The 144,179-nt window shown below is 47.6% G+C and overlaps 3 protein-coding genes and 1 pseudogene across 9 annotated transcripts in view; 2 read left to right on the top strand and 2 right to left on the bottom strand.

Moving 5' to 3' along the window:
• Positions 1–26,272: 26,272 nt before the first annotated feature.
• Vinc (vinculin) lies at positions 26,273–104,425 on the bottom strand. 7 transcript variants are annotated; one of them, XM_077693196.1, is made up of 26 exons: positions 104,137–104,425; positions 93,320–93,442; positions 90,376–90,483; positions 89,470–89,641; positions 87,631–87,776; positions 86,484–86,652; positions 82,446–82,600; positions 76,407–76,625; positions 74,706–74,898; positions 71,333–71,478; positions 67,941–68,033; positions 66,664–66,733; positions 65,899–66,047; positions 64,459–64,524; positions 62,563–62,674; positions 58,587–58,784; positions 57,295–57,386; positions 53,821–53,911; positions 47,104–47,208; positions 44,451–44,525; positions 42,386–42,516; positions 41,449–41,564; positions 38,919–39,042; positions 37,025–37,115; positions 36,082–36,120; positions 26,273–31,311 (listed from the first exon to the last, which is right to left on the bottom strand). In XM_077693196.1, exons 1-26 carry the CDS (start codon positions 104,191–104,193, stop codon positions 31,142–31,144), a joined length of 3,210 nt encoding a protein of 1,069 aa, XP_077549322.1. In that variant the 5' UTR covers positions 104,194–104,425; the 3' UTR covers positions 26,273–31,141. The 7 variants fall into 7 exon arrangements, with proteins under 7 accessions (XP_077549322.1, XP_077549324.1, XP_077549325.1 ...); XM_077693198.1 differs by lacking the exon at positions 44,451–44,525; XM_077693199.1 differs by lacking the exon at positions 47,104–47,208.
• Positions 80,667–82,093, top strand: LOC144161940 (uncharacterized; annotated as a pseudogene).
• A 9,221-nt stretch (positions 104,426–113,646) lies between the features above and the next one.
• The window catches only part of LOC144162595 (zinc finger SWIM domain-containing protein 5-like), a 51,362-nt gene continuing 20,829 nt past the window's right edge, over positions 113,647–144,179 (bottom strand). The window contains exons 7-18 of the mRNA XM_077693195.1: positions 143,764–143,907; positions 142,503–142,651; positions 141,225–141,375; positions 140,563–140,772; positions 137,419–137,829; positions 134,710–134,979; positions 127,955–128,089; positions 126,844–127,165; positions 125,309–125,432; positions 122,286–122,709; positions 120,755–121,069; positions 113,647–114,600 (exon numbers count right to left, since the gene is read on the bottom strand). Of these exons, the coding sequence (XP_077549321.1) occupies positions 113,789–114,600; positions 120,755–121,069; positions 122,286–122,709; positions 125,309–125,432; positions 126,844–127,165; positions 127,955–128,089; positions 134,710–134,979; positions 137,419–137,829; positions 140,563–140,772; positions 141,225–141,375; positions 142,503–142,651; positions 143,764–143,907 (3,467 nt within the window). The 3' untranslated portion in view covers positions 113,647–113,788. The remainder of the gene's footprint in view (positions 114,601–120,754; positions 121,070–122,285; positions 122,710–125,308; positions 125,433–126,843; positions 127,166–127,954; positions 128,090–134,709; positions 134,980–137,418; positions 137,830–140,562; positions 140,773–141,224; positions 141,376–142,502; positions 142,652–143,763; positions 143,908–144,179) is intronic.
• LOC144162594 (uncharacterized) lies at positions 115,366–119,176 on the top strand. Its single transcript, XM_077693194.1, has one exon. The coding sequence runs from the start codon at positions 116,457–116,459 to the stop codon at positions 118,389–118,391; it is 1,935 nt and encodes a 644-aa protein (XP_077549320.1). The 5' UTR covers positions 115,366–116,456; the 3' UTR covers positions 118,392–119,176.

Here is a 144,179-nt window from a genome sequence, read left to right as displayed (position 1 = left end):
TATTTGCATCTGCGAGACTAAGACGATATTGGCATTTAGACGCCACCCGTTCCGATTCACTCTTATCATTTGAAGAGTTCCAACATTTAAAGTACGGGTGGAATGTTCATTTTTGTGGCTCTCGGCAATGCGAGGTGACCTTCACCGAGCTGCGCTGCAGGGTACCGAGGCTTAATTTCTATCTGTTCAGATCAGAACTTTCACCTACAGAACTATGTGTGCGGTGCCAGGTCCCCGAAACAATCGACCATTTTTTCCTCGACTGTCGCCGTTTCTCAACAGCTAGACAACTGTTTTTGAAGGAGGCGATTGAGAGGTTGGGGTTGACTTTATCGATAACACTTATATTATCTATTGGCGCATCAAAGCTGGGGTTTGCAAGAAGGGATATATATAATTGCATTCAAAATTTTCTTTCTGCCTCAGGTCGTTTGAATTGCTAAGCGGTGCTGATTAATGGGTAATTCGGGTTTCATTAACAACTAAGTTTCCTTTTACAGCCTCTTTCCGGAAATAAGTATATTGAAGTCCCCGCGTTTTAAACCGATTTAGCCCTGGCCAATCCCCCCTTGTGGGTACGTGCCAAAAAATTTGAGGACATCATCATCATCATCATGAACAATAAGCAGACGCGTGGAGTCCCCCAGGGGTCTGTCATCTCCCCAGTTTTATTTAATGTGCTCTTGAGCTCCATACCTAGTCAACCTGATGTACAAACATACGTTTATGCAGATGACATTGCCTTTTTCTCTTCGCAGGATATTCATTCCCTGTTTCATTCCCTTCAATCGTATCTGAACGCTCTGGAATTATGCTGGACACTGAAAATTTTAATTAGTGTGCCATTCTCGTGTTCCCCCTTACAGACCCAATATCGATTTCGTTATCCTATCGTCAACAATCCATTCGGCAGGTTGATTCACTAAAATACCTTGGAGTCATATATGGCAGTAAATTGAATTGAGCTCGTCGACTCGGAGACTCCAAAGCCTTCGTCTTTACATGTCGAGGCAAGCGAGTACCGTACTACGTCTATGTCAATCAAGCCCTCCATCGCCGCACGGTCGCCTTTTGCATGCACCCTCTGTTATTAAACGGGCCGCCGAGCGGACGTTTGCCCCTCGCCTCCCGCCACGCCCAAGTGCAAGGCATGCGGCGCCTCTCTCAACGAGCCTCAGCACATCTGCACACCGCGGTGTGGGCTTTGTAAAGGTCCACACACAACCGCATCTAAAGACTGCCCCAAACGGTACTTACCCACCGTATCCAAGGCCAAGAAAACTGCAAACAAGTCCACATCGAACGAGTCCTGCCGGTCGCACTCCCCCTCTCCTGGCTCGCGGCGCAACCTGGGACCTCATCGTTCGAGCTCAAGACCGAGCCGAGACAAGGGTCACGGACCACAACACGGGCGTTCAGCAACCAGGGAGCGTTCAACCACCAGGGAACGCCCGCCCAGCCAGACACGCAATCGAGATACGACGCCAGTGACGCAGCGCAAGCCACCCATGGAACAACGCTCGATAAGCTGCTCAGTCAACACGGTCACCGGGCACAAAGAACCACGCCAGGAAGACTCCTCCAAGGTGAGCTGGGCGGGGACAGCGTCCTCCAGAGCTGAGGATAAATATGGCGCAATCATAACACAACTGCAAGCTGAAAACGCTGCTTTAAGACAGGAGCTCGCAGAACTGCGGGCCTCGTTAACAAAAACAACAGCCAACTCCCCTTCACCTCCCCCGCAACAACTTTCCCCATCTATCAAGCGCCCCGCACTTCCCTCCCACCAGGCGGTGGTGCAACCCCCCTTCTTCCCACAACGCTCCCCCCCACACGTTGGGGTTGGATAACGCCGGCATACCCCACGCCATTTATCATTTAACGTGAGGAAATTCTGGAAATTAGTTAACCCGCCCCGTGACGATAACATAGTCTTAGAGGATTCATCAGGCAATATCATTCCATCCCACCAATGTGCATCTGTGTTGAATCACTCATTTGTCACAAACTTCTCTACAACTTCTCAAATTGTGTTCCCCACTGCAGCTTCCTTTGATTACATTACAATGACTCCGGTGCTGGTCGAAGCACCGGGTGTCGCTTCATTGATTGATAAATTAAAATACCATTCATCTCCTGGACACGACCTTATTGATGCAAAGTTTCTAAAAAATACCATTTCCTTTAGTTCAATTATACTAACGAAAATTTTTCAGCAATCATTAGATAGATCTACTCTTCCTGCTCAATGGAAAATAGGGAAGGTGGCTCCATTGCACAAATCGGGAGCTAAATCTTCTCCATTGAATTACCGCCCTATTTCTTTAACAAGTACATGTTGTAAATTGCTTGAACACATCATTTTCACCAACCTTGTAAATTTTCTTGAATCTAACCTATTTTTTTCATCAGCGCAACATGGCTTTCGAAAATCTTTTTCGTGTGAGACTCAACTTATATCGTTTACTCACCAGTTACATCGTATTTTAGATATATCTGCTCAAGCTGATTGCATTTTTTTTATTTTTCCAAAGCATTTGATAAGGTATGTCACCGACTCTTACTTTTTAAGCTAAACCGACTTAAACTTGACTTTACTGTGCTTAAGTGGATCGAGTATTTCCTTCTTAACCGATCACAATTCGTTGCTGCTAACAACTGCAATTCTTCTCTGTGACCCGTTTCTTCTGGAGTTCCCCAGGGATCAGTTTTAGGTCCTCTCCTCTTTGTTATTTACATTAACGACCTGCCGTCTCTCGTATCTTCAAACATCCATTTATTTGCAGATTATTGTGTTATCTTTCGCAAAATTAACACTGACAGGGACACTAACCTACTTCAGTCCGATCTCGACAAGGTAACTAACTGGTGTAATGAATGGCTTATGGAACTAAACGTGTCTAAATGTAAAGTCATGCGCGTATCACGGAGTACTAACAGCCCCCCTGTGTACTATTTGAACAACGTTTCGTTAGAGCCCGTCAATTCTTATAAATACCTTGGTGTCCACATTTCAGCTAACCTAAATTGGACGCTCCACATAGAACATATCATTAGCAAAGCTAACCGCATGTTGGGTTATCTGCGCCGTAACTTCTCAAAATCTCCATCCTCATTGAAACTTTTGCTTTATAAAACACTAATCAGGTCAAAACTCGAGTATGCTACGCCAGTCTGGGACCCCTGCCGCGATAATCTAATTACTGCTCTTGAAATGGTACAAAATAACTCTGTTCGCTTCATTCACTCCAACTATAACCGTACTGCAAGCATCTCGTCCATGAAATCCATCATCGGGCTTCCATCTTTAGCTTCCCGTCGGACCACTTTTCGTCTTACATTGTTTCACAAACTATACCATCATCCCACCCTACACAACCAACTCATTAATCAGCCGCAATACATTTCTCGTCGCATCGATCACGCTCACAAAGTTGGCATCGAACATAGCAGCACGCGACATTTTTCCGAATCGTTCATCCTCAGAACATCACGTGATTGGAACCGCCTTCCCCCAAGTGTCGTGTCCATTAATAACCGTTTATTTCACAATGCGTTAGTTAATATTGTATAACCAGGATAATTTGTTTTGTTACCATAGTTGCTGTATTCTCATGTGTTATTGCTTTGTTTCTGTAACCCACTCCCCTTTGCAATGCCTCTGGCCCTGAGGGTATAATAAATAAATAAATAAATAAATAAATAAATAAATAAATAAATAAATAAATAAATTCGAGGCGAGGTGATGGGGATAGGTTCTTTCCTGCAGCAGCTGACCTCCTCGCAACAAACGATTACGGAGCAACTCAATCAGAGCATGCAAGCCCTCAAAGATATGCATGCCAATTTCGAGGAACGACTCGCGAAAATTGAAGCATTTCCCTCAGAGCGCACTCGCGTCACTAACTCCCTTCCTCCCCCACCCAGAGATGCCATGGAAGAAAATGGGTCCTCCTAATAAGGATAGACGGAACCGCGGCGAAACAGTAGTTTGGCAGTGGAACTGCCGCGGTTTCCGCGAAAAACGCGCAGAACGTATCCAGTATATAACAACTCGAGAGAGAGAGAGAGAAAGAGAGAGAGAGAGAGAGAGAGAGAGAGAGAGAGAGAGAGAGAGAAACATTTATTGTAGTATGAGCAGGAGGATGTTCTTAGGGCCTCCACCCAGTGAGAGGCATCCTTATTCCAAGATGCCTCGTTTACATCCTGTCGTCCTCGCTCGTCCTCGCTGTAGCATATCGTCCTCGCTCGCCTCCAGCGTCACATAGACGATCGGGATCTCATGCCGGCCTCTATGTTTGGCTTCAGACCTTACCTCGCCACCCAGGACATCCTCCTCCAGATCAAAGAACAGTTCATGACCCCGGCCACCCGACACTCCCCCACAGCGATGCTGGCATTGGACTTCAAGGGGGCATTTGACAATGTGTCTCACTCAGTCATTTTATATGCGACTGCATCTCATTCACTCGCCTTGTCCATGCAGCGTCGTCGGCGTTGTTGTCGGCGTGCGCCCCTCCCCCATTCTCCTCGCCGCGCGAGCTGCGCTCTCCGCCGCTCACCCCCTCTCCTCTCCGATGCCCCTCTCTCGCGAGGGGCATTGGATTGGATTCGAATGGATTGGCTGGGCTTGTATTGGATTGGATTGGATTAAAGTGGATTGGGTTGGATTGTGTTGCGTCATAGCCGCGGCAGACGCACTGGCGCCGGCGCATGTGCAGTACTTTCTCTTCCGCGGTCTCCTCTCCTTCGGGCGCGCTGCGCATATAACCGGTGTGCCGCTCTCCGGCGGCCTTTCGGTCGACGGTTGCTCTCCGCTTGCGCTTGAACCCCCCCTCAGCGTCGCATCACACCAGGGTTCCCGCGAGGGGAGGTGGGCGTAATTTTTTGGCAGACATGCGAAAGCTGCATTGCGGGGTACGCACGTATGCATACGTGCGAAACTTCCTCACAAACAGCCAAGCGGTGATCCACGTCGGTGAAGCAAAGTCCCACCCCATCAACCTGGCGAGCCGAGGCATTCCACAAGGAGCAGTACTCTCGCCAATGCTCTTTAATATTGCCCTAATCAAACTGCCACAACGCCTTGCGGCTCTTCCAAAAATTAAGCATGGCATCTATGCCGACGATGTGACAGTCTGGACAGGCACAGGCTCATGGGGGACATGGAAGCTCGCCTTCAAGAAGCGGCCAATGTGGTCACTGAGTACGCCAAATACTGCGGAATCTCTTGCGCCCCGCAAAAGTCAGAACTTTTCGTGGTCCAGCCAGGGAGACCCAAATGGGACCCACCCCCACCGGTCGCAATACACCTAGAGGGCCACACTATTCACCCCACACCCTAAATCAAGATCCTAGGAATGACCTTCCAGCACGACAAACGAAACTCCACTCTCTTAACTCGCCTAAAACGCTACGCACCAGCTGTCTCATATGCTGCGCAGGATCATCACGAAAAGGCGCGGCTTTGGGGAGCATACGGCGCTAAGTCTCGTGCAGGCCTTTATTATCTCCCGCATTACTTACGCAGTCCCATAATGCCCCGAACCATGCATTGTGTTTATTTGTGTTTTGCTTTTACCGCCCGGCTGCGCCGGTCTGTGTTATCTCTGTGCCAAGGGAAGCGCATGTTCCACTCTTTCTTTCTGTGCCGCATGTGTTATCTATTCTGATAGGGAGAGCATTCCGATCTAACGTGAACAGCCCAGAATAATCTTCTTGGATATACGATGTTCTAGATGTGAATCGACGGATCGAGAACCACGCGCGCCGAAAGATACAAAGCCTGCAGAGCAGAAGCCGGATTATTCGACTCGCCGTAGCTCGCATGCGTATGTCACTTTGTTGACTGCTGCTTCGCCGCCTCTGTATTCTTTGAGTTGTTAGGGGAGCACAAGTTCGCTCCAATAAACGTGTTTTCCCCGAAGACAACTGCGTCGTCTGTGGCTTCGTGACATCTGGTGGAGGTGCTGGGTACATGAACAAGCAAGTCCCACTGGGTACAAGCAAGTCCCACTCGTGCCAGCCGCCGACAACAAGGTCTTCAGCCGTAGTTTGGACTGCTTCCGGATAAAGTGAAGAAAGAAGACGTCGTGACCACCACCATGATCAACGCAGGCACCATGACCATCGCTCCCAGTCCTGCCCTCGTTCTTCAGCAACCCAGGTAGCCCCCATCATTTCATGGGTCACATTCATTCGGAGGACCCTGAAGACTGGTTGGAGCAAGTCGAACGGGTCAGACTGTTCGATCGATGGGACGACGCGGAGACACTGAGGCAAGTGTTCTTCTGCCTTGAGGACTCAGCACGGATCTGGTTCGAAAACCATGAGAGCTCCCTAGAGTCTTGGAACGATTTCCGAACGCAATTCTTAACGACGTTCACCACGATTGTGAGAAAAGAGCGGGCCGAAGTCTTGCTGCAGACGCGAACACAACACCCTAACGAAAGTGTTGTGTTCGTCGAAGAGATGAAGAGACTCTTCAGGCGTGCTGACCCGTGCATGGCGGAAGAAAAGAAGTTACGCTTCTTAATGCGCGGTGTGAAGGAGGAATTGTTTGCTGGACTTGTCCTCAACCCGCCCAAAACCGTCGCCGAATTTGTGACCGAAGCCAGCACAGTTGAGAAGGCTCTTGAAATGCGTACTAAGCAGTATGACCGCAACTTTGTTGGCGCGGCCAGTGCGAACTACGTCGACAGCATGCCGATTCCGGCGGACAGCCTACGTGAGACTATCCGCGCAATAGTGAGGGAGGAGCTGCGGAAACTTCTCCCCACGCCGCCGCAGCAGCAAGTCGCTTCCCTTACCGATGTGATTAGGGAAGAATTGCAGCAAGCGCTGGGAACCTCGGCGACGTCAGAAGCACCCCGCGGGCCGCAAGCCATGTCCTACACGGCTGCTGTTCGCCGACCTCGCCCAACTGCGCCCTATCGTCACGAGGCTCCGTACCGTCGCCCCCTGTCGCCGGCCCGACCACCTGCGGTGCAACCATCCGCCCCAAGGAAGACCGAGGTGTGGTGAACGCCCGATAATCGACCGCTGTGCTACCACTGCGGAGAGGCCGACCACATCTACCGTCGCTGCCCCTAAAAGAGGCTCGGTTTGCGAGGCTTCTCCGTCGACGCACCACGCCCCCGACCTGGCCAGCACCCTACTGAGATCGAAGACTACCTGTCCAACACCAACCGAGGACCAGCCCGATTCAGCCGTTCACCGTCGCCCTACCCGTACCAGTCGCCAAACCGCCGCAGCACTGCTGACTTCTCACGTGGAAGGTCCCCCAGCCCACGCGGGGGAAACTAAAAGCAGCAACTTCTGGAGGTGAAGTTGCAGGACCACGGACAAATGAAAACCCTCCAGCGACGCAGCGACTCGCTGAAGACTATGATTCACGACATGCCCTCAGCCGGACGACCCGATCTAACCCTGACGTGACTTCCGAACACGACGACAGCAAAACGGCGCGACGCGTACCCGACACGAGCGAACCTGCCGCTGAGAATACGACGAAGACGACGACGCATAGTGCCCGACCGTCAACACGTACAAGCAGAGATACTACGTCACGACGCACCCGGAACTCGAGGAAGGCGGCGTCCGACGTTCAGCTGTCCATCGACGGCTTTGATGTAATCGCTCTCATAGACACGGGAGCCGACTACTCAGTAATGAGCGGGCCATTTGCGTCTAAGCTGAAGAAAGTTATGACCACATGGGACGGTCCGCACATACGCACAGCAGGAGGCCACCTCGTGACGCCAAGCGGAACGTGCACATCGCGCGTCACCATAGACGGCACAACGTACCCTGCAGCGTTCGTCGTTCTGCCAAACTGCTCCCGCGACGTAATTCTTGGAATGGATTTTTTGATGGACAACGGTGCAATAATCGATCTGCAGACCAAGTCAATAACTTTTTCCCCCCATCACTCCATGACGCCGGAACCGAACCCCGAACGTCGTGCTGCTGTAAGGATTGCCGATGATCATGTCACCCTGTCACCCCGCGCAAACTTGATGATCGCAGCCTACTGTGAAGATGCTGCTCCTGACGTCGACGCTATCGTAAACAGTGATCAAAGGTTGCTTCTCGACCGTAGTGTCTCTGTCGCAAGAGGCATTGCGCCCTTCAGGGAACACCAGTCCCATGTTTTGGTTACTAATTTCACGGAAGAGTACCAGCATTTAAACAAGGGCGCGGCAATTGCATTCCTCGAAGAAACGCAAGAAGCAAGTGGTGTGATCGCAGTCGCCGGCTTTGAACGCACACCCGTAGAAACCTTCAAGCTCCCACAACCCTTCGACGTGAATCCGGCGCTACCGCAAGAACAACGGAACAAATTATTGGCTTTTCTACGTCGCTATAGCGAATATTTTTCGTCGAGCGCAAAACTACGTCAGACACCTCTAGCGAAGCACTGAATAATAACCGAAGATGGAGCCCGACCTACCCGACAGTCACCGTACCGCGTCTCTTCACACGAGCGCTAAGCTATCCGGACTCAAGTCGACGACATGCTCAACGACGACATTATACAGCCATCGAAAAGTCCGTGGGCTGCGCCGGCCGTACTCGTGAAGAAAAAAGACGGCACACTGAGGTTCTGCGTTGACTACCGCCGATTGAACAAGATCACCAAAAAGGACGTGTACCCCCTGCCACGAATCGACGACGCCCTCGACCACCTCTGCCACGCGAAGTACTTCTCATCGATGGATCTGAAGACAGGCTACTGGCAAATTGAACTGGACGAGAGAGATCGAGAGAAGACTGCATTCATAACCCCGGACGGCCTATACGAGTTTAAGGTGATGCCGTTTGGGCTATGCACGGCACCAGCAACGTTCCAAAGAGTCATGGACACTGTGCTAGCTGGCCTGAAGTGGCAAACCTGCCTAGTATACCTCGACGACGTTGTGGTATTCGCCCGCACTTTCGACGAACACCTTGCAAGGTTGGAGTCTGTACTCCAGGCCAATCGCACGTCGGGGTTAACGCTGAAGCCCGAAAAGTGCCGTTTTGCGTACGAGGAGCTCAAGTTTCAACGCCGCAGGAGTACTACCTGACCCGGCAAAAACTTCAGCCATCGCCAACTTCCAAAGGTCGAAAGACAAGAAGGGCGTGCGAAGATTTCTGGGACTGTGCGCATACTACCGGCACTTCGTCGCAAACTTCGCACGCATTGCAGAGCCACTCACACGCTTGACGAAAGATAGCACCCCTTTTAGCTGGGAAAACGACCAAGAAAAAGCATTCTGCGAGCTGCAAAAACGCCTGCAAAGCCCGCCCGTGCTCGGTCATTTCGACGAAAACGCCGAAACGGAAATACACACGGACGCCAGTGATATAGGCTTGGGTGCCGTCCTCGTCCAAAAACAAAGCGGTTGCGAAAAGGTAATCGCCTATGCCAGCCGTGGTCTGTCGAAGGAGGAGAAAAACTACTCTGCCTCTGAGAAAGAGTGCCTGGCAATTATATGGGCGATTTCAAAATTTCGCCCATATGTGTATGGAAGACCTATCAAGGTTGTGACAGACCACCACGCGCTCTGTTGGCTCGCCAATTTGCAGGACCCCTCTGGCCGTCTTGGGCGGTGGAGCTTGCGCCTGCAGGAGTTCGACGTTACAGTCGTCTATAAATCCGGCAGGAAACACTCTGACGCTGACTGCCTGTCGCGCGCCCCCGTCGACCCACCACCACAAGACTCTGATGAAGACAGCGCGTTCTTCGGAATCGTGACGGAGAGCGACCTAGCCGCCCAGCAGCGTGCCGACCCCGACTTACGCGTCATAATCGACTACCTCGAGGGATGCAACGTCGCCGTTCCTAGGACCTTCAAACGCAGCTCACCAGCATTCAGACTGAGAAACTCCGTCCTCGTGAAATTTCAGCCCCGGAACAAGAACGAATTACCTTCTTGTCATCCCCGCAGACCTTAGTGGCAAAATTTTGGAGCGTGCCACGACGACCCGTCTTCCGGACATCTCGGCACAGCCCGCACAACTGGAAAAATCAAGGCGAAGTACTACTGGCCCCGCCTTACATCCGACGTCACCCACTGCGTCCGGAGCTGCCGTGACTGCCAGCGAAGAAAAACGCCACCGACGAGACCCGCCGGACTTCTGCAGCCGATCGCCGTCCCATCGAGGCCCTTCCAACAGATTGGAATGGACCTACAGGGCCCGTTTCCTACGTCACGATCTGAGAACAAATGGATTGTCGTAGCAACAGACTTACGCAGAGACCTCCGCTCTTCGGAGGGGGACTGCACAGGAAGTCGCAAAGTTCTTCATAAGCCAAGTTGTGCTGCGACATGGAGCCCCGGAAGTCCTAATCACGGACCGCGGAACGGCCTTTAATGCGGAGCCTATGCAAGGAATAGTACGCTACAGCAACACGGATCACCGAAGAACGACGGCGTACCACCCCCAAACGAACGGACTAACGGAACTTCTGAACAAGACGATTGCGGATATGCTGTCCATGTACGTCGACGTTGAACATAAGACCTGGGACGAAGTGCTCCCGTATGTCACGTTTGCGTACAACACGGCTATCCAAGAAGAAACCACGCAAATGACACCGTTCGAGCTCGTCTACGGAAGACGGCCGACTACAATGCTTGACGCCATGCTACCGCACGTGGGAGACGACGACCTGAACGCCGACGTCCAAGGATGCCTTCAGCGTGCGGAGGAGGCCCGCCAGCTCGCTCGAGTTCGTATAACGGACCAGCAGCTGGTGGATGCCGGCCGCTACAACCTCCGTTTCCGAGCCGCCGAGTACCACCCAGGGGATCGTGTGTGGGTTTGGACTCCCATCCGACGACGCGGACTGAGTGAGAACCTTCTGCGACGGTATTTCGGACCCTACAAGATTCTACGACGTGTTGGCCAAATTACCTACGAAGTGATCCCCGGTGGTGACTCCGGCACATCACGACGACACACGCGGCCCGAAGTCGTCCACGTGGTTCGCTTAAAACCTTTGTACGGACGATGACGAACTTTTATTTTTATTTGTTCGGACTGTCGCTTATGTTAGCATCGGGTCGATGCACTCTTAGAGGGGGGGGGGGGGGGTAATGCCGCGAACCATGCATTGTGTTTGTGTTTTGCTTTTACCGCCCGGTTGCGCCGGTCTGTGTTATCTCTGTGCCAAGGGAAGCGCATGTTCCACTCTTTCTTTCTGTGCCGCATGTGTTATCTGTTCTGATAGGGAGAGCATTCCGATCTAACGTGAACAGCCAAGAATAATCTTCTTGGATCTACAATGTTCTAGATGTGAATCGACGCTTCGAGAACCACGCGCGCCGAAAGATAAAAAGCCAGCAGAGCAGAAGCCGGGTTATTCGACTCGCCGTAGCTCGCATGCGTATGTCACTTTGTTGACTGCTGCTTCGCCGCCTCTGTATTCTTTGAGTTGTTAGGGGAGCACAAGTTCGCTCCAATAAACGTGTTTTCCTCTAAGACAACTGCGTCGTCTTCGAGGAATATGCTCTGCTCAAGAAGCACGACAATATGCTCTGCTCAAGAAGCACGACAATATGCTCTGCTCAACAAGCACGAAGAAGAATGCGTGAATACAATAATCCGAAGATCATACATGCGCGCACTGTGCCTTCCCCAACACGTCCACCTCGCTCCTCCTTCAACTCAGCATCCATAATACGTCGACGGAACTAGTTGAAGGACATCTGCTGCAGCAATACCAACGGCTCTCTCTCACCAAGGCTGGCCGCCGTGTCCTGTCATAATGAGGAATAAATACACCAGGCTACTACGGCCCACTTCCAGAGCCCCTACCCCGACATACTCAAGAACGCATTCAAGTCCGACCGTTACCGCGTAACATGCACCCAGAACACCACAGTGGACGACGCAAGGCTCGCGCGGAGGCAATCTCACGGCAGTAGTCAAGATGCCGATGCAGTCTCCACAGACGCGGCGGCATACCCCTCCTACCCAGCGTTCGCCCTGGCAGTAAGCCCCGCCCAAGGAGGACCGACTATCACTGCCTCTATCAAAACACTCTCACCAGCTGAAGCTGAAGAGGCGGCCATAGCGCTTGCCATCTCCTCAACCAAGGCTACTACTGTAGTGACGGACAGTCAACAGGCCTGCCGGCACTTCCAGGCCGGAACGGTGCACGCTGCGGCCCGCGCAATACTACTCCGCCACCCCCCGCAGCGACAGATCCAGATCGTATGGAGTCCAGCCCATCTGGGAGTGAGAGGGAACGAGACGGCCCACGACCTTCCTCGAGAAATGACACGCCGCACGAGGAGTGAAGGCGCCGCCTCGAAGAGATTTACTCCCCTGCTGGCATACAGAGAAATCACTCAACATCTACGCCTGGCCCGACGCACCCTTCCCCCACCGCACCGACACCTATCTATCGAGCAGGCACACCACTACCGTGCCTTGCAAACAAACACCTTTCCCCACCCAAAAAGAGTCTGCCACTACTCTGAACAAATTACGTCCCCTAGCTGCCCGTTCTGTGGAGCAGACTGCACTCTTTTCCACGTGGTTGGTGGGTGCCCCTCCCACCCTCTCCCCAAACCGAATCCGTACAGCTCTCCCGAGCTCTGGAGGCGCGCCCTGTCCAGCTCATGCCTGTCCGACCAGCTTCGACTGGTGGAGCGGCCTGTAGCGGCTGGCAAAGCATATGGGGTCCTAGACTGAGGACTCCACTTCCTGAAGACGCCACACAAATTTATTACACAATAAAGATGTTTATCCTCCTCCCATTGTTGTGTGATATAGTGCGACACCTGTGCGCGCGCGCCCGTGCCGGCTGCGAGCGGCGACCCCCAACAATCTATAATCTCTAACAGAAACACTCAATTCTTTTACCCTGGCCAATCCCCCAGAGTGGGTATGTCCTAAGGACTTCAAGGGTGTCTTGATCATCATCATCATCATCATCATCATCATCGTCATCACTAGAGCAGTTGGCTTCGCCAGAAGGCGTATCGGCGTACGCCACCAACGACGGCGCATGCAATTAGCCAACACAAACTGTGCTTGAAAAAGAACGCCATAAAGGTGGTCTTTCTCAGGCTCGTGCGTTCACAGAAAAGAACACAATAATTCGAAAGTTCTAAAGAACTAACAAAATTTTAAAAATGCACTTTATACACCTGTTCAACAAAACAGACTAAAACACAGAAAACGTTAAAAAAAGCGATGCAAGCACGACAATCGAAGCCCCTTTTAAAAGGGGCACTGAAGTTAATTTGTTAAACTCCTGGTTTGTTCGCATTGCATAGACTGGCTGAAATAAGCGCACTTTTTATTGTTTATCCGGTCGATAAAGCACAACTGAAATTATAAAGCCATAAGGAAGAACAACATACCATGCGAAATTTGAGGTGACCGCTACAACTAACAGCAGTAACACGTATTGAAAATGTGATGTGATTGGGCAGGGTGCATCACGATTTCCCCGCGCGCGAAAGCCCCGCGACGTTAGCCCCGTGTCTCAAATGTCCCGCGAGCAGTGGCCCCGCGCCATATGATCCCCGCGTTCTATTTGTCCCGATGCCAGTTTCCCCGACCGTTTCTCCCGGGCGAGTAATAACGAGATGCTACCTGTACAAGCGCACGGTAGCATACTGCGACACTTGCCACCAAGTGGGCCACAGAGCCGACGTGTGTCCCAACCCACCGAATACGCCCAAGTGCAAGACAGGCGGATCCCCGTTGACAAGCAACCAACATGACTGCCACCCAAAGTGCCTTCTCTGCAGCGGCGCCCACACCACAGCGTCTAAGGCGTGCCCACAGCGGTTCCTGCCCCCGGTGAATCGGCGGAAGCAAGTGGGGAATAGCCAGCCCCCCCGTTCGGGCCACTCCAGGTCCCCGTCTCCACGACCGAGGAGAAACCAGGACCGCTCCCGTTCCAGATCCCAAATGCGGAGAGGCGGCTCCAGAGGACCCGACAGGGGTTCGAGTGGCTGCAGGCTGCGCTCGGAGTCCAAGTCGCGGGCCTCCTCCCGAGGCCGTTCCCCAAGCGCCACGAGAGGAAACCGAGAAGGCTCCCAAAACTCCCAGACATCGCTGCATCGGGTGAGCTGGGCAAAGATTGTCGATCCCAAAGCTCATAACTCCCTCACACCAACAGAGAAACGTTTGCTAGAAGAAAATGCAATGCTTAGGGATGAGATAGCAGCCATGCGCGCAGACATGGCGGCAATGAAGGAAGAGTTAAACAACTACCGGAAAGCGTCCAGCTCTGTAAACACACAAATGCCCTCCCCAGAACAGCGCAATCGCGCCGTGACCATACCGCCACAACCAGCCGAAGAACCCCTACAGCCGAATAACCTATTGCAGCCAGACAATAACTCCAACATTATCTTCCCACAGTGCGCAATGGAAGAGCAGGCACAGGTAAACGTGGCGCGTGCTATCAACGCCATGCATGCAGCCCAAAGTGCGCAAAGCCTTCAGATTATGGAAACACTGAAACAAATAACTTCCCACCTAACGAGGCTAGAGGGACGGGTGCAGGTTCTCGAGGAAGCCGACTTCAATACCCGAACCAGGAAGACCACCAAAACAGATAACGCCAACCCCACATGTCTCTCCTCACCCATGAATCAAGATGGACCTTCATCCACCCAGTAATAAATTGTCTCACGGACAAGGAATAACTATATGGCAGTGGAACTGCAGAGGTTTCAAGAACAAATATGGATCACTCTCCCAATACATCTCTTCCACGACGATACCAGCAGTTATAGCTCTGCAAGAAACTAATGCACCAGTTCGCCTTCCAGGATACATAACGTACGAAACAGGCACAGACAAAAGCCTGCACACTCTGGTCAGCAAACGATACGTGGCGATTCAACACCCACTTAAGCAGTCCGAAGAAATTGGCATTCTACTTGAAATAATGCCACATGTCCACAAGAAGGCCCACTCGCTGTACGTTTTGAATGTGCATTGCAGGCCTAAAAGCTCCCCACTTATTCTTCAGCAAGTAATTGAACAAGCGACACTCAAAGCAGCCAACAACCCGTTTGTCATTACGGGGGATTTCAACGCTGCTCACCCTCTGTGGGGATACGCATACACCAACCCAAGAGGCACTAGACTACACTCGCTGATAGAATCTCAAGACCTCACGATTGTCACAGACCACAGTAGGCTACACGCATTGGCACAAGCGTCACCAGAGACACAGCTCCCGATCTGACTTTTACGAAAAACATTCCTCAAGTTCAATGGATCCACACGGGCGAATATCAAGGCAGCGATCACGCCATTCTATCTACCACTGTAATAGGATCGGACTACAAAGCAGTGATAGGTCGGGCTCGCCTCACAGACTGGACGAAGATCAGAGAGGAACGGAGCAACCGCTCACCAGCTGAAGAAACCCAAGTCGAAATCTCTTTACACGACTGGATCAAACAACTTCATCAGGATTTCCTTGCACACACCAAAATAATAAAGACAACCACAGCCACGCCGTGCATCGACTCTCATTTACTGCACATCTGGGAAGCGAGGACTAGTTTGCAGCGGAGATGGACGCGGCAGAGACATAATCGAAGACTACGAAAACGGATCGCACAGCTAACACAAGAAGCTGCGAAGTACGCCAACTCTCTCTGCAGGGAAAACTGGCTTTCTCTATGCGATGGCCTGCGCGGCACCCTCACCACTGCAAAAACATGGAAGCTCATCCGCTTCTTGATCAACTCCTCAGTTAGCAAAACAGAGTCCCATCACAACATGGCTAAAATCATACACCAATTTCCTGGAGACATGGAAGACGTGCTCACAGCCCTCAAGAACAGGTATCTCCAGACACACCCAACAGAACCTCTACCACCATATTCAGGAGCACCAAACCCGGCGCTTGACGAAGACATCCAACTGCACGAAGTGACCGCAGCCATACAGACTTTGAGAAGACACACAGCTCCAGGAATGGATCACATTTCTAATAGGATGCTTGTTAACCTTGACGACCCGTCGCTTTTGGAGCTCACCAATTACTTCAATAATATCTGGAAGAAAGGAACAATATTTGAGGACTGGAAGACCGCGGAAGTTCGGCTGATCCCGAAACCAGGAAAACCACCCAGTATAGAGAACCTCCGGCCCATATCTCTTACTTCGTGCATAGGAAAACTCCTGGAGCATATCATCCTCAAAAGACTTCAATCCTTCCTCGAAGACACGGGAAAACTGCCCCCAGAAATGGTGGGTTTCCGACCCAATTTATCAACGCAGGATATACTGCTCCAGCTCAAAGAAGAAGCAATGAGACCCGCAACTCGTAACTCCCCGACGGCTATATTGGCACTAGATTTAAAGGGCGCTTTCGATAATGTAAAACACACGGCCATCCTGGAGAAGCTGAACACCCTGGACTGCGGAGTCAAGACCTACCAGTATGTCAAGTCTTTCCTCACAGATCGGAAAGCCATACTCAAAGTAGGGGACCACACCACGGACCCCTTTCCAATAGGAGGACGTGGAACTCCCCAGGGGGCTGTACTATCTCCCCTCCTCTTTAACATTGCTCTCATAGGACTCCCTGCACTACTTAATTCTATTCAGGGTATAAATCATGGTCTCTACGCGGACGACATTACCATCTGGTCCACCACGGGTTCAGTGGGAGCAATGGAGGAGCGCCTACAGGAAGCAGCGGACGTAGTAAATGGCTACGCAAGGTCATGCGGGCTGAGTTGCGCCCCTCAAAAATGCGAACTATTGCTCGTGTCTCCAACTAAACAGAAAGCTTCAGGGACACCCACCATCGCCATACACATAGATGGGCACATTATCACCCCTGCTCAAAGCATCAAGATACTGGGCGTCACCTTTCAGGCGGACAAGAAAAATATCATAACAATCAACAAGCTCAAGACCATGACCGAGCAAGTCACACACATGCTCAAGCGCATAACAACTAAGGCAAGGGGCATGGGTGAATCCGATACACTCCGACTCGTGCAGGCGTTCGTCATCTCGCGGATCACTTACGCAATACCCTATGCTCTGCTCTCAACAACGGAATTGAAGAAACTGGACACCATTATACGAAAAGCCTACAAGCAGGCTCTGAGCCTACCAGTCAGCACCTCGACAGACAAACTGCTTCGTCTCGGACTCAACAATACAGCTGATGAACTCATAGAGGCACATCTATCCCATCAGAGGGCAAGATTAGGCACTACAGAAACCGGCAGATCCATCCTTTCGAGACTTGGACTATCGATTCCGCTTCAACACCCAACACCCCAAGTCACAAATATCCCGCATGATATCAGGCGCCACATTACAGTACCTGTGCTACCGCGAAACATGCACCCAGTGCATCACGCCGACCGCAGAGAAGCAAGAGCCCGTGCTATCTCAAAGCGGTATGGAAGCCATCCTGCCGTGGCGTACACGGACGCGGCCCCCTATCCCGGAAGGCGGGCCTCAGTAGCAACAGTTATTATAGGCCAAGAGCACCGCACCAGCGTATCACTGGACCGAGCCAACCTTCTACTCGCCGAGGAAGCGGCCATTGCCTTAGCGCTTACCCAAACTCAGGTTGAGACCGTAATTACTGACTCTCAACAGGCTTGTCGCAACTTTTCCAGCGGGAGAATACACAAAATTGCACTTAAAATACTTCAACAGAAGCCACTAAGAAGACCCGCCAAGATAATCTGGGCGCCTGCGCACATTAGACTCTCAGGGAACGAGATTGCCCATCTCACAGCTCGAGAATTGACCGGCCGAGCACCTGAAGAAGAAGATCTGCGTCCGCTTCCTCTAGTCTCGTTTCATGAGATTACAACGCACTATCGGCTCCAAAGACAAACGAACGCCCCACCGCACAAACAACTACCCAAGGGTCACGATAGAATACTTCGTGCCCTGCAAACTAATACTTACCCCCACCCTAGCAGAAACCACCACATAGCCCCCACCCTGTATCCCCGTTTGTGCCGCTTCTGCGGGGAGTTTGGAACACTTTTTCACATGGTCGGCGGCTGTACACAAAGCCCACTTGACCCGACCAATCCCTTCCACACCTATGAGCTTTGGGAGAGCGCCTTGGCCAGCTCTTCCCTCGACGTCCAGCGCAAGTTGGTGGAGAGGGCAGAAGACGCGGCCCGTGCCAATGGACTCCTGGAATGAGGAGGCCACCCGAAGGACTCTTTAATAAGAAACAATAAACATGTTTAGTCTCTCTCTCTCTCTCTCTCTCTCTCTCTCTCTCTCTCTCTCTCTCTCTCCCGGGCGATATTATGGCGCGTCATTTTGTTTTCAGTGCCTATAATTTTTTAAACGTTTTTCCTCCTCCTCTAAAGTAAAATTTTAAAATTTTAAAGTAAGAGTTCACGATCTTCTAAAGAAAATGATTGCGTCTGCCGCTTTCCCGAAGTATCACTGGGAGGTTATTCCTTCTTCGCTTTGCTGCGCTAATTTAGATGTGTGTTCGAAGTACGATGGCGGTGAACGCTACTCCCTCCCCCCCCCCCCCCCCCCCTCTTCTCCGTTCCATCCCATTATTGAAGGTTTTGCCGCGCGGCTGTGCCGGGCTGTGTTAGCGGTGTTATTTGTGGGCCAAGTGAAGCGCGTGTTCCATTCTTTATTTTTATACTGCATGTGTTATCGCCTTTGAGAGGGAGAGCGTTTTCAACTAACGTCGCCATCCTAGAATAATATTCTTTGATCGGCAGTGTTCTGGATGCAATTCGACGGTTCGAGAAACCCTCACGCCGAAAGATAAACGCCCGCAGAGCGGACGCCGCGGTATTCGACTCGCCGACGCCCGCCTGCGCACGTCACTTTGTTGAGTGCTGCTTCACCGCCTGTGTATTCTTTGAGTTGTTAGGGGAGCACAAGTTCGCTCCAATAAGCTTGTTTTCCTTGAAGACAACTGCGTCGTCTTTGGCTTCGTGACAATATAACGAGTCATCTCCGTGATCAATGAGGGTGGCACCTCGGCGGGGCCACTGAGTGCAACGCTCAGCTCTGTTGCGTCTTCCGTGGCAGCGGCTCAATAAAGTCTATTCTCTCTCTCTTTTCATTCACTTATCGTGTCCGGACATTCCAAGCGGCGGGGCCTCCAAGGAAGCGGAATACTCCAAGTTCGGCAGCACTGCTGTTTACTGTGAGTGAAGAGGTAGAACACACCGCTACGTACAGAATCGGGGTTGGTGAAAGACGCGGGGAGAAACAGACATTTAGAAGTCAACACAAACACATTCATGAAGGCCGGAAGCCGTTGAGCGTCCGGTTAACGGCTTCCGCTTCATGAATGGATGGCTTCCGCTTCCTGGATTAAGCATCCGCTTCATGAACGCTTAACGTCCGCTTGGCGGCAGCCATTAAGCGTCTGCCGTTAAGCCGTTAAGGAAGAGATGCGCGGCCCGCGGCGTCGCTTTGTTTGAGACGGTGCCGCCGGACCACCCGGTGTCGCCGCACTGGCTCAAAGAAAATAAATGGCTCAGCCACAGCCTACAGGCGCGGGCCCTGCGTCCGCCCAGTGGACGGCGAAGCCGAATCCCACTGAATCGCGGGTCCAAACACTCAGAAAATTCACGCATCTCCACGAAGCGAATCATGACGAGTGGGCGACGGACTGGGGATCGTTCTTACCGTAAATCACCCGTGAGAATGCTTACTGCTGCTAGAAGGATTTCCAATCCAGTACAATACAATTCAATTTAATCCAATCCAATCCAAATCGAATTCAATCCACTCCAATCCATTACTATTCAATTCAATGCTCTTCGCGCATGCGCTGCACGGCTCTTCAGAAGCACTCTCCCTCTCTCTCGCTCTCTCTTTAAACTTCTGTGAAGCTTTTATTTTGTTCTTGTTAACCTTTTGTGAACTATTTTGTTGATAGATGTTTCGATTTACAAGGTGTTGTGCGTCTCTCTCTCTCTCTCTCTCTCTCTCTCTCTCTCTCTCTCTCTCTCTCTCTCTCTCTCTCTCTCTCTCTCTCTACCCTTTTGTGAACCCTCCATTCACAGATGTTTCGATTTATACGCTGCTGTGCCGTGAGCACGGACGCCGACGGACAAGCTGCCCGCCGACGAAAGGCGGCAAGATTTGTTGAGCTCAGATGCTGTATTCAAGGTCCGCATAGCTCCATTTTCGTCAGTGTTTCTCCCACCATCGTTCCTTCGCCGAAAGTAGGAGCGCGCGGGACGCACACGTTTCCATGGCGGGGTTAAACTGGTTAAACTGCGGATCCTCCCATCCGGTTACGACAGCCCGGAGCGAACTATTTTAGATGCAGAGCATCTGATTCACTCGCCTTGTCCCTCCGGCGTCGTCGTCGGCGGCGTTGTCCGCCCCTCCCCATTCTCCTCGCCGCGCCAGCTGCGCTCTCCGCCGCTCACCCCCTCTCCTCTCCGATAGCGAACACTCTCTCGCGAGGGGCATTGAATTGGATTCGATTGGATTGGCTTGGATTGGATTTATTTGGATTGGATTGGATTCAAGTGGATTGTGTTGGATTGTGTTGCGTCATAGCCGCGGCTCCCCTCTCCGATAGCGAACACTCTCTCGCGAGGGGCATTGGATTGGATTCGATTGGATTGGATTAAAGTGGATTGTGTTGGAATGTGTTGCGTCATAGCCGTGGCACGTTGCGTCATAGCCGCGGCAGGGGGTTCACGGCACGTTTTACGCGATGGGAGAATCAACCTAACGGAAACAACAGCGGAACCCCCTATGCGTCGCATCTACACAGGGGTTCCCGCGAGGGGAGGTGGACATTTTTTCCTATGGAAGTCACCCAGACCCAAAGAGAACAGGATTCGCTCTTTGTAGACGGCTGTAAGTGTGTTGCAACGCCGTAACAAGCATGGGACCGCCGTTTGGCGCTGCCAGAAGTACAGGGTGTTGCGGCGATAACTGGAACACTTTAAAAATTTTTCCTGAGCGATCCGCCGCTCTGTTCGCGCTCAAACTTCACACAAAGGTCGCATTTTGTGGTCTATTTTGTTTGACACCGGGAACAACAACGGTACTTACCTGTTTATTCTGAAAATAAATAAAAACGATTTTCGCCTATGGGAAAAATGGCCGCTGATTTGGACGTGCGAGCCAGCGAAAGTTGATGTTGGAACGACGGAACCACCTGCAGAGTGAAACGCATGCTTGGGATTCACGTACGGAACCAAATGGTGCAGCAGACGATCAGAAAATGCACCTAGAAATGAGCTAACAGACGATCAGAAAACCCGGTTTTCGCGCTCGCACGTCCAAATCGCCGCCATTTTCCCATAGGCGAAAATCGTTTTTATTTATTTTCAGAATAAACAGGTAACTACCGTTGTTGTTCCCGGTGTCAAACAAAATAGACCACAAAATGCGACCTTTGTGTGAAGTTTGAGCGCGAACAAAGCGGCCGATCGCTCAGGAAAAATTTTTAAAGTATTCCAGTTATCGTCGCAACACACTGTATAAATCTCTGAACTGCGCTGTGACAGTCGGGACGGAAAAAGGGCGCGTGCACCTCGAAAGCGCTTGTTCATCACTATTTTAGATGCAGAGCATCTGATTCACTCGCCTTGTCCCTCCGGCGTCGTCGTCGTCGTCGGCGTTGTCCGCCCCTCCCCCATTCTCCTCGCCGCGCCAGCTGCGCTCTCCGCCGCTCACCCCTTCTCCTCTCCGATAGCGAACGCTCTCTCGCGAGGGGCATTGAATTGGATTCGATTGACGTGGCTTGGCTTGGCTTGGATTTGGATTGGATTAAAGTGGATTTCGCAAGCCGTTTGCGTCCCGCGCGTGCAAGTTTGAAACGCAGTATATTGCATTTAGCACTCTCTTTTATGCGTACTATAGGTGACATTAGGTGACATTATTTTTACGTTGTCGAAAATTTGAGTGTCATTAAAACCATATGTATCCATAAGTAGGCTTAAACCATAAGTAGGCTTCACCATATACGTCCACAAGTAGGCTTCACAACTACACGTCATGCGTCGGCAAAGTACTCGAGCACGTGCTGATGAACCGATGGAAGAGATACCTAGAGGACAACGAGCTCTACCCCCACACCATGATCGGATTCCGGGAAAAGCTGAGTACACAAGACGCCATGCTCCTCCTGAAGCGAGACATTTTGGATCGCCCGCCGGGGTGCAGGGACACCTAGCTGCGCTGTGCTGGGCCTAGATCTCCAAAGCGCATTCGACAAGATACACCACAAGGCCATCCTGGAGCAAGTATCGGCACTCCACATGGGAACGCGAGCATTCGCCTACATAAAGGACTTCCTAACAGAACGCACCGTTACCATCCACGCCGGCGACATCGAGCTCGCCCCCAAGACCCTCGGCTCTGAAGGCACTCCCCAAGGCTCGGTTATCTCGCCGCTCTTGTTCAACTTGGTCATGATACGGGTAGCCACGGCCCTGCACACTGTTCCCGACATCCGGCACACCATATATGCCGATGACATCACCATTTGGACAAGAGGCGGCAGCGACGGTCAGACCGAAAATGCACTTCAGCAAGCAATAGAGGCGGTCGAGTTCAGCCTCGAGGGCACAGGACTCAAGTGCTCTCCTGCGAAGTCTGAGCTGCTTATCCTACCACCAGGACCAAACCGGAAAGATGGCAACGCCGCAGCCAACATAGCACTACATACACGCGACGGCGGAAGCATACCCCAAGTCCCTAAAATCCGCGTCCTCGGCATGCACATCGAAGCGCACAGACGCAACGGATTCACAGTCAACAAGCTCCTCACCAAGATCACCGCGGCCACGCAGCTGATCCGCCGGGTCTCATCGAGACACGCCGGCATGAAAGAAGCACATGTACTGAGACTCCTGCAGTCTTTCGCTATCAGCCACGTCGCCTACATAGCCCCGTACCACAACTGGAGCAAGGCCGAGCGTGAGAAAATTGACGCGGCAATACGCAAAGCCTACCGAACAGCGATCGGCCTCTACCAGCACTCACGCACAGACCGGCTTCTCGACCTCGGCGTCCACAACACTCTGGCAGAAATAGCAGAAGCCCGTCCCAGATAGCCCGGCTGTCGACCACGCGCTCTGGACGACACATCCTGCAACAAGTGAATATCAGGCCCCGCAACCAGCCCGCCGAGGGCACGACCACCCTATCCGAACCCATGCTCAGACTCCTCCGAGTCCGCCCACTTCCCAAGAATACGAACCCGGAACACCATCCAGAACGCCGGCTGGCTAGAGCCCGATCGCTAGCCTCCACGTACGCCGCGGATAACACCGCATACTACGTCGACGCGGCGGAAGACCGCGCCCGGCCCAACTACTACACGGCAGTCGCAATCGCAGCATCCGATGGAACAATCCGCACGGCCGGCAGCTTCAAGGCCACGGACTCGCATCACGCAGAAGAGCTCGCGATCGCCCTCGCCGCGACCGACCCTCGATGTAGAACAATACTCAGCGACTCACGAACAGCGATCCTCCGCTTTGCGAACAACACAACAAGCACCAGTACGGCCCGCTTCCTCCACAGGACGGGCCAAACCCGCCAGCACCCGATCTTTATCAGTTGGTATCCTGCACACGTGGGACCGCTCGACCCGGAGGGGCGGATCCGTAACCGGAACGAGGAGGCTGACCGCGCAGCGCGAGGACTTACGTAACGCGCGACGCACACCAGCCAACACTCGGACCGCAATCGGAACAGCCAACTGCGAGCCGAAGAGAGCGAACCAGTACCACTGGAGACGTACGGAGACATCCTGAGATGGTACCGCCACAACAGGCAGCGACTCCCTGCCCCACACCCGCAACTAACGCGCCGCGAAGGCGTGCTATACCGCCAGCTACAGACGGACTCAATCCTGACACCCGTGCTCGCCAGATACATCTGCCCAACGCTATACAACACCGACAGTTGCATCATCTGCAAGACTGCCCCCGCTACGACAGCGCACATCCTCAACGATTGCACTCACCTACAAACACACTCTGAAGCACAAGAATTGCCACCAAAAGTGCGTGAAGCCATCACCTCCTCAGACTACAACACACAACTCCAGGCCGTCCGGCAGGTGGAGGAGCCCTGACCCGACAGCGGGAAGGACCTGCGGTGGCGCAAACCATAACGGGCTCGACCCGCCCGGGATCGGGGCCGACCGTACGGCCTAATTCACTCTGCCGGACACGCAATAAAGTTTCTCTCTCTCTCTCTCTACACACAAGTGAATTGCTCAAAAGACATGTCTGCCTCCTTTTTCAGCTTCCTCCCAATCCTTTTCTTAGGCGGAATTTTTTCCGGCATGAACAGCTGGGCCACCAGACATTTTTTTTTTTTCATTCAGAGTGGGCATTTAAAACCCCAATTCAGTTTACCAGCAGCAGCCAGTGCATGCAGCACAAAAGTGATTTTAGCGTTCAGGCAGCACTATTGCACCAGTGTTAATTGCTCTTTCCATCCTCAGGCTCGTAGAAACATTTCAATTTGATCAAAATACTATATGGGTGCAGTGTGGAATATGTGGGGTTCGGGCGTAGGCCACCATGCAAGCTCCAGGCGTGTCAGCCACGTGGGCCCCCGCACCTACGGCAGCCCAGCGAGATTCGCCGATACTACGAGAACACAGTTCAGTAGTGCCGAATAGCCGTTTACTTGGGAACTCCCAAAGCATGCGAGCACAAAACTCGACGCCGTTCACGAATCCCGCCGTCCTGGTCGTGATTGCGTACGGGAGGCAGGCACTCACGGCGCGCAACAATCCCTATTTGAGATGCATGGTCCGCCGCGCTGCTCCGCCTATCTCACCCAGACCGGACCTCCAATCAGGCTCTCCCTCTGTCTTCCTCGCACACATGTTCGCGCAGCCAGCACGCCTGCGGACCGGTGGTGCCGTCTCTCGGGTGCGCGACGAACCAGCGGAGCGCCGGACCGGTTTCAACGCAACGCGTCTCTCCCCGAAGCGCGCACCGGCTCGGGATCACGGGTCGCGGTTCTCCATGATTCCCGCAACAGCTACCCGGGCTTGTGCTCACACAAATGGCGAGACATGACACTGTCATGTCTGGACATCCAGGCGACTGGACTAGCAGCGCTAGCACCAGTAATGTGCCCTATTTTGGTGAAACACTGCAGGTATATATACAAATTTCAGCCCAAATGAGAACCTCTTTCCTGCAGCAATCAAGGACACTCCTAATGATGTGATTATACTTAAAATTGTCAAAAGGGTTATTTCACTATCATTATCATTTTCCTTTTGTGTCAGTTGGTATGACTTGGCACATATCCAAGTTAGCATTGACACGCAAAGTGGACATTGACTGAGGACATACTTTGCTGCTCCCTTTATTACCAATTCCCATATCAGCATGTTTGTAAGTCAAAGGCCACAACACGTACATTCACTAGAGGTCACCAAGCTGTGATGGTGTTGGGGGACGAGTGCTTCAATCACAACCCATGGGCGGCCCCTGGCTTGAATTTTACCCAAGACCCAAATTTACCGAACCTTTTTTTTTTCCAGCTAAATTAACCGTGATCTATCCTTTGAGCTGTCAGGGTTTTCGTGTACCACGTGTGACGTTTAGGCCTAACGTGGAACGGTGGAGCCAAGCGAGCAAATCAGCCAGGCAGGCGCCTGTGGCGAGACCTCTTTATTCTGGCTCAGCCATCATCGAACTGTTGCGTCAGAACTCAGCTCCGATGGTGGCGCCATCTGTGGGTGACCTCATGAAAGTGGGACGTTCATACGAACAGGATGGTAGCGCCATCTGTTGACACTTGCATTAAGTAGCAGCCGAGCACGACCGCCATGTCGCCAAATTTCAGATCTACTGAGCTAACTCATTTCAGAGCTTGGGATTGGCCTGCAACGTTTGAATTGCACAATACCTTTGGGAAATTCTAAGCTCTTGTCCACATGACTGTTTCTGTCCAAAATTTGTATCCCCGAGGTAATCGGCTAGCTGGGTTATCACAGAGTACAGATTTCGTAAGAATTCCAAGAATTCCTAGGCCACGTACACTTTTGGGCACACACTTAACTCTTGGAAGCCACTAAAAAAATTCTACACCAGAAAGCTGGCCATGCATTTTTCTTTGTTACTGCCATAAAATGTTTCAGTTGCATTTGAGAGATAACATTCTCCATTTATTTCTGTGCATCCTGAAAGTGTTGGCCTGGCCTAAGAACATCTGGAAAAAACTGTGCGGAAGAACTCAAAATCACGCTGACATCACAAAACATTGGAAGGACGTTACTAGATGCCTGGAACAATTGGCGCACGAAAGAACACAAATCGCGACGTAAGGTGTAATAATTACTTTATTAGCTCTAACAGATGGTATAAATAGAAAATAAAAACGTTATTGCAAGGACACGGAGTATATTCACCGGCACGTAAAAAGCACAGGGGCAAAAGAGAGCGCCACAGCGTTTTGCAAAAGCTGGCGCATTGCATATGAGAGAAGAATTTGCATAATGAAGCAAGGCACGATGTCGGCACGTGCTACGACGAGAACAAAAGCATCTTGCCCGTTGCCAAAGTTGCCTGAGACATAAGCGAGAGAGACGGCAAATAGGAGGCCACACGTAAACATGCATTAAATGCAATGTCGTCACATTAGGTCACCACCGTTCCAGTTCACCTTCCAAGCTACGATATTGGCAAATGATGGCGTTGTCCATCATGGTAAAACAAAAAGTTAAAACAAAAAGTTATTTCATGAACAGTAGGCTGATAGTCTAGAATTTTGATTAAGGAGACATGCATTTTAGCTTTACACACCTAAAAATTCGCATCATAAAGTCTGGGTCATAGCAATGTGAAAAAAATTTGTCATAGCACTGTCCATAAAGAGCAAGTTTTAGTAATCTCGCATTGAAGATACGAGAGCCTTGAAATGTTCATAAAGAGCAAGTTTTAGTAATCTCGCATTGAAGATACGAGAACCTTGAAATGGCTTCTCAAAAGATTGGGTCACCGCAATGCTTTAACGTAACCCAGCTCTGCCAGTCATCGAAACAAGCCTGTTTTCAGAGTTCTGCGTAGTCATCTACGAAATGCAACTTTCACAAGTTTTCGCCACCATTGCAAAAACTGTCTTCATGCAGCCTTTGAGACTGCATAAAAAACACACAGGTGAGTTACCTTTGTTAAAAGAAAGTACAGCACACACAATGAGAATTTTCGCCAAGCAAAAATAACATCCGTACAGCATAAGATCCGAACAAAATGGCGCGTCGCACTGGATGCTTACTGCCTCTAGTGGCGCGAAACGGCTCATCCCGGCTCCAAATGGCTTCGGCGCTGCCTTAGGAGGCACAGACGAGAATGCAAAGAAAGGTTACGTCGAAAAAGATAGCGTGCTGGTTATTCGTGATATTTTTATTGCTGCAAGTCCTTAAATAGCAACACTTTCTGCCTCTTCAGGAGCATTCTAAGCCATATAAAAACTTGTTTGCAAAGCCAAGGAATGCCACTACCACCACTAAGGAAGAAATGTGCTAACGAGTACCAGTACCAAAGGATAAAAAAGAAAAGATCTAAAACACGGAGAGACTTCCCCCACAACTGCTCAAAATTGGCCCTACAAGACACCAGAAACACTGCTACCTAATGCCAACGTGTTGTTATAACTGGCACTAGAGCCTCAAATTGTAAGAACGTTTCTTGAGGGGTTGTTAACTTGGCAGTGATGAGGCCTAAGACACCTAGGAAAAAGACTTGCAAAAAACAAAAATGCGGACAACGCTTCAGCAGTTGCCATTTCACACCACTAGATGCAGATTTGCGCGAGGTAACAACCAAACAGCATGAAAACGAGTACGTGTTCAAATGTAAAAAGCCTCAACAAAGGAAAAACAACTAATAAAGATTGAAAAATTTTATGGCACAACCATGTGTGTGAGGAAGAAGAATTCCACAGTTCCTTCTTAAAAACAGCACAACATACAGCACAAACATTTAAAACGCACAAATAAAGCAAGCTTGTTTCTAGAAAAAGATAAAAAATCTACAGCGCGTCAAAAGGCAGTAGTTTCGCGACAAACTGCACAAGTATTAGCGAAGCTTTAATAATACGTAAAACTAACAATACGGACGATACAAGTCTTTAAAGCAAGCACTATTGATAAGATAACTATGCTTGCTACAGCAAGAAACACCAGCGATAAGATATAACAGGTTTAGTTAGTGAAGAGATCAACATAAAATGCGGCGAAATATTGCGGGAGAGAATTGTCAGACAGCTTCTTTACTGTGCGGCTTTCACCACTGCAGGCACCAGTGTGGCACAGTTAGGTGACCGTTACTTCGGGTAAAAAAATACAAAAAGCAAGAAATTATTTCTTTCCTTCTATCTGACTCTAAACATTAACTTAGCTAACACCTTAAAATAGTGTGCGTGGTATGTCACAGGTGCCGGAACAGCTCTTCCAGTTTATTACAAGAATAGAAAATTGCTAATATTCCTATAAGAGCCTTCAAATCTCATGTTGTTTACGATGGAAGACTCCTTCGCAGTTGGTTAAAGGAGCCATGAAGAGAAAATACAACTTCGTGTAATTTGAAAGAACTAGGATTCAGTATCTCACTCAGCTCCACTACAGCCACAAAAGATGTTTTTTTAACGAAAAAAAAAAGCAAGAAGTATTTAAAAACTTTCAAATTTTGCGCCACAGTGACGAGTTATGAGCAAGAATGATGTTATACGGGCCAACAATAAAACAATTTTCAGTGCGTTAACTGCACGTTAGCATTCAAGTGATGCGGTCAAATGGTACTAGAGGCCCCATTACAGACGTCCAGTCATGTGTCGTCGCGACAGTTCAGTTAGGCGGCCGCCAATCGCACAAACAAGGTTCCGTGACGTCATAGAAAAGTTGCGGGAAATTGGCTAGGGGGTCGCGAGTGCTTCGCACGTTTTCTTTAATATCTCCGTTATTTGTTCGAAGATTGCGATGATATTGGTATCATTGTCATCGGGACTAAGCAGTCTTTCTAATAAACTCAACTTGTGTTTTGTCTTCATGGCTCCTTTAAGTAAGGCATTAGCATTACAGACTCTATTGCTGGAATAAAGGCTTTCGCGTTGCACATTTCCGATAACTAAGCCTAACCAAGTGACAAATTTCACAGAAGTGGTGACCCCATTAAACTGTCCAATCACCCACGCTATTCTATGACAATTTCCGTAGTGTGTGAATTATAATCTCGCTATACGGGAAATCAGCCGATTTCTTGATGTATTTATTAAACTTAAAACGCTGCTACACTAAGGTGCTAACACTTTTATTTTCACAGCACACCAAGCCAATGCAGCAATGAACGTAAATTGCTCAGAAGCTTGTATACCCTGTCAGCCAAATGTCGTCCGAGGTGAGAGGGTTTAACGTCAAAAACGTCGTCCGCAGGCCCCATTTTAAAAGTGTACGGCACCAGGTTATCGTTTAGTGCGAATAAAATGAATCCACTGAACAAAACACAATCGCTGAAGAGAGTAATTTCTTTGCCAACGAACTTTGAGCTTACAAAAAGGGAACTCTTCCTTTAGCTTAATGTTTTTTGCTGAGTCGTCGTGACATTGGCCATAACAATATGCAAAAAGAAACCCCCCAACTTCTTTCTACGAGTGTGTAAAACGCGAGAGATGGTTTTAGAACAAGGTTGTCACAATGAGAAATACAACAGAGTCACTTCAGATAACAATTCTCACAAAGGAAGAACTTAACGAACGTACAGCCAGACAAGAAACAAGTCACGTGAGCCCAACAACTTGCGTAACAAAGGAAGAACTTGCTAACGATAGAGACAATATAGAAATAGGTGCTACAACGAAGTCAAAGTTAAGAGGCCTGTTCAAGGCTGACCCCAGGCACCTCAATTTTCTTACAGTATTTTTTCTTTAAGGATTCTGCCTTTTTTGACACCAAGCAATAAGGAACACCAGCCGGCTTCATTAAAATCTATTCAAATGATCTCCTAATGTATTAAAATACCTTTTAACAAACACTCGCTTCATGTGTTACAGCATAATCTTTCCTGAGCACTCTCCCCATGGCAGCAGTTATTCTTCGCCAGTTTAGGGTACAATGTTGGCTGGATTATTCACCGATAATAACATATGGCTCTTCGGCAATACATAGCACATTTTCATACATGTGAGCTCAGAGGGAGGTTCTAGGGCTCATAAATTCGTATGCGATTTTGTTGTGCAAGATGCCCTTATCGCTCCCCTGCTATGATGTCAGTGCTCGACCTCCATTTTTTAAATTCAAACTCCCAGGTATGTTGCCTTCTTGTGTGAATAAACATCAGTTGATAGTCAACGCCTGTTTTGTCCTGTTGCCTGTGTATATGTCTGTGCCATGTCGAGAGTTATTCAACAATGAAGTCTTATCAACTAACGCGGCTCACTTTACTACCTCAAACTCGTTTCTGAACACAGTTTGACTCATTAGTATTTCTTTTTTGTCAGACGTTCCCTTCACTTGAATCCAGCATTGCTCGTTTGAGCAATTCTCAGTGCAATTAACACAGCTTGGCTCTAGCTCTGGTGTTGTCAGAGACCGAAAGTGGACGCCCGGCTGGCATGACGCACATTTGAGCTTCCCACCCAAGGCCCTGATCGCATCGAGTCGTTGCGTGCTACAGGACATTCTCCAAACCCTCATAGGCTCCGGAATTTGATCTCGATTGCAGTGAACATGTTAAATTTTTTTTATTTACTATCTAGAGCACCATCTTTGTTTGACTGACAATGGCAAAAATTGCTATTTCTATCAGGAATTTTTGTTTTACTTTAGGCGCAGCCGATAATTCGTTAGTAACTGTAACACATCGCAATGATTCTCTAGCTTGTTTTTAGAGCTCATGTTTTGCAACGCCTGGTCATAATAGTTGCCACGAGTTGGAATACAAGGCATGTGCTTTCAAACATACACCAGTTCTCATCTAGTTTTCCTGTGCCTTTCCCAACTTAATGTCAAGAACGATGCCTTCTAACAAAACAAGCAAAAGTAATCCAACCAGTGTCAACCCCATTGTGTGGAACAGCAACTGATGAAGCCAGATGCGACTCCCAGCCCTGACAAAAGGCGGCTTGCGAGCCAATGGTGCACACCAGAAAGCCGGCCGTCGGAGGGGAGGTTGGGAGCAGAGGTATTCCTCAAGGCCTAATACTGGTACCAGGGCTGTTTGCGGATCCAGCGGACGCGGAGTCCAGAGTCCGTGCGGATCTTGATGGAGGCAGCCTCGCAGGCACGCACGGTTTCCTTGACAGATTGCATCAGGTTCTGGGCGTTGCCGACCAACATGTCTGTCGCCTCCTGGTCTTCCTCTGTGCCTGTGTGCGCGCGCAAGTGCACCCAAAGTTCGAGTCAGCGACGTTCAAACACCTGGATATCCTTTATTTTTTTAGTTTTTCGTTTTAAGCCCTTTTTTATTTTGCGTTTTATTTTCCCTCCTCGTTCACAGTCATAGCACAAAATGCGAAGCCAGGCTTACCGAACAAACACTAAAGCCTCTGCCGACTGTACTATGCTTTGCAGCAGAACTACTACTTTAATCAATTAGGAAATGAGGGAGCATGTAAAAGCTAGTTTTGCTACCACCAGACAGCTATTGCTTTACAACCTATGGCATCACTTACTGCGAAACATTTTGGTAATCCTTGCTAAAACGCCAGTAATAAAGAATCGCGAAATACGTGCTTGCCAACATTTTAATAGAAAAGATAGCCAGTTGCAACCAGTTCAAGAATGGCCACTGCTACAGTCACGATTTGTGATGTTGACGACGTCCCCAAAAGTGTGATGGAAACAAGAGATAAAGTAGTAGTATTGCTTGAAATTCTAACTTGTCAGCAAAAAGGACTTGTCTCATCATTAAACAAACAATAAACTATAAGAAATGCCCAATTTTTGCAATAAAAATGTCAGCTTGCCAAACTTTTTGTCTGCTTTTTAAGTAAATGTGCTTCGCACTATAATATTTTACTGGCAAGGCACCGGGTTCTTCAAAGTTTTACCCTATCCCACACTGCATTTTCTGGAGGTATTTAGGTGAATAGAATGATAGGAAACGGGAAAATAAACTCGGAGGATAACAAAAACTGTATGGATCATCAAAACGAAATGCGAAAATTCAATGCAGAGATCCATTAATCAAGTGCAAAGCCCATGCTCTGCAAGAGAGAAGCAGCAGCGTTCGAGTGACGACAAAAGCCAGGCATTTTGCATGACAGAAGTGATCGAAGTCGAAGTCATGTGGACATGCATATGTGCAAGTGCAAATAACAACGCAAGGTGCAAAAAAAGAGCAAAAAAAAAATGTGTACCCTTCCCACAAATATGCTGCAAATAGCAACATGCTGCAATGTGTTTCGTCAGCTTTGAAGCAAGGACAAAATCTTTACTTACTCCATTTTCTTACTGTTTTTTTTTAAGTGAGAAAGAAAGACGAACACAATAATAAGCAAAGAAAGGCCTTGAAGCTTAACACTTTCATGACGACTTCAAAAAATGACTACAGCGGAAACAAATGTTCAGCTTTAACAAAAACAAAGTACCAGAGAAGAAAAGCCACGCTATAAAGTAAAGTGGCCAAGAAAGTGAAAACCTGGGTTTTTTTTTTGTTCCTCATAAAAAAGAACACAGATCTATCGACAATTGCACAATTATTACTACTGCATGTGCAAAACAATATTTACAATGCAAAATGATGGATGGAAATGTCATTCAGTAAGATATTACAGAAGCTTATGAATGAGGTATACTGGCATCATTGGGCGTACATCAAAAATATTTCGGGAAATTCTTTTTCTACCTTTCCATCGGTGTTTAGCGCAAAGTTGTTTCACTTCTGTCGCAGCCTAAACAAATCTAATTTAGAGAAGTTTTCTAACACACACACACTGCTAACAAAATAATCGAGTCAACTAGGCAAAACATTTGGCTATTGCGTTCTGGGCATTGAAACTATGAGTGTTTGACAGTTACCTGCATCAACCGCCTCTCTTACTGCTGTAGTAATGTAACAAAAAAGTTACATTCTATTGAAGACAAAAAGCCATATATATAGAGGTTTTTTTGCTGTTTTGTTTTAGCATTTGTGCAATCTCCTTGAATATTCATTAACCTGTGTGCATACAAGGTTTGGTAGCTACAAGATGAAGAAACACTAACCGTTCCATGAATTCGCCCAAACCTTCTGCATTGATTTGTCCTTCCTAAAAATGACCCGAACATTCCCCATATACTTCTTATAGCTGTTACGAACAATGCCGTAATTTCGTGCGTATAACCCGCACCAAAAATGCGAAAATTTCAGCGGCAAAGTAGGGCTGTGGATAATAAGCGGGGTTTTTATTTAGTGCAGCTTCATGGAAATGCGCATTGTGCCGTGAAGATGACCTTGTGCACAACAGTGAGGAATGCGGCTCAAGTGCGGCTCTGGCAAGTGCAGTGAGACTGAGTGATTTGTGACTTTCGCCTTGCAGTCAATGTATTCTACTCGCTAAATATACACTTTTCCTCTCTGCATAGTATGAGATGTGTTGCTTGAGCAGTAGCTTTGGTGCAACCTTTCCTGTATCAAACGTGCTGGCAATAATATGCGAGGATTTTTTCTTTCTTTTCCGGCGGGCTGAAAGTGGGGGTGCGGATTATATGCAGGGGCGGGGTATACGCGCGAAAATACGGCATTTTCTATCAGCTCCAACGATCCATTTATTGAAACATTAGAGGTTTGGTTTTAGAACAAATGTATTTACATGGCCACAGGCATGTCACCGAAGGAGGTTTTAAGTGTCCGCCCAATGTGCTCACTCAAACCCAACCTGGCAACATTGTTTTTCTCAGTTCGCAAGTACAGAAGAAACTTCCAGGAAAAGCTATAACTCCATTTTCAGTGCTACCGCACTACCAAATGCAGCAAAAGTAGCGAAATCATTCGCAGTATGAACTACACATTGAAGCTGGCTGCCTTCGCTACCGATCTCAACTCAAGCCAACTATCAATTTCTTAGGTGTTTTCCCATGTAGTTAGCAGCTGACAGGTTCGCTTGCTTGTTCGCGCTGGTCGGGCCCCTCTGCCATGTGCCTATTTACTTTTTATGTGAAAAAAAAGTTGAGGAAATTTTTCAGGGGGATTTAAAATGCTGCCGCTACACCAGGGCCGTAGTAGAGGGTGCTGGATAAATTTCGAACACCTGGAGATTTTTATTAAATTGGAGCAAATTGTGAGAGGGAAAGACAAGCGGAAGTTATTAACTGCTAAACAAGGCATCCCTTGTCATTGTTCAAAAGTGGCAGCGACGAAGATGGCAATCCTTCCGTTAAAACGAAAATCTATTCAGCTTTTAGCGTCTCCTTTCAGCCGTCATCACCTGCTAAGAATGCTAAACCTTCGCAGTTTCCTTAGCATGGAAAATGATAACTAAACACTGGACGGCGTGTTTAGCAAGCCACTTGACAAGCCTGACACAACTACATAATTTTAACAAACAAATTCATGGCTGCTTTTGCCCACAAACCCTTCAGCCAATGTTCGACCCACATTTCGCAATGCTACCAGCAACGAACAATGTGTCAAAAGGTGATACTACCTTCAGCGGTGTGATAACTGGTTGTTTTAGTCGGCTGAACAAGAAGCGACACTAACAAAGTGCATAGATAAATAAAAGCTTCGGCAAGTTATAGTCACTGGTCATGTCACTGTTCTGCTGCTCATAACCTTATGGTTTACATCCCTTGCCAGCGCATTTGCACACTGATGGAAAAAGTTGCGGAAAAACTGCGTGCTGACGCACCTTAATCCATGAATGTGAACATCTTCGACAGAACTCTGTCTGGTTGGGTTAAACATAAGAGGCAAATACACCAACCAAGGGCGTTTATTCAAAGCGGTCCCAACGTTTCGGAGCCAACTTGGCTCCTTCATCAGGGGTGACTATGTACGACAAGAAGCAGCGGTTATATCCATGTGTCGCACACCTCAGAGATAGAAAATTTCCACCATCCCGAAAGTAGAGCAGGAATGGTTTTTGTTAAAGCACACAGCAAGAAGTGTTTTCAAGGTCGACATAGGCCTCGATTCCTTTCGTCAAAACAAGTGGCCTGAAGTTGGAAGTGTGTTTCCTTAGCTTGCATTGCTTTGCAGCTCCATAAAAACGCCGTTAAAATGGTACGTACGGAAGTATTAACTTATTATTGAAGGTTAGGTGTGATTAGAAACCTCAAAACACACCAGGCATGTGCATACACATAGGCTCGAAGGGCACAACACAAGACAAAGATGCAATCACTGCAAACACACATACACACGCAGACACACACACACACGCACACACACAAATGTGATGTTCAGACACCTAGAGACACAAAAAACTAAGAGGAAAGACACTGTTACTGTGAATTTGAGCATCCCCATGACTTGATTTCTCTCTGTTACAGGTATACGTCTGCAAGGCAGTTACTACCGAGATGAAGCACCTCGCTTAGCGTAAAGCAGGTTGAACGAAATGTGCGAGTACTTCGTAGAGCTTGCAAATGCTTTCCTGTGTTCTCCTATCGCAGCCTCTGTCATTGCAATGTGAACAAATACCTGTATAACGGCCGGACTCGTACGAAGCTGTGCCGACGGCAATCTCAAGCACCATGTAACGCACAATGTTCCTTGTGAAAATTACCAACCCATTTAAAAATGGTTGCGTTACATGTAAAGAACTCAGCCCTAATCCAAACCGAGATGCTTTTGCTGTCGACCCCAAGGCCCCACCCCATCTTTCTGTGTAATGTTACACCTCCGTAACACAGGCCACCAACTACACATACCGTTGCCATGGTGAATCCACTATTGAAAACCACCAGCCAAACTTTCCACCCAAACGTCCTACGATGATGAGCTCTATAGTCGTTTAAATTTCCCGTACAAAAAGAGTATCAACCTTTCACAGCTGTTAGTCTACCCAACTGTTGCGTCATCATACCAGCGCTTTTGGCCAAACTTTCAAACACACACGCTACGAACAAGGCACCACGGCACGCAAGTTGAGTGCCCAAAAACAAGCGTGCATCAAACTGAGCAACGTGCGAATTTTCGTGTCTTTTTTTACCGCAGATAATCTCGCTCCCATCGGGCGTCGGGATGGGCTCTGTGGGGAACAATTGTCAAAACTCAACAACAGAAGAGAGAGAGAGAGAGAGAGAGACTCTGGTTATTTTTTTACTTTCATCACAGTAAAGTAACTGGTTGGTCTAGCCAGTAGAACAGATAGTAGAGCGAAACACAAAACACAGAAAACACAAAAACAAGAAGGAGATGTGTAGCGTATGACACACTGCGAAATCGCAAAGACAAACAAATCAGGATGCTCTGAGACTTATTACTCCGTCTTTGATTTGTTGCAATCTTTCGTGTCCTGTGCCGCATACAGCTCTTTACCTCGCTCTGTTCTTCCAACATGCCTCCAAATCAAAACTCCCACAACTGAAGGCTCAGAACCTCATGCACAGAGCCGGAGAAGATGTGCTAGCACTCAAACATTGCAGCAAGTGACTGCTGGGGGATTCTCAGTTGACCACTAAAAAAATCCTACTCCGTAAAACGCACAGTGCGTGAGCGACACCAGTATAAATGTTCTCCGTTTGGCAGGTACGATTGTGGCTAAACTTCAACTGCAGCAACACACCCTCTAACCTTCTTGAGACGTCAAATTGCTTTTTCGCAGAAATCAACTAACCGCTTATTCAGCAATTAAATAAATAAGAAATATGCGAACGGCATTACCACGACACCAGATTAACTGATCGTTAACGAATGTGCTGTTGCCTGATATTATACCTGCCCCTGCCATCTTACTGAGCTTGCAGTGAAGTTGCGTGTGCATGCCTTACACAGCAGAATTGGAGATTTGGGTTTCACAGCATACTTTTATTTTTAACCACACCGCATCGCCTCGCTTGGGCACAAAATTTCTGAGCCCCGTCAGTAAAAACGTGTCAAGAACTCACAAATTATGGCATTCAAAAAAAAGAAAGAGGGGGGCGACTTCTCACCTTGGGCACCGAGCATGGTGGCCTTGACGGTGGACAGTATTCTCAGCTGGGTGCCAATCGTGGGGATGCGCTCGCACACTTGCAGAATGTTCTGCAATTTCAAAGGAGAAAAATTTTGTTACAGGAGCCATGAAGATAAAATGCAAGTTTGGAAGACAAAATGCAAAAGACTGCCTCGTCCCATTAACAATTATGCCAATTTTATCACGAACTTCTAACAAGTAATTGAGATATTAACCCTTTCTGGCCCGGACCTTTTACCCTCTCGCGAGAAGAACCACGAAATTTCACCTTGAACTCCTGCCACTACTCTACGTCATTGTAGCACGCAATTTGAAATTTTTTTGAATATTTCTTACGCTTTTTCTTTTAGTTAAGAGCCACTATCGTCACTGGAATGGAGCTGAGCGAGTCATTGAAGGCTAGTGCTTTCAAACTGAACAAAGTTTTATTTCACCTTTATGGCTCCTTTAAGGGGCCATGCAGACAAAATACAAGCCTGGTTCATTAAAAAAAATTGCCTCGTGAGAATCATACTGACGCCACTTTTAACGTAGACTTTGCTCAAAGAAGCTATATAATTAGGAAAAAGGGAATGGCCATGCAACCCACTAGCTCATCTCCCGCAACAGAACCTATGATGCCATACGCCCCGTTGTACGATTGGCTGAGGCCGGCAAAAGCAAACGCAAATTAGGCAGGGCTTACAAGCTTCCCGAACGAGCTATTTGCGCTTATATTTAGGGCACATTCTTTTTATAGCAGTAAGAATGGTGGGGTAAACAGTGTAAGTTACGAAAGTGCACGTGCCGATGCGTACAGCAGTTGGTACTGTGTGCACTATGCTTGTTTTAGCTGCCCAGCAGTGCGGCGCTTTGGGGTTGTCTCACACGACACTGGCCAATTGGCATCTTACGTAACCACATTTGTCGAGCGAACACCATGTGCAATGAAACAATTATTTCAGACTTTAACAAAAACAAACCCGGAGCAAATACGGTAAAAAAAAAAAAGCAAAAGCAAAAAACAGCCCGGTGGAGTATGGTGGCACCATCTAATAGGACTGACAGTAAACAAGGCTCCACTGAGTGCTGCAGACTGAACTGCGCACTTGAAGTTCGCTTGATGTCCATGTGATGTCACGGCAGACATCACAAAAACACACGTTTTGGCAGAACAATCAAAATTTTGACATAAATCGAATAATTTCTCAGTGAATAAAGCATCGCTTGCTTCCGGACAAGCGCTGGGGGCACTATAAAACACGAAATCTTTCGAATAAAACAAATTTGTACTTTATGACATTATTTTAGTATAAAAACAAACCTGGCCTTATTACAGACTCAAAATTCCACGCCTCAGCCTATTCCACAAAGTGCACCATCACGATGCACAACGTGATAAATTAATCCTCTCTCCTTCGTAGCTTTCCTATCACACTGATCACGCTCATAAAGTAGGCTTCGATTAATGTTACACTAGAACATTCACTGTACATCACGAGACTGGGACCATCTTCCTGCAGGAATTGTATCGATAACTCATAACCATCTTTTTCACGACGCGCTGGCTAACAATGTATAAAGAGGTGAATTTATTTTTGCATAACAAACTGACTGCTGAATTGTGTCTGCATTGTACACACACTGTAACCACTCTCGTCTGCAATGCTTTCTGGCCCTGAGGGTAAATAAACAAACAAATAAATATGTGCCTAGTAAAATTCAGTTGAGGCCTAGCGTTTCCTTCGTCCCATCTTTCAGTGCTAATTGAATGTCCTCAAATACCAACTTGGCCCCCCAAAGGCCATGCCCCCCTTGGGTTTGTGACGAAAGCAAACAAGCCTTCCTTCCTCGCACGAGTGGCATAGCGTGACTCGGAGCGCAACACTCACCGTCCGTATTCGCTTGTCGGTGCACATGCGAGCCAGCTCCTTGGCGAGGCGCGTGACTTCCTCCGACGCCTCGGCAATCTGCTTGGCACACGCAATCAGGTCCTTCTTGGTGCCCCCTTCACCCCTGGGTCACGTGACAAAGGATGGACATTGTCTGCAGTTAGTTATGCACTGCCGCAAGGGCAATTAGCAAAACTTGTTGCGGAGCGCATTGGTGCACAATTAAAGAAAGGGGAAAACGTGGTGCAAACTATACGTGAACGAAGGAGGGAAGATACGACAGATACAGGCGCCATTATCTGTCGTATCTTCTCTCCTTCGCCCACGTCTAGTTAGCACCACTTTTTCTTCTTTCTGTAAGGACAATTAGGCTGGCATGAAAGCCAAATGCTACTCCTGTGCAAAGTACAGTCAGTACTGTTAGTCGAGAGGTTTATAGCAATTAAGAACGGGGCCGGTTTCTGCAGAGGAGTGCGTCATCTTTCTGAGTGCAGTCAAAGTGAGTCGTAATTTTTGTTGCGTCATTCCGCTCGTCACATAGTTAGCAATCAACGCAATGCCTGTCGTACTTGACACTAAACCACATTCTTCTTATTCCAGGTTTATGCAACTTTAGCACTATCGAATGGAAAAGAAATTCCTCACGGCGCTTAAGTGTGCCTACTTGCTTTGGAGACGAAAGCATTGGTCCCGCAGGGCGATACTTAACAAAGACCTCTTCGCTGCTTCACCATGTTTGCATCTGTTTCTTCGCTTCCATTTCATCACCTATTGGTGCCAATTACTTTTACAGACACAATGTCCCTTCTGGGCCCCTGCATTTGATTCCTAAAGACCCACATTTACCTGATTTTCTTTTCAACTCGATTACTTTATATCTGCTCTAAAGAGAACAAATATAAATGGCCAACTGCGTAAAGACGCAGTTGGCCATCTTGTCAGCTGACTTAAGTCACGCCAGATTTTCGACACATTGAGTCACCTAGCACTTCGACATTAAAAGAACCTGCAGGCCTCTCGTTTGCAAAGTAGGCCGAATGCATAAAAGGCCTACTTTGCCTGTAAAATAATAACAAAAAAATAACAAAAAAAAACACTGAAATAAATGAAGCAATAAAATTCTGCTTCTCCTCAGCAATTTCGTGCCTGCCTTGTTTTTTTGCTGCACCTATGTTAACCCTTTCACTGCCGGGTTTATTTTTTTTTTCACTGCACCTCACCCCCTGCCAGGTATTTTTTTTTTTTCCTGTTAGTTGTGTGGAAATTTTATGGTAGTAATGCACCATGATACTCCTTCATCTGAGTCATAATTCATCAGGAGTTCTTGAATTTCTTCGTCTGTCAAAGCGCGGACGCACGTGGTGCGCTGACTTGCCATGGCTGCTGTGCTCTGCCGAGACGAAGCGACGCGGGTGTAAAAACGTGCACTCCATCTGTTGACTAAAATTTAATTTTCAAGTTCTATGTGTTTAGGTGACCTCTCCACAGATGGCGGGACATGAACACAATTTTTTTTCGCAAGAGTTCTCTCGGGAGTGGCAGGGAGCGAGTTTAAAAAAAGCAACACGAGTATACTCGGGAGTAGCAGGGGGTGCGTGTGGGTGGTTTCACAGCTGCCACCCATGGCTCGTTGCTGCTAAACTACGGTGCTTTGCATAGACTAAACACTGAAGATGTCGGTGAGAATTTTATGTCAGCAGTCACAAATTGCGTGCACTGCCGTTTGCTTTAGTGTCCCTTTTTTTTTTTTTTTTGTATGTACCAACTCCTGCAATGTCCCGGCAACAGGACAGCAGTACAGTTGACTCTCAACAATTCGAAGTCGATTAATTTGAATCTCCAGTTAGCTGGAAATTCAAATGTGCTGGTCCCGGCAGTTTTGCATGCAATCCAATGGAACAAGTTGCCCGATAGTTTCAAGCTAGAACCCGGTTAATCGGTTAATTGGAAGTTATTTCGAAAAAACATGAAGGAAGCTCACACTAATGCGTAGGACTCGAAGGTAGCGAAGCTGTACTCTATCTTTACGACCATCACGACAGTTTAAGTCCACGATTGCAGCCGATTTGCTTCTCCTTCGCTGCCGCAACGACCTTTACTCCACCACTGTAGCTATAAGTGGGAGCTTCTTTAATTTTCGTGAAAGTGGTAATCATTGTAAATCGCCTTGCGGGGGCGTACGCTACAACGTGTCTTTCCTGTTCCGAGCGAGTGTTGCCACGATTACGGCGAACACTGGAGTTCTTTTTGACCAATCTTGGCCAATCTCCCTAAGTCGATATGCTTGGCCTGACAAACGTGAGCAGAAGACGCTGGGATGTCGTAGCGAGAAGCACACACACGAGCGCTAGGCCTTTTCTTGTTTCGTGGTTTTGTTCACTGCCGGGCGGACACTGTGAGGCCCGCGCTCGTGTGCACGCACTCATGTGCGCGCACTCGGCACATTCTTGGCATTTTTAACTGCGGACATAAAAAATTATGATTTGCTAACCAGCTTCGCTGCTAATGAGCAAACAAAGAAAGCGCTCACCTGACCAGCTGGCTGAGGCGAGCCATGAGGATGGCCATCCTCTTGGCGGCGGCGATGATCTCGTTGTCCTTGCTGGACCACTGGCGCACTTCCTGGTGCAAGCCGTGGGCCGCTATCTGCAGGGACAGGTTGGTGCGAGTGAGAGCTGCTCAAGTTCTAGTAACGGCAGGGGGAGAGGAATTTGCGGACACTTTCACACGTAAGGCGCTACTGACCAATGATAAGGATGCGCTATTGATCTGGCAGCTGGCTAGATAAAACGAATCAACTGACAATACCTCTTCCCGTTTCAGTCTCTGTGTTGAGCCACAGAATCCACCAGTCCTACACTCATTGCCCTGCACAGCACTGCACTGACTGATGACGCCACCACTTTAGGCTAGGACATCACTATCGCACTTGTGATGTCACGTCACTCGTTAATCTGCTTCAGCCTCCTGGCCCGTAACAGACACTTTTCAAGCCAGGGGCCGCATGGCATCCTTGCAATGTTCTCGAGCTGGCCTTTTTGCCTGCACTACTCCATCAGGTCTCGTAACAGACAGGGCTATGTCGTTATCGTACAAACTAGGACATGTAGTTATACTGCAACGAGGCGGTATAGGCAAAATGATATATTTACGCTACTTACGGGAGGGAACACACCACAAGAGCTGGCACTAGCATCATGCTCACAACCAACCTGTTCCTCCAGCTATCCGCTCATCATCGTCACCAATCAGGGTCCAAACCGTTTAAATATCATCCTTTGCATACCCTTCAGTTTAAAGTCAGTTTTCACCACGGTGCTTGCTTTGCCGCAAGGCGTTTGAAAGTGGCCGCTCATAACTGTGCCACATTGAAAGACTGCAGTGTGTGTGGCACACTGCTAAGGCAGCAAGCGCCAAGAAGACTTCAAGAAAGGGGAAAGCGGTTGTGCCGATGCCCGAAAACCCACCATGATTGGCTGGTTCGGCTGCGGGGGTGGGAAGCGCTCCTCGAACTCGTCGTCCGTCTCGCACGGCGGTGGCGGCCTGGGTGGGGCCCTGTCTCCCGAGCCCGGCAGCGGTGGCCTCGGTGGGGCCTCCTCTGCAGCCACGCACGCGATTACAACACATCACGCGATTGTCCAACGTAAACAAACATTTTCCCCGTCCTGGCAATATTCCTGGTTAGCTCACACATGCACCTAGTGCGTCCCACAAGCTAGGCCATCACATTCATTTCCAGCTAGACTCGAACTGTAGTGAATACAGGCTGTTACAGTGATGAATGCGCATCTTTAAAAAACTTTTTTCTGAGCAAACACTTCTTCATTCGTGCATAAACTTTACATAAAGGTCTCAATTTGTGGTCTACATTCTTTAACTTGAAGAACGGCAATGGCAGTTACCTGCTTGTTCAAAAAATAAATAACAATGTTGTGAAAGCCTATGAAAGCCTATGTGAAAGCCAGCAGCCATATTGAACAGTCATGACCAGATAGGAACAGCAACGCCGCTGGGTTATTCAGAAGTAAACAAACGATTTTCGATTTGCTGCCAAAATTATCTTCTTTCATCTGCGAATCAGCATCTTGCGTTTCGTTCTGGATACCCCAGGTTGTGCCACCGTCCCGAACTAGTCATAGCTGTTCCAAGATGGCCGCCGGCTTTAGCACGGGCGAACATTGTTTTTATCTAATTTCTGAATAAACAGAGAAGTGCCATCACTGTTCTTGATGTTGTACAAAATATACCACAAAATGTGACCTTTGTGAGAAGTTTGAGCAAGATCGGAGAAGCGGTTCACTCAGACAATGTCTTTAAAGGCGGTCATGTCTGATCGCAACACCCTGCAGTTGTTTGCAGAAATGTAACCACACCGCACTGCAGAGGTAAAAGCATCAAGTAGACCTTGTTTCAAGCTAGGCGATTCAAAATTTGGCACAGCACCTCATGCGGTTTGCACCCCTCTTAACCTAACTTAAGCTAATAGGCATAGGCATGTAAATCTTTAAAGCTCAGCCTTGCAATTTTTTACAAAAGTCTATCTACCAGATGGCTGCTACGCAGAATCTTACCAAAAGAAAAGGTTGCTTCTCAATGCCAATTATATAGATTTAGTTTTAGTTTCGATTGCAGCTACTATAACTGTACACGTCTCAAACACCACGCCAACATAAAACAAAATATTCTTTCACGAACATGCTGTGAGAGATAAGAAACAAAATTGATACATCAACATGCACTGTAGGCCCAAGGAGTAATGACAGTTTTAAAAATGAAAGAATGAAAAAAAAAAAAAACATCCACAGAAAAATGGAATACATATACAGTGATAGATTGTAAGCAAAATGCACCAGGACATAAAGCATGCGAACGTACGTATGTTCCAAGATAATGAAACAATGCTATTGATGTGCATTCACAGGTTTTAGCATAACTGGTGTAATCTGTTGCTGAAACGCGACGCAAGCTCTGGGTCAAAACAGGCAGTATACAAAGCCAAGACAAGCCGAAATCCGCCACTGCAGCTTGAGCTAGACAACTCTAAGCCGCAATATGGTCCAATCAAAACACAGGCATCAAAAATGCATCCATGCTTGTATGCACGTGCAGAGGATCTCTCACAAAAGTCAAATAAAGCCCAGGACCAACTTAAAGTCATCCGAAGCCAAGCCAGGGCCAATCCTGAGGCACGCACTTTGGAGGAAGCAAACACTAGTAATGAGAAAACCTGCTGATAGACAGGCGAAGTAGGAAGACCAACTCTCGAGTCAAGGAAAGAAAAAGCACGGCAAACCCAAACCAAACAGCACTCAAAGTCCGACTCCGGAGTCAAAGTTCAAAGCCAAGCCAATCCAAACGGGGTCAACGTGCCTTCAAATCTGTGACAGGGAGAGAGAGGTTAAAAAAAATTGTAGAGAAACTCGTTCCCAGGCTTCCGTGGAGCAAGGGTGTGAGGGAAAGCGGTCGGCAAGGCCACTCTGAACGGAAGGAGGAATGGGCAAAACTCGATTCCACGCTGCTTTCTTTGCCCACCTTGGTAGGCATGTTGTTCCTGCTTTTGCCGAGGAATGATGGTCTTCTGAATCGGCGGTTCCACCACCACCACCTCTGTTCGAGCGAGGGCAAACCAGGCCAACCAGTTGAGACGGGGTCAACACATTGACGAAGTGACGGCTACACACACCACACGAGCACTCCAAAGCAACACTTGTGCTACGACAGCACACCATACTGCAGGGCTCTGGAGATTGATCTAGAATTTCCCACAGCTGCAAAATTGGTGGCTGAAATTCAGCCCACTCATCGTATTTTAAAAACTAATTGTGTAGCTCAAAAAAAAAAGGAACTATCACGGAAAGAGATATACACCAACGTATGGGCGGTTGAGTGTGTGCTGTCTTGTTTATTTGACGAGAAGTTTTTCTGTAGTTAAAAGGTACCCCTTCAAAACAAGTTGGAAGTTTGACATAAAGCCTTCCATGGCTTACTTTTTTGTTGAATGCCCTAGTAAATCAAATTAAAAATAAGAGGAAAGTCAAGTGCTGTTAAATGCATTGCAGAATTCTGACTAGGAACTCATTTATTATAACAAAAGAAATGGCACAGGATCAAGAGAAGATAAACTTTGGTGTGCACTTGTAACGAGATTGGAAACAATTGCTCCGGTAGCTAGCAAGTAGGGCAGATGTACAGGTGCCGCCAAAAGTAAGTGGAACATGGTCTCGTAAATATTCAGGAATTTCTTCTTCCGGAGACTGCCTGGCTGCATTGTGGTGCGTTTAAAGGAGTCCTACCTAATCAAAAAAGCTTCCTATAAACTGGTAATGGCTGTCATAGAGCCAGTAAGACAAATATTTTGTGATATTCGCAAATGCTTGTTCCAATTACTTATGACGGCATCTGTACAGCCACTACTCCAGAGCCGTCTATCCCATAAAGCCACAACAAAACAAATGCAAAATTAAAAGCAGAATGCACAGGTCAACACAAGAGACTGCTTTCATGTTTTTTTTTTCTTTTCCACGAATAAATGAGGCTTGTAAAGGGTCTGAGTAAAACCATTGAAGCGTTATGGTCGATGCCAACTGCAGAGAGGTCAAAGGTCACAAGCATATCTTAGAGGCATGGCGGATGAGTTTTTTCCCACACAATTGGGAGGCCAAAGTTAAGTGGAACACAGCACTCCGAGGTCAATTAGATGAAAAAAGCACGCAACGTTCAGTTTAGAAGAGGCAGTAAAGGGAAGGGACTTAGCTGTTTAAGCCAGCAACTGCAAATAGCCAATTGTTCCAAAGCAAAGAACATGTTACCAAAGGAGTTTGAATCTGCACCTCCCAGTCGTACTATTTCTTAATGCCACCTGTTGAGATGCTGGCCCTTTAATAAATTGCACGGTCTTCGATCCCATTTAAATTGTGGTCACTAGAACCTGAAACCAGGTTCAGGGCTACAAGGTCAACTGCCGAATTTTCCAACACCCCGATCAAAATTTTACATTCCCGTGAGTGTCACCGTTAGACCTGCTTCTGGAACAGCTTCCTAGGGCTGGTTCATTTCAAAACTGCTTGGCTTTTACATTCGGCTTAACTTTACGATGCACTGTGACAAAAAAAGTAAAGCGGGCAGTATTGTGAAAACTGACTTTGTGCGATGAAGTAGACTGGATATTGAGCAGACATGGGCACGACAACACCCACATTTGCTGCTGTTATGTAAAGCAATGATGACTTTGAGTTGCGACAATGGCAGTGCCTTCTCTACAGGCCTGGACACACCGAAAGGCTCTGCTGCCCACAGCAGAAGCGGCAAGCAGTTGTAGCTCCGATCGCCAAATTTCAGCGTCTCTAACATCGCAGCTACACCTATCACACAGCTGTATTGAATGGGGTTAGGTACTAGTCTCGCCAAACTGCTGCTCTGAAAGTGTCTTCAAAGCCCATTTTGAAACCAACTCCAAAGTAAGGCTTGTAGCTACAACAAACTTCGAAACCTCTCGTAGTTAAAAAAAAAAAAAGGAAGACTGAATTTTAACTTGTAGCAAGATGCAAGAAGCGTGTGAACTACCCCAGGAGTGCTGTTTTGCAAGGATTGTTTCAAGGCATGGTGTAGAATGCAGTAAGCAAAGAACATGGTGTCGCCAGTACACAGCCGTTTGCACTGTCACTTGAATTCATCCTATTGCTATATCCCTATCCCTTTGACAGAGTCACCGAGGAGACAGAAATGCAAGTTTGCATTTAACCACAGGACGCCTTCTCCTGAAAATACACCCCGAACAACTTAGTCCATGAAGTACCCAGCATTTACACCCTAATCTCACTGGTTAGAAAGCACAGCATTTTTTATTGTTGTTAGTGTCAACCCATTTGTCTGCCCCAGCTGGCAAGTATCTTAATGAGTGAAGCGTTAACTGCTGTGCTACCAACAGATAATAAACGTTCAAGCGAAGATAAAGGCAGAAGCCTCGAACCCATAACATACACTTCATCAAAGCTTATTCGCTCCCAAGGTGCAATCGAAAACGTCCATGCAACGCCGGCCAATGTTTAGGCGTCAGGGGGGTGTTACGTAGACCGTGTCGATCGGTGGGAGCAAAGCGCATTCTTTGCCATTCGCCGACAGTCGTCAAGACTGGGCGGTCAATCAGCACAGCAGCAGGCCAGACCAATGCACGAATGGCGGCTACCTCGCTTGGGAGGCGGCTGGCGCTTTTCCGGTGGCGGCAGGTCAAACTTGACGTCAAACATTTCGTTAAAGTCGGGCATTCTGACCTCCTGCGTCCGTGGCTTGGCTGGAGAAGAAGACCCACCATGGCGCACACAAATGGATGGAGACATAGTATTTCATACAGCCCATCAACACGAATAAAGTGCGGCAACCACAAATCCCGATTCGGCCGAGACAATCCAAAGCCAGAGGGTCCTTGCTCCTTCGTTTCGTTCCTATCAAGAGCATTGTGCGTGCTTCATACGAATGCTCAAAAAGAGAATTTTGTTCGAATCAAATTTGAAGAGTGTTGAGAGTTTGGTTGCATGACATAACAGAGAATGAGGCTTCAAAGTAAATGCGCATGGCTGTAACGAGACCTGAACACGAACTGAGTAATCCATGAAACTGGTTTATGAACCTTGAATTGCGTTTCGCGGCTCAAAGGCAGCATGCTGAAAAAGTACCAAACACAAGTGATGTCTGGGAAGTCCCAGATTTTTGTGTGCTGAGTTAATTAAGAAGTTGTTTACACATCACCATTAAGCAGCGCTTCAGGACACAGACGATAGAAAAAGGACACACGACGCGCTAGTAATATCTAGGGGAGTGCGACTAGTGATTTTCACTTTCAAGGAGAATATAAACCAAATACTGAGCAATTTCGAATATAGGAAACTGAAATTTAGAACATATTAACGTAGAAAACTGGGCGCATTGGCACATGGTCCAGAAAAAAAAAGACAGGGACAGAGACAAGACAACATCTCACATATAACATAGCCACTCGGGTTTGGCGGTGGCAACGGCGACGGCGTCGTAATGGAGTGAGTGAAAGCAGGCAGAAAACAGCGAAGGAAAATGTGGCGAGAGTTTGAAGGTGAGGGCAATATGTTGTGCCTGCACGAGACACGTGTGGCAAAATTGTGAGGGGAAGGGCGGCACGCGCTGCTATGGCGTCATCTCTCTGCCTCCCCCTCACACTTTTGGAAGACACTATTGCTTCAAGCGTGGCCCATCCAAACCAAGTGACATTTTCACGGGAGTTTCAAATGCAATTTGCAACAACATGGTCGCCGGTAGCGGCGACATGCTGCGAGACAACAGCACAGGAGCGCACCACCGCGGCGCACGTTTTCGGTGAAAATAAGCGTCGTGAACATATGAAAAGTTACAGATAGCTGGTGTTGTGCTTATTTAGTTGTGAAACAAATGTTCAAACCCAGCCCCAATGAGCGGAAATTTTCGTTCGAGCGAAAGCAAGCCAGACAAATGGTTCGTTGTGGCGGAGACTTTGTTGCATTGACTTCTATGGCTACCTGATGGAGAATCGGAAATACTATTTCATTGAAGCGGAGTTCGTTCTAGCGGGGTTCGACTGTAGTGCTTTTTGATTTGAAATTGAATACATTCTAAGAGTGCTATTCTATTTAGAGCCAAAACGAATGTTGTGTATAAACTTTTAACCTTATAAACTTGAGACGAATATTGTGTATAAACTTATAACCTTATAAACTTGAGACGAATGTTCCGACCAAATGACAGAGCCGGTGGTGGGGACAATCCACCACAATACCGGTTGAGACTCACAGGTGGGAGAAGAGTGGAAAGAGGCACTCCTCCATCGCTGCTGGGGTGCAAAGGCACGGGTTGGTGGTACGACAAGGAGACCGGAACTACTGCGCCGTCAGTCTGCTTCCGCCTAGGTTTGAGTCGCAACGTTGATGTCCCGGCAGCGTCACCCCTTCGTTGACCTTCTTGCCATCTCTTCCTGGCACTCTTTCCTCATTCTCTGCTCCTCCCTTTTTTGCGTTCATCTCTTCACTTAAATTGTCTCCACGTGTCGTCGATGAACTCCTAGCCTTATCCCCCTTACCTACGATGGCTGCATCAATCTCCCATTTCAAGCTGCTTCCACTTTTACAACGGGGTGCTACGTGATTGGCCCGTGTTTAAGCGGCAGATTCATATTCCAGGTTATCTCCGCGTCATTTTCATGTCATTTTCACGCACCCCCTTTAAGGGTATTGCCCCTCACTCACGGCAATTACAAGCGTAGAAAAAGATCAATTTGCGAACCATTCAATGAGAAAACCGGCGACACGGGGCCTGTGACAGTACAAAGCTGGGCTTTCTCATCTAGAAAGCGTTGATGGGGCAGCTTAAGCGCCACCACGTTATCAGGATGCGGAAAAGATAAGCACGAGGGCGGAGTTGGCTCAATGTCAAGAAAATAAGAGGCACTGTGCAAAAGCAGCTCTCTCTTTCTGTTTAGCCGCAGGTCACCAGAGAAAGCCCAGAGAAAGTCACCAGGAAAGCCCCTTGTCAGGTGTTGGGAGCACTGGTGCAGGTTTTCGAACTTCGAATTACTTTGAAAATTTGTTCGAAATCTTCTAGTGCTATTTCATTTGTAGCCAAGTCAAATATTGCACTATTCCCTTCAATAATGGAAGGTTTCGAATATTTGCGCACCCCTTATAATATTGCATATCCCAATAACATCGTGATAATAATGTTCCAGTATACAGTACCCGACCGTTTTTTTTTTCGGACTCCGAAAATTCGGACTTGCGGGATATTCCGGACTTTCCCGAGGAACCGCCAGTTGTCCCATTGGAGTAATAATTAACGGATTTTTTGGTCTGCTTTTTTATTCTGACTATTTTTTGTTCCCCACCAGGTGTGAAAAATCGGTCGGCTACTGTAATATCCCGAATGATATCACAGCGTCGCCGTGTGTCCCGTTCTATCGTCCGTGTCCTCAAGTGCTGTTTAACGATGAACTTAAACCAACTAGCCCAACTGTCGATTCCGCTGTTTGCACCTCACTGACATTAATTGTTTCCATGAGTTTATGTTTTTGTTAGTTCCTTTTCCAAGCTTTCCGGTGGTACTGTACTTGCTGCTCCTTTCTCCTCTACTGTTCCTCAAAGCCAAAACATCAATAACTCTTGTCCACCCGGTTATTTTCGTGATAACCCACCTCGACCCCGCAATGAGGCTCAGGATGTCTGCTCAACCTACCTCTCCCGTTCAAAACAGAGCAAAACAAGAACAGCGAACTTCCGAACGGTGACGTAGCACTCACATTAGTGTAGGCGCATTCACAATCGCAGCATGTTGGCCTTATACCAAGCAGCAAGTTTACAGAACCCAAACACATACACAGAGTGAAAAAAAAGTAGAAGTTTCGACATTTGCTGCGCATCCTTCTATTCGAGCAAAACACAATGCTACAAAAGTAGGTACACAGTGCAATTCGAGACATACGCAAAGAAGAACATTTCTCTGTCCTTTTGTTTCATCTTCGTGCCTGAGAACAATAAATATCTTTGACACAGGGCAGCGACCTGACATAGCTCGTTTGACGGTCTTCCTGCGTTACATTTTAAAACTGCCACAGCAATAGATGTGCAAAAGTGCAAATGGTGCGCAAAAACACAATGGAGAGATGATAAAACAAACGGACACGGATGAGCACCGTATTTGCACGATTCTAACGCGCCCTCGATTGTAACGCACACGTAAATTTCCCAACGGAAATTTGAGAAAATAATTTGAAGCCGGTTCTACTGCGCACACTAAAAGACGCAAAACCATGTACTAGCTCGCGGAAGACATTTTATTTGATGCACACAACTGTGGCAGCAAAATCCCTTGTGCACCATAAAACTGCTTATCCAGCTCCCGCTTGCATTAAAACTAGGGGTGTGCGAATATCAATTTTTTAATTTCGAAGCGAATACGAATAATGAAAACAAAGTTCGAATCAAATCGAATATTTTTCGAATATTTTTCGAATACGAATACTTATTGTTTTTTGTAAAATTAAAGTTTTCACCATCTAGAAACACAAAAACTGCCCAACAAATCCCATAAAGTAAAATTAGGAATTGCACAGTACCATTGCACTCAACAGGTTAAGGTCTGCACTCACTTAAACGTTATCATGAAGAAAGGTTAACTGCTCGACATGTTCGGGGAGCAGTGAGCTCCTGCTCGTCACGACTCTACCAGATACTGAAAACAGCCACTCACTTGAGACACTAGTGGCCGGCATCCGTACACATTACCGCGCGCTGATACAGTAAAATCTCGATGATACTGTAATTGCGGGACCGCGAAAAATATTCGTATCATCCGAAATTCGTATGAACCAACACAGACCAAAAAATTGAGCGCTGAAAAAAGTTTTCGTTTATTTCGTTTCTTGCTTTTGCATTAGGAAATTCTTGATTTTTTTCTGCTTTTCCCCCATGTCGCAAAGCAGTCCTTTCTGGAGCACGGAAAGCTTCGCGCTCATCTCCTCACTCGCGATGTCCAAGTGGCCCAAGCTCGCACACGCCGCAACAGTCGAGCGTGAACCGCATGGTGCGTTTCTGCACGCGATATCGCTCACCTCGGCTTTGCGCACGCTGTATTTTCACGCCCGCATCGATGATTTCGCACCCGCGCCTACCTCGGTCAGAAAATGACGCATGACACGCGCGGCAGAATGGAGGAGCCTGACGACTTTCGAAGCGATCGAGACAGCCGGCTTGGCTCCGCCGGAGATGGTTAGGCTTAGACCCCCACAAATATTTCATGGGCGCTTTCACTAGCGGTGGGGATGATGTTTTTATAGTACCGTTTTCGCATGCATTATCAGCTCCTTTAACGCACAAGCAACTTCGTGTCTCCCTTGAGCCTTATTTTAAAGAGTGGTTAGAAGCGGGCGCTCCAGTTCCCGCACCACTTCACGGCCGGAGCAGACGTCATGTTGCCGCCACCGGCCGCGCTGCGTGCAGCGTGCGGGTGGTTTCGCTGGTTTCGCGGTGGTGTCAGCGTGCGTGGGGCGTGCGCGGCGCGTTTTCGCGAGCAGAAAACAACAGCCCGGCCATTTCTGGAGAAAGAGTGACAAACAGGGGAGAGAGAGCCGTCATTTGCTCGATCGGCAGTCGGGTGGCCTCGCAGGTCCGTTCGTACGCCGAAATTTTTCACATTGCAAACAATGCAATTTCGCCGAAACTTCTCGGAAATTCGTATCACCCAGAATCGTATCATCGAGATTCCACTGTAACCACGAATAAACACCGATACAGTCTGCGAAAGCACGTATCATTCGCCGTGTATATGCTTCGCGACTTTGCTATTGAGACACGTCCTGAATTTTTTTTTTTTTCGTTTTGGATGGTTCGAATATTTCGAACAATACAAGTGCCGTTCGAATCGAATACCAAAAAATTCGAATCAAATATTCGAAGTTTCGAATATTCGCACACCCCTAATTAAAACTAAAGTGGCAGCACTGAAAGCTGATTTCGGTTTTGAGCCCCATTGTAACGCACTCGCAAATTTCAATGCTCGTTTTAGTGGGAAAAGGTACGCGTTAGAATCGTGCAAATACGGTAAGTGTTTTTTTCTCCCGAAAAGATATACATAAAGTAATCACAATAATAACAACAAAATGAAGAATTTCGGGGCAAAGATTGGACTTGGGCCACACAAGACAGGTGCAGTTGGACGTCAATGGGGGAGGCTTTTGACCTGCAGTGGACCTAAATAGGCTGGTGGTGGTGGTGGTGATGATGATCATGAATATCAACACAACCCATCAAACCAAACACACCACAGAGACAGCCACATAATCTAGAGTGCTGCACAAGTCCGGCCCACGGGCTGGGCCACCCAAAGCATTTATCGGCAGGGCCAGGCCGGGCTCAGGCTTGAACTGACGGGCCTGCCATGGCCGCTAATATTATTTCTGATGAGAAGTGTAGAAAGGAGCATTAAAAGGAAGGTGCTGAGTTCACTTCCTTGTGATTCTTGATGTTAGCTGTACGCACTGCTTTAAAAACGTGTTTTGCTGGATCTGATAGCCACTGTAGTGTGATTTCATTGGCATTTCTTGAACTGCATCAACATTCCATATTTTGGTGCATAACGTACCAAAGATACGGTAACAAAGAATGCCCTAGCAGGGAAGGGATTAATTCGAGCAACTTGGACCTCTGCACCTATGTCTGCGTACACGCGTGTTTCAGACGTCGCAACCGTCGAAATGCGGCTGTCTTGGCCGGGAATCGAGCTTGCGTGCTGGAGAAACAGCACCACTGAGCAAAAACATTCCAGTGCACATACGCACCTACTTGAGGATTGAAACGCGGCACCTGAAGCGGCCGAGACGACCACGTGACGTTGCCGGAAATCTCGTCATCAAAGGTGACGGTGTGTCCGACGTAAGAATACGAGCTATTATTACGCCAGTGTGACGTGAACTGAAGGTGGTGGAAGCTAAAGTACGTGCATTAATCAACCCTACATTTTTGCATTTCAATCCACGACCTGCTGTACAGGCTAGAAGCTCCATCTGACTCCCCGCTACGAAGGCACTCATCCAAATATAATAAAGAAATTTTCTCCAACGTCTGAGCCCAGGCCCGGTCACGCACACGTGGGCCCTCCCTAGGCTTAAAAATAAACAAACAAGCCAGGGCTGGGCCCAGGCCTTAAAATCAGGCCCGTGGTGTGCTCTACCATGTACTCGAATCTCACGACACAACCCGACCAATGCTACAGCTTGCCCGATCTCTTTTCGAGTCTTCGTTGTGCCGTTCTGCCTCCTTTGTAGCAACCGCGAGCATGTCCACTCTGAATTGGCAATAGAGCTCAAACAAGGCGACAGAGTATGAACAAGAAGTGGTGTACGTGGCATTACCATTGGCCTGGAGACCCATGAGGTGGGGGAGGAGTTCCTCTTCGGGCGTCACCGTCACGGCCTGCCGCACTTGGCCCACCGCGTTGATCAGCTGCAGAGGAGGAAGAGGAGGAGGAAGAGGGACAGGGAAGAGTGGTGGGATGAAGCGGTTGTGTTTGGTTTAACTTCAATTATGCACTGTGAACTAACTCAGCGGGAGTTCACTGAGTGGGAATGCACTGAGTGGGAGTTTACTGAGTGGGAGTTTACTGAGTGGGAGTTTGCCCAGTGCAATTCACTCAGCGAGATTCACTCAGTGGGAAGGAAGGAAGGAACAGCACAGGAAAGGCAGGTAGGTTAAAACCAGGATACTGTCCGGTTGGCTACCCTACTGAGTGGGAGTTTACTCAGTGGGAGTGCATCGTGAACTCCCACTAAGGTGAGCCAGAGTTACTCGACATACACCAGTTGAAAACCTCCCTATAGCCCCCTCCCCCCAACTTCCACCCCATATATCAAAAGCCGGGCCACAGGTGGCACTCTGAGCGGGATGCAAACAGGGCCAAGCATGGAGCAAGATCTACACTAGGTGATCTAGTGTTGATAGTTGATCTAGTGTAGTTGACTAGCCTGCCATCTGTCGACAGAAAGTTGAGGTACTCATCTGCTTGCACCTGCTACTGTAAGTCTTAAAAGAAAAACCGCGGAAGCATAAGGAACATTACCGAATCTAATGTGTCCTAATTTGAGAACAAAGCTTCGTTTTATTAAAATGCGATGTTAAATAAATGTTCAGCAAAGTTAAAGTTGTGTCCACCAGGTGCCGTGCCAATACACCTGCCCCTCAGTTGTAACAAAGCAGAGCACATGGCCCGAATTCTGAAGCAAAGTTTCACACCCAACGTGTATTGAAGGACTCTGAGGTGAACTAGAAAGATGCTGAAAAGTTCCTCGGCTTATCATGGTTCGACAAAGCGGAAACGGAGGCTAGTTGGCATTTTACATCAAGCAGAAAATGAAGTGCTACTGAACAGAAACGACGATGGAAGACGGGTAACGAAACGAAACATGCAAATCTTTTTGAAAACCGCTTCTGTGCCTTTCATTTTGTTACCCCTCCCTTCCGCTGTCCTTGGTGTTTGCTAACGCTTCATTTTCTGCTCAACTTGAGAGAATCATTCTTTTCCTGTGCCGCATCTTTTTGAATTGCACTGGCGTCGCACTGCGGAAGTCGTGCTCACGCAACCCAATGTGTAAGTGCATATTGGTTATCAAAAGCAAGGCTTCAAAGGATGTTGTACTTACTGCACTCTTTGCTTTAAGCACTGAATGTGCTACATTGCCAGGATGGTGAAGTGTATGACCAGTTTTGGTCTGGGTTCACGTTTTTGTTTGCGAAGGTCTTGATACACACAAATCAAGCTATTGCCATTGCAAGCCCACATTGTAACAAACCACTCATGAATAACCAGTTGACAGCCAAGGGTGACACCAAGACTGCTAGATACTGAATGTGTTGTAACAACGTTGCTTGCGAGAGTGACCCTTCTAGAGGAGGCAGCAATGAACACCAGTTAATTCCTTTGCCAGTAAACCCGCTGCAGACAGAAAAGTCTAGATAGCCCCTTTAGAGACTAAAGCACCCTGAAAAGACGCACCATATTTGACTAGTCGAAATAAAGTGCTGTGAGCATATTTGGCTGCATATTTTACGCTACTTCAACTCCAACCTAAAGCGTTCTACAGCACTCCGACGCTTTGTGTTGGAGCACTTCGAAGCTCTGGTGAACACCAGGTCACGCGATGTCACAACAGAACACCTCGTGGAACCAGCAAGACTGACACAAAGCAAGAACGTGCTCATCACAAGCTTAGCACATAGATTCCACTCTGCAAACCACTCCAATGTGCATCATGTTCTGTACTGTGCTGTGCTACGCTACACATGCTATGCTGGTAAGCTGCCTTCAAGGTCATAAATCGTGAAAGCAAAGGAGTCCAGTGTTTGCATCCACATGCAAGAAATGGCCCCAGTACCTACTTGCACATGGCCAAACTGAAAGCAGATCGTTCAGGGTCAGCTAAATTGTTTCATTGTGGTATTATTTCACCATTTTGAGCAGTGTTTTGGGTGCTTAGGCAGTGCAACAGAAGAGCATTGTAAGCACTGAGGACTGCACTGCTCTCGGTGACCACTGTGTCCAATGAATGTGCGCAGCTTGCAATAAACTCTTGTTTGAACTACTAGCTGGATTCAGTGTCTGATCGCACGTCTGTGACAACGCCACAGCGCTCAAGATGCCACTATTACAAGAGAGGTCCAAGTTCACTTCAAGTTTTTGGTCCACTTTGAACAAGACCTGGGTATTTGGCTTGTGTGCTCTGCCTCTGCCTAAGACTGGGGGCTGCCATCGGAGCCTAGTGCTCCAGTTCAGGGGATCGGAGCGATCAGATGAATGCACCATAAAAACATTGCTGTTGTACATATTGAAAAACATGAAGATTGCTGCACTGACCTGGAACGCAAAAAGAAGGGGGGAATTTCAAGGTTCTAAAACCATCACGCAAATTAACATCGTTAAGTCACACATCCACAAAAGCACAAAGGACAAGGGGAAGAAAAACCTAAGTAAAGAAAGCAAAAGGTTTGCTCCCATTTTACACTTGGAAGTGTTCTTAAATGCACTCCGAGCTCCGCATCCCTACTTGCACAACGCAAAAACACACCTCCGGCCTCTTTTCAGCAGCAGCCGCAGGGACTCTGCAGTCCACTGCAATGTGCCTCACAAGTCCGTACACTGGAATGGGAGTCACGGTTGAGTCCCTTGTTACCATAGCAACCGCCACTGCTGCCTCGTATCCGTCGCAGATTATCGATAAATGCGAGCCAGCTGTTACATCCACTTTGTGTCTCTCCCTTCCCTCCTTCCGCACTATGTACTTTCCCACTGTACATATTAAAGGTGATGTGAAGGCAAAACACAAATTAGTTTAATTAAAAAGACTGATTAGTCCCGGCGACAATGACACCAATTTCTTTGTGAATAACCCAGACAAAGCAGTGCTGACTCCCCACCCATTTTTCGGCTATGTTTCTCAGCTGTCACGGAACCTTGTTTGTGCAATTTGGCGAGTGCCAACCGACACCAAGAAACATGACCGCTAGGTGGTTGTAGCGGACCCGCAGTTACCTTTGGTCATGCAGTTAATTAACACCCTTATAACCATGTTTTTAGTACTGGCTACAATTTTGTCACTGCAGCACAATGTCTGCAAGTTTTTTTATATTATTTGCATTTTTCTGGCAAAAAAAACAAACACATCATTCATGGCTAGAGTAGAGCTAAGTAGGTTACCAAACGATAGCTTCTTTCAAATCAAACATGGCTGTATTTTGTCTTCGTGGCCTCTTTAACAGAAGTGGCGTGAAGGACAACCTTGGCTCGTGCCTCATCTCTTAGAGGGAACCAGAGGGTACCCCTCCCCCCAACTCACCGCCTTGTTGGCCTCCCTCCAGCGGGACTGCGCCACGGGATCCGAGATGCGGGTGGCCACCTGCTTGGCCTGTTGGATCATGGGCGTCACCGCTGGAAAGAGAAACCCACACACCATGCTTGAGGCTCCGACTCCGAACACAGGGCACTGCTCGTCAATCCTCAGTGCGAGCTTTCACTGCGGCACTCCGAGATCAACTACCCATTTGAAGCCCAATGCCAAAAAATGAAGGAATCTCACACTAACGTGCAAGACTAGAAGGTAGCGAAGCTGTAGACAACGTTCACAACCATCACGATGGTTTAAGTACACGATTGCAGCCGATTTGCTTCTTCTTCACTGCCACAACGACCTCTACCCCATCATTGCTGACATAGTGTGAGCGGCCTTCATTTTTTTGGAAGTGAGAACAATGTACACTCAGTGTTTAATCGGCTTTTGAAGTAGAGGAAGACAAGGTTTAGTGCAGACTCAGCTACACTGGATGTTAGCGGTGGCTTGGTTTCTGCCTTGTACATGTGGAATTACATTTTTAACTGTATGCAAGCCTTGTAGCAATTCATTGACTAGGAACACAATGAACATGACGTGACGTAATTCCTTCACACAAACACTCTTCCATTAGCATCTTGAGCTTCTCAATTTTTTGCATTCCTGCTGCAAGGAGCAAGCTGGTGGGGCACGTTGTACGTTTGATGTGCTTTTTGCTCATTCCTGGCCAAACAAACACTAGACGTGCGCATATTCATAGCCTTTTTTTTTTTTGTAACCTTCAATCGAATAGCACACTATTTTTATTTCCTTCATTCAGAATTTTACCATGCAAAATTTCTGAGGGATTCACCGCCAACAAACAGTGGCGGGTGGTAGCCTGCTGTGATGTGTTACGGGCAGAGGTGACGTGATACGGGCGAGCAGTAAAAGCATCATCATCAGTGCATTAACATTAGCACTCAAGTGATACGATCAACTGTACTAGAGGCCCCACTATATAGAATTGGCCCGTCACGTTTCCTGGTGGTGGCTTAGATTAGTGGCCGCCAATCACACAAATAAGGTTGTGTGACGTCGTAGAAAGTGGCCAGGGTGTCAGCACTGCTTCACCTGCATGTTCCTTGATACTGACATTACTTGTTTGAGGTTCGCAATAAAATCGGTACCACTGTTATTGGGACAACAAAGCCATGTTTTCAATGAACCAAGCTCGTACTCTGTCTCTGCGGCTTCTTTGAGCGTTCAGGCAACCAAACGGTCCACGTTGGGGCCCTGCCAAAAGGAAGAGCGCACTCAACTGCCTTGGAGGCTGTCGGCGGCCTGGTTGACACGGCCGATGAAGATGGGGTCCTCCGAGTTGTCCGACTCCTGCTTGGCCACCATGAGCACGCGGTTGGCGAGGCGCGCAATGCTCGACGTGTTGTCCACCATCTGCTGCGGCAGCTGCCGCGCCATGGCGTCCTCACACATCTCCGTGTGGCGCAGGATCATGTCCTCTGCAAGGAGGAGGACAAGGACAGGGGCAGGGCAGGACAGCAGTCCGTCATTACGTCGGCCCACCACCCCGCTTCAAGTGCTGCGAAATGATTTACACCCATTTTTTTTTATATAACTACACTGTAAGATGATTTAGACCCTTTGTGTTTATAACTACACTGTAAAATGATTTACACCCTTTGTGTCTATAACTACACTGTAAAAGTATTTACACTTTTTGTGACTAACTAACAGCCTTACACACCATCAAAAGACAGGAAAACAGCCTCTGGAGGGTTGCAATTAACGATAAACCATCCTCTAAAATATTTTTTTTTTTTTGTGAACCATCTTTTAAGTGAGGCTTACGTGCCTAGGGTTCCATGCATTTTTTAAGGCCAATAACAAAAACTCCCGAGGCTTCAAAGTCTTTGAAGCACAAGGCGATAAAAAAAACAAATGTCTCACTGTGCGTGCCATTGCCACAATGTCACTACCAAAGTCGTACACGATGAAAAACATGAATTTAGATGTCAATCTTGCGTGTCTCATGTGCATGTCAATGTGCACGTCTCATGGATGTGCGTTTTGAGTAGACATATACCGTATTTACTCGCATAATGCTCGCACCCCTAATGTGAGCTGCCAAAACTTGGACGTTTTGTTTTTTTGCGCAATCCTCGCACCCCCCAAATAGCAACGGTGAAAGCCATCTGCTCATGAAACTTGCGTGATGCACGAGCTCACCACCACACCATTCCCATTCGGCAGATAGCGCGGTGTTCCCTGGCATGCCAGGCACACGGCAGCCTAGCGTTATCTTTCAAACACTACTCCCACTGTCGTTCGGCCAGTTTCGCATGGCGCACTACTAGGCAGCGTTCGCACAGCTCGCAGTCATGCCTTCGTTGGAGGGGCAGCAGTCAGTCTAATCAGTTGCTGAGAGTTCGCTCTCCGCCATTTCGAGAAGCTTTTCATCGCTTTGTTCGGTGCAGGGCTCGTGTCGCTTTGCCATGGGGCGGTATGCCAGTCATACAGCCACTTTCAAGATGACAGCTATCAAATACGCTATAGAGGACGGCAACCGCGCCGCAAGCAGGCACTTCGGCGTCAACGAGTTTAACGTTGCGCTACTGTAGACGGCAGCCCGAGGAACTGAAGGCGACCAACAAGAAGCGCAAAGTTAAAGAAGCGGCTGGCAAGATAAGGAGACCGTCGATGGAGCCGCTGTGCAGCTGGACATCTGAAGCGTGGGGAATGATCGCTGCAGACGTCATCACCAAGAGCTTCAAGAAGACAGGCGTATCGAATGCCCTGGATGCGAATGAAGACCACTTGGGATGGGATGGAGACGAGGCCTCTTAAGCAGACGTGGAATCCAGAGGTGACGACGAGTCAAAGACCAGCGATGTTAGCAGCAATGACTCTGAACATTAAAACTGTTCCCACTCAGGTTCCCCCCTACCAAACGTGGGATGGTAAACTAGGGCGGTGGCTGGCCGCAATGAATAAAGTTTTGTGCTCCGTGCCTATGTCGGCCTTGTACCTTTATTACGAAGGGAAGTCCTGCTCACAAATGTCTTGGTTATGTAAAATACCTATTCAAACCTTTACTCAGCTCATTTTTAGCGCTTGAAATTTTTTCCCCGCATAATTATTGCACCCCCTAAATTCACACATATTTTTTCGTAAAAAAAAGTGCGAGGATTACGCGTGTAAATGCGGAAGTACATTTGTCAACAGGCCATTGTCAGTTATACATTTATACAATTATACAGGCAATTATAAATTTCTCAATGTATAATTTAGGGATGGGCGAATATAGATTTTGAGGTTCGAAGCGAATTCGAAGCGAATAGTGATTTGGCCGAATAATTTCGAATCAAATAGTTCGAATAGTGCACATTGCAAATCACAAAGACAAATGAGCAACTTGTGACCTGACTAATGTACACATTTTTTTCTAATAATTAGAACTCACGTAGGCACAGCATTGTGTAAAACTATTACCAGTTCAACATTTATTGCAAAATCTTACACACAGCTTTCCTTTGCTGTATTCACAAGTTTTCATGAAGAAATGCCTGTTGCGCCACATGCTCTAGGTGCAGCAGTTTAAGCGCCGCCTAGAAACTCGCAGAGTTAAGCGCCGCCTAGAAGCTTCGCTAAAAAAAGAAGTATTGTAGCCACTAGTATCCTCGGCCGTAGCCAAGCAAAGCGCAAGTGGCTGGCCGCCATTTTGAATAGGCTCGCTTAGTGCGGCGTACTGCCGCGCTGTGCGAGCCTATTCAAAATGGCGGCATGCCTATTCAAAATGGCGGCCTGTACAAGTCTGCTGGCTTGGTACCGCTATGTTCGGAGCGGTGTCGTTTCAGTGCCGCCTTTTTTTTTTTTAACTTAAGTGTGCTGGCGGCCGAGAGCTTCGTCGAACCTCTAGGCAAGGACTCGGCAGTGCTGGCACTGATAATAGAAATGTCCGCGTCGGTGGGTCTTGAGCAAAGCCTGGGGTAACTCTCGGAAAGCTTGACCGAAAAGCTTGGCTTTTAGCTGCCTATTCAGGAGCATCGAATAATTCGAAAATATCGAATACCTGCATTCGAATCGAAGCGAATAACGAATAGAGAGCTATTCGATCGAATATTCGACAATACCGAATATTCGCCCATCCCTAGTATAATTGCCAACGGGCACTGTTGTCCTCAGGATCAGTAGAGTTAAAATAAAAGTGTATGCGTGTGTGTCTTCTTTAGGGATGACTGCTGTGTTATTAGTAAGTAAATGTTCAGCCAAGTTCAGTTTTTGTTCCCTATGCGTTAGTGCCAGTACACCTGCCCCTCAGCTTCAATAACGCAGGGGTTCTCACACGGCCCTGATTCCGAAGTGGAGCTTTGCAGCTGGTGTATACTACAGTTGAACCCCTTTATAAGAGACACGTACCGGGGAGCAGTTTCTGTCTCTTATATGAGATGTCTCTTATAAGCAGGGAACCATGTTTTCACTTACTAATCAGATCCTAGTTCAATGTTGGCATCGTATGACTAAAATAAGCTCAAAAGAACGCTACAGCATGTTTCAAAAGATTCATTCTAATTTGTGTTTGGCCCCGAAAATTTATGAAACAGTTCTGAATCTTTGTTTGCTTTATGACTGTATTTACACTGTTTTTTACAACCGATTCTACAAGCTTCTTTTCCTTTCCTCGTTTGTGGAAGATGAATCGTAGATGAGTTCACAAGCCTGATAAATAGTCAGAGAGCACAGCTTCTTACGCTGTGTGCTCAGGCTATTCATTACGCTAGCAGGACCCAACATCTGCGATGCTTCTTGATTGGGAGCTACGTAAGTGGGAGAGCCCGCATGTGCGATCGCGCTCCATCCAATGGATGGCAGTGAACTTCAATCACTTCTGTAAGTTGCATTTCCATTGGCAGGGCTTCTCATCGTCATTTCATAGCTGACTGAACCACTTTGTGTTTGCTGAAGTTATAATTAATAGCGACTGCAGGCGTCTGTCGTCCACCAGTGTTTCCACAATGGAAGCAACTGTAATTAGTGACTAGTGGCACTGCATCTGAAGTTAAAATGTCTGTTACAAGTGAGATTATCGATTAAAGTTCAGGGATGTCTTGTCCCTTATAACCAACTGTCTTCTACATCCGATGTCTGTTATAAAAGAGGTCAATTTAATGGGAAAGATAGGGCAGCCAGCCATGTGGGTGAATAGTGTCTCTTATACCCATTTGTCTCTTACATCCATGTCTCTTATAACGAGGTTCAACTGTATATTGAAGAACTCACCGGTGACCTTGACGAAGCTGGCGGTGTCGGTGGCCTCGTCGGCCAGGTTCCGCATGTGCATCATGCTCTCCGAGTACTGCTTGTGCAGGTTCTCAAAGTGCTCGTCCGCCGCCTGGTCCCCGGAACAAGGGTTAGAAAAGAAGAGAAAAGATGAAAATTCCTGGGGCCCACAACCAGAAGACAAAAAGCTGAACGCATCTTTCCGGTAGAAGCACTACAGGGGAAGGGTCAAAACTTAAAAGCTTAAAGGGACCCTGCAACACTCTTCGTGCAGTGCAAGCAAACCTGCACGACGTTTAGATTAGACTTCCAGAAACACCCGAGCCAAATATTACACGTGCGCGTGAAGCGGTAAGTGCGCAAATCGCCATGAAAGACGCGAAAAAACCAACTGCGCTCTCTTCAATTCTCCTCATTATGCACCCCTGGCATGGCCTCTGCGACGTCAATCGGGCCATGGCTGTCCTGGCTGTCCTATTGGCTGTCGCTGGTCAACTTCGCGGCTAAATTCTGGCATTTCCTGTGACGATCAGCCGTCGTCGGCGCTGTGTATGAACCTCTTCTATGTCTGAACCTGTCCGCATGCTTTTGGTGTTTCTTTTGTTTTGAGTGCGCGCGGAGTTTCAGTGACGAACTAAATATTCCACTTTCAACGAGCCCACTCGACAACAAACATTTATTGCTCCAAAAATGCCCTACCAGCCTGAGCGCTTGCTTGCGAGCAGGCCGCCATGCCTGCTTTTGTGTGGCACCACACCGGAAATAGACCCGTCCACGTTGCGGGGAAAAGGACGAAACTCCCCGGCCTGTGGCATATCGAAGGCCGCCGAACAGAACGCCGCACGCCGCCGCCCTCTCCGGGAGAGAGCGCGCAGCTTTCGTCGCGTTGTCCACGGTTGAGTTGAGAGGGAACATTTATGCGCGATTTTTCATCGCGCGTAGTTTCGGTGAGAGTGAACGGATTTTCATAATTCTTGCGGGAGGAGATTGCTGGGGCAATAGACTTCACGCCAAAATACATTCCGAGTAGTCGATGGAAAGTGTTGCAGGGTCCCTTTAAGGGACAAAACTTAAAAGCTTAACTAAAAGTTTAAACGTCAGAAGCCTAAAAACTAACTGCGTTCATTGGTCAATGATATATGTACTGCTTCCTCCCCCCCTTTAATGCCAAACTGGCACTGTGGGTACTGTGATAAAGAAATAAATAAACACAGTGTACCAACACTGAGTTTAAACAATGGGACACTTTGGTCAACTATATTGGCTGAAAAAAAAAAAAAGTGCTTCTGGTTGTCTACTTCGCCACTAAGCTCCCAGAAGCAAATGTAGCTCGGTCTAACAACATACAGGGCTTAGGAGCACAGGAGCAACTCATATTACTCCAAAGTGGTTGAGCTTAAACTAAAAAGTCATGAAGGCCTGGCAACAACCAGGCCCATTACCCAAGGTAGTCAATGGAACATGTTTTTAGTTTGCAGTGACAGTGGAATAGATACAGCCTGGTCACAAAATGACCAGAAGGACACAACAGTAAGAAAACCAAAGCCATCTATCAAAGTTTTCAACGACTGAAAAAGAACTGCAGTGTAGTCACAAACACAGCGTTACACCCTTGCGAGTTGAAATCTACAAAGATGCCAGTGCTTTTGAATAATGCTGGGAACAGTTCTGCACCCTGGGATCCCGTGTATCTACTGCTTTTATCTTGGATGCCACATGCTATCCCTTATTTAGCTTCCCAACTTTCCGGAAGAGCAGCCCGTCAAATCAGAAACGTTGAGGCCCCCCGACATTTCACACATTTCAATGCTTTGGGACGACCACCGGAGATAACTTGACCACCTTAAAGTCGAATCAGGTCTCTAAGCATGCAATCAAGATGCTGCCCCAGTATACCTTGTTGTCGGGGTAGGTCATCCGGATGCGACCGGCGTTCACCAGCTGCGGTGTCAAGCTTTCCACCTGGGACACAAGAAAAGAAGCGAAGAAAAATAAATAAATAAAGACCTTGTTATAAGTACTAACAGCCTTAAAATGATGGAAGCAATGATGGATTTAGTAGCGACAAAAAATATGTTTATCGGAGCGAGCGACACTAGTACTTCATCTAGCATTTCATCAGCTAGCACGTTATCTAGATGCAAGAGTATGTAGCTAAAATACGCTTTCGCCAAACATAGCCACAGCAGTGCATCGAAGACTGGCAAGAAGCCACTACCACAGGACTTGCTAGCATGATAAATGCAACTGCTAATTTCAGCACTAAGCACCAGGCAGACAAAAAAGATTGCTCAGGACGCTTAAGTCTGCTCGTGCGCTTTGAATGTGAAAGTGTTATGGATTACCCGGGTGCTACTTATTAAAGCTTCTTCTTTACTGCTATATAGCATGTGTGTCATGCCTGCGCCCATGAAGCTACCATATACAGATCCACAGCTTTCAGTATGGAGTTCCAAATGTTCTGTGGTATAGTAAGCAAAGAGGACAAAGAAGGGAAAGCAAAGAAACAGACACAAACACAATGTAGCCTATTTGTGAATCGCGCCACAGAGCCACAAGCAAAGGTGTGCGCTCATTTTATTCTGCCTACAGTTGAGCTTAGCTAGGTGGTAGTTTGGTGGATTTTTTCCCCCCTTTGGATACATACAACACCGGCATGTAGGGCCTTTGCCTTAAGATGACTGAAAGATGAATGACCACCGACCATAAAAATACGGATTTGGGTACGATCTTTGGTGCCCAGTACTGGGGTTTCGCGGCAGTGAAGGCGAAAATGGCGGTATGTGCATAGCCAAGCGAGTAAACGAGCCAGCAAAGGCAGAAAAAGAAAACGGAGAAAAACTGTCTGGAGAAAGTGTGAGGGGGAGTGCGGCACGCGCTGCTCAGGCCTCATCTCCCAGCGGGTCCCCACCGCTTAGTATTTCTCACTGTCTCCCCCTCACACTTTTGCCATGCATCACGCTGAAGAGCGCCCTCCCCCTCGCACTTTTGCCAGGCGCTCATTCAAACCACGTGACATCTGCATGGGAGGTTCAAACATGATTTGCAACAACATGCTCGGCAGCAGCAAAGCGCTGCAAGATGACGCCAGAGTAGTGCGCGCCGCCGTGCGTTTGCTGATCATGTGATCACTTCCCAAGATGCAGCAGATATGCGCTATGACCGAGAAGACTGCAGTTCTTGCTGTGCACAAATTTCTCAGTAGAAAGTATAGTAATCGTCACTGCATTTTTTTCCTTTTGTTTCTTCTACTAGCCAGTACGTTCGAGACATCATGAAACCAGTGCGGTTTGACAGGATTGACTTCTTCAAAAAACATGGAGCGTTTGAACCTACCTGGGCGGCTGACGACAAGAGTGCCTCGGCGAGCTTCTTGTTGGACGCTCCCCCGAGAGCGACGTTGCGTGCAGTCCTAGCAGCCTTCTGCGAGAACTCGGTCAGGTTGCGCGCCTTGTCCTGGAAGTTGGCTTCACGATTGGGCGTGCCTGTTATGTGGGAAAGAATTCGCCCAACCTTCACTGCCGCTGCATTAAAACAAGGAGAACGAAGCCAGCACTGTTGAAAAATAGCGAGTGAGCTGCCTTTGAGGTTGCTGTCATCACTGATCTCACCGCTCACAATTGGCAACACCCTTCCATCACAGTGTACAGAGTAGTTCACATAGCGTTCAAAAGGGCACTCTGCCCCCGTGCAACATCATCATCATTCAGAATGAACAGACAACTCTTGCAGTACCCTACTCGCAGTGGAAGGCAGAATGAAAGTTTTTTTTTCACTGCTTGCCTTCGACGTGGGAGATCTGTCGCAAAAGGTTGCAACTGTTTTAACCTTCTTCAGTGAAGTTAGTAGCGCCACTTTGATCACGATCTTTCCTGACCATCATCAACAAAAAAAAATTACAAAAAGACTCCGACCGCTTGTATGACTAAGCTTATAATCAGGCATCAAAAAGAACATGCCTGTGTTTGGTTAGTCCGAGGTATCTATTTCATTTTCTTGACTGAGCTTGAAATGATGTTAGTTTTTCTACGCCATGATTTGTATTCTGTTTATCCTGCCTGAGCGGACGATGCATTTGCAAGAATACAGATCAGACCTCACCTTCTGGAGCATGGACGGCCTCGGTGAACAGCTTCAGTGGGGTGGTGATGTCAATGAAGTCTTCGACCACCTGACAAACGAATCAGTCAATCAACCAATCAGTCAAACAATTTTACTCAACTTTCAGCATCGCAGCTTTTCAGTGCTAGATAGCAACATTCACTCCTAAGAGGCATCTCCTCTCCTCCCCCATGCCCTGTTCATTTAGGGGCAAAGCCCCTTAGAGGCTCGGGCTGTCGGAGTCTCCTGTCATCTCATGTAGTCATGGCATTAAAACACCAGGACACTCGCACTAGAATGTAGTGCGTACTATAAGAACACACCAGAACACACATTTTTCCACCACCTCGTCGTAGAAAGTTTCATCTTTGTGGGCAAAAACACGTACTAAAAAAAACACAGCAAGACACTCACTTTTCAAAGCCTCGCGCTACAACGTTTCGTCTTTGTGGGCAAAAATGCGTACAAAAAAAAACACACCAAGACACTCACTTTTCAAAGCCTTGCGCTAGAACATAACGCATACTAAAAGAACAAAACGGGACGCTCGTTTTCCACAATCTTGTGCTAGAATGTTTCATCTTTGTGAGCAAAAACGCGTACTAAAAAAACACACCCAGACACTAGAACGCTTCGTGCTTCAAAGACACGAGACTTTTACAGCAAAGCTGCATACCTGTACCCTGCAACAGTTTCAACCCCGTATGCAAAAACGCTAAGGCGCCAAAGCTCAAGACGCCGAGCGCTCAGCATCGAAGTCGCATTATGGATGATGTGGCATCTGTGAACATTGGGTCCTCCCCCCCCCATGTGTTCCAAGGTAAATATTATGTTTGCAGGTTGTCTTTGAAGGCTAGGCAGCATCTAGGCCCACTAGCCGAGCGTAAGCGACAAGCCCGCCCAGACAACTAGAAACATTTCATACCCTCCGCCTCGAAATTCCGTCTCGAAATTGGTTTCAAACGCCGGGTTTTCTCCCGTAAAGCATTGCTGCTGCGTGTGACACGAAGACAACTTACGGCCAGTCTGTCTCTCATTTAATTGCTTAAATCCGATTCAATGCAAGAGAGGGCGCCACCGCCTCAGCAAGCACGCGATTGCTCCTTTTACCGGCGCTTCTTCGGTGTCCAATCAGCATGCGCTGTGTGGCAAGTGAGAGGCTTACAATCTTTACAACCACAAACACCGCTTCTACACACTTGTCACTTGTGATCCACAGATAATTAATGCGGATCAGCAGTCAAGAGGACGTTCAATCAATAACAAGCGCTCATTACCCTGTTGACGAGGGCTTTCTGGATCTTGTGCTTCAGTTCGAGCAGCTTGGAAGAGATCAGTCGCGCTGTCTGTTGAGCCTCAGGGGAGTTGCCCTGCAACAGTGTCAAGACGCCAAGATCATCAAGTCAAAATATGAGGGTCCACAGAGTACACCATTACTCAGCAGAATTGTTTCAGACTGACAAACAGGTCAATAATGTTTGAAATTTTCAAAGCCAAGTAAACTAGAATGAATTTTGACTCCAGTTCACAATCGCGCCTTTTCCAATGGTTGTGTGCTTATACATCGCTGCATTTTTTTTTTTATGTATTAACCCATCAGCGTATAACGTTACACCGTGGAAGCAATAATTATATAGCACATCATTAAAATCAGATAGGATGATGATGATGATCCTCTTTAAACACCCTATGTTCGTTCAATTCACTTTTCAACCATTTTTCTACTGCTGGTTCTGGTCCTGTCCTCTGGGCATGGCAAAACACTGCCACTCACATCTTTTCGAAGCATACAGCCATTTGCAGGAAACGCCTCGTGTGGTTTGCGCTTAACAGGCGAATTTCAACACAACACAGTAAATCATGAATATTGTGAGCATTCAGGATAATAATTGGTTATAGATTACGGGGTTGAATTCGCAGAAGCTGCACCTGGGTCTACGAGGCCCCTTCGGAGTCCTTCAGACCACCTGGGGATCTTGAACGTGTGCCGAAATCTCGACACACAAGGGTGTATTCGCTTTTTACCTCCATCAGAAAAGCAGCCACTGCGGTGGGATCCTTAGGCTCAGCAGCACGTCATAGCCACTGTGGTGGGTGCAAGCAGGAAACGCCTCATGGAGTTCATGCTTGACATCAACCGCAAATTTCAATGCAACGCAGTAAATCACGCATGTTTCTGACTTTGTTACACTGAGGTTCTACAGTCAATCCCGACTATATATCGAACCCGTTTACATTGAACTATCCTTTATATCAAACTATTTCTGGACACGGTACATTTACAATAAGAATATACGTACAGCAAAAATTACTCCCACCTCCCCTCGCGGGAACCCCTGTGTAGATGCGATGCATAGGGGGTTCCGTTGTTGTTTCCGTTAGGTTGATTCTCCCATCGCGTGAAACGTGCCGTGAACCCCCTGCCGCGGCTATGATGCAACGTGGCGCGGCTATGACGCAACACAATCCAACACAATCCACTTTATTCCAATCCAATCCAAATCCAATCCAATCCAATGACCTTCACGAGAGAGTGTTCGCTATCGGACAGGAGAGGGGTGTGGACAGACAACAACAACGCCGTATGGAGGGACAAGGCGAGTGAATGAGATGCAGTCGCATCTAAAAGTACGCTTACATTGAACAAAAATACCAGCAACGACCTATATATCGAACACCAAATGCCGCAGAAGTGCCCCCCCACAAGCTGGCTTTGCCTCGGGGCGGAGGAGAAGTTCTGCCGGCACGCCCCTCAAAGTGGTTTAGCCCGGTTGCTCATGGGCAGCGGGCGACTCTTTCTTCTCCCTCACCTCACACTCCCCATCATGGCCACACCATCGCATCGATTAGGGCGAGCCGTCGACCCCCCCCTCTTACAAAAAATGATCCCTGCCCACCTGCCATGCTTGTTTAGGGGCGAAGCACGTTAGGAGCTCGCTTTGTCCATGGCTTGTCCATTTGCGTCCGTGTACATAGTGTTGCGCATGCACGAGGAGCATTGCATTGCATTACATTGCATTGCTTTGCATTGGATTGGATTGGATTTGAATTGTATATACTGTAGACACGCATTGTCACTCATTTACATGCGCGAGTGGGCAATGCCACGGGTGATTTACGATAAGAACGATTCCCAGTGCTTTGTCATGATTTTCTTTATTCTTTGTGTTTGCGTCGTTCCCGCTTTGTGGGCTTTTTCAGAAGTGTAGCTGCGGTGGCTAGTGCTAGTGTCACCAAATAAAGGCATATTTAGTGGCTCTAGCTAGCTAAAAGTGGCCAAATTTGGCTTTTGCCGTGAGGCTGCCAATCGTAGATCGAGTCGAACTTGGTGAGAAGTCGGACGTTCTGTCAGGAACAACATTCCTGAGAACACCTTGTCAAAATAGGTTCTGGGCAGAGGTTAGTAAAGAAACCACCTGAAATTGCTTCAAATCTTCCGGCTTGTGCATGCTGGTGATAACTGAAAATCCTGAGGAGTGCAATTATAAGCCACTGCCGGCGTTGCCGAAGAGTGGAGCGAGTTGCCGGAATTTCCGGACGCTGTTGCCAGATCAACGGTTGGCGAGTTTGTGAGTGGGGATGATGGCGTCACGACCACGGGAGAATTTGGAAGACTACATTGCCAACATCGTACCGAGCACAAGTGAAAGCAGGCGCAACGAAGAAAACAAAGACGATCCTCTGCCCACAACCTCCAAAGTGATTGGTGCAACGCACTAGTCTGGCACTTCTTCGAAAATATGAAAGTTTGCCACCTCAGCTGCTGCAATCCTTTAGACAATGTAGAGAAAAGTGGGTGCTGTCTCGGGTACCAAGGTTGTTCAACCAAAAGATGCAGGACTATGTCGTGCGAAAGTAAGGCAGTTTCATCAATAAAGTGTTTTTACAAATGCTGTGCGCTCTTATGACGTCCAATTCCTTAGCTTGCTTATATCGAATTATCCCCTATATCGAACTGATGGGTGTTTTTTTGAGTTCAATATAACCGGGCTTGACTGTACTGTTTTCGCACTAGCCTCTCCCCCAGTACCTTGCCAGCGTTTGCCAATGGATATAGGCTAATCATAAATGCTCACTGCCAATGCTTGTGGGAGCGACTTCTCCCCACCATACCCCTTCACGAGAGAGGGGGACGAGACGCTCAGGCTTTTCCTAAAGATCCACTAATAGATTTTTAATTATTTTTTCCAACACTTGCGCCCTCACAAACCAAAACACAAGCGTCACCTCCTATGCACTCATCAAACTAGAACCGTGTGTGAAGAAAAAGGGAAAAGACGGCGTGCCAAGGGGGGAATGATCACCATCATGAGCTACTGGAGAAAGAACAGATTATTAAAAAGCATCCTTAGCAGAGCCATGGCCTTGGGTCTTGTTTTTATTTATTTTAAAAACTTTTATTCAGTATCAATCCCGAAGGGGGGGGCCCAAGTGCATGTGCCGTCTGATACCTCACCAGGCTTTCGCAACGTTTGCATTTACGTTCAAATTGACCTGGGCAGAGTTTACTAAGTAGCAGCCAATTTGGGTAGGTTCCAACCTGTAACTTGTGCCAGACTGCCTCTTCCTTTTTGCCGAGTTTGCAATCCACGTCTGGGTATTCCTTTTTTGCTGATACACAGTATTGTGTTAATTCTAAAATTGACACAGAAACGTGGACGGCGCGTACCTGCCCCCGTCGGCAGAGGTCCTTGAGCTTGCGAGTGAGCGAGTCGATCTCGTTGCACAGCTGCACGATCTCTGCCCGCTGCGGCATCGGGCAGCTCTCGGCCGTGCGGCGCCCTTCCTCCACCGTCAACTGGATGGCGTGCTCCCCTGCAAAGCACGGAAACAACCCGCAGAGATCAGAGGCGCCAAAGATGACACTGGACGAGGCTTTGTGTTCACTCGTCGCACCAAGGCTGAGCGCAGCTCCAAACTATTGAGCAGCATCTGGACTTATACGAGCAATCGGTGCCTATGCAAGGGGCTGCAACACATAAATGAGCTACCCCCCCCCAATTTTTTTTTCTCAGGCAAATGGCTTTTCTTTTCATGCTCAAACTCTATGCAAAGGTCACACTTTGTGGTCCATTTTCAACGGCACACAAATATTTGAAACGTTTTAATACTGAAGCGAATAATGCACTACTCGGTCCGGCTCTGAATCGAATAGCGCTATTCAAACACGTTGAAAAGCTGTAAAGTGTGTATTTCGAAGTTCAAAAACGCGAAGGAATGGTTGTTTCGACAAACTGGGGTACAAAATAAAACCATGCCACATTCAAAACAAGAAATTTCCCACTAAGAATGCCCAAAAGAAGATATTTTTCTGACAGGTTTCACCTTGGTGGGCAGTGGGTGTATCGTACTTTGAGTGCCTCTGATCAACTGCTTCCAACAGACTCCAGCTTGCTCCGCTAGCGGCGGCAGGCTATCCCGCAACGCAACAGTGATGTGCGGGTAAAAAGGCAAGGTGAAGGTGATCAGCTGCTTGGCATTGGGCCAACTTCACTGTACCGAGATCCTGATATCGTGACCACACTCGAGCTGTCCCGGTCAACGCACTCTAGATAAGAAAGCCCAGCTCTGTACTGACACAGTCCCCAACTCCGCGGTTTTCTAATCGAATGATGTGTAAAGTTTCTTTCTTTTTTTCCCACCGCGTAATGCTTGCTTTTTGTCTAAACAGAACATAGGAAAAAGGATAAACTTATCTCTGAACTCCTAGGCAGTGAGATAAAGCTCTCTTGATAAGCAGGCACTGCCAATGCAGCACTCAAGAAGCCAGTTCACCCATCGTGCATGTTTCTTATCATCCACTTGCCCCAATTTAGGAATCAACTCTTTCTGATATGTTTATATCAGGCATAAAATTTCTTCCACGGAACACATATTTAGTATTCTTGTGTTTTCAGTGCGAGTGTGTTTTGGAAGAAAAAAAGAAACTGGCGCAGCTAGCACTAGTGGTTCAGGGCTGCAGAAGCAGCAGAGCCGGCGGCCGCTCTCCCTATGTCAAAGGCCCAGCTGTTGCACCTTACGTTTATTGCCGAACTTGTCGCTGAAAGTTCTTCATGACTGGCAGGTTCGGATCGTTTCATCCGCCGCATTTCAGATCTCTCCCAAAGTGGAACGTGTTACCGCTAGAACTTGCGGTAACCAGCTTCATCAACTCGGCGTCTAAAGCGCGAACTGGGCGTCGGTGCTTCCCACTTCAGGTGCGAACTCACGTGAACTGGCAAGGAGAACAGCACGATAGATCACACCACTAATGCTGGGCAGAGTGTTCTGAAAGGTTGAGCGGCGGCGGCGCACACGATGACGTCATAGGTAGGTCAGGCTTGGCTCCGTCTATGCGGCTGGGTGAAGGTCGGGCAGGGTAGGGGAGTGGGAATACTCGAACATTCGAATACAAATCAAACAGTATTGCCGCAAATAATTCGATTCGCGAATCAAATATCTACTATTCAATTTTTCAAATAGTTGAGTGGAGTTTCCGAATGTTCCCTGGCTTTGCGAAAGCAAGAGACGTCGACACACGCTAACGCACTGCTGCTACACCGTCTGCTCGGCAAGTTTTATCCTACTTGCACTTTCAACGAGCGTGCCTTGCGGTGGCTGTACATTTTATCTGGCTGCACAAAGTAATCTGCGATTGCGTCGATACGATCTTTTTTTCGAGCCGTCGCCGTCGACTCTGGCCACCATTTTGAATTCTGTGACCGGATGCTTACATGTTAGGGCAGCTTCGGTAAAGTCCACTGCCGTTTTGACAGCGCTTCCTTTAATTTGAAATCAAAAGCGGTTCTGGCTGTTTCTAATGCAGTTTGTGTATGGTTACTGCGTGTTTACTTGTTATTTAGACCACAGTGGATAGTGCGGGCTTGTCTACAGAGACTGTAGCGCGAGCTTTCCTACCGCTACGCACTGTTCACGCTGCACGCCGCCCATATGCTTCCGAAGAGGTGCCTTATCGTGGTCTATAATTGTGGTTGTGCTATGTTTTCGCATCCTATTGTTCATGCCTCCAAAGTGCTCGCTTCTAACGAGGCGCGCTGTGTCGTCGTCGCCTATGATTGCAGTACAGCAACTCCAGTGCAAGTTTTCTTTTCTTTTTTTATGCGTATCGTGTCCACTCCAGATTCCTGGAGTACCGCCGACGCGAGTTGAAAGTGTGTTCTCCGGGTTTGAAAAAGAACGTCATGTCTCCCGAACATGCGAAGTAGCATGTGCTGTTGCACAAAAAAGCTATGAAAAATCAATGCCTGCAAAAAAAAAAAAAAGATACTCGATATTCGATTCGATATTCGGCTTTTTTTTCCAAATTAGATTCGGTATTCGAGTTGAAAGTTACTATTCAGCATTCGCACACTCCTAGTGCCGAGTGGCACACAATGGAAAAGTTCAGCGAATCGTAATTTCTCCTGTCCGTAGTTAAAAATACCAACAAAATGCCTAGTGCGCACGTGAAAGCGTGCCTTGCGGCGACTGCCTGGCAGTTTACAAAAAAAAAAAAAAAAAATGCCGAGCGCTGGTGATGAGCCCAGCGCTCGTCACGAGCCCAGTGACGAGCCCAGCGTCCCCGGCGCACATTTGTCAAGCCAACAAAACCCACTTACAGAAGTTAGCCAAAATTCGCCAAAAGAAAAAAGAAACTCCATCGTTCATCATAATCGTGGCAACACTTGCTCTGAACGAGAAAGACACGTCACAGCGTTTGCCCCTCCAAGGTGGTGTCCAGTGATTATCACTTCCAAATAAATGAAGGCAGCTCACATTACAGCAATACTGATGGAGTAAAGGTCGTTGCGGCAGCGCGAAGAAGCTAATCGGCTGCAATCGTGGACTTAAACCGTCGTGATGGTCATGAGGGTTGCGTACAGCTTCGCTACCTTAGAGTCTTACGCGTTAGTGTGAGCTTCCTTCATTTTTTTCTTGGGTTTCTTTCTTTTTTTTTTTTTTTGCGAATGCCAACGGACCAAGGTTAAGCTTAAACAGCCCTGCTGTTAAAATTTAGGTATCGTTTGTCCAGGGAAAGGTGCTCGCAGTCGATGCGGACCCACCGAGTCCGCGGTCCGAGACGCCGGGGTTGACGAGCCACTTCAGCGCCTGCTCCACGCGACCTCCGACGGTGTGTGCCAGCTGCTGGATGCCGCTGCGTTCCACGTTGGTGATGGCCTGGCTCACCAGGTTGTTCAGCTCGCGCAGCTTCAGACCCACTCCGCGCGCCAGTGACTGCGCCTGCGGCGACGCGCCCTGCGACAAGGAGCCAACACAGACCAGCACTGCGATGAAGCCCCGCCATCTTGATCATCACGGTGGTAGCGACGCTGTAGGTGTTAGCGCGCTGTTCATCACACTGTGGTGGCACTGCATACTCATGTTTGATCCAAAATTTAGTCCTACGCTCTGAGGCTACACTTCCGCTATGAGGCACACCTTAGTGGAGCACTCAGAATTGAGTTCAACCACCTTGGGGTCCTTAATGTGCACTGAAATACAGTGGAAACTCGATGATACGATTCTGGGTGATACGGATTTCGGGATGGTACAAATTTATAAGAACTCCTGGCGAGATTGCATTGTTTGCAATGGGAAAATTTTTGGCTGTTACGAACGCACTTGCACGGCCAGGCAGATGATACGAGTCGGCGAGGCACCCGACTGCGGAGCGAGCAAGCAACGGCGACGTACGGGCTCTCTCCCCACTCTTTGTCGCTATTTCTCCAGGCAATGGCCGGGCTGTTGTTTTTTGCTCGTGAAAATGAGCCGCACACACCACAGCCCGTGCTTTTCAAAGAGTACACTCTTAGTAATTTTCCCTTGTTCCTGTAACCAATAGCTCAACTTACTGTTGCACGGTAATTTACTGCCATCAAAGCCGGCAGTGCAAAAAAAGAAAAAACAAACAGCCTATGGAAACCATACTGCCCGTACTAATTTTGCACGTTTTGTATGCGTATCACTCACGATCGTGTTTTTTTTTAGCCCAGTTGAACTCTAAAATTAGCTTTTCTGTCGAGGTACAAGAATGAAACTGCGCAGCAGCAGCGGCAACAAAACACGGTGGGTGAACATGGAAACTTTCAACTGCCTTACAATACTGCCGTGTATAGATCGGCTGAACTCCTTCCAGTTCGAGAGGCATTCGAAATTTCGAAGGCCTATTTACTGAAATGTCCTTTCAAACACTCGTGTAGGAGGGCTTAAAGGAGCTATGAAGACAAAATACAAGTTGGGTTTATTAGAAAGACTGCTTAGTCCCGATAACAATGATGCCAATATCATCGCAATCTTCGAAACAAATAATGGAGATATTAAAGAAAACGTGTGAAGCAGTCGCGACCCCCTAGCCACTTTCCCGCAACTTTTCTATGACGTCACGGAACCTTGTTTGTGTGATTGGCGGCCGCCTAACTGACCTGTCGCGACTACACATGACTGGACGTCTGTAATGGGACCTTTAGTTCCATTTGACCGCATCACTTGAATGCTAACGTGCTGTTAGGGCACTGAAAATTATGTCTTATTGTTGGCCCGTATGACGTCATTCTTGCTCATAACACGTCACTGTGGCGAAAAATTTGAAAGTTTTTAAATGCTTCTTTCTTTTTTTTTCGTTAAAGAAACATCTTTTGTGGCTGTAATGGAGCAGAGTGAGATACTGAATCCTAGTTCTTTCAAATTAAACGAAGTTGTATTTTCTCTTCATGGCTCCTTTAAGACGGCTTCCAGCAGCTAGAGAAAGTCCATGCATGGCTCACCTTGCCTTCCTGGCGGAGTTCACACAGGGCGTTGGTCATGGACTCGAGGTCCCCACACAGCTTCCGGATGGCGTCGCCGTCGGCCGGCAGAGACCGGTCGGCCACCCGCTTGGCGTACTCGAGAATGTGGCGCAGCGACTTCTCGCCCACACCGCCGGTCACCGCGGTCGGGTCCTCCAGCCAGTCATGCGCAGACTGGATCTTACCCGATATGGCATTCTGGAATGCAAAGAAGCGTTTGTATGTTCTTCCTTTTGTTCTAACTAGCGATGTGCGAATATTTAAAGTTTTGCAATATTTGATTCGGCTCTGAATTAGAAAGCATTAGGCGAAAACTTTGCATATTTTCAAAGTATGTTTTGGAGCTCAAAAACATGAAGCTACAGTTATTTCAATTGACTAGGTACATATAATTATTCTTTGTTAAAGACGAGAAATACATGCCAGAAAACATGTGAAAAGTATATTCTTCACAACGAATTTGAACTAGTTAAGCGATGGATGTACAGTGGAATCTTGACGATACGATTCTGAGTGATACGAATGTTGATGATAATAAAGAGGCAGCTTGCACGGGCACGGGCATAGCCCACTCCTCGCAGTCGTGGCAGTGACAGGGGGATGAAACTTTGCCATTTTTCTGTCCTGCGAATGCAGCGATCCTAATGTTTGGGGGCTGTACTACATACGAGCGTAAATGAACGTTGCTGTTGCGTTTCATATTTATTACCAGGTCATTTATCAACTCTGGAGTTTATATTATGCAAGTGAACCTGAAAGTTGCAGTTCGAGATTGTGAAAATATTAGCGCCACCCGGAGTGGAAAACGGGAACCTACATTTTTCTACCTCGCACCCCTGTAAAGGGGCGTTTCTTGTCACGCGCACAGGTATGCTACGGTCTACGGTGTTTTATAGGCTGTTTTTACTACTGTAAAGTGTGTTTTATACAAACAGACACATGAATGGATTAGCGCCGTCATCACAAACCGTTCTATAGTGAGTGGTGTTAAAATTCTTCACGCCACGCTGGCATAAAATTCTTTCGGATCCCGGTGGACGAAAGGTACGATCTGCGTGTTATTCGCTTTGTTTTTCTACGCTTGCACGACATAGCAGGATGCAGTCGCAGCATTAGCTTCATAATTCAATTGAGCATACACGTGTATTATTCATTTATTACATTCCGTTTGTCTCCTTTGCGTCTTGAATTGTAGATGACATGCGCGGCAGAGCATTCGGCCATTAATCCAATGACTACCTTAGGTACACACGTTTGTTTATACATGCATTTTTAATTTAATGCGTTTCGATCGCGTGTTCCGCATTTTGGCGCAAGTGAATGCACGGTATGCAGCAAAACGTATTTGTAGCAACATATACAATAACTAATAGAACAGTGTGAGATTATCCGCACTCTTTTTATTACCTTTTGATTGGCTACATCGAAGTTGTTTTCAAAGCATGCGTTTTGTTGTTGTTGTTGTTGTTCAATGTCATGGCTGTTGTTATTATTATTATTACCGTTATTATTATCAGCCTATCTATGTCCACAGCTGGAGGAAGGCATCTCATAGACTTTTGGCTCAGAGGGAGGGTCCATAGGTTCATAGCATGTGTTGTTAGCACTATGTTAATTTAGTGACTGCATAAATTATTTACACATGTGAGTTTAGACAGACACTATCAAAATTTATTGCGTTTCAATTGTGTGCTTTGCGTTTTGGCTTAATGTGAATGCACGGCTTATAGCAGAAGGAATTTGTACCAATAAATATACAAAGCAAAAACTGTATGTGCTTATAATAATTAGCCTAATTATAGTAACTATACAATACTTATAATTTATAATTTACACTCCAATTCCATGCTTGGAGTTCCAGTTTTAAAGTACATTTACATATACTCACAAGAAACGCAGTTACAGCAATAAGCCGATAAATCATTAGACTATGCAGGCTTAACCTGTGCTAGTAATTTATTACAGGTTTTTCAATAAGGTTTTTATTACAGGTTTACTGCAGGGCCTGAGAAATACCAGAAGAATACGCAGTGCACGATAGTATATATGCATGAATCCTGGTGTGGGATGGCTGCTTTTGTCTGCCGATATATATTTTGGATTAAGAGCAAAGGTGGGTCGTTGCCACCGAACATTATGATCGCGCAAATAGAAACGTGTATCCGCGTCTCTTAATAACAACGGTAGATTTTAAATTAAATTTGCCTTCCCAATTGGTGCTGTCACAAGCCGTCACATAGCAAGATCAAATTAAGAAAGATTCACAATATATCAGATAACGTTCATCTATACTCAAAACTATCTATGTGTGGCTGAAATAAGAAATAAAGCTAGTATTCATTCTAACCCAACTACTACACACGTGCATGTTGATGTTCGAGATCTCGCGTTTGGCTCCAGTATGCGAGAAGGCAGGACCTGGCTCATTTACCACCTCGTCAGATCTACAGCAGCTACCGGCTGTGTCCTGTGCCCATTTCACCAGCAGGGACTACTCGGGCCTTGGAGAGACAAGGCACTGGACAAATATGCACCGGCTGGATACCTAGTTATTAGCATGCGGCTATGTGCCCTACACTTCTGCATGTGACTAAAAGCGTAAAATATCCACCTTGTGTTTTTACTGTACGAATGGTACATTTAGGCAATAAAACATTAAAAAACCCTGCCCTTTATTCTTTTGCACAACAGGAAGTGGGTTGCACGCTCGCCATCTGAATATCTTCCACTCGCGCAAGTTTCCTTGCGTATGCATCCCAATAAAATTTGGCACTAAATCGCCCCCCCTCCCTCTCCCCCCCCCCCCCCCAGCCAACGCACAGCTTTTCAGTCCTCATGGTGTAAGAAGTCGCAGTTGCTTGCGAGCAGCAGATCTGGCCTGAATGTTGTTCATTAACGAAAACGTAAGGTACCATGGCATTCTTCACCCTCCTACCCAATCATGGTGGATTCTAAATTATTTAGCAATGCCTTTCAAAATTGCTAAATAGCACCTCAAGGCAATGCAGCTGGGATATTTTCATCCGCGCAATTTGCGTGACAGTTGCGAACTTTTGGAGATCCCTTTTTTTATTTCTAATTGACTAGATTTACGTCGCAGGTAGTAATATTACTTATTCTCTCTTTCCTCCTCATTTTCCATAGAAGCTGTCTGGGTGCGACGGTTCACTTCATAGATGAACAGTCCGTAAAAAGATCCGCAGCGCTCGCGTGCCGACGGCTCCCAGGTCGCCACACCTACGACGTCATCGCGACAACGCTCCATGCAGTAGCAGTACTTGTGGAGTACAAGATCCTGCTCAAGGCATGCGTCATCACGGAGAACGGTTCAAACTTTCTGAAAGCCTTTATGTAAGTTACAGGGCTGCTCCTGTTTTAAATCTACTTGTCTGCAATGAAGTTTGAAAATTTTAATATTTCACTTCTTCTCAAAAGGAACTAAATTAAGCTGCAGTATAAACGTTAAACGTGACTTCAGCAATGCTTCTTTCTGATCGCAATAAACCATTGAGTTTCGCATGCATCACTTATGAAACCTCGCTGACTGGAGAGAGTTTCACGCGAAACTTTGGATTGCACTAAATTTTTGCATACCTAGGTTTATTTTCTAACTGTACAATGGACGACGAAACCTAAATAAATAGTTCTAGTGGTATTTTATTGTTTTTTTGCTAGACAAAGACCCGAGATAAGATAAGGCAAGACGCGATGCAGGCGCAACACACAAAATTCACGCATTGTGTCACTCAGCATCCTTTTGAAAAAGACTCAAAATTGTGTTTTATTGGGACATTTTCAGTTTTAAAGCATATTATTGTGTTGTGTACTTGCTTCTGTTAAAAGTGCACTACAGGTGTATGTCTGCCAGGGTGGTCATCGAGTTTATCGTTTCTTTTAAAGCAAAGCTTTAGTGCTGGCACTGATGGCGTCGGCAACGCGAAAATGCCGGGTGAGGTGAAAGGAAAAAAAAATTGCTCCCCAGGGCCAGAATTAAACCTGGGTCCCCCGCGTTATGAAGCCGGCGTCTATCCGATTGCTCCATTTTGACATGGTCGAAGCAGTTTGGAAAACTCAGATGGCAAAACAAAAGAATCCACCACAGAAAGTTTTGCGTTCAACCATCGTCGTCGTTGATGGAGGGGTGCACAATTTTTTAAATCGATATTAACCTTCACTCCCGTGTGGTCTTTCACCAACAGCTTTCTTAAAATGTCATTATTAAGCGCTAGCTTTGTCCTTATTGATATTCTTTTCCTAGGGGTTTGCGCTTTTATTTCATAGGCTTTATTCATCTGGCCCACCAGATGGTATTGATGCTGCATAAAAAAAGTTCAACCACAAGTTCCTGCTTTCGTGCCAAGTTTTTTTTGTTGGGAATTTCCACTTGTGGCGCAGGATTTTTGGAGAAACCAGTGGACATGGTGAAGACGTCGCAAAAAGCATCACAAAGCTGCTACACAGTGGCTTGAATAACTCATCTCACAAGATCCACTTGCCACGGCAGAGGAGGTGGGCCACCCACACTTTGAACCTCGTCGCTTCAGTAGATGCCGAAAATACCTGCACCAACGTGGAGTGCAGCGAAATGGCGAGGACGGTTTTTTGTAAACTGAAAATTGTTTGGAGAAAACAAGCCCAATCTGTGCAGGCAGCCGAAGCCATAAAGACTGCCTTGGGAAGACAGCTCCTAGTGCCGAACGCAACACGATAGAATTATTTCTTCAACGCTGTGAAGTTCATCTATGAAGTTTTGAAAGGAAGGGTGGACGCAACATTCGACGCACTTTCGTTGCCACGATTGCAGCAAGAGGAGTATCGCTTCATTGACGAATACTGCGAGGTATATTTCGATTACTTCGTTACCATTAAGCAGTGCGTTTATTGTATTTTTTTTATTTTTCCAGGCAATGTACGCTGTGGCAAAGGTGCTGGACATCTTGCAAGGCGAGCAATATAAGTACATGGGCGTCCTACAGCCAACGCTTCACTCCCTGCTGCGCTACCAGCGGTCCCTCCCGCCACTAAAGTACTGCACCCCCCTTGCGAGCACCCTTCAGGAGGCAGTCACGAAGTGGTGAGCAAAATCCTGCTCCATCTCATCGCATAATCCCGCAGGGATGCACATGTGTGTGTACCAAAGATTGTCCGTTTTTATATATAACTTGTACGTCGAAGCAAAATCTTTCCAGCAGTGCGGTACATTGTTCCTGTAACCTCTGTCAGCGCAGGTTTTCTCAAGCCCTGGAGGATACCAGTCTTGCCCTGGCAGGGGCTGCCCATCCCAAGTTCAAGCTCTCCTGGATGGTAGAAGAGCGGAGAGCGGCAACACTGCACCTTCTGAAGGAAGAGTGCCGTGCGCTGGAAGCATCTTCCACTGAAAATCCACCAACTGTTGACGGAAACGACGAAGACAACAAATTCTTCCAGCTGCCTCAAGCCTCTGGCTTATCCACCGAGGCGCAACAGTGGGTGAACAATCCAGGAACAAACCTGAGCGAGCTGTCGAAGTTCCCCAAGATAAAGAAGATCTTCGTACAGTGGAATATGGGGATGCCATCCAGTGCACCCATTAGCACGGCGCTACGTATTCGCCATCAAGAGAGGGAGGCTGTGATGCCACCTTTGAAATACAACTAATTCTATGTTACAATGGTGCTTGCAAATAAATTTCTGACAGCGAGAGTGCAGCAACAAAAAAATAAAGTTCCTTATGATGGATAGAAAACTTCCGTAATAAATTTACGGAAGTTTTCAGCAATAAATTTACGGAACTTCCGTAATAAATTTACGGAATAAATTCACAAATTTTCTTCTAACGTCAGAACTGTCTTGGTCCACACTTTGCTTGGCAGAAAAGCCCAACAAGTGGTCATTAATGCTGGTGTGCAAATATTCTGAACACTTAAACATCGGAGTGAACAATACGTTGCTCAGTTCAGCTTAAAATCGAACGGCACTGTTGAAAACTCTGAAGGTGTTCTCGAGGGGCGCAGCAACGCCCTTCCTCCCCCCCCTCACCTGAGCCTTCTTCATGACGGTGAGGTTGTCGGCGTCCCACTCCTCCTCGTCGTAGGTGGTGAGCTGGAGGACGCGGATGATCTCGTTGATCTCCTCCGTCATGCGGAGCGCCAGGTAGTTGCGGTTCTCCGCCGCCTCCTCCACACCTTTGCCCGCTGCACATGGCAACGGGCGGCAGAAGAACAAGAATCGCTCAACTCCCTCATCACGCATCCCACATCTTTCCGCCCAAGGAGAACTGAAGGACAGGCAAAAGGGGGCAACCTTCCACGAGAGAAAAGAAACAAGCCGGAGCAAATTCTTTCCGAGCTTAGTTACATACATGACAAATAAGAAGATACTTCCAGCTTTCAACGTAGCTATGCTCTTGAAGAATGCAAAGTTCTTGTGGTGAATATTACTGTACTGCACAGAAAGCAATGCCACCTCAAGCTATCGCAGCACATCATCTACTTGGTCAGTGCTAGCAGATACAGGAAACACAAAGCTCAGTAAACTTCAACTTACCACCGAGTTTAGATTACTGAATAAAAAACATTCTGCTTGCGAAAGAAACTACTTGCAGCGAGGACTTGCCTACTACAACAAAGCCTTGCGTGCTATGGCAAAACAGACGTCGTGTTGCATTAGCTGTAGTTGATTTGTGCTGCATCAAGATTGTGACTATACTGTCCCATAGTATTCTGTGAGTAGCACTCTCTTATCATTTTACGTAAATTTGGCCCCTGATGTCGCTATACCACAGTGAAAACAAAGTGCGCTCTGTGTATACTTCTATACATATTTACTGATAAATGGAAATTTGAGAAACCACATGGCAAATACTGTAATTTACGCATAGCATTACTTTAAAACTTCCTATTCAATTTACACTGGAGTATTTTCTCAGATTCATGCACATTCATGAGCCCCTCTTAGACAAGATCTCATTTCCGCTCTGACTGACACTGAAACACATAAAAGCTGCCTTTTAATTTTTTTTTTAGATTCGACCAATTTCTGAAGAATCCACAGTTTCCCAAGCGCTAGAGCAATATACACCATCAAAACAGTGGCCCACATCACTCAAGAGCCAAGAATATAGGGATTACGGAGCACTGGGACTTAAACGTACACTAGGAGAGTATAAAATGACTAATAACTTCAGAAATGGGAAAATGTGAGAAAACTAGAATACTGAAAAAATTGGGAGTACTGGAATAGCAAAAGCTTGATGTGGGCGAGTTGGTACATTATTCTAAAAAAACATTACTTGGCGCTAAAACAGGGACGAAGAATAAACATGTAACAGACAACACAGTGCTGAAACACAGTACTGGAAGTACCGGAAACGGAACTGCGGAAAAACTAGAAATACTGAGAAAATTGGGAATTGTAGAAGTACTCAAAAGCTTATCATACTTAGAAAACTAGGATTATTGGGGAAATTCTGAGTCCCGGAAGTACCAGGAAACCAGGAATTGTGGGAAAACTGAAATACTGAGAAAATTGGGAATACTGGGAACACTGGAAGTACTGTGAAGCTGGGAATATTGCGTAAACTAGGAATGTTGGGGAAACAGGGAGTACTGGAAGTGCCCTGGAACTGGTAATTGTGAGAAAACTAGAAATACCATGAAAATTCGGAATACTGGGGAAACTGGGAATGCTGGAAATACTGGGAAGATGGGAATACAATTAAACTTGTTACAAGAGACACTCAAGGGACCCGGAAAATGTGTCTCTTGTAACCAAAGTCTCTTGTATGCAATGTTGACAACATGGCGAACATTGAAAAACCAACCAAGATGCTTTCATTCAAATGTTTCTTATAACAGTGTCTCTTGTAATGATGTTTTACTGTACTGAGTAAAGTAGGAATAGTTTGGAAATGGGGAGTGATTGAAGTACCAGGGAAATTGAAGTAGTGGGTAAACTGCAAATACAGTTGAACCTCGATATAACGAACCTCGATTTAACGAAATTCGCGATATAACGAATTTTTTCAAGTTTCCTAACAAAATTTTGCTAAATGCATGTATTTTTGTCTCGATTTTACGAAGTAATTTTGTGTGGCGCTTTCGATTTAACGAAGTCACGGCAAGAAAGGAAGAACGAAATTCCGGTCGAGGCACGTTTTATTTTGCCTCTCAGGCCCTACATTGAAAAAATTCAGAACTCAAATTGACTCTTGAAGGCTAAAATGAAAGAAAAGCGGTGAAATCTACGGTTAACAACAATTAAAAGCGAAGAACGAAGCTGCACAAACCGCTAGCGGTCATAGACGGTTTAATAGTGCACCCACTATTTTGACGTCTCCATCGTTGCCTACGCCAGCGCCCTCTATGCTTAGGCTACCGAAGCCTACTTCAAGCTTTTTTTTTTCTACGCGTCATTGCTCACAGTGCTGCTGCGCTAGGTTGTGCTCGCTGATAACCAAATTAATATTTTGTTCGTGCATCGTTAGGTGAGTCTTGTAAGCAGCATGAGCACTCCAAGAGAAAGAAAAGTGTTCCGAACAAGAGCCTGAGGAAGCTCGGTGAAACTGACAGCCACCGAAGTGTGATGGATGCCATCGATGTTCTGCGGAGGCACGCAGGTGCACACGAATGTTTAAGACCTTGTTAGCGCTGTCAGCATACGAGCGTCACGTAAAGCCCGCCCTGGTCAAGAAACGCCAAGCACTGCTTACGGACTTCTTCACTACGGCTTGAACATCGAGTGCTGGTGGCAATAAATTGCTCTCTTTGAACGTGGTCATCTTCGTTTCACCAGCGTTCATTAGACAGCTGCGGTGCGGAGAAATCAGTTACGTAAGGGCTCAGTGGGCATAAAAGTAATTGCTTAATCGAATTTGGCCGGAAGATTTTTAATGTAAGCTTTCCGCTTTCCGGATCACGTAAGCGCTGCTCCACACAGTGAAGCGGTCCGCGTGTACTCCGCTCAACTCGCAATCATGGTTTTATCTCGAGTGTTGTGGTTGAATCACGCGCCCATACTGCGGAGCCCTTGTACATGAAAAAAGTCTTTCGAAAGTTTCATAGCAGCCTTCCGCTATTGGCCCGCCGCGCCTAAGCCTACCACTGAATGGACGAAAAGAGGCGTAACTTCGAACGAGCACCTCGGCGGGGTGAAGTTCACGGGACATGGACGCGGGTTCAATTGACTAACAGCGGCATTTAATAGTGACCGAAATGAAAAAAGAAAAAGTGGAAACCTAGTCTGCTATCATATTTAATGAGGCGTTGCGGAAAAAGCACCGGTTTTACGATGACACATGAACTACCGTCGGCTATCCAAATTCCATTGCCCAAGTGTTGAAACTCTTAATTCACACAATTTTCGCGGCCAGTTTTAGTACAAATTTCGCTTTAATTGGAGAGGTAACTACATAGCAGTTGTTGCCTGGCGAGGGCCAAAGTGTTAAAACCCCAATAACTGGTTAAATGAACTGTAAAATCGAAACCTCGATTTTACGAAATTCTCGATTTAACGAAATTTGCGGCCCCAAGTACGACTTCGTTATATCGAGGTTTAACTGTATTGAAAAAATGGGGAATTGGGAAATTGGTAATACAGGAAGTACCAGGGAACTGGGAATACTAGGGAAATAGGGAATATGGGAGTACCATTGAGGTGGTAATACTGTGTCAACTAGGAATGTTGGGAAATGAAGGGTACTGATGAACTCGCAATTGTGGGAAAAGTATAAATACCAAGAAAATGGGGAATATTGCATACGTTGAGAATATTGGAAGCGCTGGTAATGCTAGGTAAACTAGGGAAATTTGGAGTAATGGAAGTGCTGGGAAATGGGGAATCATTGGTGAAATTGCAGTACTGGAAGGCTTGGAGAACTGGGAACTGAGAATACTGGATAAATTGGGAATGGTGGAAGTACCAGGTAACTGGGGAAGGTGGGAATAGTGGAAGTATCATTGAAGTGGGAATACTGGGTAAACTTGGCATTCCAAGTCAGTGGGGAATTCTGGGGAAATGAGGAATGCTAAGGAAACTGAGAATAATAGGGAAACTAGCCACACAGGCACAGAGACGCACACTGTGCCAGGATCTGGACGAAGATCTTCATGCTGCAGATGAGGATAGGCGCCAGGACCTTGACCGAGTCGAGGCACCGCACCAGGATTTCCCGGTGAACCTGGTGCGTCAGCTCCTTCTCACGGGCATCCACGTCACGTGACACCTTCGTCAGGCACGGGCTCATGTCCTGCACCACAACAGAGCCGCCCACGGGCTCAGTTTCTGGCATCCTGTTGCAGGCAAATATTGCCTAGTTTAGGCCATGTGTACTTCATGAAAAACATAGAGTGCGTAGAACAAGGTGAAAGAAGAGCAACAGTGTGCATTGTTGCCCTTTCTTTGGTCAGACATGCACTGTGTGCTCTGCGAAAGCTGCAAACCAACTAACCCCGCTCTCAATGTTGGTCACCCACGGATATTAAACATGGGTTCCCATGGCTTGCTCTGCACGTCACTAGGGTTATATGCCCGAGCACCGCTGACGGGTCATCAGGCATCTAACCCAAATCTAACTGCGAGTCGACTGAACCCTCAGCAGTTTTCTCGTGACGCAGCGAAGTGAACTGCAGCTTTGGTTTTCATCTTTTAGCTCGCTAGTCCACCCTCCTGCCTTCACCAGAATGTGCACCGGAACATCCTATACATCACAAAAACGTACTCCAGAACTCGCGTCCGTCACCTTGTTCTCAGCACCACAATGGCTCAGCCACTCAGCCAATGCAACGCGTTGACTACCTAGTCGTGTGTGTGACACCCTTCAACAAAAATTTGGGCTTGACATCCGACAATGTGACTAGAAGTGTCAAGGGACACCTCTAGTGTCCAGGGACACTGGGACCCCACAACATTTTAACCAGTAGCTAGCATTTACTTACATGCGCATGCATGTATGCAAGTAAGCGTACCTTGTGTTCACCTCCTGTGAAATAACTATGGTTAGTACACCCCTGGAGTCCCTACAGCTTTTAAGGTAAGTCTTCAACTTGAAGCAAACTCTTTACTTCTCTTCGCAGTGAGAAAGAAATTATTTTGTTCTTGCCTTTTCGTGTGCTAATACCAGTGCTCCAAACAAGGCAAGTGCAAACAAAGCTTAACCTGAGGAAGAGGAGACAATGTGATGGGACAAAAGCGTCGCAAAACGAGCACTGCCGGATGGCCGGCTTACCTTGACGAACTGCACGAGGTCTTCCATGGACTCGATGACCTCCGAGACGGCCAGGTAGTCAAGCACTTTCTTGCACTCGCGGATGATCTTGCGCACCTCGGATTCATCGAAGCAGAGCAGCAGGGCAGACGTCCCCTGCAGGATGCCTGGGCAGGGACAAAGAACAGCGGCGGAGAATTAAGGTGTGCTATTACAGTCGACTCCTGTTAATACGAACTTCACTGGGACTGCCAAAAACTTACTTTAAATTAAACGAAATGCCATTTAACCACAGAGAACAAAAATGGACATTTGATTACTTTGAAAGCTCGCTGTTTATGAAAAAAAAAAATCAGTATCTGCTGTCTCTATCTGCTTGCACAAACTAGCTGCTGAAAGTAAATTCTGCAGACTGTAGATGCATCCGAGTGCTTCCTCTGCACTGTTCTCTGCAGCAAAAAACTGCAGCGGGAGAGATATGGAGACAAATATGGCAACAATGCTACTTGCACCTGGGGTGAGCCGGGTTTGAATGCTTAACCTTGCCACTTCATGGGCTGTGACCCTGGGTTCAACTTGATGACAGCACACACTCATTTTTTTCCACTTTAAAAATATCAAATTTATCAAGTGTTCCAATTTCCAAGAGGACTGAATAACAAATTTTAATCAACCGATATTTTGTAATTTCAACTCCCAATTACCGAGCATTTTTTTCCCATAGGGTTGCACGCAGAGCTGAAGGGACTGCAGTACCAATTCACCAACAATTCCAAATCAGTGACTACAAATTACCGGGAGCCGACTGTCCCATCTTCACACTTAGGGATAAGAAAACGGCCGTGTGGATTAGGGAACAGACTCAGCTGGAAGACATTTTGGCTCAAATAAAGTGAAGAAAATGCACATGGGCGGGAGTGTCAACAGGTGGACCATATCTGTTCAATGGAGTGGCTGCCAATAGACTGCAAACGCAATACAGGTCGGCCAAGGACTCGATAAAGGGATGAACTACTGAAATTTGGTGGGAAAGGGTGGACTCAGCTAGCACGCGATAGATGTGGCTAGAGATCTTCGGGGGAGGCCTTTCACTCTGCAGTGGACACGATGATTACGAGGAATGTGTCCTGCCCTCATGCTGGCTATTATTGCCTCTGAAAACAATATTATAATAATTATGTAATAAAGATTCATGCTTGTGATAACGAGGCTTCACTACAAATGCCTTGTTCACAACCTAATTGCAATCGTGGAAAAGGCTTCCGCAGTGAAACCAACGTGGCGCAGAACGTCTTCTGTTTGTTTTAAATTTTCGTAGTTTTAGTGTTTTATAAGTTTTGGGATTTACCGTAAAGTTCCGAAAGATCGCCCTGCTCCGAAGCCCACCCTCCTTTAGAGGCGAAAAAATCAATTTAATAAAAAAAAAACAAATATTGCCCACCCCCTAAAATCGATGGCTTTAGCGCTGATGAGTGAACAAAATAAACGCGAATCATCTATTCATGTGTTGATGCGGTCACTTATTTGTCCTTCCCGCGCTTGAACCGAAGTTAGGCCATCTCAGACTTTTTCTTGATATCTCCACAGTTTTGGTTGGTGGTGCGGCCACTTTTTTGTAGTTTTTCGCACCTGACCCGAAAGTTTGCCCATCCCGCATTTTTCAATTGATATCTCTGCAGTTTCGGTGGCCGTTCTTTTGGAACTTTACTGTAGACATTTCATTTTACGGTAAACATTTCATTTATTTGGTCAGTGTCCGTTCTTTTTCCACAACCTTTGCACGAGCAGTGGATGCCAGCACAATAGGCAAGCACTCCTGCGCAACTCCACGCTCCCCTCCCACAGGGCGACAGTACCCACCGCGTGCGCCCTCGATGAGCTTTTTGCGCGCCGGCTGCGAGAAGGGGTCAGCCTTGAGCAGCATGGAGGCCTCCTCGAGCAGCTTGGAGGACTGCTCGACCCGCTGGAGGGCCGCCGGCATGTCCTGCCGAAGGATCTGGTCGTCGCTGCTGTTGATCGTCTCTCGACCCACCTGCATGGGGGAGGGGACATGCATGCAGTCTCAAAAAACGACAACGCTACTTATGGCTCAACATGTCAGCTGCATATCGATGCAAGCATGGGTTACGCCAAACAGTTGCTAGGGCTTCATGATGCTTGTAAGCTATGGCTGGGTCTAGTGTACAGATATAACGAAATGTACATAGAGTTTTGGCTCTTCTAAAAGGAGTACACAAGATATAATGAAATGTACTAATAACTTTGGTTCTTCTAAAAGGAGTATACGAAGTATGTAGAAGTATTTAAAAAGTATATAAAGTATATAAAAAGTACGCAAAAGTACATTAAAAGTACCAAGGACACATTGTTCACGCTACAGTGAGAGCTTGGGCTCTGAAAGAGCAATGCAATACCGCCAACAAGAGATAGCTACCCCTACCAGAGCAGCATTTGAGGACTGATACAGTAGTTGAAATTCTATTTGGAATTCCATTATTTTCCTTTTCAAATGCACGCTTCTTTTTTATTTGAGCTTGCTCTCAGTGATGCCAGCCAGCCAGGCAGGTTCGTATCTCTAACGTCGCAGGGAAAGTCATAGGGAGCGCAATCTCAATCTTCCTTTCTTGGGAGACAGCCTTGCATGAGCAAACGTAGGCACTGCATGGAAGGATTCTCTAGCAATGATTCTAACTTTACTCTGTTGCTCCTTCGCACCTGTACAAACAAAGCTGAAGGCCCCACAAAGAACGGAGAGAGAGCTCCTACCTTGATGAGGTTGGAGACGGCCATGCTGACGGCCTTGACGGGCCGCTCAAGGTCAGGCATGGCGTTGCCATCCTCAGCTTCCTCGTGGAGAATCACCAGCCGGGAGACCTGGCAAGGACAGAGGCAATACCCTTGGTCAGACCTGCTTCACCTGTGTGGCTAGGTGGGCCCATCGTTCAAGAGGCACCCACACAAAGTTAAAGGCATCGTCAAAAATGCTGAGCTAGTAAACCGGGATCTGGTTTACGAGATGGCTTTTTTATTCGCCCAGTTATTAGGGCGAAAGTGTTACATGTCTTGCTGTTCCGTCGACCCTGAAAGTCCTTGGAGTCCACACCTACCAAACGTTAAACAGAAGCGCGTGCTGTAGAATACCTCACGCCTTGAAGACACACGGAGCCTCTGGATTCCTCCAGCGGGTTAAAGCAAAATGTGGTGGATGACAGCTAATTAAGCAAACTAATTACAACAATTATTTACACCCTAATTATTATGATAATTAGCTGGTTAATAAAAGCGAACAAAATTTAGATGACAAAGTGAACTTTTTTTTTTTGTGTCAAAATTTTTAGGGTCGCTGAATGAGCACAAGAAAGACACCTCGTGCTTTGCAGGGAAACATCATTGCGAGCTTTTTGTCTTCCCTACTAGCAGTGCAAAATGTACATTATTCTTTTGTAGGTGACAGTCTACAGGAGAACCAATCCTAAAATTGATAATACATATACTCCCATCCACCTGCGCAAAACATTCCCAAAACACTTTCACACTAGCCGATTAATTGGCCCTGACTCCCATGATATCTCCTTTGGTAAGCTCACTCACCGAAGACACAGACTGAAGTAGCTTGTGCCGACAGCTACAGATGTAACCGTAGCTGTCAGCACAACGTCTTGATCCGTACAACCGTCGTAGTACGGATCAACCGTATCAACCTCTATGGAAGGTTGATGCGGTTGAAGGCAATTTTATAATCTGTACATCAGGTTTTATAGGTTGTATTCACTGGCCAGGCACACATGCAGGCAACCATGCGAGTGCGCCGTCACTGGTTACATCGGGCTCCGCGGGATGGCGGTACTTGTCCGTGCTAAGCACATGAAGTGTGTTGGACGTTCAAAACTGCACCCCGCCGAACGCAAAGTAATGCCTCGACTCCAACGTGAGTGCGATTAATAACAGCTCTGTTGACACCACCGTTGAGAATCGAGTTGAAACGGAGCAGACGACGCACGCCGGTGTTTTTTTTTTTCTGCGGCGTGCAGGCGCAGTGGCACAAGCCGCGCCATATCCGTGGCGCTTCGGTTATGTCTGTGGCAGTTTCCAGAGTTGCCAAGTGAAGTAATTGACAGCTAAACTTTTCAGTGAATACCATCTATTGGTTTTTCTTAATTATATTTGTCAGTCATCATTTATAAATTATGTATAAATGTGGGCAAGCACATTTATACATAAGCACAATTAATGTGGGTAAGCACGCTCAACAGGCAAGCACATGTAGCAAGCCCCCTCAATGTTCAGGTAATCCTCTGAGCACACTCAACTATACAAACTGAACAAGCCCTTCTTTCTGCAGGTGCATTTGTGGACCACAATGCCCTTACATCTGCGCAATGTTCCCACAATCCATCCAGACACACAGGCCGATTTCCACAACTTTTTGTCAAACACCACGTTTCATTTGGCACGGTTTAAAAATCTGTGATAATGAACCTTGACTCTGCGGAGATGTACATGTTCACCAAAAAAAAATATATACTATTCCTATTGTCATAAAGACAGCTGAAATTCAGCCCTTCCAGGGCTATTTTACTGCTTTCTGGCTGTTTTCTAGTGGCTCACTCATTTATTGACAAACCCTAGCTGCGTGACACCTATTGTGATACTACACAACACTGTTCTTTTTTTCTAAGTATGTCACATGCTGTGAAAAACTTGTAAAAGATAGAAAAAAACACAGCACCGACAGTATTCTCTAGTTCCACTCAAGCTCAGCGATAGAGCCCGGTATAGCAAAATTGAAATAGTTTACTGCTGCCCGGAAGACAGTCTCTGATTACAGAAATTCAACTGCAAGCCCCAACTCAAGGCACAGAGTGCAATATCATCATCACCACCAGCCTGTATACACCCACTGCAGGGCAAAGGCCTCTCACATAGATTTCCCAATTATACCGGTCCTGTGCTAACTGCGACCAATTTGTCCCTGCCAACTTCTTGATCTCATCTGCCCATCTAACTTTCTGCCGCCCCCTGCCACGCTTGCCTTCTCTAGGGATCCACTCTGTTACCCTTTTAATAACCAACGGTTATCTTGCCTTCGCATTACATGCCCTGCCCACGTCCATTTCTTCTTAATTTCTACTAATACGTCCTTAACATGCAAGTCGATATGTTTGTGTGCAAAGCAAGGTTTGTGAAAGACCCACAAAAACCTCAATGAACAAAAAACAGTACACTACTGCTCAAAGGTTTCCTCTGGTAAACCAAAGGGGAGCTTTAAATTATTTTATTATGAAAACTTAGGAGTAAGTTGTAGTTTGTTTTTTCTTTGCAAATTCCAAGTCAGAGTCACCTAAAAAGCAGATGCAGGCCATTTCATTTTGAATAGAAGCAAACTGTACAATAAACGAACACAGAGGTGCCGTATCCCTTTGCAAGCCTTCGTGAGTGCATCCATCCCATTCCGGTGAACACAAGACAAATCCAGAGCATCCCAACGACCCCACTCTTCAGAGACTACCACTTCCAACAGACCAAGCAGGCTCATGCATTCAAAGAGAACCCGTTAAAACGCAATGCGCAGTCGCAGGGACCACAGTGACAACCGCAATAGCCCTCAGCATTTCCAAGTTCCACCCATGCTTTTCCCCCCTCAAGCAGTCCAGTACACTGAGCCAGCCCTCAGACGTCACAGCCAACCAACCAAGACCAAACGTCTTACGGCTTGGTATCCCGTGTTTATGCTGCTCAGAAACCGCATTTCCCTTTCAGAGCGCACAAACGTCTTTCTGCTAACGCGGCCCCGTCTTTGCGTGGGCCCTTTCCTTCCAAAGGAACTCCTCCGCTGAAAAGCCAAGCAACAGGGCATCCTGAACAGAGTTGCCGAGACCATCGGGGAAGATGTCGCTACCACCAGCCTGTTGACTTATCATCAGTTACAAGCTTCAAGATGTCTTAGAGATAACGCATAGAAAACCCATTAGAAAACCCTCGTCTGTCAATTTTTTAAGGACGACAGTCTTTCTTGGGCTACTTAAACGCGAAAATTTGGTCTGTCTGTATGTCTGTCTGTCCATCTTTAACTCAATTCAGCCACCCGGCTAAAGTGAAACAGAACGTGCACAATCAGTTTATATACCCACAGCCAAATCTAAACGTCTAAGGCCGGTGGCAATGTTCATACTTGTCAACATTGTTGAACAAGAACAAAACATTATGCAAATGTGAGCCAGAAAATCAATACGTAAGTGATATTTGCAGGGTTCCTTTATAAAATAAAAATGCATGGATGCTTGATTTTTACGATAGCAAGTGAAATACTACATCCACTGCAGAAAAAACATTCACTCTGTCACCTGCATTTGCCCGCACCACTATAGCTTCTGGCGGCATTTTAAAAAATTGAATGGCAACAGTTACGAAATGTTGCACTAGAAAGGTTCCCCATTCCGCTTGGAACCCATGTCGAGAAGGGCCACGTAGGCTATGAAGGCCACAAAGTAGGGCACCTCATTCATGCACGTATCTGCCGTACGGCAGCGCTGGCATCGAGGCAGCCGGCCTGGAGCAGTGGAACGCAGTATATTTAAACTGACTTGAGCAAACTTCTAGTGTGTTTACCTAGGGAGGAGCATGACGGGAGAGGAACAGCATGAGAGGTGAGCGGAAAGCGGAGGGAGGCATTTACTTGGCAAATTTCGACGTAAGACGATCGCCTTTTGTCGACATTCACAACTATAGGAGCAGATACGTGGCCGATTTTTTTTCTTCTGTTGTTTGACGTTTGCACTGTGAAAGCATCAAGGCAGTTTGAATAAGCCCTAACCAGTGAGATACCGTTAGGGTGCGGGCAAAAATGTTTACTCTTTTGCGATGAGGCGTTCACCATCAAACTTATTGAGGTATGAGCCAGAAAGGGAAGCGTTTTTAACTTGCTGCCTTATGGTGATTTTGTGGAGCTTATCACTATTGAGAATTTCTACTGCGGCATATTGTTTTGGTTAAATCTAGTCCTGCACCTACAATGAACGATATTTTTTAAATTGGTTATTAAAACCTGTCGCACTTGCAATAGGCCCAAGTATTGCTGCGAACACTATCACTATAATGTCAGGGATCAGCTGGTTAGTATAAATGTGCCAATGGTTTACAAACTAAACTTCTTATGCAATAGCTCCCCATTACTTGCTTAATTAAGTAAAAGTACCTTTTGCGTACCAAACTGTCTACACGCATGCCACTAAAATATCAGCTTCTTAATAAGTTCAAAAATTTCTGAAGTTATGATGAAAAATTGGGGTTGCAATTTAGTGTAATCTCAGAAATGAATATACGGAGATGGGATTACCGCTTCTACAGCCATGCCCTTTGTTAGTTTTTTTTTAGCATTTGTTACAAACAAAATTAGGTAGAAATAGGACACGACGTGTATATACCTACAACCATGCATATATTACGGGCGAAGCCCCTTACGGGATTGGACTTTCGGCGTCTCCTGTCGTCGTCGTAATTGTCGGCTCATATAGTCATGGTACTAAAAAAACACCGGGACACTTGTTTACGCCTCGCAATGGAGCGCTTTGTAACACGTACTAAAAAAAACTGAGACACTCGCGCTAGAGAGCTCCATGCTTCAAAGACAAGAAACTTTTACAGCAAAGCTGTATACCTCTACCCCCAAACGGTTGGCCAAACCGCCAAGGCGCCAAAAATACACTTACACACTGTATGCTTCGGGGCGAAGCATACAGGTTTCACATTAGTGGAGATGGCCCGGGATTTTTTCTTCTTCACCAAACGTTTAAAAGCAGCCTGTCAAATATACTCAAACCTGAACATACGCACTGTACCTGTTCAAATAATGAGTAGTAATTATTTATAATGCCGCACACCTTAAACCAACCCAGCAGAACTTTCAGCTCCCACACGCCAGCTTTTAATTCACAGGGGTAGTGGAAAACAAAAGCAGGAATTCACCCATAGCTGGATGACTCCCTCCAACAGCATCAATTCAAATTTACAACAAAATTTGAAGGTAATCTAGAGTAGGAGAAAGCTAGCCAATAGAGCCAAATTCTTCAAATTGCGCTACCATGTGAGAAATCCACTCCGGTGCTATGAGGTGCAGCATAGAGTACCAAGAGTTAATAGAGATTTGTAGCAGAGCAGAGAACCGGTTCCGGTACAGCACCCGGTAGGCGACCGGCACTACTGCGCGTGCGCAGTGTCAGAAAAACTGGTTGTGCGCATGTGCAGATGTACCGCGTACCATACCGAGACCGGTTCTCCGCTCTGCTATAACTCTCTAATTTAAACCACCTGGAGTTCTTTAAAGGGGTTGTGAAAACAAAATGTAACTTTGTCCAGTTTGAAAGTAGTAGTCTTTGGTAACTCACTCAGCTCCATTCCACTCCATTCCAGCCATGAAACATGTTTTTTTAACCGAAAAAAAAAAATGAAAGTGCTCAAAAACCTTCAAATTTTGTGTTGTGGTGACGTAATAAGCCAGGAGGGGCGTAATTAACGGCCAGCACATAAATAGTAGTATTCAATGTGTAAACTCCATATTAGCATTCAAGTAATGCGATGAAATGCAACTACATGTTTTATTACACTTGCCCAGACATGTTTCCTAACCCTGGCTTAGGTCGGCAGCCCACAATCGCACGCACAAGAAATCTGTGATGTCATTGAAAAGTCGCTGGAAAGTGGCTAGTAAGTCGCCACAGGTTCATACATTTTCTTTAATATCTCTATTATTTCTTTGACGCTTGCAATATAGTTGGTATCATTGGTTTTTCAATGAACCACAAACTTGTATTTTGTCTTCATGGCCCCTTTAATGTGCACCAAAACCACGTACACACAGGCGCTGTTGTTTTTGATCTTCACAAGAGCAAAACAAGTGACCATAATTTTCCTGACCAACTTGATTTGGTCTTTTCTTTTCCACTCCATGAGCGCTACGGAACTGCTCTTTTTTTTTTTTTGCCCCTTCTAACACTTTAAGCCATTGTCTTGCTCACAATTCTCACTGTATAACACAAACTTATGGTTTTGCTTACACTCTTTGCTAAAGTTAAAACCTGGGTCGATGACAAAGTTCCAGGTCCCCCCCAAAAAAATAAGGATATGTACACTGCATAACAGACTGACTTCAAGAAACGTTTCAAAAAAGCCGCCCTTTTCAGAAATCACTCAACCGGCATTGAGTGATTTCGTATACTTCTACCGTCGCTCATACTTGCAACAGTGATGGCACAAGGCGGTGCATTTAGGAACAACCGGCAATCCCTGCAGTCGGTACAAAGCGGAGGACTGCTTCGAAGATATTCGGTGCTTATCTCATGACCCCGGGAATTCGTATCCGAAAAAAAGTCACCGAGTGTCAAGTATGGAAAAGACATGCCTGAACTGATAACGACCTTTGCATATCCATTGTGAAATAGTGTGTCTGAGATATGCAACGTCTGCAACGTTCAAGGGGCTGTCGAGGCTGTCATCGCTTCAGCATGACGTGTCAGTGTTGAGTGCTGTGCTTAGCAAAGGCTAATGGTGGCTCCAACTCGATATGCGAGCTCTTATCACCATCAGCAATGGCAGAAGAAAGGACGCCCATAACATTCTTTGAAACCTTTACCTCCACAGTGAGACCCTGTGGGTTAAAATCAGCATAACCTGGTGTATGTAGGTGGTGCCGGCCATATAGTGAGGCAAAATGACAACCAGTGGTCCACCAGGGTGACAGAGTGGATACTGAGCAAAGGGTCAAGAAGAAGGGGAAGGCCAACAATTCGATGAAGAGATGGGTTAAGAAAAATGGTGGGAACGAGTGGACTCGAGTGGCACAGGACAAGAGGGTTGGAAGATGATGGGAGAGGCCTTTGTCTTGCAGAGGACATAAATATGATGATGATATGAGAATGGTGGTGAAGATGATGATGACCACGATGTAAAAGATGGGTGTGGCAAACAGTGGTATTTTGTGGAAGCATGAAAGCTTTGTTGCTAACACAAGACACGTGCATACAAGAGCACACGCGAAATTGAAAGTAATAACTCTAAGGATCTTCTTATAAGCGGTTGCGGCATTTGAGTTCCAAGTGAAGCCCACACAGCTGAGTGCTCATGAAGCGATTACGTTTAAAAAAGCAGCAAATGTCTGCTCGGGGCCCACAGAAGTCAATTTACCATTGGTGTAGGCACTACGTTGACAAATCTAATGCCTTTATAAAGTAAGTTGTCTTTTGCGTGGCAAATACTTTTTCTGGACACTTTTCCAGCTTATTCCCTTTTCTAAATTGCCATCGGCACAAAACATTATACTAACAAGCTAACACTTGTACATGGCAAACTGGTTTTTTGCCACGCCGATACTTTTTCTTGCATGTTTGTATGACTTATTCCTATTTCTAAATTGCAATTGCTAAATGACACTATATATTAGCTGTTTTTGCTATGCCACTATTTTTACTTTGTGCAGAGCAAAATGGTTTTCGACTGGCAGGTACACCGTGCCAGATGATGCAAGGTGCACAGGTGACAAAAAATCTCATAATAAATAAATTAAATCGACCCGCCGCGGTGGCTCAGTGGCTAAGGTGTTGCGCTGCTGAGCACGAGGTCGCGGTTTCGATTCCCGGCCGCGGTGGCCGCTTTTCTGATGGAGGCGAAAAGCAAAAACGCCCGTTTGTACGAGGTTTCGGCACACGCTAAAGATCCCCAGGTGGTCAAAATTAATCCGGAGCCCTCCACTACAGCGCGCCTCATGGCCTGCGTTGCATCGGCGCGTTAAACCCCACAATCAATCAATCAATCAATAAATTAAATCTCAGGTAATAAATCTCGTTTGTCGCCTCACACACCAACCTTCTTCGCGGTGTGACGTCACAGAGCCATGGCAGCACTGGCGGTGCTGGAGACTGGCAACAAAATAGCAAGGTCAACCAGACACATCCCGTTAATGGTGTCGGTAGGAATTATTAGAGAGTTATAGCATGGTGTAGAACTGGTTCCAGTACAGTACTAGGTAAGCAACAGGCCCCACCAGGTGTGTGCAGGCACAGGTGTGCCGACCGTGTACCAGGTGCAGTAACACGGCCGGTTCTCCTCTTTATTGCTGAATAGCAGTGGCTCGAAAAAAGCAGGCAATCAGCCAGCACAAGCCTACAGTTACCAAACATCATCTACGTCAAACAAAGAGTGGCTGTATATGAAAGCAATGTCACGCATGCACTCAAGTTTTTCGCGAGCATGACCAAGTGAAGCTGACATCCACACAGTCGTTTCTACCTGCTGCCTCTGCGTATTCTGAATCAGCATAGCTTCACGCACATGTTTCGCTGTTTTTATTCACTAGTTAAAGGGTCATGCTGGGGTATACAAATTTTGTTTAGAGCCACTTTTTCAACAGCATTGTTCAGTGAGTACAGAAGACGGCGTCAGGCGTTGCATCCCTATCTACTTTTCCCTGTGGATTATGACAAAAGGGGAATTTTGTCCTTGTTGGCGTGTAGTCAGGGGAGACCGCCTAAGGCCACGCAGTTAAGTATTCAACAAAACTCTTGGTCAGGGGGTCATATTTTGAAGCTAAAATCAGTCACAAACCAAGTCAAAAATGGAATTTGACGTCGCATAACCCATACAAGTTCCATGATCAAAAAAATGTTCGACGTTGCATAACCCAAACGGGTTCCATGTTCAAATAAATTGTTTGACGTCGCATAACCCATATGGGTTCCATGTTCAAATAAAATGTTTGACGTTGCATAACCCAAACGGTTCTATGTTCAAATAAAATGTTTGGCATTGTAACCCATAAGGTTCCATGTTCAAATACATTGTTTGACGTTGCGTAACCCATACGGGTTTCATGTTCAAATAAAATGTTTGACATTGTGTAACCTATATGGGTTCCATGTTAAAATACATTGTTTGACGTTGCATAAACCATACAGGTTCCATGTTCAAAACCATGTTTGACATTGCGTAACCCATACGAGTTCCATGTTCAAAAAAATGTTCGACGTTGCATAACCCAAACAGTTCCATGTTTAAATAAAATGTTTGGCATTGTGTAACCCATAAGGTTCCATGTTCAAATACATTGTTTGACGTTGCGTAACCCATACGGGTTTCATGTTCAAATAAAATGTTTGACGTTGCGTAACCTATATGGGTTCTATGTTCAAATACATTGTCTGACGTTGCATAAACCATACAGGTTCCATGTTCAAAAACATGTTTGACATTGCGTAACCCACACAGGTTCCATGTTCAAAAAATGTTTGATGCTGCATAACCCACACAGGTTCCATGTTCAAAAAATGTTTGACGCTGCATAACCCACATGGGTTCCATGTTCAAATAAAATGTTTGGCATTGTGTAACCCATAAGGTTCCACGTTCAAATACATTGTTTGACGTTGCGTAACCCATACGGGTTTCATGTTCAAATAAAATGTTTGACGTTGCGTAACCTATATGGGTTCTATGTTCAAATACATTGTCTGACGTTGCATAAACCATACAGGTTCCATGTTCAAAAACATGTTTGACATTGCGTAACCCACACAGGTTCCATGTTCAAAAAATGTTTGATGCTGCATAACCCACACAGGTTCCATGTTCAAAAAATGTTTGACGCTGCATAACCCACATGGGTTCCATGTTCAAATAAAATGTTTGGCATTGTGTAACCCATAAGGTTCCATGTTCAAATAAATTGTTTGACATTGCATAACCCATACGGGTTTCATGTTCAAATAAAATGTTTGACATTGTGTAACCTATATGGGTTCCATGTTCAAATAAATTGTTTGACGTTGCATAACCCATATAGGTTCCATGTTCAAAAAAATATTTGATGTGTAACCCAGACGGGTTCCATGTTCAAATAAAATGTTTGACGTTGCAAACCCACACAGGTTCCATGTTCAAAAAATGTTTGACGCTGCATAACCCAAACGGGTTTCATGTTCAAATAAAATGTTTGGCATTGTGTAACCCATAAGGTTTCATGTTCAAATGCATTGTTTGACGTTGCGTAACCCATACGGGTTTTGTGCACAAATAAAATGTTTGACATTGAGTAACCTATACGCATTCCGTGTTCAAATACATTGTTTGATGTTGCGTGACCCATACGTGTTTCATGTTCAATAAAATGTTTGACATTGTGTAACCTATACGGGTTCCATGTTCAAATGCATTGTTTGACGTTGCGTAACCCATACGGGTTTCGTGCACAAATAAAATGTTTGACATTGAGTAACCATACACATTCCATGTTCAAATACATTGTTTGACGTTGCGTAACCCATACATGTTTCATGTTCAAATAAAATGTTTGACATTGTGCAACCTATACGGGTTCCATGTTCAAATAAAATGTTTGACATTGTGTAACCCATTCGGGTTCCATGTTCAAATAAAATGTTTGAGATTGCGTAACCCATAGGGGTTTCTTGTTCGCAACTATGAACATGGAACCTGTATGAGTACCGCACCGTCAAACATTTTATTTTCTACTTGGTCAGTGACTGCGATTTTAGACTTCAAAACCTAAAGCTAGAGTAAAAAACAAAACTGATGCAAGCAAGAGGCGAGAGGCGGCATCTGTTATCACCCCAAAACATCATGCGATGACTTCACTCCCTTTCTGTCCACCGTGTTTTGAAGGATGGGGCGAAAGGTGGCTACCCAATTCTGCAGCCATGCACCTCGAGCCAACGTATTTGGCCATTGAACATCTAAATACGATTCATGACTAATGGCGCATTGCCTCGCCTCTCAACACGGGCACCATAAGCTCCCGAGAGAAGAGGGTGCGAACAAAATTTCGCGGCTCTTCCCCTGACACGATGAAAGAGCAGAAAATGAAAAGCCGCACACGCGGGGCCGTAATCCGAGACGCGCCGTTCTAAAATTGGCGCACCGGCGGCGGGCACGGAAACCGTGACCCAGCTGAGCAGATGGCGCCACCAACAGGGCCTCTCCAAAATGGCGGTTCCGCTTCGTCTGCTACGTGGCTCCGTCACTCGCACGTCTCCTGCCACCGCTTAGTAGATTCGAGTGAACCTTCACCCTTTTTTTCTGTTTGTCCACTTGGTTCTACCGTTCTTTTTTACCCACCTCTTGGCGCACCCCATCCGTCTCCGCTGTGCCTGGCGCCGCCGATAAGACGGCGACAGACGATTACCGCCGCATCCTCCTCAGTTTGGCGCAAGTTTCGGTTCGTACTGCTTGTGCAAGCAGCGCTAAAGCACCTATAACTCGAAAATTGGGTTTATGTGTTTTCACTAGTACTACACCAAAGACAAAGACTCCTTAGAACAAAGGCCTAGCCTGACGTACAGTACAAACCGTTAAAGTTCAGAGCTCCTTTTTTTTCTTCTTTTTTGTAGTGAATACAACGGGTGCAGCTAATCAATCACGTTAAACTGGCTCATGTTTGGAGAAACTAACCAGCCAAATTTAGAGTTTGCAACGTTGAGCTTTCCGTATTAGTCTATTATCCGGACGATAATGGTCCATTCCGCATTATTCCATTAGTCCATTATCCGGCGTAACTTGGTGAACAGCTCTACTTGCGTTGATTTCGGGTCACGGCACTTACACGACTGCCAGAAAAAAAGCATACTCAGTTTCTTTCCCGCATGACATCTACCAACCTTCTTTTTCCCGAAGGATGAGTTGTGCCAGGTTGCCAATACAAACAGAAATTTTAGCACGGGCCGCCGTTCCCCTCGAACCTTACATGGACCGAAAATTAAACCCGAACACTTTTGAGGCCCAGATGTTCCACCCTTACAGCCCCGTCGCCTTTCTAGAATTAAATCCCGCAGTCCCTAGCTACGTGGTTATTATAAAGCGTACTAGAAATACACAAACGGAAAGAATCAACACAGAACAAGTGCGCGCCATATTCAGGGCGCAAGAGGAACGCCTCGACAGAATTTGGCTTCTGCTCAAGCCCGACACCTACAGATTCTGTCGCGCATACGTGACGTCACGAGCTTCCAGTGTCGTTCTCTCGCACCTGTGTCGTCACTGTAACAGGTAACGGCTTTTACTTGTTTCCAATGTGGGCAGCGAAGCGATCGAACGGAATACGTCGCCCGCGCACCGAGCCCACGCATCAAGACTCTCGCAATCCGAAACGGTAGCGTCTCCCACTTCATTACTCGCACGCGTAATTAGAAATACTTCTACACTTAGGCGCTACGTATTTATCGCTTTAAAATCCATGCGGCTCAGGCTGTGGTAGTCCGGGATACTGCCGTTTCTTGAAGACGTGCACCTCCCGGGGCGCACGTTCTTCAGCGCTCACCTCAGTCGAGGCGTCACAGTGCCAAATAATAAAAGACAGGCAAACGACCGGGAGCGCTGGCTTAAAAATAACAAAAGACGGGGAGCGAAGTGGCATAAAAAAGAAAAACAAAAAAAAGGATGGCGCAGCCGACCGCGCGCACCTGTCACCAAGCGGCGCCGAAGCGTGAAGGTAGCTCCTGTTAACTTAAGGAGAAATCTATCAATTCGACAGTTCTTAAAGGTTTTAACAGGCCTTGCTGCACCTGTGTACTCTGCACAGCGCCGAAATTGTCACTAAAACCGCGTCAAGCAGCATGAAACAAGGCATCCGCCAAGGAACGTCATGAAAGTATGAAAGTCGTCTGCTGGCGCGGCGCGTTACGATAGCAGACGACATTTCCTGTCGAGGCATCGATGATGATATCATCGGACGATGAGTACCCCCATGACCACTCCTTTTACGATTCGTGGTGTTCTTATACACTGCACGAAGTTATTTTGGCGCGTAAGCTGCACTGCGTTAACCCCAAATCCATTTAAAATGAACGCAATAAAAACTGGAGTGCTAGCAATCGCACGGAAACATCGACACCACCAACAAGCATCCGCACGGAGTCGTCTGTGCAAACTCGGCGATCGTGCAGAATTACCAAACAACACGACGGAGCATATTTTTACGCAGAAGTAACCCGATCTCGGCAGTATATTTGGCACTGAATCGCAAACAAAAAGCCAGACGCCGTAAGCGTGGCTTTGCACCGCAGCGCGGCGCGTGCGATATCCGACACCGGCCAGTTATGTAATAAATCTCTTGACACTGCCGCGCCTCGCGCAATCAGCGGCCGCCGACGGTGAGCGCTGCGTCCTTGGTACGGGCCGCTTAGCACGATATCCTTCCAGTGTCATTCACACGGAGCTCTGTTTCACGTCAGACGCTGCGAACAATGGCCCGTTTGTGCAGCAGGGGCCCGGCCCCTAGGCCTTGCTCCGTGCTCTTCAGCGACCTAACGCTGCACCGCGTCTATCCGGCAGTGCATGCCTCTCCGGACGCCAGGTCTCGCGCTACATAACACTGGGCACTACTTCAAAGCACCCCCTACCTGAGCTGGCGCCACACCTGGCCGAGCGCAAATGCCACGATAACGAGCGAAGCGTGGGTCGTCTGCACACCGATTGCAGACGAGCCTCCGCAAAAACCCTCGCTTCGGAAACACGGCCAGCGCTTACCTGCTGGGCTACGGGCTCGAGGATGCTCTCGATGGTCTTCGTGTGAAACACCGGCATGTTCGGCTGCGATTATCGGCGCTGTCGCGCACCGCACAACACTGGCAGGCTACCGAAATCTGAGCACACGACGCGGACCGCTGACGAGCCGCGCAAATTATCCCCGAGGAACCGCTTCGTCGTGCGCCGAAATAATAGAGCTTTGGAGCCAAGCATAAACACACACGCCCTGCCCGCGGAAAACAAGCGACGGAGAGCGCCTATTTCGGCAAGGCCGACGGCGGCGTCCTCTGGAGGCCAGAAGCGCCAGAAGTCGCTTGCGACCGGAGACTGAAATCTCTCCGTAAACTTTTCCCTTCCGCTCGAGCCGAGAAGTAACGAGTCCGTCGCGTTATTGGCTCTCGTGTATCTTCTTCTGAGATCGAAATTTTCTTAAATGCGACCATCAGTCGTTCCTTTCGCGCCATTTCCGAGCGCACCGAAACTGCCGAAATGAAACTGAAACTTGCGGAGCGTCCTTCGGCGAAAACGAAAGTGACCCCTTTTCCCTTACACGGACCGAATCGTGGGTGCGCTGCGCTGAATAAAGCGTGCGCGCGTTCGACGTCAGTAGGTGCCGTGTCGAATGTTCGGTCGAGACTCGAAAGGGGAGAATAAACCGCCCTTGCGCGACGCGAAAAGAATTCAAACCAGTTCGCGAAACAGCACGCGCGCGCGTGCAGACGACCTTGTATTCGCAAGTAATAAAAAAAAAATCAGACAGGTATTTTTTGTTTTTATTTATGTAGCTCAAATGAGGTAGCAGCGCGTTAACAGCCACACATAGTGCTGCCAGTATGCGCCTGAAGTTGCAATTATACTTTTTTGAGCTATAATAACTGTAAGAGCTCTACGAATCAACACTCCGTACGCTGTAGATTGCCTGGTTTAGGATGGCTGATGCACAGAGTGCTAAACAATAAACTAGACCCTTTGCAATATTTTCTAAAAAAAAAACGTCGGCCCCTGCGCGCCAAAATTTCGCACAAAAATCGCGTTTCATCGAGCATTTTCTTCTAAAATACTACCGTCAACAGAAGAGCCCTGGTTTTTCAGCCGTCCATTAAAAATGTTTTCGAGCATGAAGGCATGCCAACCTTAACAGTCCCGATTTTCCCCACAGATACGTGTAAAACCGGAAAAGCTAGCCTAAACGAAAACAGGTTTTTATATTTATTCCACAGCAAAAAATACTAGCTTTGTATGCGCCCGCAGACGAAAACAGGCTTTTATTCGATCGCAAGAATGCTATAGTATATAGTCTGCGCCCATAAACAAAAACTGGTTTTTATTCGATAGCAAAAATGAGAACATTTTGGCTGCATTATTTTGGAAAAAAATAACACCAGAAAATGTGACTTCCGTGAAAATGTTGAGTACAACCAAGCCGGCCACTTCTCAAAAAAACTTCCCCGTTATGAAAAAAACAAAAACAAAAAAAAACTGTGAGCACAGGGTTAGAAAAGCGGCCTCCCAGCCTTTTTACATCCTTAACCTTCACAGAATTTTGCAGCCTTTTTTTAACAAATTGCTACTTTCTATAAGCACAAAAATAGGCTACTGTGCTTGCACTTTGAGAAATTTCCACACAAGCTGTCCACCGCAAGCAGCTAGCCAAGAAAGCAGTTCAATAACGCCAAACTCTATTTGGGGTAAAGGCTGCAGCCATTCAGTTACAGCATACCCAGTTTACAAGCAACTCCATTGCAATTAACGCAAATTACGAGGCATGCAGTGCCAGATGAAGATGTGCATTTTTCGACAGATGATTATTTCTAGTTTTAGCTTGCAGTTTTTTTGACACCAGTCAACAAATAAGCAATGCCACTTTTAAAGCCTCTTCACTGCTGTCATATGTAGTCCAGCCAAAAATCACTGCAGAAAAGCCAACTTTCCCTGACGATGATGATGATCGTGGGTAAAGAAAAATTAAAACGCACCCGTGGTAAGAATCAAACCTCGGTGCCTCGCATCATGAAGACATCTACAGACGACGTCATTTCGGCACGGTAGAAAGAAGTTTGAATTTTGAGAGGGGTGCATAACATGCACAATTAGACGGCAAATGCACCCCTCCGTCTAACGACAATGATCACTGAATGCTAGGGAAAAAGCAGGGAATGCCAATTTTAATAAAGCACTATAGAGCCCAATTGCAGTGCAGCAAACAGTCCGTTCACTTCGGGGTTTAATTTGTTTCGTGTTGGACTTGATTTTGGAAAGCTTTTCATTCCCGGGTAGTTGATTTTTAGGCTGTACTAGCGCAGGCACGAAGTTGATCACTGATCTCATGTTCAATCAGATCACAAGAGCAACACAACACGACAGGAGTTTCAAAATGTTTTTATTCCGAAGTCATAGTCACGTCACTCGATGCTCATACACGACCGCACAACTTGCCCCTTTTGTTTCAACGCGAGCACTTTAAATAGCCATTCGAATAAATAGTGATAACACAGGCCGACAGCTAATGAATGCCAAACAGCAACTGGAAACAAAAAAAAAAGGATAACAATGGTTCAACAAACATATAGCTGGTCGGGTGGGTGTGGGATGGGCATGCGCTTGCAATGAGGTATGAACAAAAAAACATTACACAACAGAGGCTTACAGGGTGGTAGCTTTTAACACAAATTTTTACACCTTCCACTTATTTTGCTTCGAACTGGGTGAACTGCACGTAACATGACTGGCTGGAATGTAATAAAGAAGCTTGTACATTGGAAACTCCTTTGCGTTGTTTTCTTATTAGGAACAAATACTTCAGGTGGTGTTAAAAAAAAGCCAACTTACAAAAATTTAAAACATCTACAATTTCCAATTCTGTCAGTTTCTAGTCGCTCAGTAAAAACTTTAAAAACCTGCCTTGTTTGCCAGTCTTTGCCACCCAAAAATATATCACGCATGCAACTTAAAACCCCCACTTAAAACTACGCACCAGGCGGTCTATGAAAAGTCAGTGTGACCTGGTTTTGAGAGAGTCTGAATGACGTACTACTATTAGGCATAAAAAAATCGGACTTTTTTTATCGGAATCACAGAAAAAATTGCGATTCATACAGCAGTTTTCTTGGAAAATAAAACTATACCAAAATGCTTGGAAAACGAACGTAGGTGCAATATCTCCCTCATCTGAAAAGACTCGCGTGTATGTGCAGCTAATGTACCAAAGTTGAAACCTATACCTGGTATGTGAAGCGTGCACAGTAGAGCTGGGGATTAATACGATTATCATTAATGCTTGCTAGAATTGCACACGCACACAGCCATTTTTGTTTTTCAGCTTGACCAAAAAACAGCGCTATCGCAACCAGGCGAAAAACTTGTGACCTCGTGCTCATTAGTGAAAGGCTTAGCCACTGCAGTTGGTCTTCCAAGCATCTGCTATATCACGGTTTCGCTGCAAAACCTTTCTCTTGTTATTTATTTAAAAGTATGCAGTTTTTGTTGGGCAACAGTGAACTTGTTTTTCTTTTGTCTTTTTGCAGTTGGACCTTTTGTCAACGGCTTTTTTGTTACGTTGCACTGCTAACAAAAGTGTTCCAAGCACAGGAAAACGACATCAAAGAATGAACAGTGACACAAAGTCACCTGTGCAAGTTTTTTGGAACTTAAGCGAAAAATTCTGACCGGCCGACTGTTTCCAAGGTTCAAGCTTCTTCACAAACCCTGCCAATGGCTAAAGCAACTTCGCCAACTTGAAATGCACACAAATGATCCTCCCGTGGAAGGGTGCAAAGTAATGCCATAAAGTAATGCGGCCATACACACACAACACACGCACGTAACACGCACTAGCAACCGAGGGCGGGGGAAAAAAGCCGTATCAAGGACAACACGCTTTACAGAGCGGCATGTCCGTAAACTCCATACGGAGGTCGTCCGTACTGCTTGCCGTAGACTTGAACAAGCGCACACCTTCAATCGTTGCCACCCGTCATATTGCTTCGCACGTGCAGTAGAATACGGATTTGCACACGCACGCGCGCATCGGGCCAGTGCTGAGTCCAGTGTCCCCAGTCGACTTCGGGCGCGGTCGTTCAAGGACTGGCACAGGCTTGCTAATGCGAGTCGTCGCACAAAACCACCACAACGCACTTTTGCAGTCAGGCAAACGTCCCGCACCGAAACCCTGCTCGTTCTTGCTTAAGTGTCCCTTGCGAGTTGCTTTGTTTTGTTTTGCTTTGTTTGTCATGTTGCATAGCGTTCGTACATACATTGCGCTTGTCTGGAAGATTCGGCGGAATCGCTCGGGGGTAAAGGGGGGAGGTGAAAAGTACGAGGCAGAGGCGCTTTCTGCAACCAAGAGTCAGAGGAGTCCGCTTTCGGCGTCGCTGTGTGGTTGGTCGTTATCGCGCAATATGCTGTACAAGATATACCTTTCCGTCGAACTACAGTGCCGGAAAGACAGAGAATTGCCACAAGTTAACACGCCCGCACACGTATGCATACACGTTCCGCACACATTTCGTCTACGATGATGATGATGATGGTGGTGGTGGTGGTGGAAGTGGCAATGTGGTTGCGAAGTGAGAAATGCACGCGCGTTTGCACCTTCCTTGCACAAGCAGCGCATATATAGCACTTGCCGAACGAAACGTCAACGAACAAAAAACGAGACACAACATCGTCAGGTGGGAAGAAAACAAACGCGCATTTGCTTGGTCCTCCATGGCTTTGCGGAACAAAAAACTGTGGAAACGGAATACGCAGAGATTGGGAGCCAACCTAGCCACTGTGTTTTTCAGGGGTTGTTCGTACGAAAGCCGCATCTCTCAACCATCGCTACAACTTGCCAGGGGCGTTTTAATGCAAAAGAGTCCACACTGCCAATGCATACCAAGCTTTAAAGTGCCAACTAATGCAAAACTAATGGTTTAGCCATCCTTAAAGGGTATCCAATCGAACCACAAACAAATACAACACCAAGTCGTAAAATTACAAGCTTGTCAAAGCGGCCATTACAGCCCATAACACAAGAAAGCTTCCAGGCTTTTTGGGTTACATTTGCCACGCCTTAAAGTTGCACTTCCGTCATTTTTAACTAAATTTTGAACCCAACACCCATCAAACGCTGGGATTTTCACCTCCCGCCAAGCAGCATCGCAGCGATAGTCGCCCTGTTCCATGAGAAAATACTGGCAGCAAAGGTTGGCTCAAAAGCGAAATAAGCTTCCCAGCGTGACAAGACGAACGATATGTAGTCACAGGTGACAAGCTTACGACACAGCCCGATCCTGACCTCTCGCGCCACCTTCATTCGCCCACCAGTAAAGGCCGTTATGTACACCCAACTCATCTGCAGAGTTCGCAAACAGGTTTGGACAGGATGTGCTTTTTTTTTAAGAACTGCATGAGATCCTTGACAAAAAAAAGAAAAACAAGAAACACACAACAAAAAGGAAAGTTAACGACTCGCGCAAGTCGAGAAGGCAATGTCATGTGGAAGCTCCGGTCCATCTTTGGCATAGCTCATCTGAGGTAGGCAACTATGGCAGTCCCGTTGACAAAAAAAAGCACACGCCCGTCCAAGCCTCGTTGAGAGACAGTCGAGACAGCTACTACAGCGACAAAGTATAACCTCGAGCCCTTGTACAGTGAAGTGTGCCGGAGGTAATTTTGCGATAGAATTTACTACAGCGGCTGCTAGCATCGAGTAAAAAATTGCATTGCCGGGGTGGCACCGACGGCCTAACACGAAAATAACAAACAAAATTGCAGGAGGCGAGAACAGCGTAGTCGGATTGCTCCAGAGCGAAGTTGTTGCAAAGTTGCGATTCAATTTTAAACTCATTCTCGGGTGAAGACATCCTAGGAGTCACAAAACTGTTGCAATGCTAAGTTGTTGGCTCAAGGCACGTTACTGGGAGCCAGTTGAATACACAGCCTGCAGTTCTTGTCCAAATATACTTCTCGCGCTGTAGAAACCTGTCCTTTTGATAGACATTAAAAGGAAAACACTTTGCTCAACAAAAAAAAAAGGGAGAAAATATAGAACGTGGCGGGAAAAAGCAAAATTGTGTGCTAACTGCCCAAGTCAAATGTTACAACTACTAGTCCGAGTGGGGAAATTTCTCGGCAAAACTGTGCAGAAGAATGATGGCCACAGCACTGAACCACAAAGTTTTGAGCGATGCAGTTTTCAATGCAGTTGCTTATTAAATGCTGAAAGTGAAACCAAACTTACAATTCTGGAGCTCTTTTACAAGTTAGGCAGCCCGGCAACACATGTACCTACACCACAGCTCTGTTCAAACAATAAGGCGTGCTGTAGTGGAAGGCTACAAATGAATTCAAACAACCTGCGGGTCTTTAACGTATCCCCCCATGCACACACCAAGATGCGATCCATGACATAATACTCTGTACCGCTGCCACGACTATTGCAATCAACACGCACGTAAGCTGATTTGCCACCAAACAAAAAAAAATAAAAGGGCGATACTACAGCACACATCCGGAAAGGTTCGCATTTGTCCCCCAAACAAATGAAATCACTCGGGCTACACATACATATGCAGAGCATGAATACCAGTACATGCAAGGAGACGGGTCATCCACGATATGTGAGCCACTGGAGAGATCATCCGAGAGGTTTAGGCCTAAACGCAAACAACTCCCGGCACAAAAACGTTACATAAAAGAAGGCTTAGCTAACTCTACTGTGGAATTTGAGCCACAAACTGAAATGACCGACTGCCTATAAACTTAATGGAGCAACAGTTTCATCAGCGTGATGCCGCAGACAGTTCAGGTCTTGGCCCCTTGCCTTGTTCCTCAGCACCTTTTCTAGCTGTGTCTGACATTTCAGAGCAAATGCCCCTTCACGTTTACCTTCAAAAAGCATGTGTCAGATTCAAAACAAAGAACCAAAAGCCGTTTACGCGTTTGAGACCTGTGGAATTCAACACCCGACAATTTCTGTGCATCAGAAGCAACGACTGCCTTCATTTTTGTGAACGCCGACTCAGGGCGGGAAGAGTAAATGCGACCAAGGGCTAAGATCAAGCTCGCCTGAAAAATGCCTCCACATCCACAATTTACAGAACTTCCAAACACTGTAACAAAACACGAGGGGATATTGGTGCGGTAAGCTTGTAGGAAGCTGCAAAACGAGCCAAGCCAAGACAATGCTGCTGACTAGGCTATCGACTACAGCCCCGCAATTTCGTGTCACAGCAGTTTTTTTGTTTCTCTCTTTCTCGTATAGTAAGTAGATACGCAAAATTCCGAAGAATAGCGCGCCGCGTTAACTTCGAACATTTCCTTATTCCATTTTTGCAATGCTCGTGCATTCGTGGGTGTCGGCATGCCGACAAAAAAGATGCATCATGTGACTAAGAAGACGAAGGAATAGAAAAAAACAGTTGCACCATTTTGCATTTCCTATGTACTTCTTAATGCGACAGCTTTTTATGGGCGCCATGAACTAAATGCCGGTAGCCAGGCGCAAAATCACAAATTTGTATTTTATGCATCAGACGGAACATAGCAGAGAGCTGTGAATGAATCAGACCCCTTAAGCGTATAGCTAGTCCCGTTTTTAGCTGAACACCGACAAACTTTTAGAGTCACCCATAAAACAGCTATGCACTTTTGGCATTGCATTAAATTCGCATCTCTGCCCAACCTCAAACTACCGACTTTCAAACTCTAAAATCGCGCGCACATAGCCCAATAAAAACACTGTCGCATTTCAGAGGAAATAATGAAGAAATTTTAAAAAATCCCTAAACAACAAAAAACATGGTAACAACTGCAAGGCACACTTCTTCCATTTACAAATGCAAATACCCTCGAGGCATAGTTAAGATGCAAAGGACAAAAGACACTGTCTTTTTTTTTTCTTTACACGAGTGGGACAAAACAAAGTGCTCACAAAAGCAAAACTAAACATTACGGGGAAAAAAAAAACGCCAAAAGATTACTAGTCACTTTGGGAATATTGCAAGGGCGAGATATGACACTATGTACAGAACGGCAAAAACCCTCCGGTCGTGAGACAAACAAAAACAACACTGCAGACAACGACAGTAAAAACCACGAAACAAAGATTGGGGGAAAATAGGGGAGAGCTCCCAAATGCGCAAATTGGAACCGCGCACGCTCGTTTCCCCTTCCAGATGCACCTGTCACCGGCAGTTTCTGGCGAGAGACCCGACTGACAAACGACCTTTCGGAACACAAGTTGAATGTGGTACACGCTCCACAAAAAAATAGGATTCCGTTGAGCTCTCTTGGGCAGAAGTTTTCTCACAGGCAAAGGTGCGACAGTTGGACTCGTTGTTCAACTTCTGCGCCACTGAGACTAAGCAGATCACATGTGATGCAGGGAATAGTTGGTGGTAAACGGAAAAGCAGATAATAACCTAACTGCCACATCCCATCTACTGTCCAACAGACCCAAAGGGCAGTACATAAAGCAAGTGTCATTCTTTAGGCTTTCAACGTATAGTGTCACACGTGCCTGGGGAAACCAACTGACCACTCACTACCCTCGAACTACCCTTTTCAAGACCACTACATCGATAGAGCCCCGCCCCTGTTGGAAATGGGATTTTTAAAAAAACGTCGGAGGATTTTCGCTAGGCCTTGTTAGGGCTAGACGAGTTTGCACAATGCCACTGTGGAACAGTAGAATTGAAAATGAGCAAATAAATGAGCAATGCTGGAATAACGTGAAAAACCCGTCGCGCTTCCACTGCTTTACAAAAGGGTTTTTTTTTCACGCTACGTTTGATCAAGAGTCAAGAGAGAAACACGTATGCACACTGCGTGGCGGCCATTTTCGTTCGAACTCACGACCCATTACGGCTGCCACGGTTTCGCATCCACGGAAACAAACAACACGATGAAAAGCGGTGGGCTAAGTGTTGTCCCTTGCGGTACGCCGGTACGAGTTAAAAACAAAAGCAGCCAGTGGCAGAAAAAAATGGGGACAGACTAACATACACACGAACGTTGCAGGACTGTAAAAACACTTCGGTGGCATCTCGTCCTTTGTTAAAAACGATCAACGTATCTAACTGGGTGAATACGCAGCTTTCACATATGATACAACATACGACAACACTGCAGCTAGCTGCGAGACACAGAAAACACACAAAACGATAAATGGCAACAAAACGCATATACAGCCATGAACAAAGCGGGGCAAACGAGAACACACAACTACAATACTGCTATCGTTTGAACAAATAAAAAAATATACAAGAGCTACATTGGAAAAAAAAGAAGCCGATCGAGTCTCTCGCCAGGCCAGCCCTTTTGTCTTTTTTTATTTTGTTTTTTTTCATTCCCAACGACCCTTCCGAAAGTCCCGCACCTTCAGTAATGGCGGTGGTTTGGCATCGTTTCTGTTTTCACCGAGGTCGAGCGGTGGAGACCACCGCCCAGCCGCGCAATATCGACGAGTGGTATTGCAATAAGCGGTGTCAACAAAAAGGGGTGGCAAGGGTGGACGATCCCACCCCCAAAGACGCAAATAAGGAAGGAAGCACTGCGGGGTAGACAGAAAGGTCGCTGTCTCCCCGGGGCGAAGAGTACCGACCGAAGACGCGGAGAGAGGATCGCGCGACGGGCGAGAGACAAGAAAGCTTGAAATGCACGAAGGTGCTCAGCCGAAGCGCTCCTTGACTAGATACATGAGCTTCTTCTTGCCCTTGTAGGCAGCCTTCATGTTGTCGACGAGCTGCGCAAACTGGACGTGCCCGTCCTGGGCGAGGAGGAAGGTGTCTCGGGCCTTGCCCAGGAACTCGATGAAGTCGCCGTAGTGCCTCGGCGAGATGTGGGCCAGCCGCGAGTGGGTGGTGTTGACGTAGGCCGCGATGGCCGCGTCGAGCAGCGGCCGCAGCGGGGGCTTGTCCAGTGCGAGGGCACGCACGCATCGCCGCTTGGCATCGAGCGGCGCCGCGGACGCACCCATGCCGGGAGCCGCCATGGAGCAGCGGCGCAGGATGTCGGCGAGCACAGTGGCGCACTGGACGTGCTTGACGAGCAGCGGAACGAGGCCGGCCAGCTCGGCGCGGCCGAGCGAGTGTGCCAGGGCGCAGGCCCAGTGGATGTCGTTGATGGCCGGGTGGGCGTCCTGGTTGTAGGCGAGCTGGACGCCGCGCGTGGCCAGCACAGCCAGCTTGTACGCGCGGTGGGCGTAGCCCCGGTGCTCCATGTAGCGGGCCACGGTGAAGAGCTGCGAGGAGCTCATGACCCCGGAGCCGGCGGCGTCCACCACGATCTGGTGGGCCGTCTCGAAGGCATACGCGTCCCCCTCGCACAGGGTCAGGGCGTTGAGCGCGCAGTTGGGCGGGTCCTTGGAGGCGCACTGCAGCGCCAGGGTGCGTGCGCATGACGACAGCTCCTCCTGCTGGCCAAAGTCCAGGCCCAGGCGCAGGATGGTGGCGTGCGACATGACCGTCGTCGCCACTGGCCCTGTTCACCGTGGGGGTGAGGGTTGGGGAAAGAGAGAGGATGCAGAAGGAAGGAAGCGGGAGGTCCCCTTTAAAAACTACTTCTTCTCGAGAGATACACATTTTGTTGGGTGCATACCGACTGCACATTCACTCAGACACAGCTGAGTCAATTCGCATACGGCGTGAGCTCACTGAACGGAATGACTAAAAGTGCACTCAAAAATAAAGCAGACAACACAGCATTTCTGGGTGAATAATTCAAACAAAGGATTACCCCTGAAACTGCGAATGATGAGATCACTCGTACCAGCTCGATGAATGATGAAGTCGTACAGTCATCAGCAGCGGCTGAGGTATAGAAGTGACCCTTCATTTTCATGCACAGGTCTGCCAGTGTTTCGTAGCATCGATAAAGCAATGCTACTATGCCCTACATTTGATGTCGTGAGTGACTGAAGTACCCCTACCGTATTTGCTCGCATACTGCTCAGGCCCACACAATGCTGCTACCCCACACACTGGCCCTCTCCAAAAATTAGATTTCTCTCTCCCTCTCGCATGATCACTGCCTACACGTCTGCCTGCCAGTCCCTCAGCAGTTAGCCACAAAGCCGTCAGCACCGACAGCAGAGAGTAGGTAAGGTTAGGCTAGCCTCTGCAAGCAAACCCTTCGCTCGCACTATGTACTAGTCGAACACATAGTAGTTTCATTACAAAGTCAAGCCCCATTCAGGGGGAAAAAAAAAAAAGTCTTACGCTTGTACACCACCTGGAATGAAAATCAAGGCCTACGTGAATTTTAGGTAGAACCGAAAAGCATTTGATTGAAAGTTAGTCTCGGGCAATTCCCACACCTTTAAACCTTACAACGCAACTTCCATACAGTTGTCCGTGAAAAAAAAAGGTGCATGTTATGTGCGTGTAAACATGCTACTCTACTGCCTAACACCTTCTCTTTCCACTTGAACCCTCGACGCAGCTCTAAACAAGCCCATCTACACATAGGGCATCCTGTTGGCTAAGTCAATAGGCACACGACTAAACTGAAGCTTTCGGTGTTGAAGCATACACCCCTCCAAAAAACATCAGCGGACACTAAGACACTTTGTAATGGTTGTGAAAGCGAAAGCATGAGTGCCCAGTTCGCCGCTTAAGACACCTGAGCGTCTCAAGTGGCGTTTGAGACGCCACTTGAGACGCTTTGCTTTGCGATCCACCTGAACAGCTTCGATCTGCCTACTGCGAACTGCACTGCTGCGCGTTACTGCCACAGGGTCTGTGACGGTGGTGACTTTCACAGCAGCAGCTTCTCCAACTTACTCCCTTCATCTGCGCGTGTACTAAATGGACGACAACCTCTCGCTGCTTCTGAGTTTAAGGGGGGACACGGGTCTTTGGGACGAAAAAATCGCGAAAAAGTCGATTTTTTGAAAACAAGATTTTCGAATTCCGCAACTATTATTCTCTCTATGTGCGAAGTTTTGTGTCTCGTGAACCAGTATTTAAAACGTTATATTGATTTATAACGCGCGTGGGAGCTGAATTTTTGCTGAAGCCGATGCAAAAACGGCCCTACTTTCGCGTTGTGCGGCGGTCGTACCGCATGCCTGATCGCAGCAACCTCGGTATCGTTTGAAAGAGCGGCTTTTCTTCTTTTTTTTCGCGCCACAACTGCCCCCGTGCAGACATTGTCCGAATAGCAAAACGGCGCCAAAAACCCCCGCAACTAGCGATCCCATTCGCCGAGAGAAGGCACGTGACCAAATCTCGTCCCCTGATTGGCAGAGCCTGGTTTGCATCGTCTGCTCTGGTAGTGCGAGCGCATCCGAGGCGGCTCCATCTTGCTTATCGTGTTCGCACCACAAGCAAAGAGCCATGCCGAAGGCCCAGCTAAAGTTTGCTACGAGGCACAAGTTTGGGAAAAAAGCGAAGCGGTTCTTGTACAACTTCCACAAGAGTCCTGCAGTAGCGGAGGAAAGCGCCGGGCCTGACGCGCTACCCGCGCCGAGCTGCGCGGAAGCCACCGCCGACGACGTAGGCCTAACGGCCCCACCAGTCAGCGGAAATGCTTTGGAAAGCGGCCGTATGAGACGCGACACAGTGATGCTGCAACCTGAAGATTTGCTGCAGAGAGAGGTGGTTGCACACGAACAGTTGAAAGCGCTTTCTTCAACTCCTGCAACTGAGCGGAAATCCAACTTGTTCACGAGCGCCGACGACACTCCTCCCGGCCCACCTGACGAGAGCAGCTTCGTGATTGCGAGTTTGGACTGCGTCAACATGTTGCTGTCGGCTGTAAAGTGCAGCGTTTGCGGTGACAGCGTGACATTTAGAACCGGCGAGCGGGCGTACGGCCTTTCCGTAAAGATGGTTATCGTGTGTGCGACCTGCGGTGATGTTGCCTCGGAGTGGAGCTCTCCCCGCGTGAACAGCGATAAGAAAGTTAATCCGTTTATCGTGAACGTTCTCGCCGCGCGAGCGATGCAGGCTACGGGAAATCGCCAAACCGCGCTGAACGATGTGTTTGCTACAATGAACATTTCTCACCGCGGGCTGCACACCAAAACGTGGCAAGGCTACGTGAAGGAGAAGCTTGCGCCCGCTGCGACTCGCGCTGCCGACAACGTGATGGCCGAAAGTGCGCATTCAGTGAGAAAGCTCTACGACGATCTGCAACTGGACAACCCCGGTAACATTTGTGTTACGTACGACGGGTCGTGGATGACGCGAGGCCACTCGTCTCACATCGGCGTCGGCGTGGTTATCGAACTCTTTACGGGATTAGTTCTAGACTTCGTCGTGCTGAGCAACTTTTGTGCTGGGTGCGAGCGCGGGCCAAAGGTAGGCGACCCAGCTTACCAAGCTTGGAAGGACAATCACGTCTGTCAAAAAAACACTGAAAAGAAGGCTGGTGAGATGGAGGTGGAGGCCGGTCTCATCCTCTTTGAGAGGTCACTGCAGCTGCACAAACTAAGGTACACCACAATTCTGTCAGACGGCGACAGCCGCACCTACTTGGCGTTGGTGGATGCCAAGGTGTATGGTTTTATTCCAATCAAGAAGGAAGACTGTGTCAATCATGTGAAGAAGAGGATGGGCACCACCCTGCGTAACCTGCTTGCAAAAGGTACGGGCTCGGCATCTGAGAGGCTCGGTGGCAAGGGTCGGCTAACTGGCGACCTTGTCACTAAGCTCAGTTCTTATTATGGCTGGGCATTGAAATCGCACAGTGGCGACGTCAGGGCCATGCACAAAGCGGTGATGGCCACCTACCACCACATCACTTCAAACGATACCGTGTCCAACCACAGCCTCTGCCCACCAGGCCCGGACTCGTGGTGCCGGCAGAACGCTGCCAAGGCGAAGGGGGAGCCCACTCCAAAACACAGATACAACCTGCCACCTCACGTGTGCGAGGCTCTTCTACCTGTGTACAAGCGTCTTTCGGACGAAAAGCTCCTGCAGCGCTGCCTGCAAGGCAAAACGCAGAACTCCAATGAGTCCCTCCACTCCATGATATGGGCCCTGGCACCCAAGGAGAAGCACGCGTCGCTGTTCACTGTGCAAGCTGCTGTGGCTGAGGCGGTGCTGAAGTTTAACGCAGGCAACGAAAGAGCCTCGGCTTCCATTCTCAAGCAACTTGACCTGAACCCTGGGCTTGCCAGCACGAAGCGTATGGCAGAAAAAGACCGCCGTCGAGGATCCGCCTCTGCACGCAAGCACAAGTCAGCTGATGGCATGCAGCGAGCTTTCAAGAAGCGCCACTCCGGTGCCTCCAGTCAAACAGATTATGTGCCTGGTGGCTACTGACTCCATACCAGTGTAAATACACTGCAATTTTGTTGTTGTTCTCACTGAAAACGAGTCTGCTGTTTCTTTCTTCATTTTCTCAAAACACTAATTTTGGCCTGTCTGCAAACTTGCGGAAGAGCTATCTCAGCTCTCAGGGCACACAAAACTATAATTTTTGTTGTGCCATGGAGCAGAATGTGCAAAGCACACAATGGTAGGAACAGAATTTTTATTATATGCGTCGAAAATTTTTTATTTCGCTCTGAACCAGACCTCATGGTGCCAAGTTTTGAACAACAAACTTTAAACTGCCATAAAATCACTACTTGTGGCCTTATCAAAAAAGTACTCCTAACATTGTGTTCCTTGTGCTTTCTAGTACATTTTGGTGTGAAGAAAAGAACTTTCAGTTAGTTAGGCTTTTTTCTACTAATTACGCAAGAAATCACTAATTAATGTTAATTATATTAAAAACTAATTGGCACAGAAACAAAATAAGTGCAGATTTGAGATCAGCACAGCAAACTACATCAGGGAGTCAAGTGTCATTGCAGTTGGTAAAAAAACAAGGAAGATAGGTTTAAGACCAGTGTCCCCCCTTAAGCTCATTCTGTTCAATGCTACGTGCTATGAACGCCTCCGACGGAATGTTTTTCTTTTTAATTATAAGCTGATGCTGGATTTTTCGCACAAGCTCATGCTATTGATTGTTGCGTATAGTATAATGCTTCCGGAAAAGTCATTTCCCTATTTTTATTACAGAAACTGACAGCGGCCTTTTTACTCAGCTTGCGCTATTGAACACCACATGCTTACAAAAGCGTTCTTTTTTTTTTTTTTCAGAAGCCAAAGCAGGCTTCTTCTCTCTAGCTCAGACTGCTGAATGCATTGCTATAGAATGCCTCCGAAGGAGTAGTTTTTCTATTTCTTTATTACATACATGATCCGACGCCAAACACCAGCTTTTCTGCTCCGGCTGGTGATGTTGAATGCCACGTGCTATAGAATGCCTCATGCAAACCAAACGCCTTGTGAAAGAGCTGTTTTTTTTGTTACAGACAACGTACACCGGCTTTTTCACCTTAAAGGGACCCTTTAAGGCTTCAACCCTTAAAAACCTGCACTTATTGTTTCTGAATGCCGTTGAGGACACCCAGCTGAAGGGACCATGAAAGCACCATTCAACTTTGCCTTAAGCCTAGTTTGTGACTCGCACTTTGATTGCAATGAACAATGTTTTCATTAGAGAGGAATATGCACTTAAGAGACTACCCACTATAGGTGACCAGTAAAAAGCGCAAAGGCTCCTCACGGGTACGCCATCTGCTCCCGTTACTTCCGGTTCGATATCTCTCCAGCCCTCCCGTAAGCCGGCGGCTTTCGGGCGCGTGTGTGCGCGTTGTTTATTTGTCGAGTGCTTTACTGTCAGATAAACCCCTAGTTGGGTCAATCGTCGTTATTTATGGAATTCCCGATGCATGAGCGTTTTTTTTCCCCGGTGGAAACCGATAAACAACAACCAGCACACGCGCGTGAAAGCCCAGGGCGTATGGGAGGCCAGAAGAGCTCCTGAACCTGAAGTGATGGCACTCGGCGGGAGTAAACAATGTACCCATGAGCCTTTACGCTTTTCACTGGTCACCTATTTAAACAGTACCGTGGAGCACAAAAAAAGTTGCGACGTTTCACTTTGTGAATACGGGTTATGCACAACTGCATCGAATGGCTTACAAATGCCTTGAATAAACGATAGTCTGTGCCAAGCACAGACAGCCATGCAAAAGTAGCGTTCATTCCTGTTTGACAAGCGTTGCCCAATTCTCAACAGTGGAAACATGCGACTCTGTAGAGGTATCTGTCACGTTGGTTCAGAGTAGCAATGATTTAACACGTACTAAGTGCCAGACCTTAGGCCTAACATTTCACTGTGAGGTCTTACGAGATCAACTGGTAGCCCCAGCCCGAAGCACGTTGAGTACAGTGAGTACTCTCTCTAATGGATGTTAGCTTTGGCAATGTTAGACATCAAAGTGCGGCAGGTTATACCTACCATCCTACGTTTAGGCCTAACGTGAGGTAAGGCGGCAAAGGGAATTACTGATAGCGGCAGTCAGGCGCATCCATCAGCAACTCGTTCTTGTGGTGCACCTACGCTGTAAAATTATTTACACCCTTAAATCACTGTCTATACTAACACCCTTACACCCTAGCAATACACAATAGTACACCCTTTTTAATTTTATCGCTAATTACACCCTTCCAGGGAGTTTTTCCTCGTTTCCTGGCGGGGTGCAAGGGTGCCAGTTATAGACATTTAGGAAGGCGTCAGCCGATCCCACTATTACGGCGCAGGCGCAGAGAAGCAGCAGAAGTGAACGCACCGGTGGCCTCGGTGGGGGTGAAGAACTGGTACCACTTGTGCATGATGGAGACGAGGGCCTCGAGGCCGATCTCGGTGGCGCAAGTCACCAGCCAGCGCACCATCTCCCGACGTCGCCAGTTCAGCGAGGCCAGTGTCACCCGCATCACCTGCAGGCCCAGCTCGAAAGCCACGTTGAGCAGGGCCAGGTGCCGGGGCCCCCCGTCTGGGGGCACCGCGATGCGGAAGGCGTCCTGTGCCAGCTTGAACAGCTGCGACGAGCTGTGGATGTTGCGCTGCGACGACTTGAGCACCGTCCGCAGACGCATCACGTCGTCTGGTGAGGGAAAGAAGGGGCAGCAAGGAAGGTGAGGAGACTCTCGGAAATGACAAGGCTGCTGCAGAAATTGATTTACGCCCTTATTAAAGAGCTATTTTCGCCATCTATATCCAGCACCCTTGGTGCACCCTAGCAAAAAAAAAAGAACACTAGAAAAACACCCTTAGGCTGCATACTGAAGAACCAAGGAAAACACCCCTCTAAGGATTGTGTTGTCTTTAGAGCACCCCTAAAAAGGGGTGTTTTTCTAGTGCTCTTGCTAGTGTGTAAGGGTGCCAGTTGGAAACAGAAATTACCCTTAAAGGCGCACTGTAACATGATTTACTCTTAAGGGGAATTTTCGCTGCCTATAACACCTTTACACCTTAGCAATAGAACTAAGGGGAACACCCCTTTTCAATTTACAGGGTGTTTTGCTGTTTATAACCCTTTAAAAAGGGGATGTTTTTCTAGTATTTCTGCCAGGGTGCAAGGGTGTGACAAAAATCATCCTTTAGGGTGCACTATAAAATGCTTTACACTATTAAGGGGAATTTTTGCTGCCCTGTGTAAGGGGAACAGCACCCTTACACACTAGCAAAAGTTTGTTAATAAAGGAAAATACCCCTTTCTAATTAAAAGGGTGTTTTCTCGTTTACAACACAGTTCAGGAAGGGGTGTTTTTCTAGTGTTCTTGCTAGGGTCTAAGGGTGTTAGATACACAAAATCACCTTTAAGAGCGTAAATTATTCCACAGTGTGCAGAGTAAAATTATTTAGACTCTTTTAGTTACCTAACACCCTTACTACTGGCAAGAACAATAGAAAAAGCACTTTGATATGGTGTAATGAACACAAAACACCCTTTAAAGGGCTGTCTTCTGGTATTTTTGCTAGGGCTTAAGGGTGTTTAAACTACAAAACACCCTTTAAAAAGCGGTGTGTACTACACTGTAAAATGAATTACACCCCTTCTGAGTATAACACCTTTACACTTCAGCAAAAAAAGCACCCTATGACAGGGTGTAATTATAGATAAAACACCCTTTAAAAGGGTGTATCCCCGTGCTTTTGCTAGGTTGTAAGGGTGTTATAACTGACAAAACACCCTTGAGGGGTTTAGTGCATTATTTTTGCTAGGGTGTAATGGTGGTAGCATTAGAAAGTGATAAGGGTGTAACTTTACGCCCTCAGAAGATGGTGTAAATCCCTTTTAACAGGGACGGGATGCCCACCCTTGGCGGCCGACAGCATGGTGGAGGCCAGGGCGCACTGCTGCACCTCGACGTGACCCAGGGTGAACCAGCGGGGGTAGCGGCTGGGGGCCGTTGGGGGAGCGGGCCCCAGCGGGGCCCCCGCGCCCCCTCCTCCGCCGGGGTCGTCGGGCTCCTCCTGGTTCTCGAGCACGGGCAGCCGCATGGCGCGCAGGCCCACGCTGTAGGCCAGGTCGGCGTCGTAGGGCAGCAGGGCCCCGAACAGGTAGCGGGCAAAGGTGTGCATGGGCACGCTCTCCGGGTGGGCGCCCACGCCCAGGCCCGAGTAGGGGCCCCCCTCCAGCAGCAGCATGGCCTGCTTGCGCAGCACCCCCACCAGCAGCCCGTCCGCGTCCACGTCGCGCAGGCGGGCAATCAGCCGCTCCTCCTGACGGCACGCCTTCTCCTGGGATGGGGGGAGGGAGGTAAAGGAGCGCACGGTTTTTTTTGGGAGGCTTCCTCCTTAAGGGCCAACTGCACTCAAAAATTTTTTTTGTCCAAATAAGTAGTCTATGCTCTTAAAATCACCATGGCGAAATCCTTAGATTCGTAATCACAAAGAGCGCTAGGTACCGCCGTTCAAAGTACCTCCGAGCAGACGACGTTTGCACCTGGCGGAGAGTCGCCGTAACAAGTTCCGAGCGGCCTGTGACGGAGGTTGGGGAACCTGTCCCGTGAAGCTCGCGCTTCTCCGGCGACTTGCAGGGCGCTCCGCCGGGCGCAGGGATGCGTTCGCCCGGGGTTTCTCTGCTACACCAGCGCGCTGTACTGGCGTCGCCATCAAATGTTTAAACTAACCGCATAGGCAGTAATATCCCCCATTTTTCTCAATGCAAAAAAAAAATGATTAGAAGCCTAAACCTATTCAGGCGCTTGCGAACGTGTTGGAGTTAGCAAAACTCTTTTTACTTGAAAATAATATGTTTACTCAAAGAAAAAAATAGTGCGAAAGGAGCACTTGCCTTACATTTGGCATTCCTATTGCATTTACCACAGAAAAAAAAAAGATATATAATAAATTATTGACCACGTGCACTTTAGCGTCCAATATTTGCCTCATTTGGGCTGGCCCAACGCCACCTCTATCCTTTAGACATTTCCAAAAGTTTTACGACCCAAATAGAGTTCTTGTACACGCGGCTATAAACATTTGTGCGACTTTTGTCTCGCTTGCTAAGTGAACCAAAATCAGCCTTTCTCGTAGTAACAAATACACCCGCACAAATATTGGCCATCGTATTTGGGAAGTGCGAAAAGTAAACTGCTCCTCTCCTAAACAATAGATTATATTTTTGTTCGATTCCCAAGTGAAGTATTTACTTTGAGCGTTAGATTTAGTTTATTTGAAAGTAAAACGTTTTCAACAGTACCTGTCTCTGGTTAAAGTAGAAAACAGCGGTAGATAGGAAGTGTTTTCGTGTTTTAGTGCGTCATTTAGCTCTGGAGGCGGGCTTATAGTTTCAGATCCCTTTTATAATTCGATTCTCGATGTGCACACAGAAGAAAAAATACTGGGCTGATATTCACGAAGCTGTTTGTAGGTAATGTATAGTAGAAATAGTGATTTATCTCCGCCCGCGTGATAGCCGAGGGGTCGGCTATAATAAAAGCTGCTTTTCGATATCGTATACGAGCAAATAGCTTTGTAAATCAGGGTCCATTTTTTACTTGCAATGCCAAAAATTGCCATTCCGGCAGTTATTATGATGGAAAAAATTACTGTCGGGTGGTCTACTTCATCTCAATTGATAGCAACGGGATGCCGGAATTGCGCCCAACTCCATTATCATGGGCAAACGTTAGTGGAAGTTCTTCTGTGGAAATAAAAAAGCGAAACGCGGCGCTACCACGCGCATTTGAAGGCGGCTCTGAGCGGCCACCGGCTCTGGCGCGGTCGCTTCCGTTCCCTCACGTACGTCACGTCCGGCCGCCGCTATGGCCGCCTTTTCTATTCAGTTTCGGTTCCGAAAACGCGAATGTCGCGAGCCGTTTTCGTCGAGCGCGTTGATGTTTGAAGCGCAATATTTTGCATTTCGCACCCTTTTTATATGAACTGTTAAATGACATTATTTTTACGTTGTCGAAAATTTGAGTGCAGTTGGCCTTTAAGGAGGGGGACGATTCCACCGACGCGAACCCAGACCAGAAGGGCTCCCGCATCCATCCTGCTGAGGCCACACAGGTAACGACTGCAGCTGCAATCGTGCACTGTTCCACAAGCTAAGAGTTCACATGACAACACCGTCTCATAGCGGCATTCCTCTGTCTTTTATGTTGTTTCTATCCTTCACAACTGCGAGGACACGTGTCTTGACAGCAGACGACACACCTTGTTACAAGACATCTTGTTATGGGGCACCCTGTTTAAGGCCACTTTGTTACAAGGCCCTTGCAATGAGGCGACCTGTTACAGGGGCCCTTGTTACAAGGCACCTTGACTGCCGGAGTTCACATGACGCCATTCGCCAGCCCCTTATGTTGTTTCTATCCTTCACAGCTGTGATAACTCGTGTCTTGACAGCAGATGACACACCTTTTTACAAGACACCTTGTTTCAAAGCACCTTGTCATGGGGCACCCTGTTGCAGGCCACCTTGTTACGAGGCACCTTGCCGTGAGTGGCTGTCTTAGTGCCTGACAGCTGGTCGCCTGTTACAGGGGCCCTTGTTACAAGGCGCCTTGATTGCCAAGGATTCCTCACCTAAATGCCAAGTCAGCCCTGAACAAAGCACACACCTGTCAGGCAGTAAGACAGCCACCACTTCCAAACGGCACAACACCGGCTGTTTTGAAGGCATCTTTTTCTACGTCCAGCAAGCCATAAAGAGCAGCTGAAGACAGGCACAGCTTGCACCGCATCAGACAATTCTGCTCCAGGAAGCTGGCCCTAAAACCCATTTTCTCCTCTTCACAGCCTGTTGCCAGGAATGGCAACTGTTCAAACACCAACACAATCGTGCGAGTGCGGCCACTGCACAGGACCGGTCAAAAGCCCCCTGCCGTACCTGCGCGTAGAGTCCCACGGGCATGGAGCGCTGCTGCCCAAGCCCCACCAGGGCCGCTTCCACAGCCAGCGAGAGGAGCGACTCGCTGCGATCCCGACTGCCGGGCACCGCCACGTGGCGATACCTGCACGCACACCACCCCCGTCACTCGCCCGCAATCTCCGGGGGCACGCCGTCACAGAACACAAACACTCCAACAGCCAGCCCTCAACCAGTTACATTTCATCTTGGTCACTCAGTCAACCCAGACAAGAGTGCCTGCTTCGGCCAAGGAAGTTACTTTGCAACAAAAAAAGGAACCAGGACTGCCAGGCCTTTAAATGGACTTGATAAGTGTTCACTTACACTTTGCAGCCTCCACAACAAGGCATTTTCTTTTTACACTTATCCTTCACTGTTCTACGGCTGCAGCACATTCATACAATTTCTGAACAACTGGAAGTGGAGCTCTCTTCATAGTGCTAAAGCACTACTAGCCTGCTGGGTTCGTGGGAAATTTTGTAAGCCTCCCGTATTTTCCAGCTGACAACTCCCAAAAAGGTTCACCCACAGCAAGGGGAGAGGGGCAGTGTGGGCATGCGACGTACCGATGTTAGGCCTAACGTCGAATTGGAGGTCTCAACATTTTCAACCAATACTTGGATTATACCAAACACTGAGTATGATGTTGCTTGGCACCTGATAAGGTTCAATGTGACGGTTGCCTAACTTTAGGCCTAAACATAAGATGTTAGGCCTAACGTGACACCTTGAGGTCCACATCGCGAAGCTGGTCAACCCAGTGGAAAAAGTACTCATTGTACTTAACACACCAGTAGCTTTGGGTACCAGCCAATGTCGCGAGATTTAAAAGTGAAGCATTAGGCCTACGCCACAGCATACCCAACAATTGCTGCTGTTAGTTACAGCAACGCATGGCCTGGAATCGTTTCGTCATTCTTTTTTTCCTTTTTCAGGGAATTTCGCCTACTCTCTTTTCTTACAGACATAGCAATTTTTTCCCTTCTCTTTTAGCTGTTGCTGTCATTTGTACAGTACACGTGATATTATGCGTTATTTGCGTCCCATGCTGTCTGTTGCTATCGCGACATTAGTTTTGTGTTATTGGGTGAAGCAGCAGTGATATTGAGTTGATTTTACTCGCAGCGGCTGCGAAATAATGGCACGCTATTTTTTATGTATTTTGCAACACATAGCCTTCTTTCTTTTCCTTTTCCTTTAGCGAAATAATGGCACGCTATTTTTTATGTATTTTGCAACACATAGCCTTCTTTCTTTTCCTTTATTTTCTTTCGTAATCGCACAGTCGCTGCGTCCCTGACCTGCCTGCCCACTCACAAGCACTGCGTACTTAAGCATGGCCACAAATATGTCAGGTATTTAAAATAGAATACAGCTTTATTATTCATATTATTATTATTTTCATTATTATTACTATTACAGCTACTACTACTATGGCCTGGCACTGGCAGGCTGCAGCCAACAACTCGAGGCAAAGCAAGTTGTATATCCACACAAGCGTACTAGCCACTCACCTCGGTCTTTCCCTGGGTTGCGATGATGTGGAGGAGGAGGAGGAGGGAGAGGACGAGGAGGATCCCCCGTTACCCGCCGCGCCACCACCGCCGCCGCCGCCTCCGCCATTGTTCCCGTGCGGAGGGTGTGACGGGTGCGGGTGGTGCGACGAGTTGGGGTTGGGGTTGGGGTTAGGGTTGTTGTTGTTGTTGTTCCCCCCTCCTCCCCCGCCGTTGTTGTTTCCGCCCCCGCCCCCGTTGTTTCCCCCACCACCTCCACCCCCGTTTCCTGCCGCACTACTGCTGGCGGCCGCTTCTTCGGCCGTCGGCGCCGGAAGAGATTCTGCGAAAAGACACGAGGAAGCGTTGGACTCGCCACGTTCTGCAACTCGAAACGAATACAGCTCATACTGTTGGAAATTCAAATTCAAAGCCTTTGACAGCTGAGGATCTTAGAGAACAAGCCTCCGGATGAATGCTCACAAACAAGGGCGAGTTTGAAACATTCCCATTGAACCCGAACAAGTCCTCACTTTACTTGGGCCAACCAACTGCTGCCATTTTATGGGAAAAAACAGCCAGACCATCATTACAAACTCAGCATGGTTGTGTCCAGATTAACGCTTTCTAAGACTAATTTCTTGGGTATGTTTAACAAAAACACTCTCTTTCTCGTAACGAATTCAATGGGGCGAAAACAAGCTTTTGGGAAACAAAACACTCTTCCCAGACCTGAATCACGAGAGTCAATATTCCTGAATCACGAGAGTCAACTATACTCACACTAATCCCAACATGCGTGACACGTTCTCTTCCATCCCGGTTAAAGATGCAACTGACTAACCTGCCAATCGAACGAAGCTCTGCACCACGCAATTAAAAAATCCCTTCCCCCTCCACAAGCGAATTCCTGTCCAGTTTCTCTTCTTAAAACCCAGGTTGATCCCCAGGTATACCGGTTCATTTGTTCAGGGAAAAAACAACTCGCTCGAACTTACGTTCTCCCACAAAAATCTTCCCACAACCTGGGGCAAAAAACCAACAAGGTTTCACATTCCAGGATCCAGAGGACAACAACACACCAACAGACAGATCACACGCAAGACACGAAGGCAAAGACCACGTCACCCACCGTAGAAGTATTCGAGGTGCTTGCTATCGGGAACCAAGGATGCTTCGGCCAGGGTGTCAAACAGGGAGCCGATGGGGTTGAGCGGGTGGCCCACCCAGCCCTCCGCGTTGGAGTGCGTCGCAAAGTTGGACAGACCTGCATTGGCCAAACATTGGCCAAACATCGTCCAAACGAGATCAGCCACCAATTACAAGGTGGGTCAGATTTTGCACTAATGTGGCTGTTCACCTCCACAAGCACTGCCACACACCTGATAATGCGTTACGGAAAAAGTCCTCACTTTCGGAGAGCTCCAGCGAGTGGCCGAATGCGAATGAGAGTAAAAAAGTGGAACTAAAGTGGCTGTCGCCTTACTTTACACACTTTGTGCAGCATCGGGAACCTAATGCAAGCTACCACAAATAGAACTTTGTTCCCTTGCACGCCATTTGCACCTCAAGCTTGTGTTCGACCCCAAGCCAAGCAATCGAAATGACGATAATGCATTAAAAATTACCAGAACGTTGGCGCACAGCCATCCAACAATACCTATCAAATGCTGCAATAACTTTGCTGCACATTAATTATTTATTAATCAGACACACACACATCTTTACAACACAAAAATGTCACAAAGGTTATTGGCCTACGGGGTGATTTCCATCACTTATCTTAGCATCTTCGTTGCATGCCATACTCCCAGCTTCAAGCTGAAAGCTCTCGACTATGCTCCATTCAAGAGATACACCTCAGTACTAGCAGCAGCAAGACAAAAAAGTTGAAGGCCACTGACGAAATGGGTAGGACTGCTGAGGACCCAACACCAAGAAGTTTCCACTTGTCGCCAAGTGACAAGACTGCTGTCAACTCGCCAAACCTACAGCAAATGTGCATTCGCTATCCCAAAGATAAGCATCATTAAGACTGATTCTTCAGTTAAGCTAGCAGGAGCCACCATAAACGTCTCAATCTGTTCATGTTCAGCTTTTTCCCCCCATCCTCTTCCTCCCTTTGCAACTATTCGGTTGAAAGTCAACTCCCCAAAACTACGTCATGCCACCAGTTTTGCGCTTTCTTTTTTTGCAAAAAAAAAAGTACTGGAGGATCCTGACGCAGGTAAATATGGCAGGTAACTTTGCACACAGCAAAATACAGCCAATGATTTTCCAATAATTAACCATCTATTGAGTAAGTCAAGTGTAACCCTGCTCCTGGGACAATAACGTTGGCCACACTGGGGGGCAGCGAGTTCTACACATTGTAAGTACCTTCCCAGGCTGAAGTCTGCAATGCATAGGCCATGTTCTGACCTTTTCTTGGCCAATTTACACAATTTTTCAACATGAAAGGTTGTTCAAAAAGTCAGTTTTTGTTAGACAATACAGTTGAACCTCGATATAACGAACCTCGATTTAACGAAATCCGCGATATAACGAATTTTTTCAAGTTTTCTAACAAAATTTTGCTAAATGCATGTATTTTTGTCTCGATTTTACGAAGTAATTTTGTGCGGCGCTTTCGATTTAACGAAGTCACGGCAAGAAAGGAAGAACGAAATTCCGGTCGAGGCACGTTTTATTTTGCCTCTCAGGCCCTACATTGAAAAAATTCAGTGCTCAAATTGACTCTTGAAGGCTCAAATGAAAGAAAAGCGGTGAAATCTACGGTTAACAACAATTAAAAGCGAAGAACGAAGCTGCACAAACCGCTAGCGGTCATAGACGGTTTAATAGTGCGGCCACTATTTTGACGTCTCCATCGTTGCCTACGCCAGCGCCCCCTATGCATAGGCTACCGAAGCCTATTTCAAGCTTTTTTTTTCAACGCGTCATTGCTCACGGTGCTGCTGCTTAGGTTGTGCTCGCTGATAACCAAATTAATATTTTGTTCGTGCATCGTTAGGTGAGTTTTGTAAGCAGCATGAGCACTCCAAGAGAAAGAAAAGTGTTCCGAACAAGAGCCTGAGGAAGTTCGGTGAAACTGACAGCCACCGAAGTGTGATGGATGCCATCGATGTTCTGCGGAGGCACGCAGGTGCACACGAATGTTAAGACCTTGTTAGCGCTGTCAGCATACGACCGTCACGTAAAGCCCGCCCTGGTCAAGAAACGCCAAGTACTGCTTACGGACTTCTTCACTACGGCTTGAACATCGAGTGCTGGTGGCAATAAATTGCTCTCTTTGAACGTGGTCATCTTCGTTTCACCAGCGTTCATAAGACAGCTGCGGTGCGGAGAAATCAGTTTCGTAAGGGCTCAGTGGGCATAAAAGTACAGTGGAATCTCGGTCATACGAATCTCAAGGGGCGGCAAAAATATTCGTATCACCCGAAAATTCGTATCATCAGAAAACGAGAAAAAATGGAAATGTGCTGCGCATGCGACAGGCGGCGGCAATATGGCGTCGGCTCTTGCCGCGAAGAGGTGCAGTAAGCTTCAGCAACCGCTTCTAACCTTTTGTTAAAACGGAGCTCAATGTGTAAATTAAATTGCTCATGTGGGAAAGGAGCTGACAGTATGGGAGAAACACTATAAAATGTCATCTACGCCAAATATCCACCGCGCAGGTGGCCCAGCCAGCTGCTGCTGGCGCTCCGAAATTGCCGCAATCACAATGAGGCGCGCGTCTCCCTATTGGCGAAAGTCGTGAGGCTCCTCCCAATGCAGTTAGCGGTAACCGAGGCAGAGGCTGGCGCCTGGGTGCCGGGCTGAATCGTCAGCGCGGGCGTCAAAAGAACGCGCGCTCATCGCCGACGCGACGCGCGCACACGAACTCAAGCCTGAACCGCATGCCATTCGGGCGCGTCGGCGTTTGCGCGCGCGTTCTTTTGACGCCCGCGCTGACGATTTCGCCCCCATGTCAGATTTTACCTCGCTCGTAAAATGACGCGCGACGCGCGCGGCAGTGGGAGGAGCCTGCCGACTTGCGCCAACGGGGAGGCACGCTCTTCATGGCGGCAGTTTGAAAGCGCTCCGGACAGCCCGCTGGCTCCGCCGGTGATGTTTAGGCTTACCACGGTGGCGGATATTTGATAGGCGCTTTCCCTAGCCGCGCGGACGATGCTTTACAGTGTCGTTTTCGGACTCATCAGCTCCCTTACTTCATAAGCAACTTCTTTTGTTCTTTAAAGAGCGGTCAGAAGCGGTCGGTCGAGCCACCCGCCCTACTTCGCGGCCGTTGACGCCGCCATGTTGCCGCGGCTTACCGCGCCGCGCGCCGCATGCGGGTGGTATTCGCGGTGGCGTCAGCGCGCCTGTGGCTTGCGCGGCGCGTTTTCGTGAGCAGAAAACGCTCCATGCAGTTCACGCTTAATGATTTTGTGCCTGCGTGCGACCAAGGCCACACGGCCGCACAAACACTCCCGCCTCCCGTCCACGCCGCAGTCATCTGCTCGCGGCTCGCGTGTTCGTATCACCCGCACGGGGTGATAAATGCGAACGGATCATCCGAATTTTTTTACATTGCGTACAATGCATTTTGGCCAGGGAATTTTGAAAATTCGTATCACAACGAAATTCGTATCAACCGAATTCGTATCACCGAGATTCCACTGTAATTGCTTAATCGAATTTGGCCGGAAGAATTTTATTTAATGTAAGCTTTCCGCTTTCCGGAGCACGTAAGCGCTGCTCCACACAGTGAAGCGGTCCGCGTGTACTCCGCTGAACTCGCAATCATGGCTTTATCTCGAGTGTTGTGGTTGCATCACGCGCCTATACTGCAGAGCCTTTGTACATGAAAAAAGTCTTTCGAAAGTTTCATAGCAGCCTTCCGCTGTTGGCCCGCCACGCCTAGGCCCCTAAGCCTACCACTGAATAGATGAAAAGAGGCGTAACTTCGAACGAGCACCTCGGCGGGGTGAAGTTCACGGGACATGGACGCGGGCGCGGGTTCAATTGACTATAACAGCGGCATTTAGTAGTGACCGAAATGAAAAAAACAAAAAGTGGAAACCTAGTCTGCTATCATATTTAATGAGGCGTTGCGGAAAAAGCACCGGTTTTACGATGACACATGAACTACCGTCGGCTATCCGAATTCCATTGCCCAAGTGTTGAAACTCTTAATTCACACAATTTTCGCGGCCAGTTTTAGTACAAATTTCGCTTTAATTGGAGAGGTAACTACATAGCAGTTGTTGCCTGGCGAGGGCCAAAGTGTTAAAACCCCAATAACTGGTTAAATGAACTGTAAAATCGAAACCTCGATTTTACGAAATTCTCGATTTAACGAAATTTGCGGCCCCAAGTACGACTTCGTTATATCGAGGTTTAACTGTACACCTCTTCTATTGATATGCTCATGTGGGATGTTTTCCTGCAAGGCTTCTGGGTGAAATTTAACAGAATACTAGCACATCTAAGTTGTGCAAATCTTTGTGACCACAAAGAACAGTGAATGCAAAGTGCCTACAAAAAAGAAGCCAACGTTTCAATGGGTGAAAGCTAAAACCAAATATCTGAGGGATAAGATAGCACGAAACCCAATGCAACCTGCTGCGATGTCACTACAGTAACCAGTGTGGCTGCCGCAAACTAATAAATTTTTAAGCGAAGCTTATCAGGTACAAACGCGCGGAACGCCCAATGGCGTTTTAATGTTCAAAGATGATACTACTGAAAACACAAAAGTGAAAATTTCAGAGAAAAAGTCGATTTTTCAACCCGCATGGGACAGTGCAGCCACAAGTACCGTATTTACTCGCATAATCCTCGCACTTTTTTTTCGGAAAAGGCAATGCAAAGTTAGGGGTGCGAGAATTATGCGAGGAAAAAAAAATCTGGTGCACAGTGTTGCCAATTCGCCTTATGCCAATTCCGCTAAATGTAGCGGCCGTTTTTTGTATATGTAAGCTCAGTGTTGCCAACAGCAGCTATTTCTTTTTATTTTATTATTTGCAACGTAAACAGTCTCCTGTCGATCAGCGATCACGAAATTGCCGTCTTTGCTTTCTGGCGCGCGCCCTATCTCGTCGTCGTATGTGCGTGCCCTCCTCCAGTAACGCACGCTGAATTCGGTGACGCCGAAGTGCCTGCCTGCGGCACGGTTGCCGTGTTCGATCGCGTACTCTTTCGCTTTCAATTTGAAAGCGGCAGTGTAGCTGGCGTTCCTCCCTATGGCGAAGCGGCACCAAGGACAAAACAAAGAGATCAAAAAGTTCTCAAAATGGCAGCGAGCTATCCACCACTGACGCGAGTGACTCACTGACTGCTGCTGCTCAACAACGGGACCACGACGGCGACACGACGCCACGACAGCGGGCTGCGCGAACACCGTCTATAAGTTGCGCGCACGCGAAACATGCGCGAAACCGGCTCAAGGACAGTGTGAATACCGTGTTAGGGCGACTGTTAGGGAGTAGCCATGCAGGTTGTTAGGGCGCCTGGATGGCCTTGGATACACAGTGCTCTCCGCCGAACGGAGAGGCGGCGGGGGAGGGCGCGCGTTGGAGAGCACGTGCACCATGCGGGTTTCGCGAGCAGGCAACTTTCGCCGCTGCAAAGTTGGGGGTGCGAGGATTATGCGAGGAACCAAAATATCCAAGTTTTGGTGGCTCACATTAGGGGTGCGAGGATTACGCGAGTGCGAGGATTATGCGAGTAAATACGGTAAGACTCCCAACTAGAGTCAAACCTCGACGTACCGAAGGCGGTAAAATTCGTAATTTGCTTTGTTACATTGGAATTTGGCTACACAGAAATTCGTAGTTTGTTAACAGCGTGAAGCGGTTCCTGCAAACGAAAACGTGGCGTGCATGCACGGCTGGCACACAGTTTGTTTCTATCGCAGCTTACTCGTCTACGCGGGCACCAGCGTGAATCGCATGGAGCGTTCTATGCCCGCAAAAACGCGCCTCATAAGCCACAGGCACGCTGACGCAGCCGCGGAAGACCACCCGTGCGATGCGGGCAGCTCCAGCGACCGCTTCTAATCGCTTGCTGAAGCGCAACACGAGGGACTAACGACGTTGTTCATGCGGGAAAGAAGCTAATAATGTGGGCAAAATTTGCACTGTAAAATGTCATCCACGCCGCTTAGGAAAGCGCCCATCAAATATCCTTTGCGGTGGTAAGCATAATCGTCTCTGGCAAAACCAGCCGGCATCCCCAAGCGCTTCGAAGCTCCCGCCATACGGCACACACCTCCCCACTGGCGAAAGTCGATAGGCTCCTTCCACTGCCACGCGCGATGCGAGTCGCTTTCTGGCTGAGGCAGAAGCCCCCACCAGTGCGTGATCGTGGGCGTGGAAAAACGCGCGCACAAGGCTCGTAAAGACCCACAAATGCTTTGCCGCGCATTTTCTGGAACAACAGAACCCAACAAGCACAAGCAAAATCAAACGAAGGGCAAAGCGGCGGCATGCGCCATACGCGGTTTGTAGGCAAGGAGCTTGTAGGCAAGGAGCTCACTCCCGGACTCCGTGGCTCACTGCATCCCCGGCATTAGGCGGCCCACTTCGCTGTTTGCGTTTTATCGAGACCCCGTTACAGCGCTCGCGAGTCCCATGAAACTTCGTTACATTGAAATTGAGCAAATGTGGCTTCGTTATAGAGAGGGTGAAAATACATGGTGTGCAAACACTTCAAGTCAAAAAACATTCCGCGGTTTGTTACATCGGTGGTTTCGTTACATTGAAGTTCGTTACATCAAGGTTTAACTGTAATTCCCTTCAGTGCCCTTATAAGGGCCACAAACTCAGCACGCATGGTTGCATGCCGATATGCGCGTAGGGGAAGCGCGCAGTCGAAGGAGCCAGGCCAAGTGGAAACGCTCACCGGAAGAGGAGGAAGATGAGGAGGAGTTGGAGGAGGAGGAAGAGGAGGAGGAGCGGTGCCGGTGGTGCCCGTGGTGGTGGCCGTGGTGGTGGTGGTGGTGGGGGGGCGGCGGGTGAGGCGTACGCTCCTGCTCGGCCTGCCAGCGGCACTGCCACTCGCGCTGCTGGCGCTTCATGGTACGGACCACAGCCACGGCCAGCCGCAGGGCCTCCTGCTGGTAGCCGTGCGAGCGCAGGGCCTCCACCCGCGAGCACGCCACCGGGATCGGCTCTGCAACGGGACCACAGTCAGGCGTGACGATCAGGTGGAAGCCCTTTTACGAGCAGTGGCCACACAATGGGAACCAACTTTAAAAAAAAAAAATGGCAGCGGAAGGCCAAGAGCATCACGATGCCAACCCGGTGGACGAGCAACCGCACAGTTCCCGCCTACTAGCACAGTACAAAGATGGGCTTTTCACAAGGCGGAACAAGAGCCGACCCAGAAAGAGTGGCGGAAGGCCAGGAGCCTCGTGACACGTCACAGATCGTGGCAATGACATGGTAGCCGTGCCGGCTCCCAGCTCCTACCTAAGCATACACCCCAAAGATTGGCTCTGCACAACACTAGGACGAACCCGGAGAGGCTCTGCACAAGGCAGGGAGGAGCAGGATAACCCATCGCGTCACAGTCAGGGGTGAGACAGCCCAAACAGATTTGGCAGCAGTTTTCGGAGCAGCAAAATTTCGATTTTGGAGCAGAAGAATCTTGATTTGGAGCAGTTAGGGACATTTAATACATCGTCTTGTGAGCTTAAAAAATCATTATTTCAGCAATTTGCAGGGTCAAGTGCACATTTCAATCAGTTTTGAATACACAGAACACTGAAACAGTTTGATAACAGCGCTAAGACAGGACACAGAGAAGGCGACACGAGACTGGGCGCAGCGCCCAGTCTCGTGTCGCCTTCTCTGTGTCCTGTCTTAGCGCTGTTATCAAACTAAGTATGTACCAACAAGCCCGAATTAACACAGTTTTTCACTGAAACAGCCTTACCTGAAAGAGTTTTTAGGAGTATCATAAAGTACTAACTGCACTACCTTTTTCCTAACTGGTGATATTGTATTGTGGCTGCACGCAACACTGACAACAAAACTGCCGTTAACATTACAGAGTTTTAGCAGTCCGTCTGTTCTGTTGGTTACTTTGTTCCTGGGTTGACCAGGACCGGTCTGCGCCTGCGCGCGCGGAAGGGCGAGGAGGCGCGGACAAGGCGAAGGCAGGCTCGCGGAACTAATCCCCCTACCGCTACGAATGCCCAAGTGCCCAGACGAGTCCCGGTCAGCACGGTAACTACGTACACGACGGAACAGACGGACTGCTAAAACTCTTATCAAATTTAAGGGCCCCACAATTGTGGCATTTTTTTTGCCGTTTTAATGCTAAAACTATTATTTTTGTAATCCCAGGCTGCATTGTACGAACGACTGTAGTCCCGGCAACAGTTGAGCAACTTCGAGCTAACGGTCGCATAGCCCAACCAGCCTACCCGTTTCAGTCCCCGAGGCGCAGGTTCACCCTATGGTCATTTGAGTAGCGTTACTGTTTAGCCACCTAGATCTTGGCATTAAATTTCAATTTGCATACATCAAGTGTTATAGTCGCCTTCTATGGCAACCTTGTAGTCCTGCAGCTATTGGGCGCAGCCTGAACAGGTCGCGGCGCCGCAGCACAGCCCGCAACTTTCGTATCGACCGTTCCATCCCAGAGGCTCGCGATCGCGCTTCGAAGCACAGCAGCACCTCAGCATTTTATAACACCACAACGAGCCAAAAAATTCACTTCACGACCCGATTATAGCCGCGCTCACCGCGTTTCGCACTCAAGGACAAGCCACGCCGAAGTCGTAGGCCCCACATTTCAATGAACTTTTTTTCGAGCCGCGCAACTTCCCATAATCTGGCACAAATCTCAAACCATATCCACACGTTAACGTCCCTTTTCAGAGCCACAACAGATAGAATGAATAGACTGGAACCCAGCTGATAGTGCAAAATAAACCAAGGAAACTACCAGCGATGCGCACTGAGAGCGTTGGTAGCAGCCAGATCAGGTGGCGGCCATGTTTGTTGCCACAGCGAGGCCGTTTCAGCGAACCCGAACGGAAGGCGAATCGAGTTTTAGAAGCTATCGTTTGCTTCGTTTCAGTCTTTCTATTTGTGCCATTTCTGTGTTTGCGATTGACCCACGATAAAAGCGGTGACTGGGATGCGGGAGGCTTTCGTCCCCGCCGAAACTGACATGAGCATCAAAATCCGTGCCGTTGAGGCTCTTCTGGAGCAGTTTGGCGCAATTTTCGCCATTTTCGTGCATTTGGAGCAGCTTGGCGCAGGAAAATGGAATTGTATCAAAAAGGCGCAATATGTGCAGCTGTCTCACCCCTGACAGTGCAGCCACATTTCAATTACAGCTTGCAGCCACTGCATAACTATACAGCGTTTTTCTGCAATGACATAAACGGAACTGACAATATTCTGACCCGTCTGTCACAGGTCACAACACACCGCCACAGCACCGATTCACTTTTGGCAACCGCAGGAGGAGGGCGCATTCAAGCAGTGGCATGTCTATATCGCAGCATTATCTGGAGCGCTCGATTCGCAGTTTCTTCCGCGAACGGTTGGGACAGAAAATTGCGCGCACCTTAGCAAAGCTTCAAAGAAGACTCACCGTGCCACAGCGGGTAACCCTGTGAGTTGAAGTGGTTGCTCGACGAGGCACAGGAACTGGAACACGACGACGAGGACGGGGACGACGAGCTCGGCGAGAAGGACAGCGACGAGGAGGAGGAGGCAGAGCCCGCGGAGCGGTGGGTGTGCGGTTCGGAGCAGGCGTCGTGGGACAGGATGAAGCGCAGGTGCGGGTCGTCCCACGAGAGCAGCCAGGCCTCGAGGGCGCGCTGGAAGATGGAGCGCGGGGGCGTGACGACGCCGCTGCGCCGCGACCGCCGGTGCGGCGGGTGGTGGTGGGGAGGGCCGCCAGCGACAGCGTGGTGGGGGCCAGGCGGCAAGCCTCGCGGGTGGTGATGGTGGTGGTGGTGACTACCCCCGCCATGGTGACCGCCGGCACCCCGGCCGTCACCTGCGTTGGTGCAGCGCACGCAATTACATCTTCTGGAAGAAGAAAGGCTCGCATTCGCATTCCACAAGTACGCCACAATCCTGGCATGTTAAGACTTTTAAAAGAAACAATGCAAACAGCCAATCTCAAGCCCTAGCATACTCCTCATAATGCAGTCAATGTGAAAGCATTAACCCCTTGTGGCCTGTTGTCGAGCCCTGCCCTGAAAACGCAACACGGCCACACTGGTCTGTTGACCGGTTTTGCCCAACTTGGGTGTTCAAGGATAAACTTCGCGGTTTTCTTCTCTGAAATATGCGTGCATTCTTTGAGTACATGATGCATCATCATATCTTGAGCGATAAGTGAACATTGCTTGTTGAAGTTTGCTTCTTTTTGCACTAGGGTGCGGCACAATGTTCAGCACGGGCCTTCTGGATCCCAGAGTGGTTTCACGTGTTGTGCGCTCTTCGCTGAAAAGCTAGGCTGCTTTCTCATGGCGTGTGTTTTACAGGGGTGCACTTAGCGAAAGCGATTATGGCTACAGCGAGGAAGAGAATTGCATGCCTCGATCAGTTAGTGATGACGTTGATTCGACAGAAGCAAGTGACGAAGACCACAACAGCGGTGGAGGCAGCACCTAGCGGATCATTACTGTGCGGGCTATGCATTTTGTCGGAAGACAATAAGAGGACAGCGAAAGCTTTTTTTTTTCTGGTTTCCGGAGGTTTTCATTGTCAATAGTTTTATTTTGAGGGGCACATAGCTGCAGAATCATGGTGAGAAAGAGTAGTGCAGTACTGCCACAACCTCATCCGACAGCTGGTGGGTAACCTGAGGGCTCGAGCCGAAAAGCGGGGCCCGTCTGCATGTATGGAGTGCGAGGGAATGCTAGATAAGACGAGCAATTTCATCTACAAGCTCCCAGGGGCCGAAGCAGCAAAGACTGTGCTGTTCGTAACAATAGAAAAACAAAAGTAGGCAGGAGGAAAACTGCAATTTTCTGCAATACCCGCAGTAACAACCTTGGACTGCACGCGGGAGAATGCTTCGAGCAGTTTCACACGCTGCTCAAATATTGGTAAAGGAGTTGCAAGCAGAATGCAAGAGAGAAAGTAAATATCCTGTGAGTTTTTTTTTTTTTTGCACAGTGTGTTTTTCTTCGGGGTGCCAGAAACTGGTAAATTGTTTCGGACTGGAACGGCTAGAAAGTGGGCAAAAGTTTCGGACCTGAAAGGGCTAACGTCCAGTTGCCAAAACGTGTCTTTTTCATTGCCACCATCCCTTCGAATCTTTCTCTTCTCTCCATTACCGAGACAGACAGCCTTGGACAATCCCCCTCAGCGCCTGTGTTTGTTACTCTTCACTTTGTCCCATCTTAGCACTGTTCAATTTATGCAACGTACCAACTACAAAGGACTAATAACATTTGGGCAAGTTGATATTGCTCAACCATCTTCAACGGCAGCACAACAGACGCAGCAGGAGGGAAAGAAGACAACAGTGATGTTGTGTCTACTGCGCTGCCATTCAAGATGCATCACTAGCCCAGCTACAAGCCCTCACTAGGTCTACATCTAGGCTTCAGATTACGTAGCCATAGCGTTAAGCCTTACAACATGCTAAGCAACACCAAACTCATTGTACATCAAGCTGTGGCCACCGGTTGGTGACATCAGGGCTTAAAACATAACATTAGGCCCATCGTCAGGGTGGCACACACGCGCTTGCATTGCCAAACAAAAGGGACAATTTGTGGAAACATACTTTGCTAATCACTTAATTCCTACTTCTGTAATTAGCACTCCTTAATTACTCACGTAGGGCTCAGTACATGTCCCCAACCCACGTTTCCAAGCTGAAGGCCCCAGTGCGGTCACTAGGTACATTTTTAGTCCCCTACAGTCATCAAGTCGAAGTTGCAGTGGGGATTTGTGTTGCCTCGCATCCCAGGGGCCCTAGGATTGATTTCCAACATGACCCAACTTTACCCAATTTTCCTTTAAGCTTCATTACTGCTGTTGTTCTGGTGGCAGCGGACAATTTGTGCGTCATCTATCGGTTACGACAGCACACCAAATTTTCAACCTACCTAGTGCTTTCGCATTAAAACTAACCCCTCACCCTGCGAGACGTAACACTACTGATCAAAACCACACTGTCTAACTCACCGAAACTTTCTAGCAACCTGATAATCCCTGGAATGTTGGTTGCTTATATTTCCAGTACCACCAAGCCCTTAAATTCCCATTCTTAGTTCAGGTAACACCGTAGCATTATCGCTGACGCCGTCGTTACGACAGAACACAAAGCACTTTATTAATAAATTCCCATTCTTAGTTCAAGTAAGATGGTAGCGTTCTCGTTGTCGTCATCATTACGTCAGAACACAAATCACTTAAATTCCTATTCTTAGTTCAGGTAACACTGTAGCATTGTCATCGTCATCCTCGTTAAGTTAGAACACAGAGCCCTTAACTTAGTTCAGATAAGACCTTAGCATTCTCGTTGTCGCCATCGTTTCGTCAGAACACAAAGCACTTAAATTCCTATTCTTAGTTCAGGTAAGACCATAGCATTGCCGCCGTCATCCTTGTTAAGTTAGAATACAAAGCCCTTAACTTAGTTCAGATAAGACCTTAGCGTTCTTGTTGTCGCCATCGTTACGACAGAACACAAAGCACTTAAATTCACATTCTTGGTTCAGGTAAGACCGCAGCGCTGTCATTGCCGTTACGACAGAACCATCCTCACCATGCCCACCGCCGCCGTCGTCGTCGTCGGACGAGTCGGAGGAGTCGTCGTCGACCACGAGCGGGCGGCGCCCCGTGGCACTGGGGCGAAAGTCGGCATCCTCCAGCGGGCAGATGTGCATCGTGGACCACCGCTCCAGCAGCTGCCGCCACTGCTGCTTCTCCGCACCCGTGCAGTGTGGGTTCAGCACCACGCACACCCACAGGGTGCCTGTTCAAACGAGGCAACACTCTAACGCTGCCAATGGTGCCACGTGAAGGACAAGTCATGAGTAAGCACCACACATCCAAGTTATTAAAATGCCCAATGCAGAGCCTGGTACATGCAGTACCTCTATCAGACCATGTCCGAAACGAACCTAATTCAATAAAGACAAAGCACTCCTCCTTTGATCAGGCCGGGCAAGGCTATCGCCTACTCGCTAAGATGCAAACGGGCATCGGAATGCACTACCGTTTCTGGAAGTGCAAAACTCCCTTTGTAGAGAGCATCGCGTCAACACTACGAGGGTGCGGTGTTGCCGGCCGGCAGCCTCTGCGGCACTCCCTTTACCCACCAAACCAAGCAACGATCCACCCCTTCCGACAGCGCGCACAGAGGCGACCAAAAGAACAGAGCGGAGCAGAGCAGCGGTGGTGGGGAGTGAGGGAGGAGAGACGCACCGAGCTGGTCCCAGAGCTGGCGGCACTTGTCGGACATGGGGGTGCCCTGAGCCCGCCAGATGACCAGGCGGGGGTCGGCCAGGAACTGCTCCGTGATCAGGCGCAGCATGCGCGCCCCGTTGGAGTCCCCCGCCCGCAGCATCTCCTTCACCTGCAGCAGGGGAGGAGAGGAGGCGCCCCGTCCCCCTCTGAGGCAGCAGCACGCACGTACAGGCGCAAGGAATGTGCGCACAACTTTACAGAAGTGCCTTTCAAAAATCACGATTAGGGGCGACATTTTGTAGCTGATTCCAACAGTGCCAGTTTTATATGAAGCAGATCAAAAGACTGGTGGTATCGTATTCGTTGGCTTCTGTGCAAAGCACCTGTGCAGACACTGAGACTAGTTAAGGCAATTGGCCACTTCCTACAAAAAAAAAAAAGAACAGAATTGTGAGTTTACGAAAGAGTACAGGAGGTCCTTGATTTACAGACGGGTTGCATCACATGGATGCTGGGATACATTTAGTGCAGAAATTTCCACTTTGCCACAATCTACAAACGACAATTTTTTGCTCAAATCGCAAGAAACTTCAACATACAGCAACATTTATAGACTTTGTTGCTTAGAAATGTCATGCTTTACCACCAGATGCGAGTCAAGCAAGTTACCAAAGATAGTTTATTTTAAGTAATGAAAAAAAAAGTGCACATTTAAGACAACACGCAACTCCAGTGTGGCTAATGGCAAAAACAACCTGCAGACTCATACGGGCCACAAGAGCGCGGCAGCTAAGGCACCCGTATTGCGAGTGTAACAAATGAGTTCTTGCAATCTGGAAAGCCACATCCTTATTTCAGCAGGAGGGGTCAGGCTGAGGGCCACACAACACTCCTTGAAGCACGGCAGCCTCAGCACAGAGGAACGACAATGTGCAAGAGAATCGCTAAGGGGCACACAACATATGGTGCACAATTCCCCTCTTTGCATGGGTGCCGATTTTGGCCAGAAGAAACCTAGTTTTCATTCCCACCACACGCTTCCGCTGCCCCGCGTAAACACGCCCGCAAACTCACCGAAAGGGTACACGAAGACCCCAGAAATACAAGGTCTCTCTTCTTATCCAAACAAAGTAATCATTGGGCACACAACTTTGCCGCTCTACTGACAAAAAAGTCACCTAAGAGCCTTCCACAACCAACAAAGTACCGACCCCATTCATCTCTTGCAACCGACAAAGAACGCCAAACGCAAAATGCTGCCACTCATAATAGATGCAAGAGCAGTGGGAGACGTACCTTGGAGAAGAGCGCATTGAGCTGCTTGGAGACCATGTAGTAGCCGCCTTGCGAGAGGAAGGCCCGCACCTGCTCGCTCACTTGCTCCTCATCCAGGTGCCAGCTGTGGTCTTCTTCCGCCGACGCACCCGCCGTCGGGTCGGGAGCCCCTGCAAGGGGGCGAAATGGAAGACAGAGTGTCAACGACCCCTCTCTCTCTCTCTCTTGATGGGACGATTACAACTACTGCAGAGGAGGCCACTACTCTCTCAAAGAAGGCCCTCGGAATAGACAATTTTGGAGCAGGATTGAAGGGGAGGCATGCTTCCTGCTCTACAGTAACTGGCCCCCTGAATGAACGTGCCTGCTTGGACGCCTTGCACCACCCTTGCCCGTCGACGGAAATTTGGGCAGGAAAGCGCAACGTGTACTGTAATGCAACGTCACAACCGAGAAACAAACAGCCAAAGCCATAACCACAACCAAGAGCACCCACCCCAAACCTACCCCAACCCAACACCCAGTCCTGTTTTCCAGGTCAGAGAATGCAGCAAGCAGTCGCCACCTTAGCCTCCTGGGTTCGAAACAAGCAGAGGTTTTCTCCGTCGCCACACGCCTGCTTTCCCGCGTCGTCGCCCGCACAGAAAACAGGTGCTGACACCCGGAGGCTGTTCTGCCTGCACATCATCATACTGGCGCTCACTCTGCATTTCACAGCCTCTGAATGCACCCTAGAATGAGATGCAAGCTTGGGCCAACAACGTCAACACATCCCTTGAATATTGCGGAGGTGAAGGATGAGGATTAGTGAAAACGCCTAAAAGGATGAGGGGGATGAGGGAGGGTGCGAAGTGAGGATGCTGGGAAGGTGGAGATAGGATGACGATTAGTGAGGATGATGATGATGAGGAGGCTAAGTGTGAATGCAAAGGAAGTGGGGATGAAGGAAGAAACTTCATTGAAAAGGAAGGCGCAAGGCCTAAAGAGGGTAAGGGAAACAATAGTAATGAGGATGAATATGGATTCTGAGGAGACAGATGAGATTAGTGAGGAAGATGATGACCTGAAGGAGGACGAGGGAAAAGTGTGAATGCTAAGGAAGTAGGGAATGAAGAAGAAACTTCATTAAAAAGGACGGCGCAAGGCCGAGAGAGTGTAAGAGAAACATTAGTAATGAGGATGAATATGGATGCTGAGGATGCGGATGAGGATTAGTGATGATGATGATGAGGAGAAGGAGGAAGAGTGGGAGCAGCGACAAGGAAAGAGAGGAGGGACTTACCTGCGATGCGGTTGATGAGCGATCGCGACTGGAGGATCTCGTCAGCCAGGCGCTGTGCCGTGGGCAGCACCTCGGTGTGGTGCTCGGCTATCAGGTACTGCAGCAGCTTCTGCAGCTGCTCCCGGTCCAGCTGCAGCAGCGTCTCTGCAAACAGGAGGGGAGGGGACAAATGGGTGCCCCGTCTTCCCAGGTACCATATTTTCGCGCGTATAACCCGCACCAAAAAATGGGAAAATTTCAGGGTGAAGTAGAGGTGCGGATTTATATGCGAGGTATTTCGTCTGGTGCAGCTTCACCGCAATGCGCGTTGGGCTGTGGTGACCCCACAGCAGTAATAGCGACTAAGCCACTGTTATCCCATCGACGGTGGTTATTTTGCACACACAGCTCAATAATATACAAACCTGAAAAACTGC

This window comes from Haemaphysalis longicornis, unplaced genomic scaffold (assembly GCF_048455015.1).
Source record: "Haemaphysalis longicornis isolate Haplotype H1 unplaced genomic scaffold, Haemaphysalis longicornis Haplotype H1 scaffold_12, whole genome shotgun sequence".
Classification (NCBI taxonomy): Eukaryota; Metazoa; Arthropoda; class Arachnida; order Ixodida; family Ixodidae; genus Haemaphysalis; species Haemaphysalis longicornis.
Note: the sequence above shows the minus strand (reverse complement) of the source record. Positions and strands in the feature narration are given on the sequence as shown.

Coding starts and splice junctions, on each gene's coding strand:
- Vinc (XM_077693196.1), bottom strand. CDS start 104,193: ATGCCGGTGTTTCACACGAAGACCATCGAGAGCATCCTCGAGCCCGTA. Junction 71,479..74,705: donor CGTCTCGGACCGCGGACTCG/GTGGGTCCGCAT, acceptor CGTGCTTTGCAG/GGGAGCACGCCATCCAGTTG. Junction 31,312..36,081: donor TGGGAGCGAGATTATCTGCG/GTAAAAAAAGAC, acceptor GCGCGCACACAG/GCACAGAGGAAGACCAGGAG.
- LOC144162594 (XM_077693194.1), top strand. CDS start 116,457: ATGCCGAAGGCCCAGCTAAAGTTTGCTACGAGGCACAAGTTTGGGAAA.